The sequence below is a fragment of the Plectrocnemia conspersa genome, unplaced genomic scaffold, assembly GCF_051122295.1.
Source record: "Plectrocnemia conspersa isolate PC_06_02 unplaced genomic scaffold, ASM5112229v1 ptg000006l, whole genome shotgun sequence".
Lineage (NCBI taxonomy): Eukaryota > Metazoa > Arthropoda > Insecta > Trichoptera > Polycentropodidae > Plectrocnemia > Plectrocnemia conspersa.
This window is the reverse complement of record NW_028277170.1, coordinates 12,927,186-13,071,364: the sequence shown is the minus strand read 5'-3', so window position 1 is coordinate 13,071,364 and position 144,179 is coordinate 12,927,186. Positions and strand designations below refer to the sequence as shown.

General features: G+C 31.6%; 10 protein-coding genes and 1 long non-coding RNA gene across 23 annotated transcripts in view; 5 read left to right on the top strand and 6 right to left on the bottom strand.

The window, feature by feature from the left end:
- The window catches only part of LOC148234271 (uncharacterized), a 4,692-nt gene extending 1,417 nt beyond the window's left edge, over positions 1–3,275 (bottom strand). Inside the window, exons 1-7 of one of the 3 annotated variants that reach the window (XM_088188470.1) lie at positions 3,201–3,270; positions 2,829–2,890; positions 2,680–2,767; positions 1,321–1,464; positions 1,226–1,245; positions 1,099–1,152; positions 895–1,029 (exon numbers count right to left, since the gene is read on the bottom strand). In XM_088188470.1, coding sequence (XP_088044596.1) covers positions 1,114–1,152; positions 1,226–1,245; positions 1,321–1,464; positions 2,680–2,767; positions 2,829–2,890; positions 3,201–3,228 — 381 coding nt within the window. In that variant the 5' untranslated portion in view covers positions 3,229–3,270 and the 3' untranslated portion in view covers positions 895–1,029; positions 1,099–1,113. Of the gene's footprint in view, positions 1,030–1,098; positions 1,246–1,320; positions 1,465–2,679; positions 2,768–2,828; positions 2,891–3,200 lie in introns of those variants that run through there. The other 2 variants (XM_088188468.1, XM_088188469.1) reach the window with 2 other exon arrangements.
- A 1,126-nt stretch (positions 3,276–4,401) lies between these two features.
- Positions 4,402–17,482, top strand: S1P (membrane-bound transcription factor site-1 protease). The gene is made up of 16 exons (XM_088188465.1): positions 4,402–4,716; positions 8,649–9,020; positions 9,090–9,189; positions 9,371–9,591; positions 9,665–9,805; positions 9,869–10,027; positions 10,092–10,179; positions 10,355–10,536; positions 10,601–10,765; positions 11,186–11,427; positions 11,814–12,019; positions 12,890–13,088; positions 15,011–15,215; positions 15,283–15,628; positions 16,862–17,065; positions 17,131–17,482. The coding sequence occupies exons 1-16, from the start codon at positions 4,510–4,512 to the stop codon at positions 17,376–17,378; spliced, it is 3,285 nt and encodes a 1,094-aa protein (XP_088044591.1). The 5' UTR covers positions 4,402–4,509; the 3' UTR covers positions 17,379–17,482.
- Positions 17,483–17,580: 98 nt separating this feature from the next.
- Positions 17,581–27,935, bottom strand: LOC148234269 (uncharacterized). Of its 2 annotated transcripts, XM_088188467.1 has the most exons (8): positions 27,678–27,935; positions 26,637–27,179; positions 26,121–26,572; positions 25,174–25,512; positions 24,874–25,104; positions 24,604–24,805; positions 23,927–24,056; positions 17,581–17,691 (listed from the first exon to the last, which is right to left on the bottom strand). In XM_088188467.1, the coding sequence occupies exons 1-7, from the start codon at positions 27,858–27,860 to the stop codon at positions 23,976–23,978; spliced, it is 2,031 nt and encodes a 676-aa protein (XP_088044593.1). In that variant the 5' UTR covers positions 27,861–27,935; the 3' UTR covers positions 17,581–17,691; positions 23,927–23,975. The 2 variants fall into 2 exon arrangements, with proteins under 2 accessions (XP_088044593.1, XP_088044592.1); XM_088188466.1 differs by lacking the exon at positions 17,581–17,691 and having other exon boundaries at positions 21,509–24,056.
- Positions 27,936–34,718: 6,783 nt separating this feature from the next.
- LOC148234268 (uncharacterized) lies at positions 34,719–74,109 on the bottom strand. Of its 5 annotated transcripts, none has more exons than XM_088187743.1 (28): positions 73,894–74,109; positions 56,233–56,467; positions 50,486–50,606; positions 50,284–50,414; positions 50,068–50,171; positions 49,895–50,006; positions 49,532–49,834; positions 49,069–49,224; positions 48,829–49,009; positions 48,700–48,759; positions 48,438–48,626; positions 48,180–48,323; positions 48,012–48,098; positions 47,860–47,931; positions 41,079–41,171; positions 40,771–41,007; positions 40,286–40,702; positions 40,122–40,216; positions 39,733–39,808; positions 39,537–39,661; positions 39,365–39,473; positions 39,208–39,294; positions 39,023–39,128; positions 38,670–38,957; positions 38,437–38,607; positions 36,825–36,948; positions 36,651–36,753; positions 34,719–36,593 (listed from the first exon to the last, which is right to left on the bottom strand). In XM_088187743.1, the coding sequence occupies exons 2-28, from the start codon at positions 56,388–56,390 to the stop codon at positions 36,477–36,479; spliced, it is 3,966 nt and encodes a 1,321-aa protein (XP_088043869.1). In that variant the 5' UTR covers positions 56,391–56,467; positions 73,894–74,109; the 3' UTR covers positions 34,719–36,476. The 5 variants fall into 5 exon arrangements, with proteins under 5 accessions (XP_088043869.1, XP_088043870.1, XP_088043871.1 ...); XM_088187744.1 differs by lacking the exon at positions 73,894–74,109 and adding an exon at positions 57,450–57,571; XM_088187745.1 differs by lacking the exon at positions 41,079–41,171.
- Positions 74,110–81,360: 7,251 nt separating this feature from the next.
- On the bottom strand, positions 81,361–91,491 carry LOC148234267 (transmembrane protein 198). Of its 5 annotated transcripts, none has more exons than XM_088187811.1 (10): positions 91,399–91,485; positions 87,248–87,358; positions 85,815–86,156; positions 85,251–85,361; positions 84,626–84,783; positions 84,476–84,548; positions 83,225–83,316; positions 83,014–83,158; positions 82,804–82,943; positions 81,361–82,719 (listed from the first exon to the last, which is right to left on the bottom strand). In XM_088187811.1, exons 3-10 carry the CDS (start codon positions 86,011–86,013, stop codon positions 82,522–82,524), a joined length of 1,116 nt encoding a protein of 371 aa, XP_088043937.1. In that variant the 5' UTR covers positions 86,014–86,156; positions 87,248–87,358; positions 91,399–91,485; the 3' UTR covers positions 81,361–82,521. The 5 variants fall into 5 exon arrangements, with proteins under 5 accessions (XP_088043937.1, XP_088043939.1, XP_088043943.1 ...); XM_088187813.1 differs by having other exon boundaries at positions 84,632–84,783; XM_088187817.1 differs by having other exon boundaries at positions 84,632–84,783; positions 87,248–87,353; positions 91,399–91,454.
- A 2,923-nt stretch (positions 91,492–94,414) lies between these two features.
- LOC148234266 (uncharacterized) lies at positions 94,415–101,895 on the top strand. 2 transcript variants are annotated; one of them, XR_015810134.1, is made up of 3 exons: positions 94,415–94,498; positions 96,497–96,763; positions 101,602–101,895. It is a non-coding gene; the product is annotated as an uncharacterized LOC148234266 (long non-coding RNA). The 2 variants fall into 2 exon arrangements; XR_015810133.1 differs by having other exon boundaries at positions 94,421–94,577.
- Positions 101,896–110,273: 8,378 nt separating this feature from the next.
- LOC148234265 (uncharacterized) lies at positions 110,274–110,877 on the bottom strand. The gene is made up of 2 exons (XM_088188439.1): positions 110,511–110,877; positions 110,274–110,428 (listed from the first exon to the last, which is right to left on the bottom strand). Exons 1-2 carry the CDS (start codon positions 110,869–110,871, stop codon positions 110,376–110,378), a joined length of 414 nt encoding a protein of 137 aa, XP_088044565.1. The 5' UTR covers positions 110,872–110,877; the 3' UTR covers positions 110,274–110,375.
- A 5,119-nt stretch (positions 110,878–115,996) lies between these two features.
- Positions 115,997–116,809, top strand: LOC148234264 (uncharacterized). The gene is made up of 3 exons (XM_088188300.1): positions 115,997–116,071; positions 116,234–116,576; positions 116,650–116,809. Exons 2-3 carry the CDS (start codon positions 116,249–116,251, stop codon positions 116,676–116,678), a joined length of 357 nt encoding a protein of 118 aa, XP_088044426.1. The 5' UTR covers positions 115,997–116,071; positions 116,234–116,248; the 3' UTR covers positions 116,679–116,809.
- Positions 116,810–117,633: 824 nt separating this feature from the next.
- LOC148234263 (serine/threonine-protein phosphatase 2A regulatory subunit pptr-1-like) lies at positions 117,634–118,638 on the bottom strand. The gene has a single exon (XM_088188390.1). It carries the CDS (start codon positions 118,636–118,638, stop codon positions 117,634–117,636), a length of 1,005 nt encoding a protein of 334 aa, XP_088044516.1.
- Positions 118,639–130,096: 11,458 nt separating this feature from the next.
- LOC148234262 (serine/threonine-protein phosphatase 2A 56 kDa regulatory subunit epsilon isoform-like) lies at positions 130,097–130,990 on the top strand. Its single transcript, XM_088188388.1, has one exon. The coding sequence runs from the start codon at positions 130,097–130,099 to the stop codon at positions 130,988–130,990; it is 894 nt and encodes a 297-aa protein (XP_088044514.1).
- Positions 130,991–138,298: 7,308 nt separating this feature from the next.
- On the top strand, positions 138,299–140,833 carry LOC148234261 (serine/threonine-protein phosphatase 2A 56 kDa regulatory subunit alpha isoform-like). The gene is made up of 2 exons (XM_088188387.1): positions 138,299–138,892; positions 140,819–140,833. Exons 1-2 carry the CDS (start codon positions 138,299–138,301, stop codon positions 140,831–140,833), a joined length of 609 nt encoding a protein of 202 aa, XP_088044513.1.
- Positions 140,834–144,179: the final 3,346 nt, after the last annotated feature.

Genomic DNA, 144,179 nt, shown 5'->3' with positions numbered 1-144,179 from the left:
AATTAAAATCAAAATTATCACTATGTTTATACATATGTCGTGTAAGATTAGATCTATTATTGAACATTTTTCCACATTTGCTACATTCAAAATCACAAATTTCACTATGAATTTTTAAATGACGTGTAAGGTCGCCTTGGGTCTTAAATGCTTTTCCACAATTGCTACAGTCCAAACCATTATTTTTATTATGACTCTGCATATGGCATGAAAGTGCACTTTTCGACTTGAATGATTTTTCACATATAGTACAATTAAAATCATAATTATCTCTATGAACAAACATATGCTGTGTCAAAATAGACTTATATTTAAACAATTTTCCACATTTGCTGCATTTAAAATCATAAATATTATTATGACTTGGCATATGCAATCTAAGGTAATCCTTAACTTTGAATATTTTACCACAATAGTCGCATTCAAAGTTATAAGAATCATCATGAATTTTCAAATGTCTTGAAAGAAAATATTTAGTCTTGAATGTTTTTTTACATTGAACGCATTCAAAATCAAAATGATCACTATGTATATACATATGTCGTGTAAGATTAGACTTGGTTTTAAATTTTTTTTCACACTTGTTACATTTAAATTCACATATATCACTATGAATTTTCATATGTCGTGCTAGGTCACTTTTGTTTTTAAATGCTTTTCCACAAATGTTACATTTTAAATCATAAATATCACTATGAATTTTCATATGGCGCAAAAGAGTGTCTTTAGTCTTCAATGATTTTCCGCATTCAACACATTCAAAATCAGAATTATCACTATGTACATACATATGCCGTTTAAGATCGGAATTATTTTTTAATAGTTTTCCACAAATGCTGCAACCAAAATCTTTGGTCTTGAGAACTTGATTGTTAGTGAATTCCAAATTATTACAATCATTATCTACACATTCTTCAGCGCTATCTTGTTTTTTTGTATTATGTTCTTCTACATGATTGGAATGCTGGTAAAATGAAATATCCGTGTTAATATTGTTTTTAATAAGTATGTCTTTAACGTCATGCGTTTCTGTAATAATATATTAAATGTTAATCCAAATATAACATAGTATATTACTAAAAATATATGATATATAACCTGCTTCAAACATGTCTACTTCTTTATTATATTCATCAACGTGGTTTTGTCCTCCTGTATTATGATTTCCAATATCATTAGAACGCCCATGCGAAAAGTCCATGTTGTGCTTACTTTTAATAAGTACCTGTTTAACATCATGAGTTTCTAAAAAAATATATTAAATGATAATTTGCACATAATTTAATGTAATACTACTAAACATATAATATAATATCTAACCTGCTTCAAACATGTCTTCTTCTATATTATGTTCTTCACTGCTAGCTTGTTCTTTTGAACAAAGTTCTTTAACATCATTAGAATGCCGGTATAATAAATCCATATTAGTATTATAACTAATTAGATTTTTAACATCGTGTTTTCCTGAAATAACACATATATCAAATAACTTCTCGTTTATAACACATGATCTAGAAATGATTCCTTCTATTAAAGATTATTTTATTAGATTCCTTCTATTAGAGAGGGCGGAAACTGATTATTAACAATAAGTTCCATGTTACGTCCAATGCTGTTAGAGGCACAGTACAATGTAAGTCTCATAATACAATTCTCTTGGAGATTCATGCGAAATTGAATGTGTATTTAGCAAGGCGAAAAAAGAAAACACGATCGAGTGGAACACAGTAGAAGCAGCGTTAAGGATTTTGGGCTGCAACTAGATGAGGCCACGGACAGCAACAATGGTGCACATCTAATCTGTTGTGTGTTTTTTCTGGATGGTGTCTTCTGTTCTGTGAAAGCATCACTGGAAGCGCAAAGACTTGTTTGAGATTCTTGACATGTTTGTAACGGAAAATGATTTGGATTGGACAAAGTGCAACAGTGTGTGCACTGATGGAGCTCAGTGCACACACTGATGCACTTTGTTTAGAAAAGAATTTAGAAAAGACACAATACCATTGTTCAGAATGTATGGTTGCATTATGTCAAAAATCACCATACTCTATTATAAGGTATATATTTTTATTTGACAAAAAACATTTTGTATACTTTCATACAAATACATTTTTTTTTTTAATAATACAGGCAACTTTTAATAATATTTTTTATTTTAAATTATAATAATAAAAATAATTATGAATTTTTTTTTCTAAGAATTTTTATCATTCTTATACAACACACAATAAATCGCAATAAATTTATTTTTAAATAATTCCTAGGATAAAGTGGTTATTCCGGGATTCGAGAAAATATGTGGTGAAAAGCAGGCTCATTCATCACACTTCGTCAATTTATATTTACATGTTTTTCTGACAATTAAAATGTATGTGTGCATTTTAAATACACATATTCATTTAGATACCATATTAAAATCATCATACAAATAATTTATACTACGACTAAGATCTCTAGGAGCGCCGCAAATTTTAAAAATTTGGAAACCACTGGACTAAGCTATTCTAATCTTGAAATTTAAATGCTACCTTTAAAACAAATTACAGATCAAATAATGGAAGACAAAATATAATTTATAAATAAATTATTGAAAATCCGATATTCAACTTTTTTTATTGAACATTTTATTGATATCCAACTCTATAAAATGTAGTAGTATTAATCATATATTAACCCAACCTTCTTCAAACACGTCGTCTACTTTTATACTACGTTCTTCACTATCTTGTTCTTTATTATTATGTTCACCAACGCTATCAGTTTCATACTAAAAAATAAAACAATGGTTTAAATATTTGCTATTTAAAATATGTTGTTATATTGTTTACCTTCGTTATATTAAATTTGTTTTCAGAATGCACTGTCTCAATTTCGTTTTCAACACCTGGTTCTATAATGAAAAAGCATACCAATTATGATAGATATAATTAGCACCATAACTGCCATGGTGTTCGCTGGTACTGGACACACAAGTATGGCATTGAACTACAGTATGCACCAGAAATGTTTTAAAAAATCTGTATGCGCAATCGGTCACTTTCATGGTGGGATTTAACACCAAAGGTGCCCGACATGGCGTCTTCCAGTCGAATCTTTACCATAACAACCAATTTTATAGGCCGAATAGTTTTAGTTTTATAGGTCAAATAGCTATGCCGATCATTAATTGAAAATAATAGAAGTAATTATTGAAATGTTACCAATCTTAATATAATGCGGAAAAGACATCGTGTAGCCAAGTTCAACTGTCAAAATGTCTAGTTTAACCAACTTTTTGGTCTAAGCATAATATGTTGTGACCGTAATCAAATATGTAAACATAAAATATACAACATTCACATTTAATATAATGTCGTATGTATACCTGTTAATAAAAAAATGTTGTGAATTTGCAATAAAAAACATATTATCACCTTAAAAAAATTATTATGCTAATTATTTAGAAGATCGTCCATATATGCAGTCGCTACCTAATGGAGAGAGGGTCTGATATAATGTAATATTTAGCGACGATATTAATGTATATTATAAACAGTAATGGTCCTAATTTGAACTGTTAGGATCACCCGTCAAGCTGTATTAATTCATTATTAGAGAAGTTTCAATACCAGATAAGTACGACCTAGCTCGATTTTAATTAATCACCACGATATTCATCAGTGAGATTGGGAAAATTAGGTAAACTTAATCTGTGATAATCGATCAGAATTATATTTGTATAATAATTACTAATTCTGATCTCCCAGACATGATAGAAATTTAAAAACATTAAGGTTTGTATGGGATTCGAACCCAGGTCTCTTAGTTCAATAGTCTGAGACTTAAGCCACTCGTCTATCCTTGTTCCTTGAAATTTGAAAAGCAATATCACATTATTTAACGGCATGCAATTTGAGTATATGTATCAATTTAAACAGCTGAGTCAATATTTACTACCCACACAAAGTAGTTTAAACTCGTAATTCAAGAAAAATAACTCAAATCTCAATTTAAACATGCACTATGTAATGAATAATATGCAAGGCCGGTTTTTTTTGCTATACAAACAATACTTCAACGTTTTCTTTCTATTCTCAAAATCAAATTAATATGTTAATGTCATATTTTTATTATTCTAAATTAAATCATCGTTTACATAAAAGCATTGTTTATTTATATAAATGTTTTTGAAAGGAGTTTTGACTGTCTATACAAAAAATATTTTTTATTCAAACCAAAGTATTTGTTTAGATACATGGTGTGTTTGACGGTTATGATGTTTGAAAAAAATCAGTTAGCAAATATATTTACTTATTTAGAATTTTTAAGCATTTCAATGTGAAGGTATGTGTAGTTAAAAATCGTTGTTCGGCTTTATCTTGCTTGCTTCTTGACGGCGAGCAGACGTGCACTCGTTTGCCATTTTAAAAAGTACATGCCGCGCCGGTGACATTTCGCTTTGTTTATTTCACGATTTGGGACCGTAATGGCGAGAGAGCGTATTCTCCGCCGGCGCTTGCCGCAGTCGTGATGCTGATCACGTGGCTGCTGGTCATACAGGCGCTCGCATTGTCGCTGGCATCCAACGCGACATGCGGCGCGAGCGACGACGCCTCTCACCTAGAGTTCCACTTCGATACGAACATCGTTAAGAACGAGTACATCGTCACCTTCAAGGGTTACTACTCAGCTAAAGCCAGAAACAAGTTCATAAGCGCGGCCCTCGCCGTTTCAGGGGTAAGTCAGTAAAACTAGCTGTCAATTAAGGTGTAACACAAACGTCGCTACATAAATAAATCCGTTTTGTAATCGATTTCTGAAATAACTATGATCATGTAGTTATAATAAAATAAGTGCACTTGTAACATCTTTCCGCTATTTCGTTTATGATTTTTCACATTAACTGTACAATAGAGAATTGTAAACAGGTTCTATTATATATATTTTTATAAACATAAAATCACTTTTTACTCAAATATACTAAATAAACCCCATAGACAGATTTGAATGTTTTTCATCTTAACACATTGCAAGAGATCTTAATACATTGTCGCATGATCGACCAAGACCAAAAAATATTACAAGACCGACATTATCGATAGATTCTAATTTTGAACACCACAATACAAAAATAATTATAATTTCACTTTAAAATATTAAATTATTTTATAGGCTTAGAGTACGCTCGGGATATGGATTCCGGTTTGTAGATGTATGCGTGTACATTGTGGCCCAAAACAATTACGCTCAGAATATTATTTATTTTTTTATTTAAAAAAAATACATGTTTATTTAACGTAGAATTATGATATTACAAAGAGTCCTTTATAAATTGGTAGACATTATACTTTATTTCCTTGGATTGCGCGAAAAGTGGTTTTCTTTTTCCGAGTTTAGACATTATTCTAAAAATATTAAAAGAACCATAATTAAATAACCTAATCGAAACACAATAATACAATAAATTTAATTTTCATAATAATTGTTATCTTTCTTTTTAAAATAAATCCTAGAAAATATAATCAAGAACGTTCCGTGTCACACTGCACTTCAAAAATAAATAACAGCGATGACGAATCAACGAATGTCCTTGAAAAAGAAAGCGAGACAACGAAGATTCTAAGTCAATAGGCATACGCGTCTGTATCTTTTCTCCCTCTCATATACCTGTATGTAATACATTCGCAAAACGGAATCCTTATCCTGAGCGTACTCTAGATATAAATGATAAAAATACCAACAATATTAAAACACTGAAGAGCATAGGTCCTAGGTATTTACTTCGATAGATCTTTGGTTGTCGATGTGTAGTCGAGTTGAGTATGTATAGTCTGATTTTGTACTTCTTACAGGGCCGGCCCTAGGTTATTTGGCGCCCCAGGCAAAAACTAAATTTGCGCCCCCTCCCCTATTAATACTTTAATAACTCATTACATGAGCGCAAAAATATAATTCAAATTAAACTAATTTAATATTATATTTGATACCATACTCTTTTTTGTGATTGTGGGTATTTAAGAATTTGTAGTTTTATTTTCGTCGTGATTTTTTACGCGTGAAATAATCTAAAGAGTGCACAGTAGTAGATACAAAAAAATAATATCAGATTATATTCTTTAACAATATTGATTGATAATTTAAAGTGAATATTGCGCCTTTATTTGGTATCACGGCGCCCCACAAGATCTAGCGCCCCAGGCGATCGCCTGTACTGCCTGCCCCTCGGGCCGGCCCTGACTTCTTAATATACACAGACGTGTATATTAAGTGTCCGTGTTAGAGGGGATAGTAGGAATACGGCGTTTGACATGCCGTATTCCTACTATCATATAAAAAATAATTCACTTACATAAAAACACACATAGATTTTATTTTAGGATGAATAGATAAAAATTACGGGAGACGAAAAGATAGAGGGTGACAAATTTTAAACACATGTTTCCCTGAGAGAAGAAAAATATATCTAATTCTTAATCTAACATTAATATATGTAGTATTAATCCAGCTCAAGAGATGTCAGTAATACAATATTTATTTTCGAACATGACCTTTATCGTACCCCGCAGTCTATGTGCAGACTACATAAACACGTGAATTCTTTTGAGCCGCTTCCTACACCTAGGTACCTAAACCAGAGGATTCTCGTAGGCCGCTTGCAATGTGTTAATAAAAATGTAATTTTGATCATTTCAATCAATACTTGTATTTTGTCATCCGAAATTACTTATTTATCCATACGTCATAAGTATTTGAACCACAAGTTCTAATAAACTTTTGCCCTTTCACTATGAATTTCTTTTTGATAACTATTTATACCTTAATGCTTCTGTTCTGTTTCTTCTATTAGAGTGTTTCACTGAATGTTACTCCACAAATTACAAATTATTGAAACAATAAAACACACTACCTTGTGGATTTATATTGTACTGCATAATAATATTTTCTTCTGAATTCTCTATACTTTTGTTAACCATTTTTAACTCTTTTGCATATTTTTTTACCCATCAAACTCTACAGTAATCTCGCACGTTCCACTGTTACTAACCCTGTCTTTCACCAAAACGGTGACAAATCTCTCGATGCAGGAATTTAAGTAGACGTTATATATACAGATTTCGAGAAGGCCTCTCCATAGCGACCGGCCATTGAACGAGCCCCATCAGTGCACACGCCGATGCACTTTGTCCACTCCAAATTATTTTTCGTTACAAACGTGTCATGGGTCTCAAACAAGTCTTGAGTTTTTACGCTACCAGTGATGCTTTTATAGAACAGAAGGTCTTCAACGATAACATTACCATCCAGAAAACGTACATAGCAGATTAGATGTGCACCCTTGTTGCCATCCGTGGCCTCATCTAGTTGCAGCCCAAAATCCTTTCCTTTCATTTTGTCCATTAATTGATGATTGAGATTCTGCTGAATTCTTTGCTAATAGTGTTTTTGGACTAAGGTACCTTAGAAAGGAGATACCATAGATTTTTTTTGAAAAATTGTTGACTCGCAGCATTTGTGTGCTGGTCGACTTTGACCGTTAAATCTGGGAACAATTTGATTGGTTCAACGCTATGCCGGCGCAGACCACGCGACAGTATACAGTTGTATGTACTGGCTGGTTGTACGGCTGCATACCAGATGACTTGCCCAATACCAATACATACTGTACACGATAATACGATATTTAAGCGCCTACAAATGCTACTATATGCAAATATATCGCTTCGTGCCCTAGATGATTTTGCAGGTGTGCGACGCACACCTAGCACACATTGAGAATACGCCCCTAATATATATAAATATATGGATACTTATACCCCAGCACCTTTCTTTTAGGAGTGTTGGGATAAGATTCGCTGTGTTCTCACAAAAAGTTGTATGTCATTAAGCATTTCTTCTACTACTGACGGCTGCTGTCGACAATCAAACTATTCTTGAGCTATTCCAGTTTTGATCTAGGGCTAGGAAGTCCGCACTGGCCGACTCACCTATGGCTGTTGCCATCTGGCTCCCTAATATGCTGGCATTGCACATTGATCTGTTTAATGTCAGCTACGAGGAGTTGGTCTGGTTCGTATCATTTGATTTTAATGTTTTAGGATTTTTTTATTTTTCCTTTCTGGGTATTATTTTAATTATAGATTTTATTTTGTGTATTGAAATATTACATGTATTGTTTTCGAATATTGTGACGCATTGGGGTAACTTATTAGATTTCAGTGATCTTAATTTAATATAAATATGCCACATTGAACGAAGCAAGCAATGCATTGCTCAGTACAGATGTTTAGTGAACACACTTTTTTGTTGTTGTATATCTTTCAATTTTATATTAAAAATTCACGAGATTTATCGACCGCGTTAAGATAATTGATCTCAAGATGTCGCTTTAGCTTACTTGGGAGCATACTCTTGGGTGCTTAGCATACTTTTCGATCTCGCATCGTTGTTTACTTTTATCGAAGTAAAGCCAATACTAGTAAATTGTTTTAAAGTTTCTTTCCATGTATTATTTTAATTATATTTTTTGTGTATTGAAATAATACTATGTATTGTTTTCGACCATTGTAGCGCATTGGGTTAACTTATTAGATCACGATGGTCCTAATTTAATTCAAATAAATAAATAATGTTCCATTTTAATATTAATGCAAATTCATGTACTTTTACAGACTAAAAATTGGAAGATTTTAAATCGTCTGAATCCCGCTCAGAATTTTCCCAGTGACTTTGACATTATATCATTTGATGACAATGCTGATTCACGTTCGAGCATATCAGCACTCGAAGAACATCCATCGATCAAGCGTGTGACTTTCCAAAGAATGGTTCAACGAAGCATCAAATACATTCCTGTCGAAGAAGACGCTGATAATTACACCATAGATATAAACTCGGATGACTTGTTTAATGCTTCCTATGAAAATTACTTCATGAATGAAGATGATGATAATGATTGCGAGTCTTCCAGTTGTGAGTTTCACGGATGGCGGACATCTTATCATGGCCGGTCTATCAGATCGCACGGCGGTTTGTCTAGTCAGGTATAATTTCCGTACATCATATTTTATTATGTACTCCATATTTACTATTATGTAATGATGCACTTTTAGCCGAATTCAAACTTAAACGGAAGAAAACTGCTTAGAGTAGTGCCGCAGCAGATCACATCAGTTTTGCAAGCAAACGTTCTTTGGAGTCTTGGAATCACAGGTATGCTACATTTATTTATTGTTTATTAAAGAAAGACAGTTGCATTCTTTGGCTATCAAAATGAGATAAATTAAATGGACAATGCTTCGAGATATATTACTTCATTAGAATAGTGCAGAATAAATCCAAGAATCTAGATTTCAAATGAAAGCTTACTTTTATTTTAAAAAATTAAATTTAGGTGAAGGTGTGAAAGTGGCCGTGTTTGATACCGGTCTTGCGAAAAGTCATCCTCACTTTAAGAAAATCAAAGAAAGGACCAATTGGACCAACGAGAAGACCTTAGATGATGGCCTTGGACACGGAACGTTTGTCGCAGGTGTCATAGCTTCAAGTGGAGAATGTTTAGGATTCGCTCCAGACGCAGACTTGCATATATTTAGAGTTTTTACAAATAATCAAGTAAACACAATTCACCAATTTTTCATTTCTCGAAAATAATCCGATAATCTAATCTAAAAATTATTTTGTTTAGGTTTCCTACACTTCTTGGTTTTTAGACGCTTTCAACTATGCTATAATGAAAAAGATCAACGTTCTAAATTTGAGTATAGGAGGTCCCGATTTTATGGATCAACCCTTTGTGGATAAAGTTTGGGAATTAACAGCCAACAAGGTATTATATTACTCGAAGGAACTAATTTATTATTTACATAATAATATACGTCTGTTTTGTAAGGTGATAATGGTATCAGCTATCGGAAACGACGGTCCACTATACGGAACCCTGAATAACCCAGCTGATCAAATGGACGTGATTGGAGTAGGCGGAATTAACTTTGACAATCAGATTGCAAAATTCTCATCGCGCGGCATGACCACATGGGAACTACCTCAAGTGAGGTTGACGTTAAATAATAAACATATTGACGTTACTTATTGACAATGTTTCATTATCACAGGGTTACGGAAGAGTAAAACCAGATATTGTAACATATGGTAGCAGCGTCCGGGGATCGAGCATGAAAGGAGGATGTCGATCTTTGTCAGGTAACCGCTACGAATACACTTCTACTACTTATATCCCCTTTATTGATGGTAATAAAAGGGATTTAAATATAATATTTCCCTATTGGTGGTCCTAAGAATAAGCTAAACCTAACTAATCTATATAAATTTGTTAACTTCTGAAATGGATAGCTGTATAGATTTTTTTATTCTGTAGGAACTAGCGTAGCGTCTCCTGTAGTAGCTGGAGCTGTCACTCTGCTAGCCAGTGGCGTTTTGCACAAAAGCCTCACACCAGCCTCGATGAAGCAGGCACTCATGGCATCAGCGAGAAGATTGCCCGGAGTCAACATGTTCGAACAGGGACACGGAAAATTGGACTTATTGAAAGCATATCAAGTAAATCCTTATTTATCACACAATAATTATTTCGATACAATAATGTAATTTATGAATATTGCAGATTTTGAAGGGATATCAACCACAAGCTAGTCTGAGTCCCTCATACATAGATCTCACAGAATGCCAATATATGTGGCCGTATTGCACTCAACCTATATACTCCACTGGCATGCCAACCATTGTAAATGTTACGATTTTAAATGGATTAGGAGTATCCGGACAAGTGGTAAGCAAAAATATAACTTGTGTTTTCTATTTGCCAACGTTAGTCCTTCACCTTTTACTCACACCGAATGAGCCAGTTGCAGACTTGTTTGGGTCACTCAGTCTAATTAGAGTTCTTCCTCTGCATTCCTCAAAGTTTCAAATCATAACTGATCACCCCAAGTTGTTATGAGCATTCTTCTCAACATCCCAACTCGAAAACTTTCTCTTTATTTTTGATGGTTCAAGTTTCTATTGAGAAATATGAAGAAAATCAAATCATGATCCCTTCATATTATCGACTACTTTGCTACCGTTTTTTTAACACTGAACCGACGATTTTCACACGCGCCAGGCGAGAAATGGCAAGCAATTATACCCGCAAACAATGTGTTAAAGATGTTTTTATTACTTTAAATGATTTAATTTAAATGTTTTGTAGATGGATGTCCAGTGGTATCCGTACAGTGGCCAAAACGGACTAATACTCGAAGTTAGCGTATCGCATAGTGATATAATATGGCCATGGTCCGGCTGGGTCGCGGTTAGTCTCACCGTCAGGAGTGACGCAGGCCAGTTTGATGGAATAGCACAAGGACATCTCAATATAACGATCGAGAGTGAGCATTCGCCCTTAGAAAATGGATGCACCTCTACAAACACCACTTTGATGTTGCCCATCAGGTTTGGTTTAATATTTCCAATCAGGTGAATTTTTATGACTTCACTTAAAATACCTATAATGAATTTGATAGAAATTAAAGTGATGGTTTCAAACATAAAATAAAATATAATTTTGTCAGATGAAGTAGATTAGAATCACAGTCACAAATTTCAGTTCAGCATGTTCCACACTACGAACTTTAGTTTATTTGTAATCTTCGCTTTATTTTTACATGTAACTTGTTTTAACTGTTTAAGATTATACAGGTTAAAACAGAGAAATCAGAATAAATATTATATAAATTTGAATCCACAAACTTGCTTACCCTATCTTGAAAATAAGTACATTCCAAAATGGTCGTTTCAACAGTCAAACTAAAAATCTAATATAAGTTTATGTGTTCCAGAGCTAAAATTATTCCAACGCCTCCAAGCCATCGACGGATTGTCTGGGACCAATTCCATAGTTTGCGCTACCCTCCGGGATACTTTCCAAGGGACAACTTGAAGATTAAAAGCGATCCACTGGACTGGAACGCTGACCACATACACACAAACTTTAAGGATTTGTATCAAAATTTACGAAATTTAGGGTATTATATAGAAGTGTTGGGTTAGTATTGATTTTTTTTCTTTTATCCTAGTGTTTCTGATTCTCAAGAAAATAAATTTGACACCATTTCTCGAAATAAAATATGCAAATATATGCAAAAACCTACACATAACACACCCAACCTTGAGTTAGCCTTTGATTTGTTTTGTAAAAATCATTAGCAACTTATAAATGTTGTTTAGTTGTAGGCAATGCATCCATTTTTGTTCTTTTGCCAGTTATTTCGACTACAGTAATCCCTCATTATACTCGATGATTAATTTCCACCAATATGCCGCTGATAAAATTATAAAAATAGTGTGTTCCAAAGAACTGATTCCATACTTTCTGATTTATTTTGACTGCTTCTAAAGACTTTGCTCAACATATTTTGTAACCCAGGTTTTGACGAAATTTAAAAAGTGTTATAAAAGAATTATTTCTACTGTTGTTTATTTCATTTTCACTTTAAATTATAAGCACCAAACCGATTAAACTATTTAACTTTTTTTATATTTTAGTGCTTTTTCCGCAGTTACCAGTGTCAAATCTTCTCTGCTCAACTATTCATTATTTTAACAGGTTTTAATGTCACCAATAATAATTTGACGAATTCCACATTTTATACATGTATATTCTAACCAATCAATCTTTTTTTATAAAAACTATTATTTTACTGTCTCGTTGATCGAAATTCAGCGATTACTCATCTTCTTGTATATATTTTTGTAACATTAATTTTCGAGAAATAAGATATCAAAATTTTTACTTTCTCTTGAGATGAAACATTGTTCATTACGTTGCTTAGCGCATTTGTTAAAAACTTGTATTGCGCGTTTATCTTCATTATTTATGCTTTATTCATTCATAAATTATGTTATACACTTTCAGGCAGTCCATTGACATGTTTGGAATCAACGCAGTACGGAACGTTGCTGATGGTGGATCCTGAAGAAGAGTATTTTCCAGAAGAGATAGCGAAACTCAAGAAGGATGTAGACAATGGTCTGTCAGTGGTTATATTCGCTGATTGGTACAATACATCTGTTATGAAAAAAGCTAGATTCTATGATGAAAACACTAGACAATGGTAAAGCCCTTTTTTTTAAAAAAAAAAAACAAGATGTCCCTAAAAAGAAATTCAGTTTTTAATACTGTTATCCAAAAGCAAACATATTGTATATTACACTGCATAAAAAATAATTAAAAAAGTGAATTTCCCCATAGGCCACCTTACATAAAAGCACTAATAGTCAGAAATAAAAATAGTAAAACTCATAATTCTGGTTCGAGTGCATGTTGAGCATCGTTTTCTTTTAGGGGGCGGGGAAAGACTTCTTCTTCCTGGGAAGAAGAACGAAATCTTTTCAGCTTGTTTTGGATGCTGGTTGGCATTCCAATGGTTTTCAAACTTCTTCGGCTCAACTACCCGAATGTACTCTTAGATTATTTAGTCTTGTAGCTATTTTCTATGCAAGTATTTCGAAAATACGTACTTTCAAAAATGTGACGAGTTCGGGTGCAATGAGTTTATCTGAACAAAACTTGAATAACTTTCCATAGTGAACGTCAAGGACAAAATAAATAGGGAGATTACATAGAGCACGTCAACAGAGGCAGTTAGTGGAATAGCGGCAGAGTGAGGTCACAAAATGTCCGCGCTGTGCCTGTCAGATCAATTGCGCCCGACAGAAGGTTAAACGATTAAAGAAATATACATACAAATACACCTGATAGGGGACAATAAAGCAGCACAATTAGCTTTTGTTTTTGCCGGTAAATACTGATGTTTAAAAATCTCCACTATGCCTGTTTCCAATGCAGGTAGGGAACGTCTGTTCTATCATTAAAACAAATTGCTGAATTAAATTCAAAATTATTTTTCTTTGTTAACCACATAACAGTTGGTTTTTGGTAAAAAAGAGTGTTCATAAATTGTCATTTGAAAAAAAAAAAAAAATTTTATAGGGAAAATAATTACCAAGCAATATAAATAATTACCAAGTGATATGTTTCTAAGATCTCAAAAAAAAAATCCAAAAAGTTACAATTTATTCAATATTTTTTTTTTGTATGATAAATTTTAAAACATTCAATACACAACCCTACGTCACAATCCGGGTAATAATATCTACTCTCTTTTTAAATTGATCAATTCTGTAAACACCACCCATGAAATTGTAGTCCCCAACAAATTTCGGAATTCTTTTCGAATCTCCCCTTCTCTCGATCTCTACCATTTTTGGATTGTGTACTGTTGAAAATAATTTTACGTCCTTTTTATCCTTCCACTTCATTATACAAACTTTCCCTCTCTGGTATGCACATATTTTTCCACTCAGGGACATCCCCACCACTAAAACAAGTCAAAACATGATGAGCCCGAACGTCATTCGGGGAAATCACTAACAAGTCAAAACAAGTTTAGCCCGAGCGTCGCTCGGGCTAGTCAATACACGATCAAACTCCGCGCCAGAGTCACGCTCGGGCAAAACTGTCAAGTGGTTAATATACTAAAAATACAGAAGATTTTTCACTGATTACAATGTTATTTATTTATAATATATTATACATACATACCTTGCTCAAATCAAATAATTAGTATTCTTGAAAAATAATTATTCTCACACAACAAAGCGCGTTTTAAACATACTAAACTATATTTGCGTTAACACAGTCAGTTCGAGAGTTATCTGTTTCATTATTATTCATAATTTAAAAAGAGATGCCAAGTTTGCTCCTACTATTAGCTCTAAAGCACACAATACGGATATACGTTTGATATACTTTTCATTACTCCGGTTTATTTTTTGAACACATTTATAGAAATTATTTTTTTTTCTATAAATGTGTTGAAAAAATAAACCAGAATAATGATAAGTATATCGAACATACATCCTTCAGTGTGCGTGCAAATACAGTGTAGTCCCCAGATTATATACATTACACAGTACCCATTGGAATTGATGGTTTGTGAACAGAAATAATATTTTGTTTGTATTAATATTTTAGGTGGATGCCTGAAACTGGAGGTGCAAACGTTCCGGCTTTAAATGATTTGCTTAGCGTATTCCAAATAGCACTTGGGGATCGTGTATTCGAAGGGAATTTCAAACTTGGCGATCATGATATGTACTATGCAAGCGGTACCCACATTCACACATTCCCATTTCAAGGGGTCTTAGTTTCGACGCCTCTTAAGGATCAAGGAAAACAGGTATGTATTTCAATGTCAATATTGCATCTAAATTGTTAAATTTATTATTTATATATTTTTGTTAAAGATTCTAGTCTTGGAAAATATGGATATAAAAAATCAAAATCAAAACGAAGAAATACTACAAGTGCCTATTCTCGGGCTGCTGCAGACCAATCCGTACAACATATACCCAAACGATCAGTTGTCAGATAATATGACGTATGTCAACCAAACCATGGTAAAGCCCTTCAAAAAGAATTCGGGTCGAATAGCAATTTATGGCGACTCAAATTGCTTGGACAGTAGTCATTTAGAAAAGGCTTGCTTTTGGATGCTCGATGCCATTTTAGAATATACGTCCACGGGACATATGTCCAAATTATTTTTGGATAACAACCTACCTCATAGAGAAGTCAACATAATTCCATCAGGTATTTTTCTTGAATAGTTGTAAAGGATGTTTTTTAGAGGTTTGTTTTTCGAATTAGCAACACTTTTTCCAGCAACGGCCAATTTGATAGCTGACAACTGATTTGTGCTATTTGGTTTGTCATTTCACCATGAATAGACTTATGCCAGAACAACACTTGCAAATTGTGCAAATTTATTTCAAAAATCATTGTTCAGTTTGCGAAACTTTGCGCTACGTCCATTTTACAGTCAAGTTAAACGTCCATCCAATCAAGTAATTCGAATAACCATGGGTCGTTTTCGTACCATGCATAATCTAATTGCTAATACGCATCTGCAGAGACACCGTACAGTGCGTACGAGTTGTTTCTGCTGTAGAGCATAGTATTGAGTAGGACACAAATGAGTCAATTCACCAATGTGCATAACAATTGGAATATGTCCATCCATGGAAGATTTTACGGAAAGATCTTGGTTTACGAGCTTACAAGGTCCAGCTAATGCAAGAATTGACACCGCTTAACCATCGTGTGCATCGTACGTTCAGTGAATGGGCTGAAAACGAGATTGTTCTTGATTATCGCAAAATTACCACAATTTTGAGACTCCGTTACATCCATAAAAAATCACTGTTTGGTGTGCTTTATGGGCTGGTAGAATCATTGGTCCATATTTCTTTTAAAATTATGCCGGCCAGAACGTTACAGACAATGGAGAGCGCTATAGATCCATGATTACTGACTTTCGTTCCCCAATTAAATGGCATTAATATGGAAGAGCTTTAGTTTCAACAAGACGGCGTAATATGCCACACAGTACGCACTACAATCAATTTATTGAAGGAAACATTCGATGAGTACATAATTTTGAGTAATGGACCTGTAAATTGGCCTCCAAGATCGTATGATTTAACACCTTTGGATTATTTTCTGTGGGGATATGTGAAGTCGCTAGTATATGCCGATAAACCAGAGGATGGACGATTCGGAAGCCAAAATTCCTCGCATTATTGCCGATATACGGCCCCAGCTGCTTGAAAATGTATCGAAAATTGGACTTCCACATTACGTATTATTAGAGCCAGCCACGGCACCCATATGCCCGAAATCATATTTTAACACCAATGGCATAAAATTATCTCTCCAATAAAGTCAAAACCATGGCCATTACCACGATTTTCTATACCTCTAAAAAAACATCTTTTATATATCGCAAAATTATGAATACTCATTATATGAAACTTTGTGTTTAAGAACTGCCACAACGAATGAAAGATAACGGGCTGCATCACTATTCGAGAGTATTAGAAAACACTCAGGGTGGTGGCACAAGGCCTTTACCGTCTTGCAATTTACAACAAAAATTGATTACGGGTAGTCCACTGAATATTACAGTTTCTCCTTCGTCATCACTCTACAAACCTCATCATTTACTAACAAAGAACGAACCTTTGAAAGGTAATTATCTAGTTTTATATCATTAAATACAGCAATCTGTATTTAACTTATTATTTGTATTTTAGCGATATCAACGTCAGAGAAACACGATAAGTCTGATTCTGAAGGCGAAGCTTTATGGCTGTGGAGAAACAATCAAATAGTTAATCGTCAGCATTTGATAAGTTCATCTGATGGTCCATTCACATGGGCGTCCATTGCTCTAGTCTGTTTAGCAGTTATTGTATTCTGTTTTTACGTAAAGTGGAACTACAGAAGAATCTCCGGCAAGAGGAAACGAACTAGTCGAATCTTGCAAATTATAGGCTTCTAAACAAATCATTCCATTTATTCGTTATCTTTATATAATTTATTACTTGAATGAATTTATGTTAAATACTTTATATACCAATAAATAGATGTTATAGTTTTTGAAAATTATTTTTTATCAATCTGTGCTTTTTATATAGTTTTAACCCACACATAAATTGTTATTAAAGAAACTACATGCATATTTACAAATAAAATAATACAGCTTCATATTTATAAATATATTTTGGTAAAAAATCTTATAAAAATCTTATATTATTAATAATCATTAATTATCCAGTCATAAAGCGCAGATTACAATATATTCTTCATAGTACCTGTTAAATCATAATAAAAACAAATCGTTAATTGAAGTTTGTAAAATTTTAAATAAGCAGCAAAGCAACGTTACTTGATAATCAATAATAATAAATGCACAGCAAAAGTTAATATGCGTTGCTTATTATTTATCGCTGGGAATAATAATTGTATCAACACAGTAACTATTGTATTTAAACAGTTGTCAGTGCTTATAATGTGTATATTATTTTATGAAATAGTATTTCAACTATTGGTACAGTGGAAAAAACAAGGAATAAGTACATAATAAAAAAATTATTAATAATATTCTCAAAATAAAATAAACGTTATGTAAAATGATTTGTAGAACAAATAAAAGCTCATCAGAATATATGAAAGTTTATTAAGTGTTTAAGAAATAATAAAGTTTAAATGTAGTGCAAAAGAATTGTATTAATTTAAGATCAATTAAATACATGTACCTAAAAGGTGAATAATTTTTTTGTTTTTTTTTCTTAAGTTGGAAGCAAGATCTATACAATACAAATTTAATTAACACTTAGCTTAGACAATTTTAGTTTAGAAAATAATCTATAATAATTGTGAGTTGCAAAAGAGATGGCCATTTTAAGCTACTGCTGTGCCTTTATATTCCACATGTTGGCCATTCTTAGAACTAACTATATGGAACACTAGAGCAGTGTGAATTTTTATCGCACTTTTAAAATATTAATTTGACTCGCTTTTGTTCGTTTCAATGCAAATGTGGATTTCATTTAGTGCAATTTCACACTAAAAAAATCTAGTTGAAAACATCAAAAAATATTTAGAAGCAATCCTAGATATCAAATAAAAATGTAAGCATACTATGAGGCGTTGAAAATATTAAAAGCGAATTTAATTGCTTTCATTTGTCCATAGTCATCCAGCATTATTTATTATTTTATAAACCTTTCGAATTATATTCTAAGGTCGAATTTTTATTATATTACTCTTCGAGATTTGAGGAATATTATTATGAAATAAAAAAATTGACAGTTGTTTAGTTCGACCTTAATATTCTCAACGCCTCATGACACAAAAAATAAAACAACATCAGTCTTCGCTGAAGTTTATTTTTCCTCATTTAAAACAGCATCACATAGTAAAAAAATACATATTTTGTTTACAATTAAGACATACAGATTATAAATAATCAATCTTCATAAACAAATTCATACAATGATCATGTGAAGTAACTACATCATAAATTAGTGAGTTTTATAGTGATCGCAGTGCTTAACTTAATGAATTATTTAACAGATGCTTTTGTAGCTATGTGTTCATTATGTACAATGAAAAAATAAAGCTCCCTTTAAAATATGTTTTTGCAGTTTCGAAATAAAAGTATATATTTAACGGGTACGTTGATGGGTTGCTTACCAGTTACATGATATAGCAACGATTAGTTTTGCTATATAATGTTACATACCATCAGTATGATTTGGTTAGTTATTTTTAAATAAATATAAACAAATTGCAATTATATTTATTTTAAAGTGAACAATAAAAAGAGTAAACCACTAATTAAACCTACAAGGGAAAAAAATACATGAAAATTTGAGGTGATAATCTTAATCATTTCTAAAAGACATTAAAAAGTACATTATTCACCAAAACTACAAATATTTTTAAATCATTAATTTAAAAATAAAAAATCTTAATATGAGGTACAAAAAAGACATTAACCTAAAAAAAATCCTATAAAGATATATACATATAGGATGACGAAAATCATTATTTCAATATTGAATGTAAAACAGATCAAATCGTAGCAATTCATCAATAGTATTTAATTCTATTAGTATCAATGTATAAAATATATTTGAAAATATGTTCATTAAAAGTGAATATGTAATGATAAAACCATTTTTTTTTTGATATCATCACATTAACCAATTTATTAAAAGAATCTTTAGAATAGTACAATAAAATGTTATTAGAAATTCTTCAAATGCGTACGTGCATGAAATCAAAATAACATTGTTTTAATATAGGAAATAAAAAACACATTAAACCATTTAAAAATTAAAGATTTTTTTATAGGAAAGTATGTAAAAAATAAGAAGTTTGACAACAAATCATATATATATATAATTCTAAAATAATTGTTATAAAGCTACAAAAACAATTAAACAAAAAAGTACTCTTTAATAAGATTTTTTTCATATGTTATCATAAAGGCATTGTTTTGATATTGGATGTAAAATAATCCATTAAGCAAATAAAGCAATTTTTAATAGTATTTTAATTTAAATATTTGATTGAGGTATAAAAAATTTTATAATTTCCTAAGACTATGAATACTGTCTGAATTCTAAAAAAATCAGGTGATAAATCAAATAAAGGATAGCTTTAAGGTTGAAATATAAATATAAAAAAGATAAAACAAATCTAATAAAAATTACATATCGCTGGCAGAATTTTGGATTGTTTAGTTTTATTATAATTTTGCATTATAAATATACATACATCAGGCACTAAAAAGAACAATAAACTCGAAATAAATCATATTTGCTTCACAAAAATCCAAATATTTGTGTATACTATGAATATCCCAACATTTGTAGTAGGTATCCACAAATCACTCTAGAAATATGAATAAATACTAAAATGTCACTCTTTAAAAACCGCAAGCAAACAAACTGATTTTATCAAGTGATATAGTGTATCACAATTTTGATGAAGCTTGGCCATAGCCCATGCTGTTAAGGTGTATTACCGACTTGATTTTATACTTTATGGTAAGTGTCTTAAACAAAAATAGAAATTATATGAAAGGAATTTGAAAATGTAGTTTCCATAACCAACAAAAAATCTCCCAACAATGGCCACACAGAATCAGAATCAGATATTTTTTTTTATAAAGTTTTATCTCTAAAATTAACGGATTTATGAGTTTTTGAATAGCTGACATTTTTTCAATTTTTCAGAAGTTTCAAGAAAATCTGATTTTAACAAAAGCAGTTATCGTGTCATAAACTGTTATATTATATAAACATTTCTAGGGTAGTTTTATAATAGTCAAAGAAAGTTGACATGAGACCTTCTGCCATAGGTAATAATAAAAATCTATAAAATTGATTCTCTGCATTCTGATAATTATATTTGTTTGATTATTCATATTTGTTTAAGCTTACCATTTCTAAACAGGATTCAAATTAACCCTGAAAAATTTATTTTCACAATCATTAGTGCCACGTAAAGCTGGTATTTCTTGTAGTCCTTAAAAATATTTTATTATTAAAAAGAAATAAATCCATAAATGAGATATTAATTTTTCTTCCATACAATAAGCTTTTTGTCTACACACAACTGATCAACAAGATATGTATAAAATTAAACGTTGATCGCGTTCAGGGTGAACTGAATACTGTAGTATGTATTTGCTATTGACCTCTATTGTATAATCTGCTTCATCATAGTGATTTTACTAAAAATGAAAAAATATCATTTGCGTAAGACACGGAATGAAGCAATCTACATGTGAAAATAGTCTGATCTGAATGCATATTTTCAATTTCTCGATTTTCGTATTTTTTCTTTCGTTCTAATTATCAGTTTAATAATTTTAATTCATTTTTTTAAATTTACATAGATTGAATCTTCTTCAATGTTTTATTTTATATTATATAATTATAATTTTATTGTACTTTAACATATTTTTTTTAACTTAATTTTAACAGTGATCAGTTAAGTATTATTTTTATAAAATATTCAGAATAGGGTGCTAGTATTATTGTATATTGTAACACACTTAAACTTGCCCGTTATTTTTTCTTGTAATATAGATAAAAAATATAAATAAAAAAAGTATTTTATTTTAGTAGCAAAAATAAATGCTAAAATAGACATTCATGTTACTTTTTCTTTATTTACTTAAAAACATTAAGTTTACAAACGAGAATAATAAAATTAAAATAAAAAATATACAAAACCAATGTTTCTAATACTGTTAGTATTAGAAAAATACTTTTACAATTATTTGGTGTATATTTATTACAAAAATAAATTTAAAAAATAAAAAAAGTTCTTGCTTTGCTCATATCAAAACTACAATAAAATGTAACTTGTCAAAAATGAAGACGAATATTTATTTTATAAAATTATAAACATGACTAAGAACAATATTCAGACTAAGTATCAAAGTCTCCGTTTCGTATCGATTGAGTAACGATAATGATCGATAATTTTCGATAATGACAACGATAATTTTTCATTATCGATTATCGTTCAATATCGATAATGAACAATAATGAATTTTTCGATCGATCGATAATGAACGATATTACCATTTGTTTATGCGATATTTGGCGGGACAGTACAAAATAAAACAATGTTAACCAATGACGCGCGAAATTATGCGCCCTTACAATCCCCAACGTAGAAGACTTCACGTTTATGGCCGAACTAGTCCTGGTACTAGAAAAAGTTAAAGATGTGGGTGAGGGACTTTCTGATGATGATTCACTGACCGCGCAAAAAATATTCACATTTCTCTTATCTTGGAAAAGTGCTCTCTGCTGATCTAACACAACTCACGAAAGAATTCATCACTGAATTTCAGAGACAAATGGAACGAGTTTTGTCGAATCCTAGCCTTGAAGAGCACCATGTATGTATGTCTAATCTACTTTACCCGTATTAAAAGAGACCTCTTACTTAGTTCAATAAGGAAGAGTCCACTCTAAGAAGATTTATTGACTCACATTCATCGTCTCAAGAGGTCGAACAGGAAACTGGCATCAACACCTGCCCTCGACGACATGGATTTCGTGGATTAGTTGGTGGCTGAAAAAGCTCAGCATGAGACTCTGAATCGGACAAAATCAGAGGTGGAAAAGTAGTGGGACTCCTTCAAGATTTATCCCGGACCTTCATCTTATAAAATTGATGTATTGACCTGGTGGAAAGGCTACAACGGGATCTTCCCGTTGTTGGCGGCTGAAGCCAAAAAATGGCTTGCTGTCCTGGCAACTTCGGCTCTAAGTGAACGGGTTTTTTCTGCTAGAGGAAACCTCGTAACATCTCAGAAGATAAGGTTTGACCCGTCAAATGTTGAGAAGATCCTCTGCATACAACTGAATCACAGTAGAGCCCGTATCACTAAATACAACATTGGGATTCCTATTGTTGAAGAATTACATGTCGGTGAGAGGGATGATGAGAGTGTACCATCATTTTTAACCCTATGAAGTCGTGCTGGTTCTGCATCCAGTGCAGCAAGTAAGGACTCCAGCAACACTATGAACATGACTCCAAGAAAAACTCAAAGACAGTTACCGAAAACTTAAAAAAAAAGGTCCAAAGAATTGTGTATGATCCAGATTCAGACTCAGGTGATGTTGTCAGCATTGGTCCTTCAGACTATCAGTGCAAGTTACACAGAATCAGAGGCAGTTACAGAAACTGATTGAAGACTTATCGTGCTGTAAACGCATCAATGCATCTTAAAAAGTGATTAAAATAAGGTGAATTTTTTGAAATTATAATATTTGTGATTTTTTGGCTTTAAAGATTAAAGTAATATTTTTATTATTTAATGTTCTGGTCATTTTAATTTATAACTGGTAATTTCAGATAATTTTGTAATAATAATAATGTATTAAAAATTTTTGAGGTTGTACAAAATTAAACAATATTTCTATTAATATAAAATGATAATATTTATATTAAACGATATTAATCGATAACAAACGTTGTTATCGATTAATATCGTTCATTATCGATTACACAAACGGTAATATCGATCAAACGATAAATTTCATTTATAGTTATCGACCATTATCTATCCAATCGATAATATATTTTTTTATCGTTTCGTTAATTATCGATTCGAACATTTCGCTTCTTAATTCAGACTAATATATTTCGTTATCATGAAGATCTGAATGGGATTTTTTAATACCCAATTTTGTGGTTATGTACTTCAAAGGACAATTATAGTTATATGGTATCAATATAAATGGCAAACAAGGAAGAGATACGGGAGACGAATAGAAAGTTTCAGAACTCACTATGCTTCTTCCTAAATATGGATCGCACAACAGACAGTGCAATTGCGTTCAAAAACACATTTTATAAAAAATAATACGATATTTTTTATAAAAAATCTTTTATAAACATACATAATGTAGCAGCAATTTTTTGCAAATTGATAACTTGTACAAAACGCTATTTGCAAAATCACTTAACATTAAAAGTGCGCAAATTAAAATTAAAATTACAGTATACCTTAAGGAAATAGCAATTAATAATCGTTTTAATGATAACTATTCAACTCTCAATGACTGGACTCGCTTTTCGGTGTCAGTAAATTGGCTGATGAATGACTATCATCCATTACTAACAGTTGAGTTACGATCTGAAATTAAAAAAAAATAAACAAATTAATTAATTTCACAATGATTCTATAGATTATCAAATTGTCGATTGTAAAGACTTTTAAAATGTAAAGTGAAAGTATAAATTAGAGCATGCATTTTCCTAACTGTATCTAAATACATGTATTACTAATTTAAAGTATTAAATGTAGGTATTTATATTTCTACATACTTTACCGGCAAAAGGGTTTTTAAGCCCAAAATACAATGTATTGAACAGCATTGAGATTATAAGTCTTATGAAAATTATCTTATATATCCCTACAAAATTTTAAATATTTTTCTGTGCATCTTTACATTAATACATATACGTGGTTGGTTTATATTCTCAAATATAAGCAATTCTTAAATAGAAAAATTAAAAAATTTTTCACTGTATGGCCCAATATATAATATTATAATTTAACATACAAAGAAATTTTGTTGTTTTTGAACACAATCAAATTAGGTTTTGAAAATTTTTTATTCTAAAATATGGATTGCAAAATTTTGAGAATAAATTAAAATTTTAATGTAACAAGTACTGACTTGAATAGGTTCAGACTTCTTTTCAAGTTTCATCTGGTCCTCCGGTATGCTGCTGTGAATTTTGAAATGAGTTTTCAATGCAGAACTCTGTCTGAAAGCATGTCCGCACATAGTACACACGTAAGGTCTTTCACCAGTGTGCGTTCGAGTATGTGACACCAGATCATTTTTTTGCGCAAACGCTTTCTCACAGTAAACACATCTAAAAATGAAAATAAAATTTAAATCACTTTACCGAGTACACTTTATACTTCTACACTGATAACACACTTGTACGGTTTTTCTCCAGTGTGTCTTCTACGATGGTTTTTGAGTGTTCCGAGAGCAGTGAACCGCATAGGACAATAGTCACACTGGTAGGGTCTCTCTCCGGTATGAATTCGCTTGTGCTTCACCAACGAGCTTGAGGTGGTGAAACCACCGCCGCAAATATCACACACGAAAGGATGAGCACCACTATGCTTGCGAGTGTGAGCGTCTAACTCGCCTTTGGAAACAAACCTAAGAAAAAGAATACTTTTAAAACGTCGGAGCTGTTAAATTATCATGAGAATCGGAAAATAGACATACTTCTGATCGCAGCAAGCACATTTAAACGGCTTAAATCCTTGATGACGCCGTAGATGCTCTTTTAAGTTTGTACTCTGACTGAAACCTCTGCCGCACATTGAACAAAGAAACGGCTTTTCTCCTGTATGAGTCCTGATGTGATCCTTGAGCGTAGACAAAACATTGAATCCTTTTTCACAAAAGTTACACTGATGTTTTTTCACGCCTTTGTGATTCGATATGTGCAAATTCAAACTGTCTTGTCTGGCGAAAGATTTTGGACAAATATTGCATGCAAATCCTTTATCAGTGGAGTGTGTTAGAATATGATTGTCCAAGTGACCTTTACGTTGAAACTCCCTGTAATTAATCATATAATTTGAATTTAATAATTATACACACAATCATTACTTAAAAATTATATATAAAAAGGAGAGGGTTAAAATTGATAGCTGGCTCAATTCTATGCTCCCCCCCCCCCCCCCATTCCATTTCATACACAGAAAATCATATATTTCTTGGGATACTAACTTTTTCGTTAGCGAGAATTCACAGACCGGGTTGATTATTCTTTTACTTATTCAAAAACTATTAAAGTTAATTGTGCTGCTAATTATAAATATTTAAATTAAATGAAAAAGATATTGCGAAAGACGTTATTTTTCCCCCAGAACAAAAACTTGAATGGTTTTTTGTATCCAGATTATAAAATTTCATCGTAATTATTTTTGTGACAAACCTATAAATTTAATTTTCCCACATTAACTGTTCTAACTAGGACTGAAGTTTAAAATGCTATTAAATTTCTTTATAAAAGTAAAACAAATTTCAGATGTAAATAAATTATGTTTCAATTTAGATTGTTAATAATTTTAACAAATGTACCAATACAAAATATGAATCCTCTCCCAAGTAGATATACCCTTGATGGAAATTGAAGCGTCACTCCTAAATAAATACGCACATACCTTTTACACTGGTCGCATTGATAAACTCTGGAAGATTGTTCTTCATGCTTTTTCAAATGGACGTTCAAAGACTCTAGTTTTCTGAACTTCCTCTCGCATTTGGTGCATGAATATGGTAAAGGATATGAAAGGTTGTCTCTTATTTCAGCTCCGTTATTAACAAGCTCTTCGTTTGCTTTACTGCTGTGTCTCTTTTTACGCTTTTCCTTTTTGCCAATTCCATTAGATTTTTTGCGCTTCTTCGACTTGCGACTATTGTCGCCGTCCAATGAAAATTGTTCGACGGTTAACGTATCCACTGAGTTAGCATTTTCACCGTTGTCGATTATACTTCCTTCCGGTTCAGACTTAATATCCTTTGGCTTCAGAAAGTCTATTTCATTATCAGTCTCTGATTCCTCTTGTTTGTAGTCGTTATCCAAACAGTCGTCTACACTATTATTAGAGCTAACCTGAAACAAACACAACAACAATTACAATTAACATTCAATTTAACTTATTAATCGACATATTTACATTTTCATTTAGATCGTTAGCAAGGAGCTGTTTGTTAGCATTTCTGACTTGGCATCTTTCAATATGAGACAGCAGTTTTCTTTTTTCGGTAAAATTCTTATTACACATTTCGCATGTGAATTTTTCAGCAGGAAAGGTTTCTTCGCCATTGGACGCTGCCACGTATTCCGGATGATAGTTTCTGACGTGTTCCTCCAACTGATTGCCAAACGGAAATCTTTCAGTACAAATACCACATTGATATGGACCATATATGTTAGAGTTTTCATTTTGTTCTACATCTATGTACAGCGTTTTGCCTTTTCTGAAAATGTCCTGAGACTCATGTTCGACTTTAACATTATTTTGGAATAGATAAGCAACGTCCACACAATGTTCTAATTCTCTCTTAATCGGAATAGATGGCTTTTCTTGATAGCAATTTAGTCTAGATTTAAACAAAGATTCACTTCGTTGGCATTGTTCTTTGAAGACTAAAGCTGATTTTGCTAGACTGATACAAGTTTCGCAGACATAATGTGGAAGTCCATCGCTCTCATCGACCTGATATGAAAAAAATTCTATTACAAAATGTTTTAAAAAGAATACAAAAACAAAAAAACAGGCTATTGGTAAACTTGGTTATGTTCCTGAAAACAGGCGATCACTTTGAGCTCTGTAAAAGCATTAGCAGTAGTAATATAGAAAATAATAAATTTTAATTGGGAAAATAAACACAGCTCAGAGACAAAGTGCACCAGCAAAATCATAACTTTGTAATAAGACTATAGTTTTTAATGAGTACACTCTACAATTCAGTTAATTGATCATTTTTATAAATAAATAAGCCAGCAGCAGATTCTATAAGTTTTTAGGACCTAAATGACAAAAACACGTATAATTTAAATTTATGGAAATTTCTATTGTATACTGTTGATACACGCGTTTACTATGTGAAGAAGAAGACAAAACGAATGGGAGATTGATGGTCGTTATATTTAATCGTTTTTTTTATTTTTAAAGAAATAAAGAGGTAGTTGCCATGGTTTAAAATAATAGTACTTTGATCTGAGCGACGTATTCGATGAGCTCAGGTAGCGTCTTTTCCATGATTTGGTAAGTGCCGAAGAATATGTACTGGAGGTCGCTCGACTCGGCCATGCATGTACGGCACATGCCCACTGATGTCATAACGGGCGCCCCCATGGGGCTGACGCCCGGAGTCACGACAATGTCGCACGCCATGGGCCCCCTTAGAGCGTTTGCCCGGTTCGGTAGGCCACCGCACCCTTAGCTTCGCCTTTCGGAGTTGCCATATGTAACGAAGGAACGCGATGGTGAAAAATAGTGTTGCCAGCAACGTACAAATAAAAGAAACTTATTACGATGCGAAATTTCGGAAGATACTCATAAAAATATATTATTAGAAAACAGAACAGTACTAATATACAAACATAACAACATTATTTATTTTCCATAAGGCCGCTATCTCACCGCGACGCCACGGCGACGTAGCCAGTAGCGTCTCTAGACGCAATGTATATAATTGTTTAGTGTATCTGACCTGGCTACGGCTTGGCGACGTTGCCCATTCGGAAGCATCACTAGCTCAAACGCTCCTCTATGCCACGCTTGATGACTGCGCTACGCTGGCGACGCTTCTAAGAAAATACATACGTTATGATATTGTTTTATAATTTTGAAAAATATATTTACTTTATCAAAGCTTACAATAATAAAGTGTTTTTAGACGACGATACAGTATTAACATGCTATATTTTCATAATCTTAAACAAGCTTTATAATATGACGATTAATAATATTATGCGAATAAGCCTAATAATTATCAAAGTTATATTCGTAATTATAAGTTTATTATTAGTTTTAGATATTCTGGAGTCAATAAAAAATCTCAATATATAGAATCTAGAGCTGATGTACAACGTTTTATTTGAAATTTTACTTCTTTTTAATTTTCTTCAAAACAAACATATACGTGTTGTACAAACTAACAAATTAATTCGTCAGACGATTCGATTTGTAGAAGCGACGAAAGAACGTAAATAAAAAATATGTTAGACACAGAGATTACGATTAAGGTGATGCAATTAAAAAATGTGAAATTAATAGACAACAGACCAATTTCACTAATTATTTCAGGTAAATTTTTAGGCAGCATTGTGAAAAATATGAAAGAACGACTAATAACAAAAAATATCATATGGGGGCCGATTTACATTTAGATTTGTTATGGCCAAAACTTGCCGGCACTTGAGTAGCACTGGGGTGGCGGTTATTCTCTACATTAGCAATCTTCCGGGCATTCGGACGCGTCGTATCGCGTCCGCTTTTTGTAAGCCATATAAACTTCATAAATCTTCAATAAAATACTACTGCAGCGGCTCAATCTGTGTTTATTTGTCACCCGTTACCATCACGTCGCCAAAATATCATCGAACAAATCTACTTTACAAAGAGATGTATGTTTAAATGTTGTGTCCGAATTAAATGTACTAGATATCGATGACTGGCCAGCAGCTATAAAGCCAGGATTCAGTGAAAATTTGAGTATTTGGAGAGTCTTTTTACAAACTTTAGGGACGGTTATGCTGACGAGTGGCAATTAGACACAGATTGAGCCGCTGCAGTAGAGTTTTATTGAATTAAAGTTGTTGCTTACATGGTTAAGAGAGGATGCGAGACGATGCGTCCGAACGCTCTGAAGATTGCCAGTGTAGAGAATGATTGTCACGCCAGTGCTACTACAGTCTATTTTTTTAAAAGAATCAATCGACAATAACAAATGCACGCGGGGTTCACGTGATCGCTGAGTACAGGGCTAAATCAGAAAAAATAAACGACTTTTTTTAAATAAATAAAACACTTCATTAATTTTAAAAACATTTACAATTAGAAAACACGTAAAAACTAATACTAAGGGCAAGGATTATAAATAAATCATATTTTAAATACTAAATATAAAACAACTTAATGGAATAAAGCAAATAAAATCGATTTGAGGAATCAATTCTAGTTTACATTAATAAAAATGACTGAATATTTAAATTTATCACATTATCTAATTCCCACATATAAATTTCAACCATATCCTTAACATGCTCAACACATTTTTTTCCTTATTTCTGGCGTTATTGCCAAAAGCCCCATAAAATAATTTATACATTTCTGCATATTTAAAATTATTATGTTTATATACTTGAATAATTCAATAAATTGATTTTTTATACACTCCTGCCTTTGTTGATACTTTGTCAATAATTTGGTTGGGATTTTCCAAAATTTCCCTTTAATATATATTTAAAATAGTGTTTTTTTTTAATATTTATGTGATTTCTTTTAGTCCGTTTTTTTTGGAGGACTACAGGGGTTAATTTTAGTAATGGTGTCCGTAAAAGACATTTTTACACTTAAAAAATTCGGCAACCGTATGCACACGCAAATAAAATCTCGCGAACAGCAAACCAATAGTACCCTGTTGAAATAGTATTTGGGGGTGGATCCGTTCAAATGAACAACTAAATTGAAGCTTTCTGTGAAGAACACTTTTTGTGAAAAGAAGAAGTTTTGGCCATAACAAATCTAAATCGGCCCCCATAAAACTATTTGCATCATTGTATGAAAAAACTTCATACGTATTTAATAAATTTATCTAAGCTAATTTTATATATTTGTTAATTAAAATTTCTATCACATAACTTGCCTTGCTATATAACATATTAAATATAAAATCATTTTTTGAACATAAGATTTTTTCAGATCAAGTATTCATTATAATGATATACTTTGAATTTTGCATTTTATTAAATATGTAATGCATTTAAACCTACCTTTTTAAATATAGATATAATTTAAAATGAAAACTGCTTCTTTGTATAGCAAACATTAAGTTTGCTTTTAAGCTTTAATAAAAACTAATCAAATCAGGTTTCTTTTCATGAAAAACTAGTTTTTTTCGTTTTATTTTAAGTTGATTCAAAGACCATGACAAAACAGAATACTTTTAAATCATTTTAAAAATATATTTTTATTTTATTTTAACAAAAATAATAGGTGGATTGCATAATTAGATTTTGTGGAGTTTATATGATTTGAAATATTGCAAACGTATAATGATGGTCAACAAAAACGCGGTTATAGCCAAAGAGCAATAAAAACAAAAACATGTGCGACTATCTTCACCGCATTGCTAAACGTCAATATGGACGAAAACGATAAAAAGTTCTGCGACCTTAAATTGTAGCGGGTTCCTCATAGAGTAAAGAAACACTAAAATAATAAAAAATGAATTATAATATTAAATTCTGTTTATGTTGACGTGTTTAGTGTATAAACAATTAGCTATATTAGCTAAATAAATGAATAAAATCAATGTTATCTTTTAATTTCTGGAATATAACCTCACAAGTTTTCATTATTATCATTTCCAAGGTATGAGGAGCAACAGCACACATAAATTTTAAGTTTTGCAAATTCATACCAATTACTAAGTATCTTATTGTTATAAAGAACCTTTGACTAGCAAGATGATTTGGTCCATTCGAAGATTTTTTTTATAATCATTGGGCTCAGTTTCTTGTACAGTTCTTTGTAAATGCTCATGAATAAAGCGGTATCTCAATTTGTACCACTACTTCAACCAACGTCTCATTCTATGTAAGTTTTTTCTGAGTTACCACAAAAAACGTTGTTTTCGAAATCATTTTGACATATCAGTAGGTAATAAAAGTAGGATTGGCAACGGGTAAGTAGTATTTATAACGGTTATTATCGGGAAACTGCAGCGTATCGGCAGAGGTCGATAATAATGTTACAAGTATTATATATTATTAAAAAAATATAATTCAAAAATTAATAAAATATTTTTTTATATAGTGATACAAATTATATACATATACATAATAAATGTAAATTTACTTACATAGAAAATATATTTACAGAAAATTTACATAAAAAATATAAATTTAAAATATAAAAATTCAAAATAAAATCACGATTAAGTTGGAAGTAAAAATACTAAATTTTTAAAGCAATATATTTATAAAAATATTAAACAAACAAGCAACTTCTTCTTGTACAGAATCAATCAATATCCTCTTCACACGTCAGATATATTATTTTTATTAATTAATAACTAGTTTGTCAATCCTAGGCAAAAGTTGTAGATTATGCAATTTAAAAAGGTGTCTTTAATTAAATGCGATTTTTATTTTTGGTTTTTATTGACCCATTTTTGAGAATGTTTGTTTACAAATACATTTATTTGGAATGGCAGCAATCTTTAAATAGCTCTTTCACTCAATTCCATATATTTCTCATTATCACCCATTTTGATCCAAAAAACGACTGCCGTCAAATCGGAGACATTCCTGAACGCTGTAAAACGGTGTTCCTGAACGTCCCACAATCTCAATAAAGCTTTTACACAAGCACACGTGTTTTTTTGCGTATCTCTACACGCAACATATTGGTCCTTCCGGAAGCGCAACGGGAACCAATTCTTAACCAGTACAGGTTAACGCAGCCAGCAGTTGTCATTCCAACTTTCAATAGCTCCCGGACTAAGAGGGTGACCTTCCGCGACACTTTTTCTCACTTAGTGCACAACAACCCGGAACTAAGTGAAATTCACAAGTTTTGTTACATTAAAAATGCACTTTTAGGTAGCGCAACCAAAGAACTCTTTCAGTTTAGTCCCGAAAACTACAATTCCGCATGGGAAAGACTTCTAGGCCGTTTTGACTTTAGGCAAACTGTTCTTACACATCTGGCTGCTCTTCAGGACCTGAAACCAATTCTGATAGTTTCATCGCAGTCGCTATTTGAATTGGTGGAAACAGTCCTGACGAACTTCGCTGCTCTAAAAAAGTTAGGGCAAGACATAGAGGATACCACGGCGGTGGCTATGGTGGTTTGGCGTCTCGATAATCTGTCCAAACAGGCATGGGGGAGTCAGCAAACAGAGTCTGTTCCTTACTCTACGAGCTCAATCCTTACAATATTGTCCTCCTGCATTGTCGTATACATTTAAGTCGGTACCGGCACCCCACAGGCAGACCGGTACTGTGACAAATCATGTGCAGACAAGGTACAGGGGGACGCAGCTGTACCATCAGATGCAAAATCTAGTGCAAGATTTCTGGACCTGGTGGTCTACCGAGCACCCGTCAGAGCTACAAGGATGGAGAGTACGGCTGCAGTTGTATTCACAAACCCGCTGTAGGCGTCGTCAAGGAAGATGACATGTATCCTTGCTACGAGTGATCAGTCTCGTCGAGATGATTCATCCAAGTTCTAATGAACTAATTCTGGTAGTGACAAAACCAAATAGTGGCACAAGTAAAAGTGTGCAGTGCAAGATATTTTCTATTTTATGTTTCATTCATTTGTAATTTAAATGTGTATCATGTTTTTTGCTTTTATTAAATTTATAATTTAGCCATGTAGCAAATCAAATCACGCTAATTTAGTTGGGTATCAAACCTTTTTTTTTAAACTATTTATGGTATTTTATGTCTAATGTAATTTAATTTATTTTTAATTTACGTTTAAATTATTGTTGTCTAAAAATGAACGAAAGCTTGCAGTTTGTATTGTGTAACAATCTAGTACAAGCAATCCAAATGTATATGGTGTGCAGTAATATATACACAAAATCACTATTGCACGAACCTGTAACCAAGTTTTCTTTACATTTTATATCGTGCTACTAACATTAAATCTTTTACAACTTTTTTATACTGTGCTACTAACATTCATCTTTTTTTCATGTTTATTGTAGTTTAGTGTTAACTACTTATTCTGTTTTTGTTATTATTTTAAACATCGCGTCCTCACAGAGTTTGTAATGTGAGGACAAACACTTGTATGGCTCGCTGATGTGCCCGTAATTATGAAACTAATGTTTCATGGTGGGGGTATGTTGACGCCCGGTGGGGGATATGTCGGCTCCGATCACCACGCCAAGCTCAATAAAGCTTTTACCCAAGTACACGTGTTTTTGGATTCAGACCTAAGAACTAACCAGCACGCGTATCCCTACACGCAAGAAAGGTGACGAGATTTTTGAAATACATTGCCGTTTGTCCGTATTTAATTAATTCCGTAATTCCATACATTCCAATAAATTAATAAAACGGTGACTCGTGAATTGTGTAAATATCTAGGAATATGAGACTTTATTCTGAGCTGGAATTTTTTTGGCCCGGCGTATACACAGAGAGGGTCCCAACGCCAACTCTGATGTTACCGCCAGAGGTCCGAACCCCAACCAGGATAAATCGCTTTGCTGATTCTGATTTGCCTCCCGTACACACAGAAAAAGGTTATTTAGAATTTTTTTCCTGAGAGTACTAAAAAAAAGGTCTTACGGAAAATTTTGATTAAAAACCATCTCCAAAATTTTTTTCGAGAAGTCGAAGAGATATCGATACTGTGTTAAGTAGAATCAAATGGCGCCCTTACTCGGCGTAATTGGCGTCCCCAGACCGCCCGTATAGCCCATCCCTGTTGAACGTACAAAACTTATTGAGACATTTAATGAAAAATATAGGGAAGTGAAAAGCAATAAATGGAATTCTACATTTAGTGTGGTACCAGATCAAATCCCTAATAGCTTCCATCACGATAATCCTTCAGCTGCATAGCGATTATAAACTGAAAGCTAAGTAGAACACTGCTCGAGTTATATAAATGTGAAGAAGCGTGAAGATTCTCCCTGTTGAGACATTCATTGAAATATGTATCTGTGTTCAGAGTAACCTGCTGTTGCAAGCAATTCTTTTCAATACTTACCTTTACTAAAATCCGACTGCGCTCCAGGCTGACCGACGCAATTGTGTGAGTAGCAACATTATCAAAAGCAACATTATCAGCTAACATTAAACCCCTCACCAGAGCAGTACAGCCATCATATTAGTGGTGAGTTAATTAAACGTTTGAACACAAATAGGCTAAATTTTAAGTTCATAATTTCTCACGACCTGTGAATATTATAAATATAAAAATTAGTAAAAAAAGGCTCCTCATCCCCCATATCAAAGTAATAAAAATAGAAACTTAATTCATATAATAAAAAAATAAAAAAATTCTTAATAGTTTATTAAGTAACATAATGCCAAAGCTGCAGTGGCGAATCGACGAGTATTACAACAGGAAAACAGCGAACATATATTATCCTAAAATACAATATTTTAGATGACTATTATATCGTGACAGTTTTGATGCTTATTCAGAAAAAATACTCGTGTAAGATTCAACATAGAGCTAAAAAATTAACAAAAATCACACATTGTAAGGCAAACGAACTAATTGTCTGATTAGCAAAAAAGACAATTTAACAGCAGCTTAACGTTTACATAGCAACCGTTAGTTGGTTGTAAATATACCAGTATAACGTAAGTCTCAAGTTTGGTGCATTTTTAGTAGTATAACACCTACTACATAGTAACAACCTTTTGTAACAACCTCAAACTAATTCACTGGTGGCAAAACTTATAATAAAAAAGGACTAAATTAATATAAGTAAAATAATGTAGACTAGAATATTAAATCTACAAAACAACAAAGTACAAAATAATTTATGTTTAATATAAATTTATATAAAATAATGACTGAGCAAAAATAAAGTATTCCTGATCTTAATAAAAATTAACAGCTTTAAATTAACAAATAGCAAACAATTCTTTCAAAATTTAAATAAAGTTATAAAACTAATGAATAACATTTTTTTTACAGACGTGTCACAGGTCTGCATTAAAAGGTGATTAAATATAAGCTTAAATATAATATTTACATTAACATTATGCTTTTGTATATACATATCATACATTCCAAATTAATTTTTATATTAGGATATTCAAAGAACATTGCCGACGATGTAATATACAATATTCGGACATATAATACACAAACGTGTCATAAGAGCAAAAAAAGTATGTACTTTAAACTTCCAATGGCTAACCGAGAGTTGGTAATATTAAAGCAACAAAAACGAAACATATTACCAATGTTAATTTTGAAATACATTACCAATAAAGAAAACAATAATTAATAAATCTAATCATTTTAAAATCTGTAATTTAAATAAAGCATCGTCATTGAGATTATTATTAATATCTAAAAACACCGATCAAATATATAATTGGGGCTATTATCTAAGAACATCGATTTGAAGTGTATGCAAGGATTTAAATATGGATACATTTATAAATCCTCAAAGGTATTATATCAAGTTGTAAAATAACATTTAATATTGGTAATTGAGGCTATTATCTAGAAACACTGAATTTATTTGCATGCAAAGATTAAATAATTGTTTATAAATTCTCAAAAACATACATCAAACACCTATAACATTTATTAATTTTTGATATTTTGTAGTAAAATTAGAGCTCAATACTCATAAATGATTATACTTCATCTAAAAACACCGAATTTGAATGTCACATTAAAAAAAGTAAAACAAATATACAATAATGGGAACCATCTTTAAAATATATTGACAATATATAAAATCACTCGGGACAAAATCTCAAAAAGTAAAATTAATAATTTGAATATTTGCCATCGATGCATGGTTATTCAAATTAACGTTTGGTATAATAGAAAATATCCTACAAAAGAAATACTCATAATATAATTAATTTATTTGCAACTTTTAATTGAAGTAATCTTATTACTGCAATTGTTAATTAAAAACATTTCCATCGAATTTTATTCTATTTCAAACAAGGATAAAATAATCCTGCATCAGGAACTAAAACTAACATATAGTAATTTAATAGTCTCACAAACAAAAATTAAATGCAAATTAAAACTAATATGCGCTTTAAACGGTACAATTTAAGAAGACGGCTCAATGTTTCCAATGTTGAAGCGATTCTCAGATGCGGTGGCGTTGAACCCCAGAATGCGATTGTCGATCTTTGACATCTTTCCCTTCTTCTTCTTGTTTTTGTTCTAGAAATAATTTAAAGTTAATTATATACTTAATTTTAAGATTTTCTTCGGGCATACCTTGAAGTCGTCTCTTTTATCAACTGATGGATTGTAAGCTGGTGCCGGTGAACACAAATCGTCGCACGGTATGGTCCTTGCTTTGGCATATAACATTTGCGACCTTAGGAGAAAAACATTAAAAATAAAATATTGACATTTGTACATAAAAATTGTAAACGTTTAAATATTCACCTGCGTTGCAAGAAGAGTTTCGAAAAATCATTAGCATACTTCGTATCGCCCAAATAAGCTTTAGTTATATCTTCGACTTCATAAGGAGACTCTACTGTGCTCAAATAGTTGACAAACTCCGTTACTAAAACAAAACAACGAGTTAAAATGCAAATATTGTTGGTGGTATATTATAGCAATAAAAAGAACAAAATATTATTTTTATATATCGCACAATGAGTCAAAGACATTAAGTGGAAAAATGCAAATTTTTGTTTTCGCTGTATAACAACTATAACTGTAATGTACTTGATAATATACAAAAGAAGTAAGTTTGATATTTTTCATCATAAATTCCAAATATTTTGATTTTGCATTTTACATACATTCAAAAAACAACATGATAAAATGAATAGCTTTAATAAGAAACTACGGTTTACTTTTAAAAACCTGATTTTTTGTGTCGAAAATAATTTTAAAATTCATATTTCTAATGTATGCTCTTTGCAATTTTTATGGTGTTACACTCACTGTTCAATATCACATTGAAGTACACTTATCCCTCGATTTACGCTAATTTCCTAGAACGTATTTATCGTTTAAATCGAGGGATGAGTGTATTACAGTCACGCCACATCAATGATAAAATCAGCTACAACAAAATACTGTTGAATTGCTAGCAATAAAATTAATTACATAATTATACTGTACACTGTGACAACCAAAAAATATTCATCATAAAACAATACGAAGCATTTTTTGAAAGTTTCTTACATTATATACCACCAACAATTAAGCACACTTTCCCCAACAAAGATATGATAAGACTTATATTTAATTGGTCAATTTTAAATGGTTTAATGGTCAATATAAATAATGAATAGATATATTTGTGGTCGATACAAATATTGTTTGGTCACTATTTTTTTTTTAATTTTGTCAAAAAAATAATTAATCTAAAGTTAAAAAACTATTATTGAGTTATGTTTGGATTTGAACAGCAAATGGAAGTTTCGCAACTGTCACAGTGAACATCGCTTTTTTACACATATCAACTTTATTTTCCAAAATTTGTAGTCCTTTACTATGGTTTTGACAAAATACTCAATTATGTTTTAATATGTCGACTATAATAGACAATATATAATACATATTGGATTCTATATTACGTTTTTAAGTTAATATTAAAAAGCTACAAAAATGCTTGATATTATTGATGTAATGTTGCGTACTTCTGTTTTAAGTTTTGTTATATTATGTAGTTATTTTTCTAGTTGATTTTATCCTTGTTTATAATTTTGTTATTAAATAAAACAACAACCACAATTTTTTGATATGCTAGAAAAAACAAAAAATGACATATTTAAATCAGCGCATAATTTTACATATAAATCAGATTATTGAATTTCTACGGCAATAAATTGCTATTAAGTGTACTCCCAGCGAAATAATGCATATTTACATCACGCATATTCATAAAAATGAAGAAATCAACCATACATGTTAGCATAAACTATGACAGAATATTATATTTGGAAACAGAATGAGTCGTAAATTAGATTATTGTATCTTTACAGCAGCAAAAACTTGCAACAGTGTTAACATATTGATTTTATTGAGCATTGACGTTTACCATCTATGAGAGTGCTCATATCTGACAGTTCAATTGTAGCCCAATTGAGGAACTTTGCCAACGCTTCAGCATTATAATTCTTATTCAACGGCGTATTGATGTTGCTGTCGTTGAAGACATTGTTGTTTTCGATCTTCGTCTTGTGTACTTTAGGAATTTTCGGTATGGCTCCTGAAAGTATTACATTCATTAATATTAAAATTATTTGTTAATATTACAAAAATTTTAAATACCTTTATCGGCAGTTATCTGAACCGCGACCGGGGCGGGTATCGGCTGAATCAGGGGTAGAATGTTATGAGCCGCCATGGGCATGACCATAGGAGGTGGATAAATAGGCCGGGGAGGCATAACGCTCGTGTTGGTCATAAGACGATTGGGATAAAGACCCGCACTAGACATGGGACGAACGGGCATAATACCCAGACCGACTGGGTTATGAGACATCATAGCATTCGGAATGGGCATGTTGCACTCGTTAGCCTTCTCTCCATTTTTGGATAAGCTGGTATCCCAAAAGCCTGCAAGACAATGATTTAAAATATAAAATTACAAAATATTGTTTAAAGTAAATTAAATCAATCACCTTCTGCGAGCTGCTTAGCTTCCAAGCTGGCGTAGGTATTCCATGTCAATGGATTGTTGTTGATCAAACGGTTATCAACAACGTTTACTTGTTGAGCAATTTTTGCCTGTAAAAATAAATATATATGAAGATATTTCGAAGAAAATATATTGTGAGCTGTTTTTAACATCTGATAAAAATCTAACCCTAGCTTGAGCCAAATGCTCTTCCTGTTGAATTTCAGCGAGAGACATCATTCCAGGAGGACCGTCGATAGGCACTCCCCAAGTGAACTACGATAATAATAATAAAATACAATAATGTATTTTTTTAAGGAAAAAAATATTTGATAATTTAATTTACCTTATCTTTGTTAGGGATATTCTTGAGCGTTGCCTGCACTGGTGGTAGAATATGCTTACCCGCCGATACATTCTGACGATTCATTTGATTTTCAAGTTCTTTATCCACACTTTAAAATTAATCATAAAATTAAAAAATGAAACATAGTATTAACGTTTTTTTATAATTATACCGATGCATCTCTGCAGGGACTTGTCTGAAATTGTCGACAACGTTAGGCACTTCCATCTTAGGCATCTTCCATGGGAAAGGAGCGTTGACAGAGGGGTGCACACCTTTCCTCTGTATCAGTTCGATCTGTTGATTAAATAAAACAATCAAGTCATTAGTGTAAATAAATAGTGAAACACAATAAACAAATCACTCACTGCTTGAGCTAAGTTGCTGACTGAATTGGCAGTGGCCATATCCATGTCAACATTGTTTTGAAATTGTACTTCTTTCCTAAAATAAATATAAAAAATTTTTGAATGTATATAATTTAGTTTATAAAAATACAATGTACAGTAAAACCTCGGTAACCATTTTTTTTATAAATGAATATGTAAATAATAAATATTATTTTTCTGTTTAGGGGCGGGAGGCAGCACGCCAGCAGTGTTAGGCTAAGTATTTTTTAATTTTTAGCATGCCAAGAGCAGAAGGTTTGTCATTACTGACTTAGATGATGAATTAATAGATGATTTTTTTTCAAAATTTTCGTCATATCAGTATTAATTTTAGGAGGTTCTATTGTATACATTGGATGATTACGTACAGGGGTTGTCCCGCTTCCTCCATGATTCTATTGTCAATCACACTTCCGAGCTCTTCGTTTATGCAAACATTTTCTGCCACCGGCGGTTGAATATTCTATCATAATTCATAATTAAAATAAGTTTAAATAATAAATTAAAATATTTGTGTAAACACACGACATACCATTAACGCTTCATTTACTTTTAATAGTATATTATCAGTGTGCATCGAAGGAACAGAATATTGCAAAAGAATCTCGTCGATTTGTTGAGTGCTTTTGTGTTGTTGCAACAAGTGTTGCCTAGTTTGTTGCAGTTGATGGATCTGTATCTGTCGCAATTGGTTCATGTTTTGCATTTGCTGCTGTTGTTGTTGATATTGTTGGAGCTGTTGTTGATGTTGAAGCTGTTGTTGGTGTTGTATTTGCTGCTGCTGCAACTGCTGCATCTGTTGTTGTTGTTGCAACTGTTGCATTTGATGCTGTTGTTGCAGATGATGCTGTTGTTGCATCAACATCAAGCTATGCGGATTTTGAATGTTTTGCAACGGCATAGGCGACCTATAGTCAAAATTATCCACGGCCAAACGTGGACGCAGTTGCTACAATAAATTAAAAAAAAAACACATTAACTTTGGTCAATTAATTCATACAAAATGCTTGAATTTACTTGTTCGTTCCACAGTTGCATCTGTGGATTATTGATGTTGATGGGTCTTATATGTGGTTCGTTGATTATAGATTGCGGTTGTCTGTAGTTATCATTAGAAAACGGCAACATTATATCTTGAGGCATAACCGAAACGTTGCATACACCCGGCGGGAGAGGAATGTACGAGGGGCCCTTGTGGGGCACGTGTGGTTCCAACCAAGACATATCTCCATCCGACAGAGGCCAATTGATGACCTATATAGAATTATAAAAATAAATATGTAAATGTTAAAAATGCTACGACAGACTTCAATAAAAAAACTTACATTGTCTTCGTGTAAGAGTGGTTGTTGTTGCCTAATATGTTCCATATTCATTGGGAAATTGTTGAATGGAATTGGAGAATTCTCAATTCCTTGCTATAATAACATTATTTTTTTTACTGTTGCTGCACAATTTTTCGTAACACCACATTGAATATGCAATGCCTTGCGCCAATTAATTGTCAACCTTGATATTCATAGCTCAAGTGTATGAGAGGCCATGATAAATTTAATTATTTAATATTAATTCATCCTATAATAATACTAATACATACAATGTATTATATTTATTGAAAAATAATTTTTCATATATTTAATTGTGACATCTAGAATCATTAATAAGAATGTCACATTTACTTATTTTTTTAGTAAAAAACATTGTAATTATTGGTCATTATTTTTTTTTATTAATATTGAAATTAATGAATTATAAAATGATTATTGCAATTTCCCTTTTATTGTTTAACCTTTCTTGTGCCGCAATGTGTATAACAGGTCATAAACGTTCGGAAAGCACGTGTTGACCCACTTCACAACCCTAAAAGGTCTCAATGTCGTAATTTTCTTGATATTGATCTTGATACTTATTTTATATTTTATTTACAAACGACATTTTATGTATGAACGTAGTGACAGCCCTGGCGCCGCTCGAGGAACAAAAAATGTGATTCTAAAACTCGCTATTCAAATTATCATAATGCTTTTTCATAGATGACCCAACAAGGTTTGTAAAAATTTTTCTTAGCAGAAATAATAGTTTCTTGCGAGGGAGAAAAGTCTCGCACGGCACTATCATCGTGACCGCATCGAGCGACAAATGTCTCGCGGAGCATTGAAATGGGTAAGTAATTTCACATTAACTATTTAACAAATTTAAGTTTTGATGCTAGTGTATGTATACGTCTGATAATAAAACTACATATACTGGACTGTCTGAATATGTACAATTGTACAGCCTTGGCCATAATAATGGGGCTCCCCTTAAAATGGTGTGTATGTCAATCTAAGAAGTCAACGCTCATCATCGTTGTGTTGGAAATAAGGGTGTGTGTACCTATGCATGCAAACATATACGGTTTTCCGCGAATTTGTTTACACCGATATGAGAACGTTATCGATACTAAATCAGCGCTAGCTTGAGAGTAGGGTGACCATACGTTGGAAATTGAATTCAGATTATAATGTTTCGGACTCAAACACGTTCGCGATTTTATTTTATTTTGTTTAAATATAACTTAAGCCAGTATTAAATATTCACATCATGTCACGTACAACCCATAAATTATGTTTTAGATATCGCTGCACTTATATTTATTATTTAAACATATCTCAAAATTCCCGGTAGGTATTATGACCATATCCTGTCCCTGCATTATTTGTTCGTGTATTTTAAATTAGGTCAAACTGGTAAATCAAGTTTGGTAATATTTGGGGTATAACTGGAATACTCGGGGTTGCACAAATTTGTGTTTCATTTAAACTTTACATAACACGTTAAACTGCATATTTACAGTAAAATATTTATTTAGCGCTTTAGCCATAGATGTAACTAATAATATATTAACTAAAAAAGTTTAAAATATCGATATTTATGTATGAACATAGTGACTTCAGACAGCCCTGGCGACGCTCAAGAAAAAAAATGTTTTCGTTATTCAAATTATCATAATTTTTATATCTTAAATTCCAGTGGCTCAAAACTCGGTAAAATAAAATTTCGTTTCAAAGCAGTGTTTACATATACAAACAGATTTTTTTTATAAATATATCTCACATATTATATATTCGTTAAACTGAAATTAGTTATTATCAAACTGTGAATGGCAGATATATAATTGTTTAGGTCACAAAGTTTGACATTTGTCGTTTTTATAATAAACAAGTATTTTAGCCTAATTTTATCATAATATGTATCGTTTTGATTTCAAAATATGTATATTTCAGTGGCGTGACGTCCATATATGCGGTCGATTCAAAACACCACCAGCATACACGGTTGACCGACTATAAACACGAGCGAATATAAACACGATCACATGATCGGCTGAGTCGCTCGCCATCAACCGTTCATGCTGGTGGCATTTTAAATCTACCTCATCTACGGACGGCACACCACTGGTATATTTGATGATTTTGAACACAAATTTATTTATTTTATTGGTATGATCCACAGTTTGACACTTACTGATTATACTGTGGGGGGTCTTCATACACTCGCGCAGTTAATGTCAAGGTTAACAGAACGATAATTACAAGAATATAACCTGATAATTGGGTAATTTAAATAAAGGGTAACCCGCAAGAAAGATAACGACAAGTAACAATACTGACATTGAACAGACCACCACGGTAAACCCTCATGATGTCCAGAGGAAAAAACAATGCTTTTGGACATAAAGGCATGTATAAACAATGTGTCGAAGCGTGTTATTATTACCCTCGTAAAAACAGAGGATTCATACCCATGTGTGCATTATGGTTTGCGCAAACAATACGTGCGATCGGGCGACAGAAAAAGTACCATTGATATTCAACCCTTGCATTATTTGACCTTCAAAATGCATTTATATAGTAAATTTCTCTTTCAAAGCGTGGACATATTTCATTGGTCGAATATGACTGATCTCTGCATTGCTGTATTTCGCCGGATGTCTCCAATCGATGGTACAAAAGGTCTGAATCCAGGAGAGACAGACGATGACCAAACTCAGGGAGACTATGCTCCAGAGACAATCCCGCGACTAGACAGCCCTGCAAGTCGAGATGAGCAACAAGAGACCTAGAGGACCATCCTGAGGACATCATTCCTCTGCTAGCTTCTCTACCAGCGCTCGAAGAAAAGCATATACAACTCTACAGTAGTCCGCTTCATTATATGTATTAATTTAATATTGAATAAATTGTTACCAGCTTTACGAGGTCTGTTTCTGGCTGCATAGTTACACCCTTGGGCCGCAAAACCCGAAAATACCGATGTGAATATAAAAAACAATTATTAACGAAACAGTATTCAAATTTAATGATAAAACGTCTACTAAGCAAAAAGTTATGATTTTAAAAAAAAATAAGTTTCAGTTCTAATTTTCACAAATAAGCCTCCGCACGGCTGCATTTTTAGGAATCAAGCCCGGTATTCAATGTTGTAAAGGTTGAAATTTTGTAGTTCTTTCGGGTAACCTAGTTGACAATCAGTGACAACTCACTAATAAATTTGGGTGACCACTTATTTTAAAATATTTAAAACCTACGACTTGAAGTGAGAAAAAAAAAATGAGGTGCAGATCTGCGTGACGATTATATACCTGCACTGTAACTTTTGAGACGATAGCTTAAAATAGATACATATTAACCTTCTGACCACAGTTGACATCTATAGATGCCATCAATGAAATCGCTAGTATGCATCGGACACCTAAAAGTGCCGTGAACCTTTGAGCCTTGTAATATGGTTATTTTATATAATTCAAGAATGAAAATCACTTTAATTTATTGAACTATAATATTTAAAGAATTTATAGCATAAATAGGGGTCCATATGGGAAAAATTAAGAGTAAGATTCTAGAACGAATTATGCTTGTTAAGCGAGGTTTCACTGTATTTAAAAACCTCATATTTGTTTGAGGTATCTATTTGTTTCATAAATAATTTTGTTATTTAAGCTATTAGTGTAAAATATTTATAAATAATCTAATGGTGCTGTACAGTTTGTGGGAACTATACAGCACCATCAGAGCAGAACATTTATCACCTGAAGAATATTGGTGGTTCTAAGGTCACAAACACTACATTTACCAGTTATAATTTTCCAATTTACTGAAGTGTTTCCACTTGTTGGAGACATTATTTTCTCAAAACTAATATTGAAATCTTCTTTTCGTTTTCGATTTAAACCAGTGCTGTGGAGTCGGAGTCGTAAAAAATCGACAAACTCCAACTCCTTTATAACGCTTTCCACCCGGACCAATAATTTTTTAATTGCTCATCGTGCGCTATTCGTTTTAGTTGGTAATATGAAGTAAACAAAAGTGTTAGAAGCAATTCTTTGTTTAAGATCTAATTCAGTTTCAATCACAGATTTTCAAATATATTATTGATTGAATTGAGCATGTAAGTGGTCTTATATTTACATAAGAAAAATCCTTATAATTATTTTTCGTCCTTTCTTCTTTGTTATTTACATGAAAATAAATAAAAATAAATTTAATATTTTAGGATTATCTTATCGGGAAAATTTCCCAAAGTTTCCGCAGCCCTGATTTAAGCCAACAGGTCTAATTTCAACATTACATTCCCCACCATCATCACTAGAATATTTATTTATTTTATTTTATTAATTTATTTAGCTTAATAGCTAATTTTTACATCAAACAAATTTAAACTAAACATACATATAATATATAACATAAACAGAAAATAATAATAACAGAATAAGCATAATAAAACACAATACCCTCCCCATTACTATCAACACAAAATATATTATCATCAAAATTATTATATTAAGCCACGGTGTTTTTTCTTTATCAGGCGAAAATATTCAGTAATTTATTTTTATTTATTTAAATTAAATATTTCAGAATATAAGGAAAAATGTGGAAATAAATCCTTGGACTAGCCCTGAAATAATTCTTAATTAAATCGATAGAATTAATTAAAAATTATTTCATTCGATTTCACAGCTTGCAGAATTGATTAACCTACGGGACATATTATTACGTCCCATAAAAAACAGTCATAACAGGCAAGACGTAATAATTGTTTCTAGAGATGTTTTTGATATGCCTTTTTGGACAAGATAATTTATTTTGTCACAGCGTGTTCCACTGATGGCAGTGCGTTTCGTTAATGAACCAGAGCAGATGCAAATGTGATAGTTCATCATGTGCGTTTTTCATATGTATTTTCTTAAAAACTAATTTTTTACGAAATATAACTATCAAAATGCACCAACTAATCTAGTTGGTTGCATTTTGTCTAGTTACTAAACTAAAGTGATAGTGACGACGAAATAATAAGTCCAACAAACAAAGAACGAAAACGTGTTATAACTTCATCAGTCAGAATCAGATAGTGATTATGAATATGCTACCGATGTAAGTGAAACTGAAGATGACGAAAAAAAACCAATACTGGTAATATTTTGGATTAACGGTTTTCTGAAAATTCACCGAGATCACTGTTTCCTTTCACTACCCAAACTGGAAAAACTCGACTCTTGAAAAAAAAAAAAAAAACGCTCCCGTAGAAACGCCCGGTAAATATTGTGGGAGGTTGTCCCGGTCCAAATGTGCAGACAAATGCCTAATGACACTTGCGAATGTAAAAAAAGGATGAAATATAAGTTGAAAATTTGCGCAATTCATACAAAGGGTTAATCGAAAGAAAATAATGACATATTAACACAATGAACTTAAACTGAACAGACTACCGAGATTAAACCCTTGTAATATCTAGAGAAAAGCAATTCTTTTGGACACAAATGGAATGTATACACAATGTGTCAAAGCACGGTCATTTATCATAAGCTATACCTATTGTGCATTATGGATTGCAAATAATATGATGCCAACAGGCGACAGAAAAAACGCCATAGATATTACCCCTTTGCATTATTCGACCTTCGGAATGTGTTAATCTAGCAAATTTCACTCTTTCAAGGCGTTGACATATTTCGTTGGTCGAATATATAAGCGCAATAATTGGTTGACTGATCTCTGCATTATTGTGATTCGCCAGATGTCCCGAATCAACGGTACAAAAGGTCTGACTCCAGGAGAGACAGCCCGGACAGCAAAGAGATGGCGATGAGACGAATCAGGAAGACGAAGCTCCTACGAAGAGAGGCTTCAGAGACAGTACTGTGAATTGAGACGAGTAACGAGAGACCTCAGAAGAAGATATCATTGCTCCGCCAGCTTCTCCACCACCACTCGGAACAAAGAATATACAACTCTCCAATATTTCGCTTTGGTATATGTATTATGACTGAATAAATTGTAACTACTTCTCCGGCTTCTATTTCTGGCTGCAAAGTCACACCCCTTCGGCCTCAATAACTGAAAGTGGTGACCTCTACATGAGATTACACCATGACGAATTAGACCACAAACTCATTGCATCGTTGATTAATTCCATTATTTTTTATTTATTTTCTATGTCGAGTTAAAAATATATATTTATAAAAAATGTAAAATATCTTTAATCATATACGAAATATGATGATTTCAAAGGTGATGCATGTTCTTGCACCATTGTACATATGTAGTGAAGAAATTATCAAAAAAATAATATTGATTCTACAAATTTAAAACAAATCTTCCTCAGAACTGATTGCAGACCTTCGGCAATCAATCTGGACTCTGTTTAAAATATTGTAATAAGCAAAAGGTAAAACATGCAAAATAACTATAGAGCAGTGGGAGATTTTGTGGACACATCCAAATATGGATTATTTGGCAACAAACATAGGCAATTTGTTCAAAGGCGCCCACATGAAAAAAGTATTTTATTAACCGGAATTGATTCTGCACATATTTTTGTGTAAACAGACCGTGCCTGAAACCAGACCATTTTGTTTATGTGAGATAGAAGAAAGACTCTGAGTTTAAATATAAGAAACCACTCATTTGATTCAGCATTTGAGGATGTTTGCAACATCACGAATAAAAACTCGTGCAAGAAAAAAAAAGTAATAACCGCAGAAAAATGTATTAAAACTTTTAATAAATATATCTGCGAGATGAAAAAATAAATAATTATTACTATATGTATAATATAAATTACCATTGGTTGTTGAAAAGCATTCATGTTTCCTTCCATATTCCTTTGCATGTCCTTTTGTTGCATGTCATTCAACTTAAATTGACGATATTTGAATAAATACAATGTTATTTACTAAGCTAATTTTTAATTACACAACAATACGAAAAACCTACCAACTCAATAAGACTTGGGTTCGGTGCTTCCATTATTGGAACATTGACCGGTTCCAAATTTACATTTTGTTGAATACCCACCAAGTCCTATAAAAATTAGAGCAAATTAAATATACATATATTGATATATTTGTATACTGTATTTTTTCTTTATAGCATTATACTAACGAGCGGAGAGTTTATTTTTTTTTTCTCGTGTTTCAATTTCTTCTCGTCCTCCCTAAGATGAGGCTCTAGACCAAGTTCATAAGGTGAAAGTATTTCTTCAAGTGCGTTGATAACACCAAAAGGACGTTTAAAAACATTTGGACTCTGAAGAATTTCAACTCCATGAAATATATTTTTTTAATTTGAAATATTTTTTTAGCATAGTTAAATCTTATTATATACTAAATCTGTATGAAAATACCTGTGTAAGCCACTTACTGAAAAAATGCTTGTTGAGACATATTCAGGCAATAGAAATGGAACCAAACCACCGCACAGCTTGTACATCTTTCCAATGCTAACATAGTTTGGAATTTTTCCTTTGCGAACCAATAAATAGCTATCCAAATAACCTTCTCTAAACATTGTTATCATGTCCATGCTTGAAAATGGACCCCTTATCTTATTCTACATAAAGTTCATATTTTTTTATATTTTTTTACACAAATAAATATTTTATTGAAATAAATTTAATAATTACATCCATCCTATCGTGATAATACCAGCCGTCTTTCTCCAAGTCTACTGGAACATTTCTTTCCTGTACATTTTATAAGAGTAAAAATACATCTTTCGGTAATAAAATAAAATGCATAACTTGGCTATTTACCCTGGCTAGTCTGTCATAATCCAACGTTTCCAAGCTCTCCCTTATTTTCATATCGACTTCCGAATCCGTTACAAACTTTTGACCCATCAACGGCTTATCTTCGTGATTCTCAATTTCGTCTTCTCTCATGAGTTTTTCTAAATATTCTTCCACCAATGAATAATTAGGATGTCTGTCTCCACTTAAAAATTAAAGTACACGTTTATACATTGTAAAATAATTTAAAAAATAATGACATACATTTTTACATCACGGATTTTATCTGAAATCCGTTCTAATGCTTCTTTATGTTTTTCCATAGTGTTTTTTTTTACTTCAGAGGGAGGTTCTGTAATAGGCGGTGGTGGCTTGGTAAATAACATTGGCAAAGCAATAGATTCAATATTTGTAGGTGACCTGAAATCATTAAAACATATTACAGCAAATGAATTTAAACAAAACGAATTAAAGTTTTAAATGTAACACATTGGACAGCAGTACTGTCTTTACTTAGTACAAAATATACATCTGCAGTTACTTTTAAACCATAATTGTTTAGTAATTTATTAAAAGTAGTTATGATATATTATTATATAAAATTATTTTTCAATGCAAGTATGATAGAAACAGTTTTAATTAATAAACTAAAAAAAAAATTATTTATATTATGCACTTATTTTAACTTTTTTACAATACGTAAAATAATACATCGACTATTACTCACTTTGCATACAGCGGGGCGATGTTCTTAGTTGCCTCAGCTGGTACTTCTCTGACCCCCAATGGTGGGGGTGGCTCCTTGACGATGTCTTCGATCGGTTTATCAAAAAATGGTTCATAAGGCAATTTCTCAAACTGCGTGACAAAAGGGAACGGTGGTTTCTCGTACATTTTATCAAATGGTATTTGAATAGGTTTTTTAAATGGGTTTTCAATGCCAGCAGCTTCATCCAGCTGTGCTATTGGCATAAAAGCACCCGTAGCATCGAAAGTTCCAGTTTCATCCGCCGGATACTCAGTATTAGCCCTGAAAGTAAATAAATAATATATATTTTTTTTATGAATTACATCATTGATACTAACTTACCATTCTGGCAAATCATCAGGACTGTTTCTATCTTCGTTAAATGAGCGTTCATATGATGAAGGACCAGGCCTATCTCTAAAGTCCCTCGAATCTCTATCCCTCTCATTCCATCCTGATGAAAAAAAAAATGGTGTACCAACTACATAAAACGCTCATCATAAAATTTAAATTACTTCGATTATAATAATCCCCTCTTGGTGTACGCCAATCCTCAGTTCTATATTTATCTGGGTTTCTATTTGGTTGCGCTTCTCTCCAGGAGCCTTCATTGCACCATCTAAAATTCACAGCAATGGAAATGTAGTTATACATATTTAAATTTAATGTTTCCAGATTATTATATTATCGTAAATTTTTCAGATAACCTTATACCGTAACTTAGTACTTACTTTGGTTGAAAATTATTTACAGGTCTAACTAAATCTCGAGAAGAGGTTATGTTTTTAGGAGGTGGTCGACCGTCCATGGCTGGGCTCAAATCTCCTTTTGCCTTGTGAGTTCTGGACTTCCAGCGTCGACGCTGCAATAACCATAAATAAAAACGTGTATTTTAAAATGTAACCTATGTTTTAAAATATAATCCATACTTACAAAGAATTGAAGAGCTAACGGCAACTTTTGTTTTTTCACATACAACAACTTATTTTGCTTCAATTCTTTAGGTGGGCTTAATTTTGGATCATATATAGCAATCAACTCATCTCGCTTGTACCTGGAAAAGAAGATCTTAAAACTGCCCAAAAAATTTTCTTTAAACTGCCCAGAAAAAGATTTCAAGTAATAAAAGCCGCGCCCAAAAAAACAAAACAGAACAAGAAAACAAAACTGAATCAAGCAGTAAAAAAATAAAAAAGTGTATTATTTGTATGTAGAAATGTATTTTTTTATAATTTTAACAAAATGTAAAATTTAAAAATAAAATTTTAGGTTTACTGGAAAGGTTATAGAAAAAGTTTGCACTAATTTTATTTCATTAATCATGTCTTTGGTGGCTACAGATTAAATTATGAATCTGTATAGCACACATTCATTTCCACACACGAAAAATGTTTCTTGTCGGTTGTAATGATTGAAATCTGAGCTGGACATATCTATCACACAAAAACATATGCCAGGTTATATCCACCACTCCTGTCAACAAAAATTTTCAGTATTAACTTGTTTGAATGTAAATGTTTGAAATTCATTATCCAGAAGAAGTGAAAATGAGGGGTTTTGTTGCTTCAGGTAGGTTTTTCGTAGTTTTCTGAATCCTATTGTAGAATGAATTCCGAAAGGATTAAATCAAACAGTACAGAAAATTAATTATTTTATTAAAAAGAATTTGAAATAAAGTACATAGCTACTATGTTGCATTTCGTTTCATAGACAAACAAAATCCTGTTTATGTTTTTGAACTAACAATACTAAAACATTCAGAAACCAAAGATTTGTTTATATAAACTGCAAATTATATTGAGTTAATTGATAAATATATATCAATTGAATTAAAATGCAGGAATAAAATAACCAATTGGAGTAAACACTACATAAGTCATATCCAATTTTTAGTTAAATACCCTAACCGTTCAAATAATAAAACTTTCCAGTATACCCAATACATTTCAGATAATTTTAGTGAATTAAAAAGTGAGTGAATTAATTTTTAAAGCTCAATGTAATACAATGCAAAAGCAGTGTCAATCTGCTGAAAACCAGCTATAGACTCTCAATCTTAGCAGTTATAAGCTAAAATTAAAAAAATAGTATGAGAGTAAAAAGATTATAAATTAGAAATGAACAGTGCAATAACCAAATTTTATTTGAGTCACCAAAACCAATAGTGTTTCATGTCACAAAATGGATTTTACGTATCATTTACCTTCTGTAAACTATTGATTCTGTATAATTTATTCTTGAATAATTTTTTTGAATAAATTTATCATTTGTCAACAAATTAAATTGCAATAATAAACCTTTAATCATATCGAGTTAAATTGATTAAATATAAATAAACTAGACTATGAAGTGAAATTTTGATATTATAAGGCTTGATTTATATGCACGTGTGAGCGAGCGAACATGTCTGAACAGATGCTCGTTTGTTCGAGAAATAATTATTTGTTATTTTCGTTGAGCTTCTCTTAATCTGTATGCAAAGGTGTCCGAACGAAGATGTTCGCACGAGTGCTCAGTTTTCACTTTCCGAAGTAACGAACATCCGCACCAACAGTATAAATCTGGCCAAATAATACATAACGAGTATGTGTTTTTATTATTATTATAAGACTATAAACTATTTTATTTTTTATATGTTAAGCTGGATACTCACTCATAATTACTCAAAAACAAGAAATAATCAAATTAGTATGACATACACTCCATACATAAAAACGTATAGGGCGCATACTTTTATGCCACTTAGCTTAATTTTTTAAATCGATTAATTATTCAAGTAAGAATGCACCTGGGTATCCACTTTCATATAAATATATTTCACATGCTATATCACAAGTACGCCTAATATATACCTTGCCCTCCTCGTAAAGATACTACAAAACCACACAGTCACAGTCTCTGAAAGTGGTTTACGCTTTTGTCGTTAAAACATGACTCATCCATAGTTTAAGCTCAGTCTCGTTTGATATTTCCAAGTACAAATTAAGGATATGTAGAAATAAAATGACCTATATTTAACAGCTGATTGAAAACACTTGGAGCAATTTATAAATGTAATCTAAACCTGGACAAGATGGCAATTGCAGGCCACCATCAGTGAACTTTAAAGTCCAACTTTAAAAGAGTCAGACCCGTCGGAAAACACTAAATTTTATGTTAGAGCGGATAGATTATGGTAAAAATTATTGGAATATGTCAAGAACTAACTTAGGTTGCAGAGCAACATATGTAATATAGACATACATATAGTTGCACACTGAAATTTAAAATATTTTTTAACTAAAAACACCATAGAACATTTGACCACGCAGCAAGAAATTACCCAAAAAACTTTCTATTTTTCCATTACTACGATGAGCTGCACATATATTTTTGTTCTCACAGGTTAATTTTACCTTATTGAAAATATAAAGAATGGTATGATTATCCATAAAAAACTGAGCCAGAACTATAGATTTGTATATTAAGTGAGGGACCATATGGGTCTAACATATTCTTAGTTTTAACGATATTAGAAATTAAGCTTTTTGAATGAACTGTAATTTTAAAAATATATTTACGAGAAAAAACTGTTTATTTTTATAACAAACTAAGAACTTTTTACTATTATAAATCGCAACTAATTATTTTTATAACTAAAATTTTGAAAACTTATTTTATTGATAACTAAGATTTGCGATGAAAAAAGATAAATGTGTAAGCTTTGCACCTGTTAATAAATATTCAACTTATTATAAACAAATTATACATGCTGCTAATTTTAATTAAATTTAATTAGCTGATTTTGAATCTAGGTTTATTTCAATTATATTGTTTCTTGTCACAAAAATAATGTTTTGATTTACATGTAAAATTAAACACCGATTTCAAACGTATCATTAGTTTTTTAGATTATAACTTTTTCTTTAATAAAATACTAAAAAAAATTTAAATTAAATTTATATGTTTAAAATGTACATGTTATGAATACATTTAATCAATTCAAAACTTTATTTTTGACTTATAATTATGGATTTTTAAAGAAGAAAATGTAAAACTTTCAGCAAAAAAATCAATACAAAAAGTGCCATTTTTAGATATTATGAATATATATTTAATATTGTACATAGAATTTATTGTTATAATATTAATAAATATTTAAGCTTTTTAGTTGCTCTCGTTTTGTAAAAAACTAATTGAAATCAGCTTGAATTTATAATAGAATATATGAATTGAGTGATTTTATATTTGTGGCGAAAACCTTGTTTTAGTGTTATCATACATTTTGTCTCATATGTAATGTTCCTAATAATTTCGAATGCATGTAGAAAATGTGATCCTAAAAGAAAGTCTATTATTAATTGGTTTGGTAACAAAATTGGAAGACAATATCTCAGAATGATTTTTCTGTCGTATCTTTTGTTCAAAGAAGATGGTTTGTTGATTCTATCTCGACCTCATCCTGTTTAGTCCAAACAAAAGGATTTTTTATCTTGGCCAAATTCCTGATGGAAGAGAAGTTAATTATATGGTCTTCATTATAGTCATGTTCGGCCAGTGCCGAATTAGAATAGCATATTTTAACAGCGTTTATTAGTTCAGAAGCTCTTTGTGTAATTTTTCTGTTTGTTTGGCCTATGTAGGATTTATTGCAATCTGCATAAAATATTTGTTATATGCCTTGGCAGTCGTTTGGAATCGAGTCTTTGCCACTAGGCAAGAAAGGACCAATTTGAACGGAAAATGGTTCTGACTTTTAATTCTGAGCAAGGTGAAACCGGTAAGCAAAAATCATAGATAAACACTATTACCAACATTTTAATCCATAATGCTACTGATAAAAATAAAAATAGCAGTAATACTAAAAAAGTGGCAGCACCGGTGAACTCCCATATGACAAGGTCAAGGACAAAGAGTAACAGACTCCTCGAAACATCAGACGCTAAATAAAAAGTTAGATCGCAATGGAATCCGTGAGCAATATATATATATTATATATATATATATATATATATATATATATATATATATATATATATATATATATATATATATATATATATATATATATATATATATTGTGTATATAATAAGGTCTTTGTAACTGATAAAACGATTTCTCTGCAGCCATTATTTTTTTTAGCACTAACGCTTTCAATCGCGATGTGGCGATCATTTTCAGGTGCTGAATCGAATGGAATTTTTCTTCTTTTCGTCGTAGCAATCCTAATCCTTGCAAAAATCGATTGGCCCACGATGTTGTAGACACGTTGTTCTTGCAAAGATTTGAGTATTGAATCGCGGTTATTGAAACAAGTGTTTAAAGTTGCAGTCTCTCAGCGCATCCATTCTCGTGTACCAACCCTCGCCTATTGTTTAGAGTGCTGGACACTCATTACAGTTAACCACTTCAACGTTATGCTTCACTGTTGAAAGTGTGATCCGCAGTGACACGAACTTTTTGCCGCTAGCGGATATATACACACCAAAAAATTATTTTTTGGTGTGATATATTTTAAGACATGAAGCTCTGCTGCAGTCTTCACACCAGTATTTAGATTATTAGACATATCTGTCGTTTCCATTGAGTTTTGCTAAAATTTTTAAAATGCGGATATATCCGTCATATCCACTTTGCAAGTACTTTTGTCATGACGGATATATACCATATATCCACTTAAGGGGTTAATGAGAGATATCTTAATTTTTCGAGTAGAAGGTCTTGTAAAGACAGGTGCAGGAGAACAGACATAGTATGTGCAGGAGAATGGCTCATTAAACTATATTATTTTAATAAGATAAACCCATCGCCTAATTTATGAAAATTAGAAGACTTAGATGTGCAAATTATATTACAAAACTTCAGAGAGCAATAAGTCTGTGGGTCGGCCAAAATAGCTGGATGGTATAATAAAATATAGGGCAGCCAGGCTATTCCTTTGAAGGAGGATGAAATTATTTGAAAGGGCTAAGACTCGATCTAGGTTGACAATTCAATCCATTTTGTTGTAGTGGGTAAAGTAAATTTGAATTAAATTGAAATGATAGAGGCCTAGATTGGTACACAAATGAAATAATCGTCGAAGGGCTTATTATTAGACAGATTTGCTATTTTTAAATACATTCTTTTTTACAACCTATTATTTTAATCACATTCACATTATTTTTATTGAACGATTTATCAAATGTTTTTAATGACATCTGAAAGAAGTCGAGCGCTATTTATTCTACAGTAATGACAAATATGGTCATCTGCATCACCAAATGGAAATCCATATAATTTATGAATTATCAGGCATGAATGTGTTTGAAAATTCCTTAAATACAACCAGAAACATTTCATTTGAGACTTCCTGTATGTGGAATCAAGTTTACTTTAGTTTGTATAATGAACTATCGATGGAATGATTTGAAACTGTCGCAACAAGACAATAAATAACCTATAGGTTCACAAAAACACGACACCATGCCTTAGTATTAAACAAGCAGGATAGTCAATCGGAATTTATGATTTAAAATTAGCAATTAATTTATGACAAAATTCAATACACCAGTAGTGGAATAAAACCACAACGTAAGATTAACTAGTACCGATATTCCAAAGTGCATGTTATAAACAATTTTTTAAAGCTAATTGCAAAGTTTAGCGAAAATATGGTGTTGTTCTTTTCGCCATTTTCAATTTTGCTTTTGTCACTGACCTGAATTTAGCAATGTTCGCCTTGTATTTTGGCGCAGTTCGTGTAAGACTCGAAGGGTTGACACCGTATGTAGATAAAGTACTTTCCTTCGAGGAAAGATTATTCCTTAGCCATTCTGGCCCAAAATTCATCAACTTTTCACCATTATTTTCGCACATTTTACACGATAACGCATATAATATCAAATATCAGGTGAACGAATAAACCCACACACGAAAGAAATCCCAACTAACACCTGAAACGAAAAGACAATACTTCTGTCATTCTATAGCCAATTGGTACTTAAATTTTACAGCAAGCTGGAATAAACATCATGTATTTATTGTATAATTAAAAGCAAACACGTCAAAACAACATTATTAAGAAAGATTAGCACTATTGCGAGCTGCACAAATATACTACTAACATAAACTAATCAACCATTTAATATTAGATCGCAAGTGCTATTTGCATTGTTTCATACAATTTTTAATTATGATAGTTTAAATGTTTTTTAGTGATATCATTACATTTATCAAAATGATTAGGAGTAATTCGTGTAAATCTAAAATTAATTATTGTTAAAGTGGGATCAATAAGAGCAATTATATTTTAGGAATGAAAAATCGATATGTGATAAATACATTTCGTATACGTAAGTTGTGCATATCGATAAGAGAGAAAATAATAAAATTAATTGTAAATATTATTAATAAAATTTCGCTATATTATCAGTAAATGGAAGTACAGTTTTTGAGATTATATATATATATTATTGTTTTCGACCATCGTGACGCATTGGGGTAATCTCTTAGGTTACGATCGTCTTACTTTAATTTAAATGAATAAATAAAAATAATAAATAAATAAATAAATATACAAATAATTAATCAGTGGCGTGCCGTCCATAGATGCGGTAGATTCAAAACACCACCAGTATCAACGGTTGATGGCGAGCGACTCAGTCGACCACGTGATCGTGTTTATATTCGCTCGTGTTTATAGTCGATCAACCATGCATGCTGGTGGCGTTTTGAATCGAACGCATACATGCGTGCGGTCCATACATGCGGTAGACGCAGCGCATGCCTTAGGATTAGTGTTACCAGACGTCCGGATAAAGCAGGACATAGTTAGGCTTTTTAATTGCGTGTCCGGGCAAAATAAACAGTGTCCGGCTTTGAGATTTATGGTAATAATCAAAAAAGCTTGATTTTACATACATTTTTTTGTCGTACCTAATAATACTGAGAAACAAAATCCTCAATAATGTAGGGTGTCCGGCTTTTTTACCCAAACGTCCGGCCAAACTGGCTGGTCTGTTCGGCTATTAGGTTTGGCGACCTGGCAACCCTACTTGGGATTATAATACGATTCTAAAAATGAAATATTTTTATCATTTTATATTTTTTTAATTTACGTAATTATGAAACGCAAACGCTCAGAAAATCGGCCACACGACCTCTTCGACAGAACGACATATGCCGACTGAAGAGCGCGCGGGTGTAGTCGATAAGCGTGCGCCATGCTCGTCGCAAGTGGATTTTGTCGCGCATGCGCACTAGCCTATACACGTGATTGTATTTACAATCGCTCGCCGTCAACTGTTGATGCGGTTAACATTTTGAATCTTTCTTCTTCGGCAATTTTTTTAATCTATTATTATTTTTTATTAGTGTACCCCCCCCCCTAACCGCATGCCCTGTTACAAAGCCACCGCACGCCACTGATATTATATATATATATATATATATATATATATATATATATATATATATATATATATATATATGTGTGTGTGTGTGTGTGTGTGTGTGTGTGTGGTGCGGGCGGTGAGATACTTTTCCTCTCAATCGCGGGCTAAGTGACGAGAGTGAGTGAGAGATAAGGACATGCAGACCGCGGACATGTGGTATCTCACCGCCCGCGCCTGATATAAATATATATATATACATATATATAAATATATATATATATATATATATATATATATATATATACATATATACATATATACATATATATATATATATATATATATATATATATATATATATATATATATATATATATATATATATATATATATACATATATATATATATATATATATATATATATATACATATATATACGATTCGTTTTTAATTGCTCACTTTAAAAATACGTTTTAAAAATAAATTGACAGTCTAATTGTTCAGTCTCGTTTAAGTGACGGTTATGTTTAGTTGCGTGATTTCGGTCTTTATTTGTCGTTTTACTTTTTTTATTTAAATGCAATATGTGAACTTTATTACATTCACATATTGCTTATTATTAACTGAATATGTTGGAAATTAGTAAACACATTAATTGTTCACGATACGCTGTTCAAAATGCTTTTAAACAGTACAACAAATGTGGTTCTTACAAATCAAATCCAAAAACTGGAAAAAACAACAGACAACTGGACAGAAAAATCGAATCTTGGTTCGTGAGTCCTTTAAAAATCGTCGAAAAACGTTTTCAAAGTTGGTTGCTGAAGTGTCTGCAAGCGGATAGCCATCTATTTATTCGCGGACGGTAAGGAGGCTCAACTATTTAGGACTTAGAGGTTGTAAAGCCCGACATAATTTCGGAAATAAATAAAATTCGAAGGTTAGATTGGGCCCGAAAACACTGAGATTGGATATCTGAAGATTGGGCTAAAATCATTTGATCCGATAAATCCAACTTTGAGGTAATTTTAAACTAATATTGGTTAATAAAAAATATTAAAAACCTAATTTATTTTAAAATTTTTTTTAAATAATCATACTTTATTCAATATTTTTTGGGTTTTTAACCCCTGGTGTAGTATAGTGCGTCGAAGAGTCGGAGAAGAATATCTAGCTGATTGCGTAGTACCCAAAGTCTAATTTGTGGCGGAAGCACTATGGTCTGGAGTTGCAAGACAGCAGCAGGGGTAAGAAACCTATACGTAATATAAACCTATATGTAGTGTGAATAGTGACATTTATATTTTAATTTTGGAATCCACTTCAATGGATTCCTACAGGAAAATATTTCTAACCGCAGACCACGCTACTACCCGATTCCAGCAAGAGAACGCTCCGTTCCATACTTCGCGAAAAATCAGGGGTTAGTTTGCGACAAAGAGTATGACGCTTCTAGAATGGCTTGCATAGTCACCAGACCTAAATCCTATAGAGCAGTGATGGCGAACCTATGACCCGCGGGTCAGACACTGACCCACGCGTGGATTATTATAAACTTATTTTTTTATTATAAAAGGGAGAATACACAATCAAAAATATTTAAAAAAAAATAAGTATATATAACGAAAGTCGAATTTATAAAAAAATATTTCCAAGTGGACATTTGGTAGCTGATTTTCTATCGTATCACTGCACCCGTGTATGACATACGTAGTAAAAAGTAGTTTTTAAGCATTCTCCCCTCCCCCTTTCCAAGTGACGTCACTGACTTAGTGACAAACGAGCTAGTACTAAAAAAAATGAACAAAATTTGACCCACTTCACAAAAAGGTTCGCCATCACTGCTATAGAGCATTTATGGGCAAAATTAAAAGGAAAGATTGCCCAACAAAAATACAAATCCAAAATTGAGCTGCAAGAAAAATTCCAGTTGGAATGGAGAAAATTGTTTCTGTCCACCAGTCATTAGTGGTATCTCAAAAAGGTTGCAGTTGTAATTAAAGCCAAGGGCAAGACTACTAAATATTAAAAAAAAAACTTAAAATAAACACTTTAAGCAACCTCAATCGGTTTTTTATTTATATTTTCACGATTTTTAAGATATAACACATTTATTGGGGTGTCCCATAATTATGGCCAAGCCTCAGCTATCGCCACGAAAAACTACGCACTCGCATAATACTACTAAAACCAACATTATATTGCATTTTTCACATTTTTTCCACAAATTTTTGCTATAAATATGTTCATAGAAGAGTTGGCTTTCACTTAACCCTTTGAGTAGCGAGTTATTTTATAAACATTTGATAATTTGTTAGTATACACCTGGGAGTGAGTTCATTTTACATTAATTATTTTTGTTGTTATTTATAGTAAATTAGAGAAAACATCAGTGATTTTCAGTGTTTTATTGCTTTGGTTTATTTTACTACATTTTTGTATTAGTATGTTTTAATAATTTATTTTTCCACTTTTCTAGTATAATTTTCGGTAATTTATTTTAAATATTTATTGTATATTATTCGGCTATTGTGATTTTTTTATATTATTAGACTTTCAAAAAAAATTATAAAATATTTTTTGTTGAGTTAATTCATTTCGTATTTTTTAATTTATTGGTATTATTTTCTATAGAAAAATTTAATCAAAATAAAAAATAATATAATTTTAATGTTTTGTTTTTTTAGTGACTAATATTTAATTTCCCAGTTTGTTGACATAAAGCCATTTACCTGGTTATCGATATTTTATATATGTAAATATATAACTATCTGGGGTACCTCAAAAAAGTGAAAGATCGACCTTCGTACATGTAAGACGATAAAATATACATTTCGTATGAAGGACAGAAATTAATTTTTAGCCATCTATTGTCTATTTGTCCTGTCACAGTTGTCAACAATTGGTAATTTACGGTATAGGGTATCTCATGCGAGACCTTAGAGATCTTTATTTAGGTTCTTAGGATTTGGGTTAACTATTATGCCATAAATAATATTAAAAAAACACACGTGTTGAAAATAATAAACATTTAATATCGTGTTTTCTTCGAATAACGGACAAAATTCTAAGGATAGAAAAATTTAGCATGTTATAAACGAAAATCATTTTATGGGTGCGAAATATGTTCCAAAAATAGTGGAACAGTAATATGAAAAAAAATTTCTGTAAAAAGTGTCCAGGAGGCTACAGGAACAAGGGTGTAACTCAAGAAGTGCTCGGCGGGTTATTTAGCGCCCCAGACAAAAACAAAATTTGCCCCCCCCCCCTCCCTATTAATACTTTAATAACTCATTACATGAGCTCAAAATATAATTCAAATTAAAGTAATCTAATATGATATTTGACACGATTAGGGATTCCAATCCCGGGCCAAAATTTTGATCCCGGGATTTCGGTATTGCAATTAGTCGATCCCGGGATCCCGGGACCAGTCCCGGGATAATTTTCATGTTATTTTATCGATAAAAATAATTTAAAATGAATAATACAATATATTTTTACATGTTTTTTATAACGTACAATGTATAAAGTACGTATAATTTTAGTCTTGGGCTTAAAATAGAAAATAGTATCAAAAAAATAAAAAAGGGAAGGTCTTATATATTTATTTGAGAAGATAAAAATGAACTTTTGACAATGTATGTACATATGTACATTCATAGACACAATTAATTGAAAACATTATTTTTAATAAAACTCACGAAGTAACATCAAAGCATCAAGTGTTTTATCATTTAGCCTTGATCTGATTTTGGTTCCTAAGCAGCCTGCTGCTGAAAAAGCACGTTCAGACTCACAGCCTCAAAGATGTACAGATGACACGTGCTACTCGCGCAAGTTTGTACACGAAATATAACGATGTTGTCAATAATAATTCGATTGTGCTTGATAAATTAATCAATCCGAAAAATTCGGGATTATGTTTTATAATCCCGGGACTCATCGGGTATTGAAAATCGTTCGGGATCCCGGGATTGGAATCCCTAGACACGATACTCTTTCTTGCGATTGTGAGTATTTAAGAATTTGTAGTTTTATTTTCGGCGCGATTTTTTAAGCGGGAAATAATCTGAAGAGTACATAATAGGGTGTACCATAAAAACTAATCTCCTTGGTGAAACTCGCAATGAGAAATGACAAATGCCAAGTGAGAGTACAAAATGATTTAGCAAAACCTTTGCGAACAGTGTTCGCAAAGGTTTTGCAGCCTACGACAGGGCGATGCTCTAGCGTGCAATCTGTTCAACATTGCCGTAGAAAAAGGTTACCCGAGATGCCTAGCTTGATATAACCGGCAGTGTGTATAATAAATCGTTACAAATCTTCGCCTGCGCTAATGACATATATATAGTGGCGAGATCAAAACAGGCCCTAATAGAAACCTTTAACGCCATTGAATCATCAGCTAGGAAAATGGGGTTGAAGATCAATGAAACAAAAAACAAAATACACGTCGGTTATGCCTAGTTTGATGAGCCAGTATCCTGAAAATCTCGAAATGAACGAGTACACTTTTGAGTGTGTCAGTGACTGTTAACAGCTACAGGCGATAACCGGACACGGCTGCTTCGGTCATTACACAAAAATAGTCGGCAAGACAGCGAGCGCAGAGTTTCACCATTGCGACACCTCTGAAGACGACGACGCGGAACATAATGTTTTAAAGTGTACAGCTTGGACGACAGAAAGAACAGCGTTGGAAAGAGGGAGAGGAAGGCTTGCATCATCGGACTATAAAGCTCAATCAATGCTGGAAAGCCGAAGAAATTGGGGAACATGGACAGATTATGCGTCCGAAGTGCTTAGATGTAAAGAAAACGCTGAGAGACAGCGCAATATGCTGCCCTAACGGGACAGTCTCTAAACCGGACAAGTCGAAGTGCAAAATCTGAAAGATAGTACCGGCCGTTCAGGAGAGGGCTGGGGAGAGGTTTTGGCCGGTAGGTCGCTCCGAATCCGGCACTATCACCAGCAAACTGGAGGCTGGTGATGTCTTTCGAAGATTCCCTCTCCTCACAAAAAAACAGCTACAAATGATATTAGCAAGGAGATCAAGAGACGAGTAGTGTCAGCGAGAAAGTGACGAGATCTCTCACTCACTCTCGTCACTTAACACGCGAGAGAGCGAAAGGGTATGTATCTCACCGTACGCGCCTGATATACAGTAGTGGGCAAAAGTTTAAGGCCACCTGATTCGATATGCTTTTATAATTTATGACTGTAAGCCATCCGCCTAATATATTTTAAATGGGCCACTGAACAATCAAAGCATCTGTTTAAAACAAAAGAGCATTTTCCTTTTGTTTTTTTTTAATTATATACCTTTTTGAAATTGGGTGATAAAAATGCATTTTACGACGTACAAATCTCCAACTTTTAATTGCTGTAAATAACAAAATAAACATTATTTCGACAATATTTTCATGTGTTCGTGTCCTAATTGGTTTAACCTAGCCCGGACCAAGCGGGGGACTCGAAGTCCCCTAAGTCGCTATTTTTCGTTGTAACTTTTTAATTACTAATGTTAATAAGTTCATATTATACGTAATCCTGTATTAAATCATTACACATATGTTCTGATAATTTTTAGTAGATTTCATACATAAATAAGGATTAAAAACAAACATTTGTGATGAAATACATTGTTTTGATATTTTTGCGTGCATTCGTAACATAACAAGAAGAGCAGTTGGGATAAAATATTTTGTTTCCCTCACACTTACGGTTATAAATGCATAAAATGTGTATTTCATCCATTAGGTGCGAGCGAGATATACATATATCGCTCTGGAATGCGCACGATTTCCGGTGTCGCACGAAGAAACGGATGACGAAACTGCGCTTCTCAATTCGCGTGGTATTTAGTTGACGGCAAATTTACTTTTTTCATCGTGTTTTTGTGATTTCATCGTTTTATATATTAGTGTTATAATTATTAATGAAATTTACATAATTACATAATATTTAGGTATGTAAGAAGTTTTATTGTCATCATTATTTTTATTACATAGTGTTTTTTTAGTGTAACATGTAAAAACAATAATAAAAATAATGAATCAAAGGCAATATAAAAATTTAAATTAAACATTTCCGATTAAATCTATTGTTTTGGTCTTTTTGCGTGCATTCATAACATAACAGAAAAAGCAGTTGGGATAAAATATTTTTGTTTCGCCCACACTTTCGCTTATAAATGCATAAAATGTGTATTTCATCTATTGGATGCGAACGAAATATACATATTGCTCTGGAATGTTTATGATTTCCGGTGTCGCCAAGGACCTAACGGATCTCTTGCAATTTTTGAGACAGTGTTTATTCAATACGCGCGGTGTTTATGTTATATACTCTGATTTTGAATCTATGAATTCCTATAATTATATAATTCAATAAGATTGCGACACAATTTCAACGATGCAACGTAATTAGTTCATCGACCTAAAATCGTGATATACGAACGTTTGTTTATGTTAAAGCAATTAGAGCAAACAAGGGGTCTATTCGGTATCATTCGTTTGAACGAAACCATAAATCGATGGGACACTTGAAACTGGAAACAGTACTAGACTTGTTCTCTTTGTCACAAAGAGATGATGCGTCACATGTAGTCACAGGGTCGATCGAAGGGACAAATCGATGGTGTACATGTTACCTTATGGAATGTGTCATAAGGAAATGCGTCACGTGTGCAATGTATATAAATATGGGAATCAAATAAAGAGAAGACACTTGATATTGATCTCGGAGAGAGAGAATATTGATGATAATATGTAAAGCCCTGCACATAAATTTATAAATGAAAAAATAAATATGTAGTAAGTAAATATATTATTTTTAATACAATAGTTTGAGAAACAGTAGCACTTGTCGCAACATCGGGTAGTAGTGGGGATAGCGGACACTGTTCTGCTCGCCCACAGTGATGAAAATGACATGCTTCGATGATGACGCTTCTTAGTGTAATTTTATTTTACGTAAAAAAACGATAAAATGTTATAAAATATAATAATTCCATGATATTAATATATGTAATGATTGTTCAAATGCATATACTTGATTTTATGCTATTATTTCTTGTCGAAAAGGTCTAAAAATTAGTATGAAGATCGGGGGTATTTCCGTACCCACGTTGGGAGCGTACGTTTTTTTCGTACACTCGGTCCGGTAAAGGTTAACAACGTGTAGAAAGAAAATATATTTCATTTGTGACTGGAAGTACATAAAAAATAATAAGGAAATCAGGCAAAAAAAAGTTTTAATTTTTTTCTTTATTATTATTTTTATATATTTTTTTTATAAAAACTGAAAAGAATTTCAGCACTTACAATATGTTAAATAGTTACGATTCGTAAGAAAATCTAAAGTCAACGACAAATTGCGAAAAATGTTAAAATTTCCAGATATAAGGTGCAAAATATTATCAAAAAATTCCAAATAAGTAATTCTGTTGAAGACAAGAAAATAAGTGGGAGGCCGAAAAAGATAGATTACAATACGGACAAGTATTTAAGAGTACAAAGTTTAAGGAACCGGAAGAGATCCTTATTTGAATAGCTAGTGATATTCACTGTATACAATCGATTTCGGCTGATCTTTTAACTGTTCGAAGGCGCCTATATAAAATTAAAGGGGTGCGTGGCGACTAAAAACCATTTCCTAATAAAAATAACATACTAAATGAATTATAAGTAGTTTTTTAGTCACCACGCACCCATTTAACCCCATTATATATAGGTTCTGGGCGCCAATCCACCACAAGTTGGTGGCAACCATCGATAGAATAGGAGCGTAGCTACTCTTCTAGGGTTAAATCCGAAACCCCTGAGGGGAAGGGACCTCTCATGCCTGAACTACACTCTCTGGAAGTTGGCCAAGGTTGGCCAAGGACGGATAATGTAGTGGGTTACTTCGGTCGATTTCGATTCTACCTGCTCTAAAATCTCTCGGAAATTGTCCGAGGTTTACCAAGAACGGGGCGTGAAGTGGAGGTAATTCAGTCGACTTGGCCAGCTTCGAGCGCTTCCGAACTGTGTCGGCATTTGTTCCGAGTTAAATGGACCGAAGTCGAGGCTACTCTTTCAAGCACAAGCGGTGAGAAACTTTCCCTTTCGCTCTCTCGCGTGTTAAGTGACGAGAGTGACTGAGAGATAATGAAATGGTGGTTCGCATCATGAAATAGAACGAGTAGCTCGGTTCAATTTCAGTATGCGCGTAGGCGTCCTATGGTTTGCACGCATGACGAGCGCTGCAACGTGGTCACGTGGTCAAGTTATAATACCACATGCTTATTGGGGACTTGATCCTACAGCGGGACGCATGTTAATATGCTTTTATGAAACTCGATCTTTAACAGACTCTTACTGACATCTTTGAATATTTTAGGGCACCAAAAGGGATTAATTATATTTAGATAGTATATTCTTCGAACAGATAGTTATTATATTTTTTTCAAATAAAATTAAATAATTCAAAAAGAATTAGTGGTACTTGATTTTGTTAAAAAATCTTTTCGAATATCCTTATGTATTTTCCTAGATCGGTTTATATAAGTGTCACACCATAACGAATTCTTGATTAGAATCGATGGCAACAAATTCTAGGATAGTCACACATGTGTTTGTATTCTGAAGTAACATTTTTATGCCTTATGGCATTTTGCAAAAGCCGTCAAAGATTTTACGTAAATTATATGTTATGTTTTCATTGATATTGTATTGGTGAGTGCCCACACAAATCATTATAATTATCAGTAGCGTAATTTTAATAATATGACAATTTAAAAATTGCGATTATTTGGCACTTTTTTCGATCGCGCGCAAATATGCCGGCAAAAGTGCAGTGACAGCCGCCGCCCGGACGTCATCCACGCCTCGAAGCGCGCGCGCATATGAAATCCCCGAAGTCGCCGATCTCGGCCGACTTTAGTTGTAGCTGCGGTTCGGACAATTTCCAGAGAGTGTGGCGGAGGCATCAGGCTAGCGGTGTGAGGTAGGGCGCGAGGCACTACCTAGGAAGAAAATTGTTCAACGACAGTAAAATGGCCCTTTGGAAATATATTAGGCGGATGGCTCGGTGTCATATATCATATAAGCGTATCAAATCAGACGGTCTCAAACTTTTGCCCATTACTGTATATACCAGGGCTGTGGAGTCGTTAAAAAAACACGACTCCGACTCCGATTCCGATATTTACCAACAACACGGCTCCAATCCGACTCCGACTCAAAAAAGTGTAATTTTATCAGGTCTTTTTGGTGTTTTTCTACACGTTTAATATTCATACGCTATACACATTCAGTATTACGCAATTAAAAATTCATAAATTTCATAATTTAAAAAAATGGTCGGAGTCGCTCATTTTTCACGACTCCGACTCCGACTCCAACTCCGGCCAAAACACCACGACTCCACGAATCCAACTCCGACTCCGACTTAGATTCCACAGCCCTGGTATATACAAATAAAGGGTGTTTTTTAGAGGTTTATTTTTCGAATTGCCAACAGTTTTTTCAGCGACAGCCAATTTGACAACTGACAGCTGATTTGTGCTCAGTTTGGTACGCCAAAACAACACTTGCAAATGGTCCTGTACCTGTGAATTCGTCTGAAAAATCGTGTGATTTAACACCTTTGGATTGTTTTCTGTGGGGATATGTGAAGTCGTTAATTTACCCGAAAAGACGATGGACGACTTGGAAGCTAACATTAGCTGCTTGAAAAAGTGGTCGAAAATAGGATTTCCTGATTGCTTTTTATACTAGCCAGCCGCGACTCCATATTCCCGAAATCTTATTTGAACACTTATGGCATAAAATTATCTTTCCAAGAAAGCCATTACCACAATTTTTATGTTTTGTTTCATTTTAAAGTTCTATACCTCTAAAAAAAATATATATACATATCAGACGCGGACGGTGAGATACTTTACATTTCGCTCGCTCACGTGTTAAGTGGCGAGAGTGAGTGAGAGATAAAGGCATGCTCTAACTCACTCTCGTCGCTTAACACGCGAGCGAGCGAGGGAAAGTATCTCACCGCCCGCGCCTGGTACATATATGTAATTGTTTAAATTTGTAAGATTTATTCAACACGTTACTTAGCTTTTTGAGATTTGAGGGCTTGTGTATCGCGCCTTTTCTTACTCGCTTCTCGTTTGCCGACGTTTCGACCACCAATGTTGGGGTCATTATCTATGTCATAATCTTTACCTTATCTCAGAAAACTAGCTTTAAATAAAAGAGATGAAACGAATGCAATATCAGATACCTAGTTACCGGTTTTAAACTAAGGTAAATTCAATTTTAACAATATTCATACAAATATAAATTCATTTAAACAAACCGATTCGAATATGAATGCATTTATTGCTCTCTTAGCAATAAACAAACGAAAAAATATTAAAACACAATACGGGATCAGAGAAGACGCAGCTGAAGCCTGCGACAGCTGAGATAATGTCAAAATTTCGCCCTAGACGATGACCCCAACATCAGTGGTCGAAACGTCGGAAAACGATATATATATATATATATATATATATATATATATATATATATATATATATATATATATATATATATATATATATATATATATATATATATATATATATATATATATATATCTATATATATAAATAATTTTTGAAAACTATTTTCAGTATTTTAAGTGTGTATGGTTGATTATGTTACTAATTTACTACAACATATTTGATATTTGTATGTAGCAAATTACGATTTTTTTGAGTCTAAAATATAGAGTGCACAATACATCTAGTACAAGTAATAAAATAAGTTTTATACTGTGTATTAATATTTAATGCCTTTAAGTGGTTTCTTTAAACTACAAATGTTAGTTTCAGTCTGACTGTATTTGATATCTCAATTAAAATTGAGCATTTGAAAATAACACTAATAAATTTTCACGATTTCAGAAAATTCATTTTATGGAAAATTATATATTTGAGTTATGTCGTCGTAGCAAATGTATGATATGACAAGTATGTACAGTACAGAAAACCCTTAAAAAAATGTAATATAAATAATAAAAGTAGTTTCGGCATTACTCGCCAAAAAATAATCGCAAGCTAAACAGAGAAATAATATTATAGAAAACCTAAACATAATAAAATTAGGTTAATTTTCGGATATTACTATTTATCTTCTTTAAGCATTATCGGTTAAATTAAAAAACTGTTAATTGTCTAAATCAGTGGTCGACAATTTTTTTGACCTTGGGTCAATGATATTTTTATGAAAATGAGTTTTGAGAAATTTGTGATATGTCAGATGTTTTGAAATTATGGGTAATATGTTGTCGACCACTGGTCTAGTACATTTACATATTTATAAAACTATTAAAATCGTAATTTAATAGTATGAGTTTGCATTTATTCATCAAAGTGTCCATATCATAAGTATAACAGAAGTTGGATTATTTTCAAGTAAAAGCGTATGAATTGGATAGCAGTGCAGTATTGATTAGCACATTTGCGAGCATGTGCAGTGCGCATTCGTACAGGTTGCACGTTTATTGAATTATTGTATATAAAAGACGGCATATTTTACGCGTGATTTTCAAATTTTTAATATAAAACGATTTTATAGCGTCCATGGTATACCAAAATTTACAATCGCCCCGATATGGATCAATACACTAAAAAATGTAACCAGACACTGTTAAATTCAAATTAAATACAAAAAGCAAATGGAATTAATTTTTAGATGCATTGGATAGCTAACCACAGATTGCCCGTTTGGGTTTAAATTTAGTGAATTGATTTACTTCAAAAGTATGAATGAGGGTTTAATTTATATTCTTGAAAATAACTGGTTAATGATAGCTTAACTATTGGACAACTTTTGCAAACTTTCATTTCATCCCCCAAATCCAACACTAGGGAAATATAAAAATACTTGTTAATGGTTTCTTCCACTGATAAAAATCAACGGAACAATTAACTATATATATATGTGTGTATAATATATATATATATATATAATTTAGATTTGCACTCACACAATAAAATATTAATGATGTGTGTGAACTTTTAATCATTATAAATACAATTTTGGCATTAGTTAATAATAATCTAGTGCATATGATTAAGCATTATAATATAAATAAACCTTTAAAATTTCATTTAAACCCAAGTAGTGATTTTCAAACTTTTATATTACTTAAATTTACTCATTGACAAACTAGCGTTGTTCTTTAATTTTGTAGGATGAATACTTGGTGAAGAGAAGATTAGTCCCGAATGAGAGAGAATTCCAAGCAGTGATGATGAAACTGGCGTTTCTCAAACTGTTCACTTTATTATTAAATCGGACATGCGTATATTATTTACAGTCAATATCTTTAGCATATGACTATCATCAGACGATTTGTAAATCTAGTGTAAAATTAGTTGAAATCCAACATGTACACTTCAACAATACGACTGATTCACTAATCTATAAGTATCAAAGACTGAGATAAAAATAACATCAAATTTAAATATATAAGCACAAAATGCCAAAGAACACATTTCAATGGTTCCAGATCTTAAGTTAAATGAATTTAAATTAGTACTTAATCATCCGTTTCTTCTTTTTAATATTAAAATTATAAAAGATTTTTAGTTTTTCCTTTAAAATATAACCACTAACGTTTTATTTTTTATTATATTGTACTATAATTGCACAATTGTAAATATGAAAATAGCTGGAAACCAGTAACATGTATTCTATCTAAAAGTATGATTTTAAATTTAATTATCATATTATGTTTATGAAAAAATTACCACACATCCAATAAAAACTGTATACAAAACGTATTGAGATCAGAATAAATCTACATACACATCGCACTTTGACTTAAATAAAATCACAACGCAAAAATAGTGGTTTTAGGTAAATGTCCGTTTATCTGTTTGAATATATAACCATATTAATAAACACACTGCCAGATAACAGAAGTGGCCTTATCACACTTAAGCAGTATTGAACCAAATCAATTATTAAAAAGCATTATCTAGACCATGGTTTCCCAAACTATGTTCCGCGGAACACTGGTGTTCCGCGGATCCAAAATAGGTGTTCCGCGGAGCCTAAATAAATATTTCACAAAAATTTGGAGTAAATTAAAAAAATTGTTAGTCTTGCTAATACATTAAAATTGTTCATAAATCTGATAAAAAAGCTTGAAAATATGTGTTAAATATTCAACATTGATGTGTATAAATTCTGGTGGGAAAAGTTTCATACATCAACCCAAAATCATCAGAGTCATTAGGAGTTTTATTTATTTGAATTTTTATGTTTATTAATTTATATTTATTTAATAACATTTTTTTATTTTTATTTATACTATTATGAATTACCTAACCTAAAAAATAAGGTAAGTGTTCCGCCAACATTTTCGGATTTGCCAAGTGTTCCGTCGCTGAAAAAGTTTGGGAAACCCTGATCTAGACAAAAAAGCAAAATAATAAATGTATTTACAATATAATCAATTATCTGAAAAATCTTAAATAAACACGTAGGATATTAAACTGGGGCTCTGAAATGGCAGATTTACTATTAACATTCAATTTAGCTGAATAATTTAATTAGCTGATTAGCAAAACCCAATTTAATCAATACAATTAAAATTGAAATATTCATGGATGGACCTGAATTATCTAAGTTAAAACCTTATATGATCAAAAAAATGACATATTTAATGTTAACGCTAAGAGTAAAAATATAAAAAACAACTACCATTATCAATGCAAGTTAAATCTTCCTAATTCTTTGAACCTTATACTAAAATACATATAAAATAATTTGAATATTATTAAAATCAGTCTAATTTAAAACTCAGATAACTTTTATGGTTTCTATTCCAAAATATATGTCTGCAATGCCCTATTGGATTCTCAAATCCCCCCTCCCCTCACTACAATCTAAAAACACTACACTAATTTTTACAGATTGTACATTGAAAATTTTAACATTAACCCACTGGAAATAGTTTCCCTTGGTTCCCAACTTCTGTAATGAAATGATTTTCAAAATGAAGACTTTTCTTTGAAAGTCATTTGGATATTCTTTATTTTGAAATACATCACGTGCTTTATTATTTGAGCGAAAATCAAAAAAATTGTTTGTTTTTATTATTTGCTTATTTGTTTGAAAAATACATGTATATAAATTGAGTAATTAACCTTAGTTAGGAAATAGGAAATTTTTGTGCAATTTTTTAAGCCTGCATTTTTGCAGAACTTTTTATTTTTTACCCATTTGGAATAATTGGAATAATCCCGACTTTTATCTAATATATATATATATAGTGGTGAAATTATGTTCAACATGTACAATTTTTGATGTCAGAACAATTTGGATATGCTTTGTTTTGAAATACAATTGGAATGAATATCAAAAAGTCATACTAATTATTTAAGCTTTCGAGTCTTATTAGTTCAAAAAATATATAATTTTAGTAATTAACCTTAGCTATGAAATAGTAAATTTTTGTGCAATTTTTTGAGACTTTATTATCCTAGAAATTAAATTTTTTAACCCTTTTAAAATAATTTTATTTTGTTTCCGACATCTGCCTGCTCCAATGTTTTGAGAAATAATGTTTACAATTTAGACATTTTTGTGTCAAACCAATTAGGAGATGCTTTGTTTTGAAATACAATGCGTGCTTTATTATTGTCGCGAAAATTATAAAAGTTCAAGCTTTAGAGTAGGATGGTATTTAACAGGGAATTATTTTGAGATATATGTATTAAAATAAATATTGTTCCATAAAACGTATTGTTTGCATTGAAAGGTAAATTTTCGGATTTTTTTTCGAAAAAGGATTCGTTGCAGAGTTATTTATAAGGTGATCTGACCAATGCTGGCTCATTTAAATTATCCTCTTTAAATAATTATTCCTTTGATAATTAATTATGAAATAGTAAATTTTTCTGAGCTTTTATTTACACAAATTAAAATTTTAAATCCATTGGGAATACTTTTTTCATTTCTCACTTGTCTTTGCTGCATATTTGGGAGAAATGATGTTAAAAATTTAGACTTTTTGTTGTCAAGAGCAATTTGGATATGCTTTATTCTGATAAACGCGTGCTTTATTATTGGAGGACAAAAAGCTCAAAAAGTTTAAAAAGCGCTTCTATTAATCCTTCAAGCTCTTTCAACTATTATTTGCTTCAAAAATATAACTTTAGTTATCAAATAGTAATTTTTTGAGTAATTGTTTTGTTAACTTTTACTGCTCCTGAGATCTTCCATTTTACTCTAAAGGGACAATTTCTCTGTTTCCTTACTCTTTTCCATTCAGTTTTTGGAGAAATGATATGTTACTTTCTACAATTTTAAAATTAAGAGCTTTTAGTGTCAAAGCAACTTTGGGATTCAATCTTTTACTGTGATTCATGCAAGTGGGAAGTCCATGTTTGCAAAGCTAAAAATAGGTTTCTGTTTTACATATTTATTTTATTTTAAGATTCGTGGTTATAGAGGGAAATGATCAACGTTATCGTCGAGTAAGTGCGATATGTCAGATTTATTTATTTCCGCATATGGTAACCTAAACCCAAACGAGCGGTGGTTAATTAGGTGACTGAAATGAAACATCTGTTCGGCAGAAGTATTTGATGTTCTGGATTATAAGCGATAATGAGTATTAAAATGTTAAATGTTATGAAAATCGGGGCGATAGGCATGGCCGCCATGTTTTTTTCTACTTGTATGTACCCCTTTGAAAGTTCAATAACGGTGCACTTTCCGATTCGGCGCACAGGTTGCACTATTATCGGCGATCGATGCACGTATGACGGATCCGGATGTGCAAAGCGCATGTCTGTCAATTTTTTTCCATACGGCGTGTTCTAGAACGTCGCTGGTCGAGGGTTAATGCTCAAAAATCCGCGACATCTTCGAGACGACGAACTCCTCGCACGCGAAACGGGCCACGCCGGCGTATGATAAAAATTGGTGGAACTCACGAACGCCCGAAGGGCCAGGGGGTGACGACGACGAGACAGCTGCTGCCGCGGATCCGAAGACCGACTCGAACCGAAACTGAATCACTTTAAAAATTGCGCTACGCGCGACTGCAGGCTGCGAGGCGACGGAAAGCTTACGAAGGCAACCAGCCGAACTGCGGCGCGCTGACGGAAAGAATTAATGTTGCCAGTGCGTATAATACCAATTAGGTCATCGATCAGATTTGCCAACTTTGCAAATATTAAAATTATGCACACGATACAATTTTATAGCATTATTCACATACTCGTTCATTCGTAGTTTGACGTTTAACCCATTTCGTCTCAATTAAAAGTGAATTTTATTTTTAAGAGTGATTTACGAGAGCGAACACAAACAATATCAGAAATATTTATTTATATATAATTATGCCGAAAAATAAGACGATTTAAAATTTAAATAAATACAACATCCATTATTAGTTTAATTTTTAAGGAGTTAATTATTTTCGTCAGCGTATTTCTTGAACTTTATCAATTATTTAAGTGCATGTACTATGTACAGTTTTTCTAAGGGGCTTTTTTTTGTTGTCTTTATTTTATTTTCTAAAACCATTTGATTACAGGACGACTTTCACGGTGTGGAGCTCGGCATTAATATGTTCTTGGTCGGCCAAAACTCTAGCTCTATTGAATAGAGAGCTTACCACTGATTTAATCCGTGCAGGGTGGTGGTGGGAATTCGCGGGTATCGGGTACCGTATGGGAAGACGAGAGAGGCGGTCCGCCCCGGGCGGCACTTGCTCGGGGGCAGCATATTTTATAAATTGTATATTCATTTTTTTGTAAAATTAATTAATTGTGACTTATTTAAATTTAATATTTGACATATCATGGTAGAAATACATCGTTATTATTATTAAAAAAAATATACACATGTATTTGTAATTTTTAGTTTTGTTTTTTATAGTATAAATTACAATTTTTTTAGTATATTTTTATTATAATACATAATTTGTTAGCTAATTCTATAATTAATAAACTTTTTTGTTTTTTACTCTGTAATGATATGTTAATTCTGTCATGTTTTATACTATTTGATATATTGTATTTATTTTATTGTATTATTTAAAATTAATTATAATGATAATTTGCCAATTCGTTATTTTATTACATTTTTTATTGTATTGCTGGATGTTGCGTATATAGGATCCCAACAACCATACAAGAGCACCAAACCCTTTGAATTATTTTTATACTTTTATAAAATAGATTTTATTTGGCTTTTATCAGCAAAAAATCTTGTAAATCGAAAAAAATATCAGTTTGGTTTCGGTTTTCGTTCCGGTTCCGGTTTTCGCATAGAGTATTGAGAGTTACTCTATAGGTTTTCAGTTCGGGTCCCTGCAATATACTGATAAAAATATCCACGAGCAGCTTCGATATAAAATACTGAAAATTTTAGCATTAAGTCACTCAGTCTTCAGAAAATAGAGAGTATATTGGGCCTTGACTTTGGACTGCAATGGTAAAACGATTTTAGACATAAGCCTTTGGAATTGAAGCATGAAGTTTTAACGTTATCCCAGCACCTTTGCTTGGTATGACATATTGAAACGTATAAATTTAATTTGTATATCAATGCAATCTAAAAGTACCGACTAAAGGATGATATACACCAGAGGTCCCTAAACTTTTTTGTCTCGTAGACCACTTGCCATGTTTTTCGGTTTTGGGTAGACCCCCTGCTTGCTTGATATTGATTTTTTGCAAATTCATCAATTTCAAATGTTTTTTTGACAGCTGGTATCGTGCTACTCACTTTGAAAGATTTTTACTATCTGTGTATGTGGATTATTCCATTCATTGAAAGCCAAAAATAAAGTCACCCACATTTACATCTCATGGATCCCCAATTTTATTTTTCACTGACATGGACCCCTTGCAGATCGTCGTCGACCCCTAGGGTTCGATATAGACCACTTTGAGAATTACGGTGGTATATCATTATGTGCAGGTTTTTACAAGTTCAAAATGTATTGCGACCACAAAGCGAATGCCTATATCCCACAACTTACACACTTTTATAAACATATATTATACATTTTTTACTTCATAGGTACTTTTATAAATAATGTATATGTCTTTATTTTATAAGATTATAATGTAAGTAGATAGGTACTATCAGTGGTTGTTGAGATCCACTTCAGTGGACCCCCATTTTTATTTCATGGACTCCCAAATTTTTTTTCGCTGACGTAGACCCCTTGCAGGTTATCATAGACCCCTGGGGGTCGATATAGACCACTTTGGGAATCACTGATTTACTTTATAGTTGCTTAACCTTTTTACATCCACGGACCACCAAAAAAATCAAAAAATGTTTTGCGGACCATCAACATTGGAATAAAATAATAAATATTTATATAATTGATTTTTTATTCAAAACAATTAATTTTCCAACACATTATGCTGATATAACCATATTTAAGTATATTAAAACAGTCAGTAACAAGAAATATAATTTAAAAATCCATAAAATACAGCATAAAATTCGATTGTTAATCGAATTAATAAAAATAGGACTACCTGCGATAAGGCGATTTCTAAATAGCCCTATGCAAATACAAGCGAATACAAAACAGATGTGAAATTCATTTTATTACAAAATCAATTGTAAAATCAGTGAAATTAAATTTATTCAAAAAGTCTTTGCGGACCACCGGTTAAGAAACTATGATTTACACGATGCCAGTCACTGGATGCCAGCGACTAGCACCGCGTAAACGCTTAACGCCAGTCACTGGAGAAGCCATTGCGCACTGGCATGACAGCAGCTGGCAGCGCCAGCTCCCCCTTCCACCACACTACCGTACTGGCGCAAAATGAGTAGCGCTTTTTCGCAACAATAATTTTTTCACTTACTGGCACTGTGTAAACGGTAAGGCGCCAGTGGACTGGAATTCCAGTCGTCACACGCCAGTCAATTTCCAGCTGGCATGTCAGCAACTGGCAGCGTGTAAATCAGCTCTTAGTAAGCTACGAAATGTTTTACCAAATTTAAAGATTGTTTTAGGAACACAATGTTTTTTTTGGAATATACGTATATTTGCGAGAAACTAATTCACTATAATAAGCATATAAAAATTAAAATCGAAACGGAATTTTTAGACGAGCATCTTGAAAACACTCACTTGCATTGCTTCTAGTTTCTATCTCGACTCATCCCCGCAAATGAGTCACGTGTTTTCCCGATATTTTTACTGCTTTGATACCCAGGAATTACCGTTCCACAATCATCTATGTCCGGAATTTTTGGGTCCGCAGTTTGTCATGTTCGCAATAATCCGATCACAGCTTTTACTAGTCAAAGAACACCCGATACGCACCTGGTCCCTTACAAGGTTACGGATTATCGGTTCTCTATAAATAAGCGACGTTTTCGAAAAATCTTCCAAGATCCTCGGCTTTATTATGAGGAATGCGTATCACTTTAATTTAATTACAAGATTGAATCATGAACAATGCAGCTGAAAAGTCCAGATTACGCTCAAGATGATGACTACAACATCGGCAATAAATATGCGAGTAAGAAAAGGCGTGAAACACAAGCCCTCATATCTCAAAAATTGAATTCCGGTGATTTGTGTCTCGGGTATTCAGAAACTAATCGCTACTACCCATATTAAGCCAAACATGGATTTACTGGTACCGAAAAAATAAGCCCAGTGTCAACTCCAATTTTTCATGGTAATATTTTATACGTAAAACATAGTTTTGTAGTCATAAATAAATATTAAATTATAAATACATACATACTATGTATGCAACCCATGACAATTTTTTGTTAGATCAAAAAACCCAATCTTATTTTTTGTTAGAAGATCTAATAAACCTCAAAGTTTTCAACTTATAAAATAAAAACAATGAAAATATAATTTCATAAAGAAAAACATTCTGAGAAATAATTTAAAACATTTATTTTCATTTAATACAAGCAGATACCATATATGAATTATTGTGTCTTTGAAGTTATGGCTAGATAAAAAGCTAAAACGAAATAAAGATTTGTTACTAATAAATTCACATAAAAATAAACAACATATAAAAAATAATTAGACACAGCGTATTTGCAAACTATACGAATTATAATTTAAAAAAGCTATTAAAAATGATTTGACTAGCATGAAGTTGCAGTCTAATTTTTAAATAAGTTTAAAACTTTTTAATATTCAACAAAGATATAATGAAAAATAAACAACAACTATGCAACAAAATAATAATAAATTAGACATAGCTTAAAATTACACATTTACGAATTTATTAAATAGCTATTTAAACATATATGAAAAACGTGCATATATTTTTAAATAGCTAATTTTTCCAATTAAAAATTTAAAATTGAGCTGAAACTATCACAAATATTTACTTTAAAAAAAGTTTTTTCGCAGTACGGATGAGCAATGGTTTACGATTAAATTGTAATGGCAGTGTTATTATTTAGTACATTTCGTTCTTCTAGCTTTCTAGCTAAAATATATATATATATATATAAATAAATAAATAAATAAATAAATATGTCCGTCTGCTCGCTAAGAAAAAATTTAAATGATTGATCATTCAAGATTATAATTTTTGTAAGATATATCTATAAATCTACACCAGCAAAAAATAAAATTATTATAATAAATATGAGTATTAAAAATAAAGTTTGGCGTATTATAGTTGCATACATGAACACGTACATATATAAACATAAGTATTTTTTCTTTAAAATAATGAAATTCTATAAAAGCTTATAACGCAACAAAATCTATAATTTGTACATAACATCAAAATTCACATCGCAAAAGCTTGTAAGTGTTGCCTCGATTTTAAACCGTCGATCGATCAAGTTGATTTCCAACATTTTGCTATTTTTTTACGTGCACAGCATCTTTGGTCCCAAACCTGGTGAAAATCCGAGGCACCGCCATACAAATTTTTACGTGTATGCAGAAGGGCGCAAGCACAGATACCTGTAAGAAGTTTATACCATCTAAAATAATAACGGAACTGTGAAAACCTACAACTTTTTTCATAGTGTTAAAAAATCATGCTACAATAGTAACCAAACATTTCAAGTAACTGTTGTGAAATTAGTTCAAAAGATACTTTTTGATTAACTGAACAGATATCTGCTCTCACAACTCTCAATTATCCACAAATTAATTTCCATTTTTTTAAATTACAATTTTTTATCACAAATATTTTAACATGCTAGCACATTTTAAGAAAATTGAGAGTCCCCCTGTGTTTAAAATTAAAGATATACTGTATATAATTATAAAAAGTGTTTCTCCCATAAATAACTATAATATAATCACATACATCTATAGTTATTAAATTTACATTTATACCAAAATACAATTTAATAATTTGTTTTTAAAATATAATTTTCACTACATACACAATATTTATATTATATATTTATAAGAATAAATAAATTACAAATAAATAAACGTCGGAACTCTAATTTTTATATTTTATCGCATTTTTGTATATATATATATATATATATATTTATAGCATTATTTTTTATTACTTATATTTAACATCGGTCATTTAAATAAACTCTCATTTATGTTATTTATATGAGAAATCACAGATAATATTTCTTTTATATAAAAATTCAATAAGATTTGCAAAGCAAGCTCACAATAAAAACAAGAGTTCCTTTTACTTTTTACCTAAATAATATATTTGAACCTAATTATTTATGCATATTTGGATTTTAATATATACAATACGTAGATTGCATTAAAATATCAAATAAATAAATCAATACATTTTAATGAAAAATCAACTAAAATATAATTCAGATTGAAAAAAATATGTACATACATATAAATATTGAAATCAACGAAAAAGTTATTTCATAATAAATATAATTTATTTTTTTCAATATCTTTCATATATATTTTCTTACATGTATATAATTTAATTATTAAAAAACTATTTTTGTGACGCTTTTTAAAAAAACTATTTGATAGTATGATTATGTTAACATTTTTGTTTTGCTTAATATACAAAATCACAATAATATACCATAATGCTGAGATTAATACTACTTTAACTCTAATTATGTTTTGGTTTATCGTTTATTTAATATATAAAAGAAAATCTTATTGTTATATATAAATAAAATAACGATTCTGAGCTAATAATAAAATAAAAACACAAAAATAGTCAAGACTAAAACAAGAATTGAAATTTAGCAACATAATAAAACAATTCATTTTAGCAACATTTGTGCGACTAGTTTTAAGCTTTTTTGTGAATGTATTTGGTATTTTCGTATCAAAATCACAATAAATCATTTATACTTATGTTAATCTGGAATGTCCAAAGCTAAATAAAATTTAATAAAAAGCAAATATGTATATATTAAAATGTAGATATTATTTTTAGTAATTTATTAGTTTTCTTATGCATTTATCGTTTTTACTTAAGCCACCACGTGGTCACCTAAAGGTAATTTGAATTATTGTTATTGAAAAATACATATTTTTCTTATAAGAAAGAATACCCAAATAACACGCATGAAATTATAAATATGAAAGTACAATATAATCATTAACAATTTCTTAGATGCCTAGTATCTCTGAGACGGATTTCAACTTACAAACATTAAGAGACGTGCGTGTTATATTTAGCTTCAATAGAATGCCATCACTTTTCTTTAACCCTAAATGTGGCGTTAACAATCAGTGAAAATAATCTATCATGTGAAATAGATAACCAACAGCTTGTTTTAAAAACAAAATTTATATATCACAATAAAATAAACTAGCTGTTGAAAAATACTTTGTAAAAAGTTTTAATTATAAAAAAATAATAGTAATTATTTATGTATAGATTCATATTAGATCAAAGTAACACTTTCTTGAGCTAGTGTTTGTATACACAAGGATTTGCTGATTTTTAATCATAATTATGTTTTTATAACTATTTTTATAAATAGGAGCAATATTTCCATTTTTTAAAAAATAATTTTATGATATTTTTGTACAAGGAACCAAAAAAAATAATGAAAATTTATTAAATCAAAATATAAATAGTTAACAAAACTTCAACAAAATGTTAGTGTAATATAGATAATATAAATGTCAGTGTAATATAGAAATGTGAATATCTGTTTTTTTTTTCACAATTATTCGCGATTAATAATTGTTATTTATATTTAATAGGTTTAATTGAAAATATTTAATAAAAGTAGTTCAATTGTATCACAAGTTGAAGTCATCATTTAAGTTCCGTGAGCAGTTACTATAAAAACAAATCTAGCTAGTGGAATATGCACAAATTGTGGAAGCCTATATTAATTTAGTCTGATTTAATAGTAAGAAAACCAAACATCATTGTTGTAACAATTGATAACAATTCACACACGGTAAAATTGGCATGAATACAAGTGTCAAAGGAGAACTATGTATATTTTTGTGAAGATTTATTTTTCTTTTATTGTGAAATTTAATTTGCAAGTCACCTACATCCAGACCTATAAATTCAATCTGAGTTATAATAAAAAAATGATGAAATATCATTTTACAGGAAACATGGATATTTAAAAAAGTGTCGATGAGCAAAAGATAAATACATTACATATGCAAGAGGTAAAAACACAATGAAAATATTCACATTTCTTTTTAATATTTGAGATCAATTTTATATCTCATTGTATACATACATAAACCAAAATTAAGCGTCGTTTTCCAAACAATTAAATATAATCGAAAATTAGAAGTGTCAAAAAAAAGTTTAAATGACAATTGGGTGAATTTTTTTTTAATAATAATATATTCAATAATTCAACATGTTACTTAGCTTTTTATGATGTGACATACTAAAAATATGTCTGAAAGTTCTTTAGTATCATTGTAGCAAAAATGGGAAAGATTTGTTATGTTCGATATTTTCTAAAGCTAAGTACCGTGATGAATTCTGAAAATAGCACATTCAATAACACATCTCACGGTTAACTAAAGAACTATATATACACATATTTATTAAAAGTTTTGATACGTTTTCATCTAATTAATTATTTTTATGCACAAGCTTTCGTTCGCAATGTGGCGAACATCTTCATGTGCTTAATTAAATGTGTGTATTTTTTATTACATTACAGCGTGCTTCTTCTATCTTGCAAAAAAGGAATAGCCTGATATATTTCAGGCATGGCACTAATGCAAATATAGGTCCAGAGTGATTTGTGGTTATTGAAACACTATCATTATTAAAATCTTTAAATAGCATATGCCTGCGAGATAAAAAAAATATTTGAAATAATACACAATAGTAATAATTTAAAATATAAAAATGAGTGTTTTAATAAGCGCAAATTATTCTGAAAATATATTAGCATTAACAAAATGTATCGAGCCATTCTGTTTATGCAAGATAGAAGTAGGATTCTGCAACAGAAATAATAAATCAATAATTTGATTCAGCACTTGAGGGTGTTCGCCATATTGTTAACGAAAGCTTGTATAAAAAAAAACGTATAAAAACTTTTAATAAGTATATACATTTTCATTTGCCACATGATTTTTGCGTTTAATATTAGTTTATGGTTTTAATCTTAAAATATTTAATTCACTAGGTGAGCTCTTAACACATGTGTCTGTTGTTCAAAGTGACCTCGTCTTCAGAATCAGTGAGCAAGTCCAGTGGCGGATTTTCGTTACCTTGCAAAATCGTTAAATGAGTCGCGTCACTTTGCAACGTCGAACATTCAGCTCCCGCGGCTGGGTTTCCACAGGCTGATCTTCCACACTGTGCTTTCTTCTGCAATGCTTGCACATAACTCTGTAAGATTCAAGCATAAATATTTTTTATGTATATTAACAGTTTAATGTGTTTTAAGATATTTAAGGCAGGATAATTATATACTTGTGAAATAACATCTCCATGTGCTGTCCTCACTTGATACAAATATCTATACTTCCTCTGCCTCATCTCAGCACATTGTTCACTCGTCCTCGGTCTCTGCGAGTGTCCTTTCTTTAATCTTTTTTTCCGTGCACTTATACCTAAGCTCACAACCCGATTAATTAAAAAATCAATAATTAAATATTTGATGTCTCTTATATTAATTCTCACTCTCTTCATGATAGATGTCAGTTCCGGTTACACAACTTTGAATAATCAATCCCATGAATGTCATAGTTGGCCATATGCTTAATATTATACCAGAGAACCAACAAGGGACAGGCTCGACTGGTTTCAATATCACACGTTCCCAAATCTATATCAGAGGCAATATATTATTAAAAACATTAATATAACTCAAACATAAATTTATAAATCATACCCAATGTATAAGTGCAAATTTTTCGATGAAGTAGTCTATCGCAATTGTCAATACGATGCCACCATAGACGGAAGTTCCAAAGATAGTTAAACCTTTTAATGGAAATATTGCATTGTATCAATTTCCGCTCATATAAATTGGTGGAATAGTGCATTGCTTGAAATACACACAATACTGTGCGAAAATGGGACCGAGAAACAGTATGGTGTGCAAAGTAACTCCAAATTAAAATTGAGTATTATGAACTAAAAGTTAATATAATAGTTAAATTAATTTGGATTTTCATTTTGAGCATGCTTTCCCTGACCAAACTCTCAGAGAAAGCAGCAGTAGCAAACTGGCGCAGTCTTGTGCATCGCCTGGCACGTGCCGATTAGTCAGCGAATGTTCGATAAGTTACCATACAAAATAATATAATTTTTTTGTAATATTTTGTATTTGAATCAAGTTAAAAATTGGTAACATAAAAAAAATAGACGCGAACATGTATTTGGCCATAAAATCTTAAGGCTGATTTACACAATGCCAATCAAGGTTGCCAGTCACTGGATGCCAGCGACTAGCACCGTGTAAATGCTTAACACCAGTCACTGGAGAAGCCACTGGCACGCCAGCAGCTTACAGCGCCAGCAGAACAAATATTTTTCTTTTGCTGGCACACTACCGTGCTGGCGCAAGCTGAGTAGCGCTTTTCGCAACAATAATTCTATCACTTGCTGGAACTGTGTAAACAGTAAGGCGCCAGTGGACTGGAATACCAGTCGTCGCGTGCCAGTGACCCGCCAGGCAATTTCCAGCTGGCATGCCAGCAACTGGCAGTGTGTAAATCAGCCCTTACTTATAATCTCAAAACTTCGATGTAACTATTATTTCTTAACATATTTTAATTTTTTTCCTTACATTTTTAGCAGTTTTTTTTATAAATTGAAAATTATCATTATTTTTATTGCTATCAATTTTATACATTGGCAAAAAGGCTCTTATTAAAATTGTTCAAGTCAGAGTGGAAGCATAAGGTAAAGTCGGAGTCGAAGTATATGTAGTCAGAGTCAGAGTTGGTACATTTTGAAATAACTTCACTCGATAAGTTAAACCCACAAATTACGAATGAATGCAGACAGACAAGTAGAGATGGTTAATACTTTTGCACAGTACTAAATACTTAAAAAAACAGTAAACCTATTTAGTTTTTTAATAAAAGTCATAAGCTAGAGCATCAACTAAAAAATAAATGATAAATCATAAAGTTACCTTTCTTCCTGCACAAATTTAGAATTGCGAAAAATATAGCGGAACCGAGTAAAACAGCTATGCATAGCCACATCTGAAAATATCACGAATTATTCAACACTATCCGTCATTTATGTATAGAAATCGGAATAAATTAAATTAATAAACAACAGGCACCGTGTGTGGAACATTTCCCATGACGTGGTCATATCCCGCTAAGCTGGCAATGGCGACAAAGAGACCTGTGTGAAGACCGGTCATGAACAATCCAACATATTGTATGAGCATTGTAATCAAACCGAAAAGAAAACCAGCCGTCAGAGCAACCACTGAAAGAATTACGTTTATTAAAAACACAAAACGAAACTGAAACAGTTTAGTACTGTTATTTATGATAGAGCAATAATTTTAATTTGTTTTAAAGAGATTAAAATGGATAGTTCTTCAGTGACCACCAAAATGTGTCAGTTCTGTGCCATCTAGATCGAATGTATACATGGTAGAAATAAATGTCATTAAAATTCATCCTACATTTAATATTATTAATTTAAGAAACACACAAAATCTATGATTGGCTCATAAAATAGTTACTATTTTAAATAATTTTGTCAATCGTTTGGGCGTATTTTAGTATGTTTTTATAAAACAAGATACAAGCAATTCATAAATATTTAGTATTAAGTTAAACTTTTTTGTTGGAAAAAAATATAGAAAGATCCTCAAATTTTTTTATTGCTTTTACGCATTTTCTGTTGATTTTTCAAAGGGTACGTCATGTGTTTAAAATAATACTTACAAACATTTCCATAAGGAGGCATTAAGTGTTCCTGCAGACAAATTAGATAAACAATAACAGTGCCAAATGTGAAACCAGTCAAAAACATTACAGCTTTAAAACACCGATAACCTGAAAAAAAAATATTTATTACTAATCATAATACTGATAAGCTGCTACAGTTGTATGTATGTAAATAAATTTTTGATATGGCCCATTTATTTACTTTTGAGTAAAATGCATAAAAATATTGGTTATAAAATATTATTATTCTTTTGGTAAATCATATATATATATTAGTTAAATAAAAAGTCATTATATACAAGTTCTATAACTTTCTCTATTCCAATATTAGTTTTGGACATGTCTTAGTTTCATGTTACCTTTTGGTCTGAGAATGAAAATAATTTGATTTATCTTTACTTATTTTGATAAGATCAGGATAGAATACAACCAGATGAAACTATTTAGAAGTTAATTTTTAAATATGTATGATACCATAATAGTTATGTAAAAAATACGGTTTATCACAATATAATATACAGGTCGCTTCATAGTAAATCTCAGATACATCATAATTCTTACCAAATAATGAATAAACGACACCGAAAATGATGTACATGCAGCACAAGAGTATTGATACAAGGTCGTAATTATGATCGATGTAGTGGCAGTGTGGCGTGTCGATCTTAGGCCCACCGCCAGGGAATCCTGAGTGATTGTTAGGTCCCAAGGACGGCCTACCGGTGACCGGTGGCACTAGTTGTCCAGCTGATAGTGACATTTTGCTTCGCGCTTATTGCATCTCTTCTACAGTTTCAAAGTGGCCGCCGCAAAGTACGCATGTTGCAATGTTCATAGCGTACAAGTCAGTCAAATCACAACTTAAAAATATATATTGCACTTTTACAACTTCACGGTGCACATCTGAAAAGATAAAAAAAAATATAATTGTTTCATTCTCATTGGAACTAATGTGTACATGTTAATGGCGCTAAACCCATAATGATTCCATGAAAATATAGAAATACTTCCATTAAAGAATACTTGATACAATGTTCTTCCAAAATTAGAGGTCAGAGATTAATTCAAACAATAAAAGTTTTTCTTTGAAGAGCTGGAAATAACCAGGCACGTACTGTGAGATACTTTCCCTTTCGCTCGCTTGGGTGTTAAGTGACAAGAGTGAGTGAGTAAGAGATAAAGGCGTGCGGCAGCACGCCCTTTTCTCTCACTCACTCTCGTCACTTAACATGCGGGTGAGCAAAAAGGAAAATATTTCAACGCACGCGCCTGGTAATGACAAGCAGGGTGGCACAAGAAGGCTCCACTATCGGCTATTATTAGTATAATTTACTATGATCCTGATAGAAATGCACTACAAAAGAGCAAGTTAGAACATATGACATTTATAGATGTACATCTTTGAAGATCTAGTTTTAAGCGCGTTAGAGCGTTCGATATGCTAAAAAATAACTAAAAAAATATTTATTTATACACCAGTCCTTACAATATACTGTGATATCTTTCATTGAAAGATCTTACTTAGCTTATACACACTAAAAATGAAAAAGTAGATTATAGCTTGGCATATTTGACATCTCTTTCAAGAGAAACCATTCGCGACTTTAATTACAATTGGAACATACAATGGACAGGTCATGTAGAAATGTAAAATCAAACATAATTTTAAGTGACATCAGGTCAAGTTTTTAGCCACAAAGAGACGATAGCACAATTTACATGTAAAATTGCATGTTGATTTTAAATGTCATTACTATTTTGAAATTTTAGTAAAATTAAGATGATATTTGAAATCAGTATGTAATTTTACATATACGTTAGATATGTACTTTTACAGTAAAACAATCAAATTTGTCAGTGTTGTAATTATGAGGAGGCTTAAAACAATTATATATAAGATGTTATCATATAAAAATACATACAAACCTAATATAACGCTTTGCAATAAACAACGCAGGCAATCGTTTCAAGAGATGTAACAAAGTGACACTCACCTAAACAAAATGATATCACATGATGTTCGTTGGTGCTTCATTTTAATCTCTGTTAACTACTGCTAATTTTCATTGTGTGCAATAACTTACAATAAGTTATCATAGTCTATACTGAAAAGAATTTGCAACATAGAGTTTGACGATTAGATGTATTGGAAATTGCACTTTTATATATCTAAATAAGTGCTAGGTACGACTTCTATAATAGTTAGATACTGATTAGCAAATAATTAACTGAATTTATTTTAATTAGGAAAATTATGTGTATGATATTATGATACAATTTCTTTATAATAATTGGTTTATTTTTTATTAGACTACATGTATTGAGCTGTTAGGTTATGGATAATAAATTATAAATGATCAATAAAGAAATTCGATAATTAAAAGTGGAAATGAGTTTTTATAAAACAATAAATATATTTAGCAATATGAAATTTTTAGAGCATTTTTAGACAATTTCTAGGTCTATGCAATTTTAAAAAATAATATTATTCAGGTAGGGCTTTCTAAGCACACTATTTTAATTACTTTGTCATTGATAAAATAAATATTTTGAAATGTAATTCAGGTAAATAATCATCTATTCTCGATTTAATATCAGTAAATATTGTTTAACTAGAAAATATTTTGTTTTATACATGTAAATCACTCATAAGGCATTATAGGATATATATATATATACAATAAAAAGAAATGACCTGAAAAACTAGAAATCTTGTGTCAATCGGTGTATAATTTGAGATGATGTCAGTTTTAACATTTTTAAAGTTTAACACGGTTATAAATTTCCTAAAAAAAAAACTCAGTTGATAGTCCTAAATGCTACTGAAGAATTTGTGTTCATCATAACTGTGTCATAACAGTCGTTAAGAAATATGATATATCAGTCAAACGCATCTTTAATCACCGAAAATAAATAAAGTAATATTGGAAACAATTTCCAGAGATTCATACTAATTGCCTTAAAAACTATTTGTTCCTGCCTGTCTGAAATAAATTCATGGATGATTGGCTCCAATGATGTTACTGCAAGACGGAAAGGCGTTTTTATTTCAAACATAGACCGGTAACAAGTTTTAATTATTGTGACGGATAAAAAGTTTTTTCACACATATATGTGGTCGAAAATTTGATCAAAATTTTTGGTACTTTCCTGTTATCCGGAGTCAGTGTTTACTGTTCTGACCAACACGCTCACACGCTGCTGCTCACACCTGCTGCACATTTTACTTGTTAAAAACGTGCGGTAGCGAGTGAGCATTAGTCAGAACATAAATGATTCCAGATAACAGGAAAGTACCAAATTTTCATTGTTTTTCACTCAGTTAAGTAGTAATGCTACAATAACAAGTCGTCATATTATTCTTCTTTTAATAAAATTTTCTGAATTATATTATTTATGATTCAAGAAAAACACTATCGCCGATTAACAATGCTGCGATGTAACTGTTGCTGCCGCGGAGATCAGAAGCAATCACGACTGCATTTGACGCCTGGCAGCAACTGCTGCTACCGCGCGTCACATACTGCGCAGCACATGCCGCAAAGATCGGAATCGTACCTTAAAGATGCTCATCCAAAAATTGTGTGCTAATGCTCGCTATAGTACATTCTATCTAAAATAAACTTCATGAACAAGAGCATGTTTGTTGAATGCAGGATAATTTTCTTTATACAAATACAACTTATGAAAGTACAATAAAAACCTAGTACACCCATACCTCACTATACGGCCGTTCTTTATATGGCATTTCGCTATAATGGCTCTCTTCAATTAAAACACGTTTTCGATTTACGGCCTAAAATGTTTCGCTATAACAGCAAAAAAAACTTTTTTTTGATGTCGATATATCTACATGTTGCCAATCTTACGCAAGCAAAAACTATAACATCAAGGATGCTGTTGACAGCATCAGTGAATCATGGAAGGAATTAAAATTAACAACATTAACCATGTTTGGAAAAAAATATAGCCAGAATGTGTAAAAAGTACTGATGCAGAAGTTAATTGCCTTCCTGAAATTAGGCAAAACATTTTGGATCTAGCACATGATCTCGGCTTTGAAGGTTTGAACGAACGTGATGTGCTTGATCTACTTGAAGCTGATAGGGAACCCCTTTCATATGAGGAACTCATTCAGTTGCAAGCAGAACCGGCGTTTGATGAAGAGACAGAGCCTGTTGTATCCAAACAGCTAACATCAAAAAATTTGTCGAAACCTTTTTCCTATTTCGAATAAGGAATAAACATCCTCATTGAAAACGATCCTGACGTCAAACGTAGCGCTAAAGTTTCTCGAGGAATTAACTCAGCCATTAGCTGTTATAAATCACTGAAAAACGAAATAGACAAGAAGGCAAGACAAACAACGCTGGACAACTTTTTTAAGCCAGGCCCATCCTTACCAGCGAATAATGATGACGACAATGATCTGCAGGTTACCATTTCTTCATCGTCTTCAGATTAAAGCCATTTTAAAAAAAATTATGCATGTATAACAAATATTTTATGTAACATGAAGTTGTTTTATTTTTGTTTATGGATTATTGTTGGTTTTTGGAGTCTGCTATTATTTTATGTACAAATGTATGTACTTGTTATGTATGTATTTTTGATTTAAATGAAATAAAAAGATAAAATGCATTTTAAATGATAAACCATGTTACATATTTAACAAATTTGGAGCCGATCCCATTGAATTTGTATTAAAATAATTGATTCCTTATACGGCTTTTCGCTTTGCGGCCAAGTTTTGTGGAACGTATCTAGGCCGTAAAGCGAGGTATGGGTGTAATTAGCTAAATAAATTATTAAAAACAACGTTCTTTCTTAATTTTTAGAATATAGCCTCACACGTTTCCATTATTATCATTTCCAAGGTACGAGGAGCAAATTCATACCAATTACTAAGTTATTATTTATTTATTATTGTGCAACAATAGTATTTTTATAATCATCGGGCTCAATTTGTACCAACAAATTCTTTTAAATTTTTTTTTTGAGTAGAAACCGCAAGAGTAATTGCGAGAAATGCCATATCTGCGTCTGAAATCATCTTGACAGATCGGCAGGTACTAGAATCAGGGTTATTAATCGTCCCGGATATCCCGGGATTGTATCAGAAAAATTTGAGATTTGATACGACTTCCTTCGACAGCGCAACAAACCGAATGAGTCATAGCGATTGACGCAGCATCAATCGCTCAACATTCGAAACCGTCAATCACGTAACGAATGATCAATCGCGATTGATCGTCTCCGGGACCCTTAACAACCAAACATCACCCAAAATTAATTGAAGTAATAAATATGAATGGATATTTTAAAACTAAGGCAATCGAAATTGCAGAATATACAAAATATATGTCCGATGTTGACAGAGCAGATCAACTGATATCGTATTATTCTTCTCCTCGTAAGACTTAGATGGTACAAAAAAATAATATTCCATTTATTTAACATGTCTGTATTAAATTCTTGGATATTATTTCCCATAAAATCATAAAATACAATTTTTTTACAATTAAAAATGTTATTTTTTGCAATTTTTAGTGTCCCAGGGTATTCCACATACATTTTCAAGGGTTCGCGAAAGTATTAAGACATTCACTCAATAAATTGATGTGATTTAGCACATGATGTGACTAATGAATAATTTTAAAATGTAATTTTTTATATAGTCGTCACCAGGCCATAACATTTTTTTTATATTTATTTTTTTGTTTACGCTACATCTTTTGCGATTCTGAACGCATTTTTAACTAGTTTTTGAAAATGAATAGTACTTTTTGTATAGAAAATAAAGCGCTTTATTAAAAAAATAAATATAAATGGAAATATTGAATTTTGTATATTGAACTTTTTATTAAATATATTTAACTAGATTCATAGTCATTGTGATATTTTGTCTATTCGATCGCAGCGCATGGATGGGTGACGAAAGCGATTTGGATAGGCAGACGTTCACAGAGCAAACCTCATCATCACAAAAGCCAATAACGCGTGCACACACATATATATATGTATATATATACATACATGTATGTGCAAAGGAACGTGTTTTCTTTTCATAATAGAATAGCGGAACACCCGAAACCATCGTTATCCGGAGCGTCCGCTTAACAACGACAATGATTTGCAATTTTACCACTGGGTCCCCATCTCCAGGCAGCGAGCGTTGACAGCGCGATCCCCCACCAGAGCGCAGGAGCTGCGCATTGGAGTGTTGCCAGAGAAAATTATCCAGGACTTACAATATTCTACTATTTTAATCGTACCCTTACCATTTCCAAGTGCTAGATTTGTATTGTTTTATTTCTAAAAATAGTTTTGATGGATAATTATAAGATAAATGATGCGAAACCTAAACTCTGAGCTTTGCTAATTTTATATATAGTAAATCTTATTAAATTTTATGCACAACATCTGAGTGTATACTCTCCCTGATTTAAACGCCGCCAGTTGCTGGCATGCCAGCTGGAAGTTGACTGGAGGGTCACTGGCACGCGACGACTGGCATTCCAGTCCACTGGCACCTTACCGTTTATACAGTGCCAGCAACTGAAATAATTATTGTTGCGAAAAAGCGCTACTCACCTTGCGCCAGTACGGTAGTGTGGTGGAAGGGGGAGCTGGCGTGCTAGTAAAACAAAAACATTTGTTCTGCTGGCGTGCCAGTGGCGCACTGGCTTCTCAAATGACTGGCGTTAAGCGTTTACACGGTGCTACAGCACGGTCGCTGGCATCCAATGACTGGCAACCTCGACTGGCGCGCTGACTGGCATCGTATAAATCAGTCTTATTACATATCAATGTGTTTCTTTCGATGTATCAGATAAGCGATCTATACTCCTGACTTCGTATTCATTTTCGCATTCACGTTGGTTTTCTGATATTTTCCTCAACGCAGAGGAATGCAATTCGCAATTTCACAAATATTAATATTATTGAAATATCAGGATTCATTGCGATTAAAAAAAATTAAAAATAAACTACAAAACCATATTATAAACCTCTACGGAGAGGAGTTTTACAAAAACATTCAAAATATCAAAAATTGCTTGCAAAGCTGACCAAAAGCAAATATGATCTAGTGTTTTTGAAAAAGCTTCGTGACAAAAGACTTATTCCGAAATTTTTACAACTGAAAACTACGGTTAAATGACGGCAAAGTGACATAGCGATATACAAAGCCGGTCAAACTCTACTAAGAATAGAGATCCGAAACAAGTGTAATCTACTACATTGGAATGAAACAAAGACAGCAAAATTTAAAATCAGACTAGAAACAAAGATAATATCGAAATTATGGTAACTTATTAATTTATCAACAGGTCGCCATATAAACAAATTAGAAACATTAACGAACGAACGTCATGAATAAAATATTATTCATCTCGTTGAACAATTTAAAATTTTTAAGCGATTCACAAACAGAGCCGGCCCTAGGTTATTTGGCGCCCCAGACAAACACTAAATTTGTGTTCCCCCACTATTAATACCTTAATAACTCATTACATGAGCTCAAAAATATAATTCAAACTAAAGTAATCTAATAGTATTGTAGCGCATGTAGTTTTTGAAGGCTATTTAATTAAACAACCTTTTTGAAGAGCTGGCGGGGACGCCGCGTGCTAGACCTTGGTCATGGCGAGAGAGAGAAAAAATATGTGTATTGCCAGTTGTTAAAAACCACCCGCTTCACAAGTTGAGCGGTGGTGTGGTAGCACTGGGAACTGTCAGAACGCAGCCACAGTATATTTAACACGATCCTCTATTTTGCGACTGTGGGTATTTAAGAATTTGTAGTTTTTTTTTTCGTCGCGATTTTTTACTCGTGAAATAAGCTAAACAGTACACAGTAGAGTGAACCAAAAAACTAATCTCCATGGTAAAAGTTACCATGAGAAATATCAAATGCCAAGTGAGAGTACAAAATGATATATTAAAACCTTTGCGGACACTCAACAGCCTACGACAGGGCGATGCTTTAGCGTGCAATTTGTTCAACATTGCCCTAGAAAAACTAGTCCGAGATGACAAACTGAATATAACCGGCAGTGTGTATAATAAATCGATAAAATCTTCGCTTGCGCTGATGACATAGATATAGTGGCGAGATCAAAACAGACAATAATAGCGGCCTTTAACACAATTAAATCATAAGCCAAGAAAATGGGGTTGATGATCAATGAAACAAAAACAAAATACATGTCGGTTATGCCTAGTTTGAGGAGTTAGTATCCTGAAAATCTCGAAATGAAAGAGAACATCTTGAGTTTGTCAATGGTTTCATATACCTCGGACCCCTGTTAACAGCTACATACGATGTCAGCAATGAGATCAAGAGACGAGTAGTGTCAGCAAATAAATACCTTTTCAGCCTAATAAAACTAATCAAATCGCGAACACTATCTCATCGCTCTCGTATATAGCGCCATATATTCTGCATAGCACTTTCTTTTCCAATATGTCAAGCAGCTTTTCATCAGACCTAGTCCAGCTGGTGTCCAGCTTTCTGAACCGTATGTCAGAACAGGGCTGATCAGCGTTTTGTCGGGTAATATTTTTGTACGACGAGATATATATGAAGTTTAGTCGTTTAATAGCAAACTTATTCTGTGTAGAATCGCCGTCGGTGTCTCCTCTCCATACTGTTATTCTTTCAATACCCCGACTTCACGGATTCCACCTTCTAGAATTCTCATCAAATATAAATAATATATACGTTTTTATTGTTTTACAGTGAATCGCTTAGGTCAGCGCATTAGCGTGGCAAATAATATCAAATTATATTCTTTAACAATATTGTTTGATAATTTAAAGTGAATATTGCGCCTTTATTTGGTTTTACGGCGCTCCACAAGATCTAGCACCCCAGGCGATCGTCTGTACTGCCTTTAAAATTACGGGTAAAACTTCGGTCAGACTATGCAATTGAAAAGCGTAACACACCATTTTAAGGGGTGCCTCATTATTATAGCTAAGGCTGTATTTAAACTATATATATATATATATAAAATATATAAATTGCTGATAAACGTTAAACTATTTTAGATTTTAATACTTAATAATTACATTGTTTTGTTATTTTAGGAATTTGGTTAACATGTTATAAAACATTAATATTTACATAATACTCGAATTAAATGTTGTTTAGGCCAAAAAAAACAAACCAAATTTCGTAATGGTCGTGTCAGATAAACGTCTAAACATTACTATGTCACTTTCACATGACATTGAAAATGGTAACTTTTCAACGATCAATGTTATCATTTACATGCGTTGAACAGCCTTGTTGATGGCGTTTTTCATGTATCAATAATCGTGTGTATTCGTCATTATATTTAATCGCCATTGTTTATTTCGAATATAGACATATTATTACGGTGATCAGACGTCCTCCTTTCAGAAAGATTGCCCATCTCAAAAATGTTGCCTTCCTTTGTCCTCGAACAAAAATTTCCTAAATGGCCTTTTTATTTTTAGTGTCCACCTTTGATATTTTCGAGATCTGGTCACCGTAATATTATTCAACTTGGTTATCACAATAAGTAACCATCGTAATGTTGCATGGGAGAAATCATTTGGCTGAGGTTTCAATATCCATTTCTATTTCTTTGGTCGTATAGCTCATGTTCTGACATCTTTATAATGTCTGTAATGAGCAAGTCTGAAAAGTTAATGTTTGCTACAATTATCAATGTTTCCAATCAAAGTTAGCTTTATCTTTGGATCTAGCACTTTTTTTTATTCATTAACAGCTTGAGAATCCTTTATTTAAGCTGTTAGAATACATGGGATGTAAAGTTTTTAAAATTTCTGCCTAAATATTATAGAAAATTATTAAACTTGTTGCAGGATCATTTGAAAAATTAATAATTTTGATATGCTCAATATTTATACACATACAGAATATAGTATCAAAGAAATTAAATATTACAAGTTTGCTAACCAATATAAGTAATATACTTCTGATTTATAATATATTTACAATTTATTTATTATATATTTAATATTTGTTTATTATATATACTGCCAGTTATATCTAATTAGGAATCTCTGATGACTTTTTCCAGGGCAATATTAAATAGAAAACATTCTAGAGCAGTGTTTCCCAACCTTCTTTCTGCCATGCCCCGCCGTAGTCTTTTCAAAAGTCATATGCCCCACTGGCTTCTTTTTGAATTAAACTAAATTGCCGATGTGTCCCATCTCTGAAGCGTGGTGCCCCACCTCTGAGGCGTGATGCCCCACCGGTGGGGTGTACGCCCCACTGTTCTAGAGTGTCACTCTGATAGAGACCATTGTCAAATATTGTAAAATATTATCTTTTTAAATTAAGGCTTAGAAATTTCCAAAAACCACTAGTGGAGCTAAGCGAAGCTATTTTTTGCATTCATACCAAAATCACTGCCTGCACCGGCACAAGCATTGAAACAAGTTCCAACATAAGCACCTAGGAGAGTACAGGTTATACCAATACAAACCCAAGCGCGATACGAGTGCTGGCCTAGGCACAAGCACTTCCACCAGTACATTAGTGTTAGCTCCCTATGAGTCTAACTTCATCGGGTGGGCTGCTGGATTTTTACATCCAGAGAGCCTTCCCCCCCCTGTAGTACTATTTATTTTTAAGAGTTTTCTCAGTATATTCTCTGAGTATTAGTGAGCGGACCTTCGTTAACAGCCGATGTTGTCATCGTTATAGCTCTGTATCTCAAGAATTGCCCTTACGCCTAAAAAGGACTCAAGCATCATCTCTCTCCCACACTAGAATGACGAGCCTTTAGTGTGTGGTGGACTGGCACTTCAAGCAAGTGGAATCAGACGATAAAAAAATAATTTAGTGGACTAGAACCAGTAAATAAAGATGAAGGCGCATCAGATGTCATGTTAAATTCACGTATTTCCCTCATAATACTCCTTTAGACTCGATATGGTAACGTGTCTATGCAGACGCGCAGTGTGACGAATTATGCAAAAAATACAAATAGACCATTTTACACATTCACACTTTGTGAGGTAAAAAAGGAAGGCTGTAATAAGAAGCCTACATCTCGTCGATTTGTAGGAGATAAACGATGACCTGGTAGGCCAAGGTTTCGAATTTACGTCGGTGGTTGCTTTAATATCAGCGAAGAGTTGCTTAGGAAATTACTCACGCTATTTCATGTCTATGTTTGCCATATTAAGATTCATATTGAAAAATATAATAATTAAAATAATGGCATTTAATTTTTCAGATATCAAAACTTTGGCCAAAAATATGAGGAGTGTCAGCTGTATGAAAGAGAAAAAAAGACAGGTCTTTTGGAGAAAATCACCCATGTTCCTCTCTGGGGCCATTAAAAAAAGAGGCATATTAGATTCCAGCACCAGCTGGAGCAAAGATCCTAGCTAGAGTTGGGCGTTAATATTGTTGCTAGAGCAAGAACCAAAAGAAGCCAAGCGAATGTCATCCCCTAGCGGACAAGCCAGAAGCTACCCTTGGACTCAACAAGATTGCAGAGGTAAAAGAGTTGAGTACACTTATTGGACTCAAAAAGCGGTCACTTAAATGTAATTCACAATTTGAAAAGATGAAAATCTTGTTAGATTTCTTAGAAAAATTAAATTAATTACTAATGTGTTGGGCCCTTTACGTGCAGAATTAAATTTCATATAGAGTCAGGAAATGTGTCAAGTATCAACTAAAAAAATTAAGAAAATAATGCAACAATTTTCCTGGTTTTATCTGGAAAAATATAAATAAAAAAAATAAAAATATAATATTAGAAATATTTTTTTTATGTACATACATGTATAATGATTTTTATAGAGTGTGGGATAAATCCGCATCTCACACTTGAGAGCCCTGCACAGTGATTCGGATTTATCCGCATCTAAGGGGTTGAGACTGGTCTTCTGGAATTTGTATTTTTTTCTGTTGAGGTATATTCTCCGTGTAATGAAATTCAGTTTGTTTTGATTCTTAATAGCTTTTTGGCATTTCATTTCCAATTATATGTGTGATAAATAATTCTTTAAATTAAGATCTAATGTTACTTTCTCTGGCTTTACGAAAAAGTAAATGTGCGTTGTGTATGTATATTTCAATAATATCTAAAGCTACTTTTTTTGGACACCTAATTGTTCTTCTCAAAGCGTCGTAGTAGCTTAGTGTACCTGATATTCCAGCATTGTAATCATTAATTATATTTGCTTTTTAGGTAACTTTTCTGTTTTTGTTTCTAACTTTGAGCATGATATTGTAAGGACATCGCGCTTATCTTTCCACTTACACACAACCATAGATTTATTTCTTTGCCTGATGTACTGTCCTTTTTTAAGTTTTTTGCCATTTATTATGGATTTCTTTTGCGGATATTGCGCAGTGCCACAAATATAGTTTTTTCTAGATGTCATATTCTTTGTAAGTGCAAGTGAATTGTAAAAATTGTCTTTGTATGACACATACCTCCTATCTAAAAAATCATTCATCAACTGCAGGACTATTTGGGAAGTTTGTCCATATTTATGAACAACAGTTTCTGATTTGATACAATAAATTTAAATTTTCAAAACCATTCCATTGGATTCGCGTAACTCATACAGTTTTACTCCATATATATGTATTTTGGCAACGTCAGAAATGAGCGCGGACAAATGAGCGTGTGCCAAAAGAGCGCTGCATTATAAGTGCTGCGTCATAAGAGCGCTTACCAAAGTAGTGCTGTAACAAAATAGCATGCGTCAAATACGTAGACAGTCATATGAGCGTTTGACAAAAGAAAGCACGTCATAAGAGCGCAAAAATACTCGGAGAAAATTAAATAATAAATATTTTAGGAATTAGGTATATAAAATATAAGTAAATTGTGAGAAATTTACAAAGAATAAATATTCACCAAAACTAGGCGGTAAAATTAATATTTTATGTGCCAGAGCGTATTGACGATTAAAATGATTTGTCAATGAAAACATTATTATTTATTAATTATTACGTACATACGAAAGTATGGCTCCCCATTCCCATACGTTCGATATACTTATATATTTTGTACTAAAATGAAACGCTGATTTTGAATTTATCATTATATTTGTTCTGTAATGTTTCATTAAATTGACAAATAATTATCGACTCGACTTGCAATGAATGTGTACAGTTATAGGGCAGGTATACCTTTAGGTATTGAAAAACTGCTATCTGTCAGCTGCACCACTTATCGATAAATGTTTATAAATTAATCTTGTCTAACGTTAAGAAGATTAATTCTTATAAATAGTTGTAAGTCATTTGTTGAATTTTATAAAAACAATGCAAGGGTTACAAATGGGTAGATTTAATAATCAAATAAACGTGTTAATAAATTAAGTATATAAAAAAGTGTTTTTATCATAAGCACCTTGTAAATGTAAAAGCATGTATTCTCACGTGTGCCCGCTACTGAGATGATCAGACTTTAGATTTCGTGGCATCTTCGTGTAAGTAACAAATAGAAAAAATATCAATTAAAAGTTTCATAAATTTATTGAACCAATGAAACCCATAAACCAACCGCGGTGCTGTGAAAATTGATTATTATATTTTATTTATCGCATATAATTAAAAAAATATGGTTTCGAAATAAGTTTCACGATATTTTTATTTTCTATTTGCTTATCGGCAAATATGCAAATTTTACCGAAGTTGTAAAATTCAAATAAAAAAGCTCGATCATCTGCTGGAGAAAATCCATTACGACTAATAAGTACATATTGTATGTATGTATACTAAACACAATAATTCATTAAAATACTAAATTAACCTAACGTCGTGGCACATTTCTGACCATAGATATGAAAATTTTCGATATACAAACATATATTATATGTGTATGATTAATAATAGATGATTTTTTTTCAGTTTAATATATAAAACATTAATCGATTAATTAACTGAAATATATTATATAATATTCGTACTCAGTCGTTATTCGAGATAGAGTGTAGTCTTCTAAAATAGATACCGAAAAACCAACCGCGATGCTGTGAAAATTGATTATTATATTTTATTTATCGCATATAATTAAAAAATAAGTTATCGAAAAAAGTTTCACAATATTTTTATTTGTATTTGTTTATCGTCAAATAGCAAAAAAAGGTCTATACATGCCCTATAACTGTACGTATTCATTGCAAGTCGAGTCAATATATATTTGTCAATTTAATTAAACATTACAGAACAAATCTAATGATAAATTTAAAATCAGCGTTTCATTTTAGGACAAAATATATGTATATCGTACGTATGGGGATGGGGAGCCATACTTTCGTATGTAAGTAATAATTAATAAGTAATAATGTTTTCATTGACTTATCATTTTAATCGTCATTACGCTCTGGCACATAAAATACTAATTTTAACGCCTATATCTCGTGAATTTTAATTCTTTGTAAATTTCTCACAATTTACTTATATTTTATATACCTAATTCCTAAAATATTCATTACTTGATATTCTCCAAGTAATTTTGCGCTCTTATAACATGCTCTTTTTTTTTAAGCGTTCATATGACTCTGCGCATTTGACGCACGCTATTTTGTTACAGCGCTACTTTGGTAAGCGCTCTTATGATGCAGCGCTTATAATGCAGCGCTTATATGACGGCGCTCATTTGACGCACGCTCTTTTGACCAGCTGCCATGTATTTTGTATTGCCTGAAGAATAGCCTTCCACAATTCATAGGTTTTTACCGGGTACATAGTTGTAACGCATAATGTTGTTCAAGTAATGAAGAATTGGTCTGATTTTATATAACTGATCTTATGTTGCTATAGTATTATCGGCAAAATGCAAATGTTCGTGGTGGGACGTTATAAGTTAAATTCTGATTTGAATGCGCCCGTCCACAAGATTATTCAAAAATAGTTTTTTGCAAAAAAACAATTAAAATTAAAGTCATAATATAAAAATTAATATGTGTTTGTTTAATTCCAAATTAAAAAAAAAATGTTGGCGTCTATAACAGATTTCTTAAAAATAGGCTTGGCAGTCAACATGTTAATAACAGCTAACTATCCAAAACAAGGCGGATCCTTCCGAAGTGACATTTGTACAATTATTGCTATCACGTATTTGAAAAGAATCCTATTAAGGGTATAAACAGCTCATAGGTGTAACGTTAGGAAGACCCCTGGAGCAGATAGAATAGAAAATATTTTATTACGATATTTGCCTCAAAAAGTGCAGATATTTATAACTCAGCACTCAAAAAAAAATATTTAGTTCTTAACATAAATTTAGTTTTCTGTATTTAAGTCAAATGTTCATAGTAAATTCAAAGTTTTGTCTAATTCTCGTCTGACAAAACTTCTCAACTCCTTTCCTTGCTAACCACAGAACGATATACTTTGAAGGTTCGTAAAGTCTCAAAGGTTCTGACAAGTTTGATGAACAAAAGTGTTGAATTTGTATTAATCCTCAACAAAGTTCTTGTTGGTTTGGCAATTAGATTCATTTGCAAAAACCCACATACACATTCAATGGAATGGTATTCAGAGTTCGTAACAAATGCAACAGTTTTACTTGATGTCTTTTTGAGAATGTATTCACTAAATCCATATTTCATTTAGTTAGAGTTTGATTGACAAGTTAGAATTTCCACTTCTCCAAACGTCGGATGGGTATTAACATCTTCGGGCCAACGTTTTTGATCGAGTACGCGAAACCAACTCATCGTATTTGCTATCAAGAAGTCTTTTTTCGAACGACTTTCAATTTTGTATAAAATGTATTTAGCTCAACGGGAGGGTCCTTTCTTGAGTCTTTCTCGTGAAATAAAACTCAACGAAAACGAAAATTACATACAGCAACAGCCAATTTATAATAGGGCTCAAAGTTTTGTCATCTTTTTTCAAAAACTTGTATCAGTGGTTTTTATTTTCTTTTTCACTCTCTTAAGAATTACATCAATCGTAGGCCCAATAAAAATTCTGTAAATGTTATTTTTCTCTTCAAGCCATCATAAGTGCATTTATCATTTTTTCTCTTGAAGGATCATACATTGGTTCTTCAAAATAATATACAGTAGCATGCAAAAAAAACAAACGAATCACCTCCAAAATCATCATATTTTATATGAAACTAAAAACGTATTATGGTTTAAATAAATTTATAATTTTTTTCTAACTAAAGGTTTTTTGAAGTATTACACATAAAAATATAAATTTATAAAAATTAAAAATTAAATTTTGTTGCACCCTCTTTAACTTTCAACTCTGCTAAAACATGCGACGGCATAGAATTAATCAAGGATTCAATAAATTTATTGTCAATTTCTTCATTACACACGTTTTCGATCATTTATTTTATTTTTTATACACTAGATCAGTGAACGCCATGGATTCCAATTTTTACACACATACATTCGCACGTGCTAGAGCCGAGTCACAAGAATAAAAGTCATATACATCGCACGAAAATACGATTGTGTGTTGTTTTTTAAGTAATATATCGTTTTGCAAGTAATGTTTAATGATTATATATTGAGTTGTTTATGTCCTTTAAGTGTAATCTATTTGTTGTATTTTATTTTTAACTTTTGAAATAATAAGTAAAATAATCAATAAGTTATATTTTAATCATTGAAAAATAAAATATTTATTTTGTTAAGAGCGCTTTGTTTTTCTTTCATTCTATCCTTTCTAAATAACTATCTGTATACTTAAAACGTATAAAACCTTTCCACCATTGCCACATTTGAAGTATTTTATGTTTATTTAATATTTGAAATATCCACTAAATTGGCACTATCATTTAAATCAACTACCCGTCAAACAAATCTGAGCAGTATGAGAGAGCTGCTTTTTCCTCGATGTAAGCTAAATGAAAGGTAACGATGTACATATGTATGAGATATGGTGTCTTTCTCAGTCCTATAATGCAACTGAGCAAAATTAAATAGATGTTTATTGCGCCCCCAATGGAAATAACGCTATTGCATTTACGACGTTCGGCAAGAACTTTTTATGTTCGCGTGTTTGCGTCACCAAAACAATAAGTTAACAATAGTACCCATTGTTAACTTTTTTAACTATCTTCAATATTAAGTCAGGAATGAAGTACGGTCTTATGGAACTATGCGATTTGAGCTTCTCAAAACTGTACTTCATGTCGAAAATGTCTACTATGTTAATGGCTGGAACGGACGACTAGCTAGATCGTGATTGTCTCCATTGCAATTGAAGCTGCATATGATTCATAGTACACGAAATAAAAATACTCCGTGGAAGTATCAGTAATGTCTTAAAGTCATCGAAATTTTTTACATTGCGATGCATCACTGTCGGTGCAGATTGTGCCGCTTAGAGCCGACAAATCTCCAAAACCTTTTGGTATCACTGATAAGAGAATTTTAACATTCTCTAAACCTAACATAGGAGGCATGCAGTCAGTGGCGTAGCTATGGCGGGGGGGGGGGGCAGGCTGCCTCATATTAGTACTAATTATGTTACTGGAGATATATTAGTTTTTTTCCCGAGCGCTCAATAAGACGGTCTCTCGTTGGCTAGCCGGCATTGCATGCATTGCGTACCATCCTAGTAATAGCACCACCTCCCAGGTCTACGGGGGGTGTGTTTATGCTACCTCAGCCGCAGCCTTTAGCTCCCGGAACCCCCGTAGGGGTCGACTCCTTTGGCTTGCTTGCGTTACTTTGCTATGCTTTGTTCGTCCTAGGTAGTGCCTCGTGCTCTACCTCAGACGCCAGCCCAAGAGGTCTCTTCCCCTCAAGGGCTTGTGATTTAACACTTGCTCTCCCACACTGATAAATGGCAGGAGTCCAGCGTGTAGTGGACTGGCGCCCAAAAGTGAACAGCTGTATAATGGAAATCTAGCTTTAAATACTTGGATTCGAGGCTTAAATTTAATAACACATTTTGAAATAGCTCTAAGGGCTTGCAGTCATTGCAGCTCTTATACCTATATTTAATAGAAAAAGCGCGCTTACCACAAAAAATATAATCTTAATATACAAGCAATTAATGAAACAATCTTAACATATGTCTGTCTAGTGTGAAGTAACACCAGTAATAGTAATTCTTAAAGAAAGTCATCCTAAATAAAGCTATAAAAACAATACTGTAAATAATACACATTTTTATATTAAACAAAGTTTATAATAACCTTCAAATACCAACAATCTAAGAACATTGTCATTTTCATACATATATTATATTTCGTGTAATCACTCTAACCTACTATTATCATCTATCGGAGACTACGATAAAAGCAAACTTAAATTTAAATATAAGCACAAATTCCAAAACACATATCGAACAACCTGTAATATTAATGAAAAAAAATAGCATAAAAACGTAGGTTACGCAAAAAATGGCAACAATTAAGATTACCAAGCGGCAAAACAAAATTTAATAAAGTCGTTAAAGAACCAAAGGCTCTATTAGACAACTTAAAAAATGATTCCATGTAAAATTAATCGAAAAACTTGTTGGCCTCAAAAAGCAACGATTATAGACGCTGTAGACGCGTGTAATCAAAGCTAAGGCAACCCATTAAACACTCGCTGCAATGCCTGTGCGCTAGAAGTGATAAGGAAAAGGCCGATACTTTTGCAGCTCACTTGAAAGAGATATTCATACCGTACGATCTTGCGACAGAAATTACATTAGATGCAAAGAAATACGCAGATTATCTGAAAACACTCCTTCAAGCGAGTCCGAAAATTAAGAGATTTAAAGTAAAATAAATAATATTAACAGATACAAGTCCAAAAAAGCGTCGGGATTTGACTTATTATCAGGAAAATTATAAAATAATTATCAGTAAAAGGAATGAAAATTATCAAAATAATACTTTGGCTGGAATACTTTTCCTCGTCCTGGAAAGTAGCAGATGTAATAATGATATCAAAACCAGGAAAACGACTTGATGAAGAACGTCGTATAGACCTATAAGCCTGTTATCTGTGCTGGTAAAAACATTCGAAAAACTGTTAATTAAACGAATAAATAAATAATGTAATGTAATAAATAAATGTGGTATTTGCACGATCTGGACGGCCAAAATTATTTCTCCACTTTAGTTCATTCCATAAGTGCTCTTAGTCAAATATATGATTTTATAAGTGTTAAAAAATACATTATAGAAAAAAAACTAAAAAAATGAACTTGAAAAAAATTAACTTTTTTTTTATTTTTCATGAAATAATTCATTCAATTTTATTTTAAAATTATTTAAAGTATTTCTTAAATTGTAGGCCCGAGGAAGAGGAATTCCGTGTTGAACGGTCGTGCGAATTTCGCCGCGTAGCGTAAAAAAAAATTGTATATGTCACAAATTTGCTGTTTTTTATTAAGAAAAAGTATTGGACTAGCATTTTATCATACTCGGTATCGTTTTTTTTAAATATGTGTATATTTGGTGATTCTAAACAAATTTTTATTTTATTTTATTAGTACGCGATCCACAATTTGACGTTTACTGATTTTACCACGGTAACCATATTATTAAAAAATTAGAATCATTACAAAACTGTATTTTAAATTTGACGTTAACACGTTACCTATTTAAAAAGTTATAATGGTTTAAAAGGTTTAGGTACTAACTTTCGCGACTAAGCCCCGTCCCATTTTTAAGAATAATGCATTTTTAAGGTATGCAATGTGTTAATAACCGCAAAAATCCGCAGTCAATTTTACATGTATCATAAAGAGAAAGACCTAAGCTAAATATTGTTTATAAAATCTAGATTAAAAAGTGGTGGGAAATATAACTTATGAACTCAAAATTAAAAAAAAATATAGGAAAAAGTACTAAAAAATGGTACTTATTCAAAATAATATTGTGTGTTTAATATGACAGCTATTGCAAGAAACGTAGAAACACTTACCTGCTTTATCACAATCAATGGCTTGAATTTTTCACTGTACTCAAATAAAATAATAATAATTGCCCAAAGTACGAGTTGCGAAAAATTTTCAGCTTTACAGAGCAACTTTTTTTTTATCTGCGCTTAAATTTTCATCATCGATTTTAATCGAAATACCACACCGTGCGCAATTTATACATTTTGGGGGCAGTGTGGACGCTACTCGGAAGTCGGCGACCTTGACCATATTCGGTAGACCTTTGGGTTCGGTAACTTCCAGAGAGTGAAGTGCAGGCATAATTAGCGTGTACAGTCAGGAGCGAGCTGTACAGGCGGTCGTCCTTTTTTTAGCTCCTGCTGCAATTTATTCTTCTCAAAAACAAAACCCCCGAGATGGTTTTTAAGCAAAATTCTCCGCGATTTCTTTTCAGCTTTCTCAAAAAAAAATTTTCCAAATGACATTTAGTTTTTAGAGTTTATATTTATTCTTGGGTCAGTTCTAGATACAGCTGTGATCGCTTATCATAGGATCCATTGAAAGCGTCAGTAAAACCTTAACGGAATTTAACGATGGATGAAAAATCGGAGAATGGAAATAAATACGACAAAATAGACACATGTAACATTCACATTTAATAAAAATACCTGTCCAAATGTGTCGCTAAAAGAATAAATGTTACAATACACGCAAGTCCCGTTGGTCAGCCTAATTGGTATCTTCAAAATAGTCAATTCTATACGAGGTATTGCCTATTCAGTTACGCCTATTCAGATTAAAAAAGGATGATATGGAAATTTTGTTGCACACAAACGTTCGTTGGCTTAGCAGAAGTGAGCTTTTAGAGTTATTAGAAGACATACAAAGTTTTCTCTCTGATAGAGGTGATAGTTACATACAATCAACAAATAAAGAGTGGTTATAAAATTTATTATTCTTAGCAGACTTAAGCTTTAAACTCGTGATTTGAATGTTGAACTACAAGGCAAGATTTTTTTGTTAGATATGATAAGCTCAATAAAAACTTTTCTATAGCTTGTAATACTTTTTACAGCAAATTTTTAATACAAAAACATGAAGTAGTTAAGCTTTTTCGTGCATTGAAAAATATTTGTATATACAGGCTTAGCCGTAATTATGGGACACCCCAATAAATGTGTTATATCTTAAAAAAACGTTAAAATATAAAGAAAATACCGATCGAGGTTGTTTAAAGTATTTATTTAAGGCTTATTTTTAATATTTTGTAGGCCCACCCTTAGCTTTAATTACAGCTGCAGCCCTTTTTGGCATACTATCAACTAATGACTTGCAGGTGGACAATTTACTCCATTGCATCTGCAATTTCGGATTTAAAATTGTCTTGGCCAACCTTTCCTTTTAATTTTGTCCGTAAATACTTATAGGATTTAGATCTGGTGACTGTGCAGGCCATTCTAAAAGGGTCATACTCTTTGTCACAAACTAACGCTTTTTCGCGAAGTATGGCACGGAGCGTTGTCTTGCTGGAATCGGATGGTAGCGTGTTTCGTGTTTGGAAATATTTTCCTGTATGAATCCATTAAAGTGGACTCCAACATTGAAATATAAATGTCACTATTCACCCTCGCAAGTGTACAGGTTTCGTACCCCTGCTGTAAAAAAATATTGCTTTAGAATTTTTTAAATAAACTACTAAGTTTTATTATTTTTTTATATTAACCAATATTAGTTTAAAATTACAAATTAGTTGGATTCATCGGACCAAATGACTTTCGCCCAATCTTTAGATGTCCAATCTTGGTGTTTTCAGACCAACTCTAACCTTCGAGTTTTATTTATTTCTGAAAGCCATTAGTTATGTCAGGCTTTAAATCCTCCGAGTCCCACATAGAGCATTATTCTCACCGTCCGCGAAAAAATGGATGGCCTTTCGCTTGTAGAGACTTCAACAGCCAGCTTTGAATACGTTTTTCGACGATTTTTAAGGGACTCGTGAATCAACAGTCGATCTTTCTGGGCAGTTGTCTTTCATTGTCTCTCAGTTATTGCCTTTAATTTGTAAGAACCACATTCATTGAACCGTTTCAAAGCATTTTTGACAACGTGTCGTGAACAATTAATGTGTTTATTAATTTTAGGTATATTCAGTCAATAATATTCAATATGCGAATGCTGTAAAATTATATTTGCTCTTTTAGTTTCACTTAATTCGCATTTAAATGTTTATGTAATATTCAAAATAAATTATTAAATAAAAAAATTGTAACAACAAATAAAGGCTGAAATCCCGCAATTGAACACAACGATCACTTAAGCGAAACTGAACAATTAGACCTGCAATCCTTTTTTTAAACTCAAGTGAGCAATTCAAAATGACAAATTCCTCTGTATAGTTTTCAAAATTACGGTTAAAACTACCCACTATAATATTTCGTTCAGACTATGCAGGGCCGGCCCAAGGGGCAGGCAGTACAGGCGATCGCCTGGGGCGCTAGATCTTGTGGGGCGCCGTGATACCAAATAAAGGCGCAATATTCACTTAAAATTATCAAACAATATTGTTAAAGAATATAATCTGATATTTTTTTGTAAACACTACTGTGTACTCTTTAGTTTATTGCACGCGTAAAAAATCGCGACAAAAATAAAACTACAAATTCTTAAATACTCACAATCGCAAAGAAGAGTATGGTGTAAAATATATGTAATATTAAATTACTTTAATTTGAATTATATTTTTGCGCTCATGTAATGAGTTATTAAAGTATTATTAGGGGGGGGGGGGGCGCAAATTTAGTTTTTGCCTGAGGCGCTAAATAATCTAGGGCCGGCCCTGGGACTATGCACTTGTAAAGAGTCGCCATTTTAAGGGGTGTTACTCTTCACATATCTTTCATCGTATAATTTCGACTTTAAAAATATTTTCAAATCGATCTCATTAATAATATTTTATTTAATATAGTATTTACTATGCTCCTATTTTTGGTTTTCTTTATTAGTTTTTAATATTAATAAATTATAAATTGTAATTTTTTCTAATTAAATGTTTAATATAAATATAATATTTGTAAACGATGTATAATAGATTATTATTTCTTCCTTGTTAGATCGCGATGTTTTTTAATAAAGAAAAGTAGATCGCAACTACAAAAAGGTTTACAATCTATGTAAAGACCACAATCAATGGTTTCAGATCTTCAGCTGAATGTACTTAAATTAGCACTCAATCCATTATTATTTTTCCATTTTTTCACCCTTAAATTGTAAAAGTTTTTTTACCGTAAACCACCAACATTTTATGTTATATTATTATTCTCTATTATATAAAAGCTAATAACAAAATTATGAGCAAAAAAATAATGAGCACAAAAATGAAAAGAAAATGATTGACAATTAGCGTGTATATAATGGTATGTTTGTTAATAAATATATTATTAAAATAAACGTTTGCTAACAAAAGGCGTCTGAGCAGTGCGCGTGTTATAACGTTACATATGATGTACATACCCTCTGCCGCTATTCAGTGCTCGCCGGGACGTCAAAGCGCTCGCGCATATTTTCGAATATCGTCTGCAGTAAAAAGTGACGATTGCAAAATGTGGGCCTTCTTTCAAAGAAAACACCCATCGGTACCGAGCAAATCTGAAAATAGGTTCCTGAAACGGATCACCCAAGTGGACCTCAGCAATGACGAAGCATACAAGATCATAAAGTTGCGCAAGGCCACCAGGACGATGGGAAATCGCACTAAGCCTTTCCACCCCACAATCTACCCTCGAATATGCGAGATGTTGGATCATAACCTCTTCCTGCATTACAATCGTCCCGATGAATACTGCCGAAATTGGGTTTCGCGTGATGACGCATTCTTGTTTCTGCACGCCCTCCTTAAATTCATCAAGGTGGACGCGATCAGCATGAGCGCCTACTTCGCTAACGAATTCATTGTCAAAATCATCAACATGTTCTACTTCGAAGACAGGGACCTGCGTGAGCTTGTGAGTACGGCCGTCGTCTTGCTCACCCGAGCGTATCCTGAGCGTATTCCCGTCGTTGAAAATTTATTCGGTGATATGCTGCTGGAGAACAATCACGAACTGGACGTTTGGAACGGAATTCCATACATTCTGAAGGTGCTAACAGAGATCATCGAAGTCGTCCCCAAACTGGAGTTCAGAGAGCAAGTTTATTTCAGAGAAGTCATCATACCATTATATACCTCAGATAATTTGGCTTTCTACACCGAACCGCTCAACAAATTGGTTGCTGCGTACTTAAAAGTGGACAAAGGATTGTCCAACATCGTGGTCAGTTTGCTCGCCAAGAACAAGTTCAAGAAATTCTCGTCGCAGCTCTCCTACTTGGAAGCTCTCGAAGGACTAATACCTCATCTAACACTGACATTTTTTTCACACAAGTTTTTACTGCAAGCTTGTTTATTGAAGTTCACCAAGAGCCAAAATTTGGCCGTTATAAACAAAGCCAATGCTATACTTGTAAGCGAGGCGTTTAATTATTTGATGTATAATCAGAAAAGTGCAATGGACAATTTGTTACTCGATTCTAATACCGACAGCTCATCTTCCTGCAGTATTGTTGTGTACTAATTACGTTTGATATATGAGCAAACGTGCCATTTGATGACCAATTTTTTATAATACATTTATGTATATTTGTATACATAGGTAGTACACGATTTAGCACGTTCTTTGTTTGTTAAATTTAAATATAGTTTGTAATGCGTCAAAACATATTTTATTTTAATCGATAAATAAACATAGAAATTATTATACCTAATGTTTTTTATTTAACGAATCCTTTGTAACATAAAAGACCGAAAACCGAAGGCAATTGAAGATTCCATAAGCATAATATGAGTGTGGATATATAATAACTAAAACTATAGAATAATTAACAATTATAAGATATTATATGAAGCTACTACGCATCGATTTTAACAAAAAAGTTTTACTTAGCTTAAACTGAATATTTAACTATTTTTCATAAATAGTAATCGCAGTCAGATACTCAAAACGATAAGAAGCTTAAGAAAATTAAGATGTAAAAAATAACCATTTTGTTCAATGTACAATTTAAATAAAAAACTAAGCATATATTATTAAGTTATATATTACCTCTTTTGTAAAATTAATAGTATATATGGGATAAAATTTAAAATAATAACTAAATTGATTTTAGATATCTTTTATTTAAACATAATATTGAAACATGATTTGAAAGTCTTAAGTTATGTCAATAATGTATTTAATCTGTGCCGCCTTGTATTTGCTTTAATCTGGACCATTCGCCTCTGCGCTGTCGTCTTCGTTGATTTTATCAGCATCTTAAGAACACAGAAAGCATTTTAACAATTATTTACATAGCGTAATTCGAAAAACTTCTTTATTAAAAAAAATGCAACTCACTCAATCGGGCCCAGTATTCAGCCAACATTTCTTCATTGAGCAAAGGAGGATTTTCGCAATCTATATATTTATCTTCAATTTCGTCAAAGATCTCTGCAAACAAGCCGAATTGTCCGACGCTATGCTCTACGGCTTTATCGCTATTTTTCTCCGTCTCTTTATCGCCTGGGACAGTATTCGCCAAATATTCGACCACTTCCTCTTCGTTGATCAAAGGAGGATCCTCGCAATCGAGATTATTATCTTCAGCTTCGACATTGCCTTTATGAATTGCTTCCCCTTCTTCGACTTCTTCTACCTTTTCAACTGGATCCGGCAATGCGAACCATTTTAAAAAATCGTTTAAAGCCTTGTAGCTCATATTTACTGCGGTCTGCTGAAATTAAAAATAGCAATTATAATATATTAATAGAAATAGGCTGTATAACGTAAAAGTTTGTTAAGCGTTAAGCGACAGGACGATGCACCTTGGTCGGCGTCGCGACGGCGTGTAACCGGTTGTATGCTGAACGGCGAGTGTATAAAAAAGTACATCCATACATGTATTTATGTGTGTTAGGATGTAAGGCCATTACTAAAAATTGCAGCTTAAATTTTATTATTTTTGAAAATGCGTATTTAACAATAAAGTATTTTATTTACAATATATATATATAAAATTGTAGCAAAATTTAGAGTCCAAATAAATGTTTCAATTGCTTGATGTCATAAAAATGTTTTTTTCAGAGAATTTTACATATAAATTGGCATTTACAAAAAATGCAAAGATAATTTTAAACTTTTATTCTTATTATCTAGTATATTTTAAATTTAATGAATTTATAGAACGATGAACAATAAAAAGCAAAATCCGGTTAATATCAGGGAATTGATTAAATAAAAAACCAAGCTATACCAAAATGGCAACAAATAAAAAATATAACTGATTTTTGTGTATTTTTTATTGTGTATTTTGTGTTCAGTTAGGGTATCTATATTTTTAAGTCATCATGGAATATTTGATGCAATTCTTAACGAAATATTTTGTTGTGACTGATGTTTTATTGGGTATTTACGAGTATTGTATCTCTAAACCGAGGAAGCTACGAAATTGCAGGTGTTATTATAGATATAAAGATAAGTAATTTGTTTTTGATATTTAATTTACATTTGCGGCAAAGAAGGGGGTAGAGTTTTGTTCTGGTTGTTTTAGTATTTAGAATTAGTTATTCTATATGAGATTTCTACGAAAGCTTAGAATCTAAGGTGAGACTTAAATACTTGACTGTATTTTTTCAGTCTAAAAAATTGTTATACATTTTGATTTTTACTAATTTATCGTCAGCGAAAGCTTTTTTCCTTCTTCGAGTAAACATTACTGCGACGCTTTTAGTGGAATTTGCTGTTACTTCTAGCAGATCATTCTTCAATATTTTTTATTCTGCTTTGAAGTATATCTACTGCTCGATTGTGATTTTTATAAGCACATAAAGTAGCGGTGTCGTAAACGAATAAAGCGGTGATTTAATTTTTGGTAGGCTTATTTGGGAAATGACTTGTAAATAGCAAGGGTCCTAAAAATGAACGTTGGGGGACTTCAGCAGACAAGAGTTTGAATATTGGCAAAAAATTAAAAAAAAAATTTAATTCAAAAGATTCTACCGTTTAAAAGCGGATTTTTTAATTTAATAAGAGCTACTAAAAAATAGTTTTGTTAGTTTAAATATAATGCCTGAGCAAACGCGATCGAAAGCTTTAGCAATATTCAAAAATACTATTTCTGTAGTAATTTTTCTGTCGAAGCCCTTTTGGATATATCTCACAACACAAATGCAAATTGTTCATCGGGTAAGATAATAGTATCATTAACATGCTCTAAAATTAAATTTAAAATTATCTTTTCGTTAATTTTATTTTCGTGACGAGCGTCGGTCGTAGGTAGGTCGAAGTGTAGGGTCCGTATCCGGTTTTCGATGAACTATTACGTCAGCTCGAAGAAAAATATAGATAATCAAGTGACGTATTTATAATATTTATAAATTAATCTATAGCAATCAGTGCAAACTTTTTTAAGGCTCTGTTTGAAATATATTCATTCCGGGGATTTATAATTAGGAAATTGTTGAATCGTTTTAGGTAAATTTTTTGTGTCCTCCCTTGATATTTTCAAAATCTGGTCACTTTATTTAAAAAGAATGAGAATATAACTGAGTTGTGTTCAGACAAATATAATTTAAGCTTATTAAATTTCTACCGGAACTAGTCAAAATAATATATTCGTTTCTCGAAAATAAATCATTCGATCATGTATTTACTATTTTTTTAAAGTGACTTTTCTGGAAAATAAAACAAAAAATCATTACTGCCTTATTCGCGGAATATACAGCCATGCTATACCTCTACAAAAATTGTAATCAAACAGTTTCCCACTAACAAAAATCAACACATTTCATTCATCATATACATTTTGATACAACCAAAATATTAGGCAAAATTGAAAGCCTAATTGTAAGAAGTTATGGAGAAGCAATAAATATTAAAGTTAGCAAAAGATAAAAAGACAACGCGTAAGCTGTTTCAAATACTTGGTTATAAACCAAGCTAAATTATATAAGGCCAAGAAAATGACGTCAACCGCATGAACTGGTGATGACGGGCGACTGTAAACATAAGCACGAGTAACGGCTGAAGTTTTAGTGCGCATGCGCAAGTAATTCAGTTCTCGATTAAAATTCATAGCGCACGTGTATCGACTGCGCAAGACAGCTGGCCAGCCAGCCCACCCGCGATGCAGTCGGCTTTAGCCGCTCCCTCGGTAAGATTATCTATAACCAATTTTCTGAGCCAGCGAGAATACAAGCTTGGCCATATTAATAGGGCGCCCCAATTAATGTGTTATATCTTGAAAAAATAGGTAAAAAACCGATCGAGGTTGCTTAAAGTATTTATTTTAAGTTTAATTTTTTATTTAGTAGGCTCACCTTTAGCATTAATTACAGCTACAACCATTTTTGGCATACTGTCAACTAATGACTTTCAGGATTTTCCTGTTGGATTCCAACATTGAAATATAAATATCACTATTCATACTACCCTTACAAATGTACAGGTTTCCTACCCATGCTGCTGCCATGGAACCACAGACTATAACGCTTCCGCCACTATATTTAACTTTGGTTATTACCCAATCAGATAGATATTCATCTCCGACTGCTCAGTAAATATGTATTACATAAAGGGTCCCAAAAAATTAAAAAAATGTTTTAAAAGTTGTGATTATTTAAAAAAATATTACTTTAGAAGAATAAAAAAAAAGTAACATATTATTAATATTTTTTTAAGATTACCCCAAAGTTAGATTTTTCAGACAAAATGACTTTCGCCCAATCAGATATCCAATCTCAGTGTTTATGGGCCCACTCTAAGTTTTATTTATTTTTGAAACGCATTGCACTGCATGCAATGCGTTTCATCCTTGTAACAGCACCACCCCCCAGGTTTACGGAGGGTGTTTATGATGCTTCAGTCGTAGCCTTGGCCCTCAGACCCCAAGAGGGACCGAGCCCTATGGCTCTACTTGCGTTACTACACAACTGAATAGAGAGAGTTACTACATTTACCCATGTGCGTCAACCACTGCCGCCACTAGTACTTGCTCAACGAGCTCAACCCAATGGGCGGCATATAGCTTTTGAGGGCTGGATGAGCGGGATCCACCCCCCGTAGTACTATTTTTATCGAACGCGTTAAGAAACGTTCTCTAGACCATAGTTTCTTAACCTTTTTACATCCACGGACCAGCAAAAAAATCAAAAAATGTTTTGCGGACCATCAACATTAAAATAAAATAATAAATATTTATATAATTGATTTTTTTATTCAAAACAATTAATTTTGCAACACAATATGCTGATATAACCATATTTAAGTATGTTTAGCTAGTCAGTAACAAAAAATATAATTTAAAAATGCATAAAATACAGCATAAAATTCGATCATAAAAATCTTCGCGGACCACCGGTTAAGGAACTATGCTCTAGACTAACTGCATAGCATTTGCATTGCCTTTGCAGTGCATTTGCTTTGCTTGCATCTGCATTTCGTGTCGTTTCTTCAATGTTCGACTCAGTCCTCCTGAAATCAGAGAGACGTTTGTACTCGGTTTCAGCTTTAGCCCTCGGTTCCCTAAGGAACCAAGCCCTTTGGCCAGCTTGCGTAGATATGCTATGCTTTACTCGTCATTGGTAGTCCAAAGGAAAGTTTACTTCCATGACTCCTCTAGAGTTGAGGATTCAAACTCAAGAGGAGTTTTGCCCTCTCGCACACTGTTTACGGCAAACTCCAGCGTGTGGTCAACTGACGCCGACGCAACTGAACATAACGATGGTCTTATTGTATTTATTGTTCAGTTTCGTTTAGGCGAGACCGAACAATAAGACCTGCAATCCCATTTTAACCATTTGAGGAGCATCGCCGTACATGTACGGCGGTCGATATTTCACTGTTTTTAGGTACTCCCGATAGTTGTATATTTGCATAAAATATAATTGTTATATATTTACATATATAACTGAAGAAATAAAAAAAAACATTAAAATTATATAATATTTTTCTTAAATTTAAATTTTTGTTAATGATTTCTATACCAAATAATATCATTAATTAATAAACATCACAGAAAATATTTAATGTTAATTTTATAAAAAACATTAAAAACCTCTGTAATAATATCAAAAAAACCACAAAAACGATATAATATATAATAAATATTGAAAATGAAATAACAAAATTTAATAATAAAAAAATGTTAGAATATATTAATAAAACATACTAATAAAAAAAGTACTAAAATAAATCAAAGCAACAAAACTAATAGAATCAATAATTTGTTTTATTCTTATTAACTATAAATGCAATATTAAATAATAAGAAATAATAATTGAAACATACGTAAAATTAACTCATTCTCAGGAAATAAAATTAACTCATTCTCAGGTAATAAAAAAAAGCAATAAAAAATGACAAATTCTAATAAAATATTTCAGTCAGACTATGGACTTGTAAGGAGTTACACAACATTTTAAGGGGTGCCCCATTATTTTTGCGAAAACTGTATTTGTATATACATAAATATAGTATATATTTTAATTATATTTAAACGCTAATTCCATCATCCTTTACAACTAAGCTCTACAGCAGCCTTCTTATAAAGAGCAGATAAACTCTCGGACAGTGAACATTAAGTTAAGAAATTCAAAAACCCAATTGTAAAAAAATATAGAAAAGCAATCGACAATAAAAGAAAAATAACCCTACGTAAAAGAGAAATATATATATATATATATATATATATATATATATATATATATATATATATATATATATATATATATATATATATATATATATATATATATATATATATATATATAAAGCACGCAAATATATCATATTGTTTTTTAATATTGGCAACACAGAATTACACGTACGTATATGTATATGTATATGTATGTATATACGCTTCCAATCGGTTATACGTCGCCGCGAAGCCGGTGGAGGTGCATTGTGCTGTTCGCTACTTCGTAAGTCTAACAAATTTTTATATCATACAGCGTATGGTTTATATATATATATATATATATATATATATATATATATATATATATATATATATATATATATATATATATATATATATATATATATATATATATATTTATTATAATAATGTTTTATAATTTTAGCCATCCGCAGCAAAGATGGACGAATTCACTGAAGAAGAAATTGTTAATTGGCTGGAATTAACGGATCCAGATAGAATAGTATATGTAACCCAAGAAGGAAATGCCGAAATGGAAACAAGTAGTGGTGGAACCAAAGAAGATGAAAAGGACGAGGGTGTTGTTTTAAATGCGGAAGACGAAAAGGAAGAGCATGCCGTCGATAAGGAAGAGCATGCCGTCGATAAGGAGATGTCTGAGGAGACTTGCGTCGAGCAAGTTTGCAGAGCTGCGGCAGTTAATGACGAAGCTGAAAAATGCGAAAATCCTCCTTTGATCAAAAAGGAAATTTTGGCTGAATACTTATGTAAGTTGTAAACTTTGATATAAAGCTAAATTATGTTAATAGAATTAATTGACAAAATGTTATTTGTGTTTAGCTGATGATAAAATCAACGAAGTCGATTAAATACAGCGCGGCGGCGGGTGGTCCACATTAAAGAATTTACAAGGCGGCCACATTAAATACATTACTAATATTACCTACTACTTTCAAAGCATGTAAGAATATTATGTTTAAATAAAAAAATCTTTAGTAAAGTTAGTGCTTTTAGTTTTTATCCCACACGCACACTTTTTTGCTAATTTATTATTACTTCTCTAAATGGGCTAATTGATACACAACTTAATTATACAATTGTATTTTAATTAATTCATTAGGTATATGTACAATATATTAACACTGACTGCAATTTTTTATAATAGTATATCGCTGATCGAATGATTATAAATTTAAATATTTTTTCATCATACACTTGTTTTAGCTATGTGTTTAAACTTAATATTGTTTTGAATATCTGACGGCGATTATATTTAACATACATATATATATATATATATATATAAATAATTGACCAGTTAATTAAAGTTTAAGTAGTATAGTAGTAGTTAATAATAAAATCTTCTGCGAGTTTGTTTGTATGGTCATATGGATATTTTACTTTTTTATTACTATTTATTTAACCGCACTCACCTATTGTGCTTATAGAATCTTTAGTGGACTTCAGTTTTCGGTCTTTTACATTATAAAGGATTCGTCAAATAAAAAAATGTGTAAAAATTAATGTTTGTTTATTTAGATATCAATACAATGTTATTTGATTAATTACAAACTATATTTTTTTTAACGTGCTAAAGCGGGTATAATGTATACAAAAATATTTTTTAATACATATAAAACAGAGCTATATAAGCTAATTATTAAAGATTTTTAATGCCACATTTATACGGCCTAGCTCGATCACCATATTTATCCGTGAGATTAAGAAAATCTCGCGGATGAATATCTACATAAATTTAATCTGTGATGATCGATGAAAAAAAGAAGTGAATAAATGTTATGTTATATGTTCTAGCATTTATGCTTATATATTACTGGAGCTAGGAGAGCTATCGCTGTTAGAATAGGATAGCAAATTTTCCATTGAATGGCTTACACTATTTAGCAAGCGATTCAACGCCTCGCTTCCCAGAATTGCGTAGGCTTTATTTTTGACATGTAAGTTTCGGCTCTTTGTAGACTTGAAAATTCGCGATTGCAGCAAAAACTTGTGTGCAAAAATTGTTAGTGTCAGATGAGGTATCAATCCTTCGAGAGCTTCTAAGTAGGAGAGTTCCACCGAGGACCACTTGAACTTGTACTTGACGATCAGACTGACCACGATGCTGGACAGCCCTTCGTCCAGTTTTAGGTAAGTAATGATTAATTCATTGAGCGGCTTAATGTAGAAGGTCAAATTATCTGATTGATACAAGGGTAGGATAATATCCCTCAAGTAAATTTGATCTCTGAATTCCAGCATGGGTGTAAAGTCCATAATATCCGTCAGCACCTTCAGAATGTAGGGAATTCCGTTCCAAACGTCCAGTTCGTGAGCTGTCTCCAACAGCATATTACCGAAATATTTTTGCACTGTAGCAATTTGTGCAGGATAAGCACGGGCGATTAAGACGACGGTCATGCTTAATAGCTCACGTAGTTTCTTTTCGTCGCAGTAGAACATGTTGACGATTTTGCCGATGAAAGTTTCCTCGAAATAGGAGTGCATGCTGATCTCGTCTACTTTGATGAATTTTAGGAGAGCGTGTAGAAATAAATGCACATCATCACGCGAAGCCCAATTTCTTGCGTATTCATCGGGCCGATTGTAGTACAGGAACAGGTTATGGTTTAACATCTCACATATCCGGGGGTAGATTGTGGGGTGGAAAGGCTTGGTGCGCTTTTCCATCGTCCTGGTGGCCTTGCGCAACTTTATAATCTTGTACTCTTCGTTGTTGCTGAGGTCCACTTGAGTGATCCGTTTCAGGAACCGAGTTTCAGATCTGCTCGGTTCCGATGGATCTCTTCTTTTAAAAAAGGCCCACATTTCGCACTCGTCACTTTTTACGGCAGACGATATTTGAGAATATGCGCGATCGCCTTGACGGTCGAACGTGCACTAAATTCTGACATTCGATATACGGCGCATGTCAGGGCTATGCAAAATTATAAATTGTGTTACGAAGTTATTCGTATTTTTTGCGAATTGTATTAGGATTATGATTAGATAATTTATAATTTTATGAATTATTATTTAATATCAGGGGTGTCTATGAAGAGTCGGATTAAAAAAAAAACATTTTATCGGTATCCAGTTTGAATACCTTACAGTACAAATGACTTTAACCGTTCAAACCAGTTTGACTCTACCATGATGAATATAAAAAAGTGTATTCTAGAATCTCACTATCACTGAAATAATCGATTTTTCGAATCCTTTCATTATTTTATTAACAGAAAATAAAGTGTACGCGAATGGAAGATAATCTTATCTTTAAAAATAATAGGATAAAAAAATGTTAAGGTATATATAAAAGTAATCAGTCGGTTCTTTCTCTTTTATAAAGACAATTATAAAGTAAATAGTCGTTGTTAAACTTTATTATAAGAACTTTCTTTTATAAGATTTAATATAAAGCTACTGATTTTCTGGATAAAATATTTTAAATGATTACCCGCAGCGCTAAAATTCTTATTAATAAGCATATAATAACTCTAAAATATAAATAGCGGGCCGGATGATTTTATTCAAAGAGCTTTTAAACTTAAATAGGAAATTGCGCTTATCGTTCCCAAATAAATTTATCCCTTCCTTGATGAAAATCATAAGAAAGAGATAAATTTATTTGGGCTTACCTATTTAATTTAAGTATTTTTTAAATTGAGCAATTGTAATGTATCAAAGCAAAGACCACAATTACATTCACTGATTTAATAAAAAAAAGTACGAGAAAACAAATCATAATAATATTAAAGCTATGAAAATTTTAAATTAAAAAAAAATCTCTGTTCATATTTTGCACATTACGAAAATGTACAACTGATATTATTACCATGCGATACTTAATTAAAACAAAAAATTGAGATCAAAAATCTAGTTCAATTGTGTTTGAATTAAAGTAAATAGTTTTTGGGAGACTTTGTCAAGCTAAGCTATACAAGTAGTATTTTCATTTGTAACATTATATTATTGCGAAAAGGGATTTTATACATAAGCTGCAATTAAATCAAAATTTCAACCCCGATGTGAAATGCAATAATAACTTTTAGTACTTTTTTCATCGATAACATGATAAATTGATAAACTCTATGCTGACAGTTCATCCATCGCATTAAAAACATACATTAATATAAATAAACATTATTGTTATTATTTAAGTATTTCTTTACATTTTTTTAAGAAAAACATATTTTTACTATTTAAAAATGTTCTTGAATTATTTGATGAAATCAAGATTTTTTTAATATTGCGAGTAATTATTTAATACGCGTAGTAAAGTTTGGTATCTATTACATTCAGTGGTGATGCTAGAGTGTGTGCTGCCAGGGGCGATCCTTTAAATTGCCCACACCCCCAAACATTTTTTAAAAGAAAATCCTAAAAAATCCTAAAAATCTGTAATCTTTAAAATCCGGAATAGACTGTTCTTTTTTGCCTCACTTCCCAATTAAGCTACATACCCTTCACATATACTTAATAATTTGTAATCTATACTTAAATAAATGAAACTAGAAATTACAAATACATGTGTATATTTTTTATAATAATAATAATGATGGATTTGTACCTTGATCTGTCAAATAATAATCTAAAATAATTCACAATTAATTAATTGAATGTACAATTTATAAAATATGCCGCCCCCAAGCAAGTGCCTGTCAAGTAATGATTTTTTACATACACGGCACTTGCTTGGGGGCGGCATATTCGCGATGGAATCGTCTAGTGTGGTTCTTAACCCTGAATAAACTGAAATTTATGTAAATCTACGAATACCAAGAGCTTAACAATAATCAATTTATTATTTTTAAAAATGGTGATTTTATGACCCTGCAAAAAATGTATGAGGGGGGGGCGGCAATTTTAAGGATTGCCCCGGATAGCTTATGCCCGGGAATACAGAGGAACAATTTTCGTGGCCTCCTGACTTATCTTATCAATAGTACAAAATAATAAGAAATAGCAAAAAAAGTCTCAAATGAAGCTGCTGTGAAAGAATTGAATAGTATATAAGTATTTATTTGAAAACTTGGAAGAATTGAAAAAAATAGATAAGCAATAAACTGTCTATTTCAGTTAAGAAACGTATGAATGAACGCAGAAATGAAACATTAATAACATTAATAATAAAACGTTTTAATTTTAAATGACAGCTTCAAATATTTAACCAAGAACGCTGCAATTCTTTTGGTGCAATAAATAATTGAAAAGATACACCTGAATATATCTTTGGAGGGTCTTGATTTGAATTCTTCATATATGTCGATAAATGTGTAGGACTGCATATTAATTGTGTCTGATTCAATACAACAAGAGTTGCAAAATTCCATTTCTTCAATAGTACAAAAACCAATGGGTAAATGCCGTAAAAAAGGTAATTTGAAGGAGGATTTCAAGAAATTGGATTCGTTTAAGAAGCGGATGAAAAAGTAAGATTTGTTATTTAACTCACTGTTAACAATAAGACCGACGTCAACAGCAACCAAGAGAGTTTTCTTAACAACGGGAATTAAACAAAGGAAATATAAAAAATGAGACATTTAATTCTTTATTAATTTTAAGATATCTGTTTTTAAAATTAAAATAAATGTGTAAATTGAGTTTACATTTTTATTTATTTTATATTTATTTATTATATGTGCATGATTTCAAATTATTGATAGCTATTTTGGAACATTGGAAACTACTCGAGTATTTTAAGGTTTTACTACTCAATACTCGAGTAGTAGTAGTAGTCAATCTCTAGTATCAAGCAATGAAAACTATATTAAAAAATATAGATTTAGCTCCATCCTTAATTTACAACGCATGGTTTGGTGTAAAGCGCAAGAAGTTACACGGATTTAAGATGACCGTAACATGATAATAAATGCTGTTTGGCCCATAATGGAGTAATCATCGCATCTAAAAAAACTTTTTATTTTATTATTTTAGTGACACTGATCGCGCATTGAAAATCGCTGTTGGCATTCAAATTAAAATAGATAACATTGCGATTCATTTGGACATATATAACAAGTTCTTTGTATTTAGTAATTTGCCATTCTTTTCATAAAGTTATAACCGTTGTATGTTATGTATTCATTATGAATCATGCTATCAGCTTTAAAGTGATTCACAAACTTATCAGTGCTCCTTATTAGGAATGAATAGATTGATAATTAAATACTTTTCTGTTGACACGAACAACCATTTATGTTTTTCAATCTCGGATGACAAATTATATTGAGATATCTCTTCCCAGATAAGATAATATATGTATTTATTCAATAAGCACGACACATACTTAATATGATAATGATAAAAAAATTAGCATACACACGATTCGGATATTTACACTGCATCATAATTTTATGTTACATACATGTATTAACTATTTCAATGAGATGATAGTTATAATAAAAAAATCTTATTTTATTTCAACAAAATAAACTAAAATCAAGACTCATATTCCACACAGTACTTACTCGCTTTTAAATACTTAATATCATATAAAATGAAAAAGAAAATATTTTTTAGTTAAACACATAATAATGTGATAACTGAGTTATATCTCGCATGATAGATTTTTCATATGATAATATCTTGTGCTAAATAAATTAATTTTATACAAAATATTACTGAGTGCGCGCCCTAGCGAGTATTTGGTTTGTATGTAATGAATAAGCGTTGTTTATATAATAGATAGTTTATGTTACATGATGAGGTGTGTCTCCTTGATGTCATAGCGATCGACACTCTATTTCGAGCACGTCTTTATACATACATATGCATACATATTAGATTATTAACTTCATCAAATTACTTATGGGTTTTAAAAAAAGTTTATAACGTTCTGCGACAAATGTAAATCACTAACACGTCCTCAGATAAAAATATGATTGTTATCACCCGTTTTGAAAGTTTGGGCATATGTTCATGTTTTGATTTCAGCTTTGCGTATTTCAATTAGTATTGAATATAGAATGGAAATGGAAAGCGTCACATTTTGCAAGTGACAAAATAACAACAATAACATAAAATATAAAAAAATAGAACAAACTTGTATCTAGTGGAGGCATTCAAAAATGTGCAACATCAGATGATTCCATAAAAACTTGATAAATCACATATAAACGCAAAGCTTGATATGTCACGATTCACATACAAAGTTGATAAATCACGAACACAATAAAATAATACATCTAGCTTGAGACATGATTTTTAATTGAAGACCATTTATCTGGTATATAAACTGGTACCGCACCCGAGAGATAGTGAACTTTACATATTTTTCCTGCCGCTACTATCGCACTTGTCCCTTGATAGGAGTTGTATAGCTCGAATAGCAACACATGCAAAAATCTTGCTATATAACTGATAACGTTTGGCATACATACGCATTATCAATGCGCATGCACAATAGATGCACGAACGCGATGCTAATCTTGTTATCACCAGAACATGGGAAAAGGCGCATAATTATTTATTATCAGTTGGTCAAAAAGTAAATTAACATTTTCACGCGATAGTGACAAAAAATAAGAGACAATATTATAAATCAGACTATAGGAAATGATTTTAGTAGCTTGACAAGTATGCAATTTAAATCTTAAGCGTAGTTTATATAACGTGGCAAGCGCATTTTGTATACGTAAAACTGAAAGCTATAACTTACTATAGATATGTATGTAAGTGTGTGTTGAATATTTTGGTCTCGATGCAGCGACTTTAGCGGTTTATGGAGGGGAGGATCCATAGCCATGATAACAACTTGGGTGGTGCCGTGCTCCACCAATAACGGCCGTTTTCATCGTTCATTTTAGAAAGTTACCAATTTAGTATTTAAAAAAGTATTTTCTCAAACATGTGTATGTAGCTGCGTTTAAAGATATGATATGTATGCATAATGAATACGCTCACTTATCACATTTTGCGAAATGAATTCAAAACCTAAAACAAAACACCATTATAAATTTGCGGAAAAGTAAACAACAGATAATTCATACGAAATAAGCATCGGCGTCATTAATATATCACATTTCTGCAACGAAGCGTGATATTTTCTATATGAAACCTGCAGTATAACTATTTTGTGACGCTTATTGATTATCTTAAAATTAAACATATTTAATTAATTGCTTTTTTATATTCATTTCTTCGATAAAATGTTTCTACAAACATATATGTGCTATCAAATACATTTAATATAAATATATACAAAAACAACTTTTACGATAGTAAAAAAGTGTAATTGAAAAGCTGGAGAGTTATTGAGAAAAATATATTGCAATGCTTAATACATCTTACGTCTGTTGAAATGAGGGTAAATTATTATATATTAAAATATTTAGCAATTATTTATTTATTTATTAATTTAAAAACATTTGCAGGAAACAAAAGCTTTACGCTAATCCACCATGCGCAAAGAAAAAAAACAATACATAATAATAAAATACATTAAAATTATAAATATATATTTACAGAACTAAATAAGAAAGACGTGTTAATTAAAAAGTACGCTAAGGCAGACACTGGTATGAATTCAATACAATGGTTTATGTCAGGACCAGAATTAAAAAAAACGGTTTTAAAATTTCAGATTTACAAAAAAATAACAGTTATAAAAGAAAAAAAAACATTAATAATAATTATGTTTTTTTATTTGATTTATTATAATATTTTTCTTTAGAAAACATAAAATTACCCGAAGTATAAAATAAGTTTTCAATCTGAAAATTTACCGCTTTATGGATATCAAATATTATTTTTCTTTTGAAGCTTTTTTCTGATATTTACATTATCAGAACATGTTTCTATATTATAATTTGTATACATTCTGAAACAATATTTTTCGCGTTTTGATTTTAAAAATATTGCAAAAAAGTTAACGCACTTGTTTTAAAACTGCAAATTGATTCATACACTTAGTATATTGAGTTACAAACTTATCAGCTATTACCCAATAGATAAGCCTCTCTTTGGCCTCCGACTAAGATATACGCTCTTATCAGTCGCAGCGAAATGACCACTTGCATTATCTGTACGACTACAATAAACAATGGACTTTTTTATGCCAGACTGTAAACATATTTTCATCACCGGTAGAATATTACCAAAAAATCCTAACCTCTGAAAAATAAGTTTTTTTTTATTTCTTTACACCCCGAAAACAAATTATATATTTATAACTACTCGCTTAATTTCCAAATAATACTAATATAAATTCTCAACGTAACATTTTTGACTTATAATGCAAGCGGTCTGCGAGAGAATAGAAACATATTAGTATATCTTTAATTTCTGAAAATATTTAAAAGCATTAATAAAATTCAATATTCCTGATTGTGAAGTATAATAAAACAATCGTCTTATTGGAGCTGGAGGCGAAACTGCGATAATCGTAAAATCAAACATAATTCACAACAAAATCATTCAAAATAATTATGCTAATGAATGCTAAATACTTATTTATATAATAGTTCATTTGATGCATACTTTTCCTTACGTATACGGCAGATGACTTGAATCCAAAACACCGCGTTTTTGATTGACGAGCAATTATAAACAGATTCTCTAATTACGATTTATTCTACTACAGTTGAAGCAATAAAATATTTATCATCGGCGAAATTGCGCAATCAAAAATTAAAAATGATATAGGTAACACTACCGAGAGCAGAGCATATATGTTGTGTATGATATTGAAATATAAATAACAACGAATAAAGAACTTGATTCACACAATGTTTAAATTCACTATCTTAGTTTGGGTATTTAAGTTAAACAATCTACATAAATATCTTGAATGGATTTGTTATATTTATTTTAATTAAAAATTTGTTTGTTGATAGATCTAATAAAATATTGAATTGTGCAGATTTTTTTAATGTTACAGATTGTTTTATTTTTGATATGACCAAATTATGTATTGCGCACAGAATAAGCGTTTCTGTATTTAATTTTTCTTTTTTTATAAATCTTTGTTTCGGAATGTGGCGTGTAGTACGGACAAAAATAGCTTTTAAGCGTTTCCTGGAAAGTGCATTGCAGTGCGAAAAATTACATACCGAAACAGGTTTTGCTTGCCGTCTTGTCGTGATTTTGGGTTGGTGCAAATTATCGTTGTAAAATGTATTATTTTTTTGTACTTATCGCAATAAGTATTATAGAAATTATAACCCCAGTAAATTTTTTAGTTTAACCACTAAGTAGCAGAAATGCTACAGGCTGTTATATGAATTTTAATGATAAAATGAAAATATAAAAATATTTGGACCTTTAAGACTTTTTAAACTGTTATTAGTTTTTGAAGACGGTAATTCATTAAGTAGTAATTACAATCTTAACGAAGAAAATATAGCAATTATAAAGAAGTTTATTAATGCCATTAATAAGGAGATAATAAGACAATTAATATGAAACATAAAGGGAAAATAAAATAATCCATTTTGCAGTCAAACAATTAAAATTATCTATAAATTTAAAATGTATATTCTTAAATCCCTAATGGCCATGTAATGTAATTTTATTTTAATTACATTTATATTTATAAAATGTGTATACAATTAGCTTTGGCATTTTTTAAATTATTAGGAATAAATTTGTATAAATTTCCTAAAATATATCCCCAAGTGAGCATCACGTACCGGGTTGGTGTAATAATAATAATATCGGGCGGTAACAATGAGACAGTTGTAACGCCCCATGAATACATATGTATTGTAAGTACATACCGGTTTATCTTCAACTTGCTACATCCGCGCATGAGTACAACGAGAAGCTAAAACAGACGTTGATATTTAGAAATGTATTTATTATAGTACGCTCGGGATAAGAATTAGAATCTTCGTTGTCTCGCTACTTTTCCTTTCCAGGACATTCGTTAATTCGTCATCGCTGTTATTTATTTTTGATGTGCAGTGTGACACAGAACGTTCTTGATTATATTTTCTAGTGTTTATTTTAACAAGAAAGATAGCAATTATGAAAATAAAAAAAACACTGAAAAATCACTCTCACGCCAACCCATCGAATCCGGACTCTGGTGGAATCACACCAAGTTCAGAGATAAGACAACTTTCTGCAAAGGAAAACTAAATGGGTGTACGTCATTGGCAGATGACACCAGTCACCTTTTCGATACTGATAAGATAATGAAAACACAATTCTTGATAGATTGATCTCTGCGTATTCCCAAAAAGCAAATTATGGATAAAAACAGCCGCACTATACACGATTCGTACGATATTTGTAAATATACGATATACCCATCGCTTCTGAAAACCAGCACGAAGAGAACATGAAACAACTCTTCATCCGACTACAGGAATATTGAGTGCAGAGTGAATACTACGGCATCCATTGCGTTCACCACAAGTCCAACCCTTGCGGATGGGCACCCAGCTTTTGACGGCCGGATGAGCGGGACCCACCCCCAGTAGTGTTAAATATTTATTAATGGAGTTTCAGTAGCATTTCTCAAGTGCTTTCGTTGGTGACCTGCATTGCTTTGCAATTCACGGATCATCCCAGTAAGAGCACCACCCCCTTCATTGGAAGGGTGTATATGCTCACCCCTAAGGGGCCGAGCCCTTTGGCCCTGCTTGTGTTACTCCGCTATGCTTTGTTTGTCATTGGTCGACTTTTTGGGATACCGCGTGTCACAGGCAAGTACCATGCCGCTTCTTAAATGGTTTCAGCCATCTCCGATTATTCTCGCCCCAACAAAATGAACAAGCTACCACGATTCTTGGGCATGATAAACTTTTATAGAAGGTTTATCGTCTGCGCCTCAACATGTCAACAGCTTCTCATCAATCAACTAAGAAGCACGAAAAGCATATACAAACTCAATAATGTTGTATAAAATTAATTATTCGACAAGACGTTAGCGAAATTATTAGAACTGCAGAACCTTCTATCCGGTTCTAACGGTTCCCAACCTGTGGTACGCGTACCACTGGTGGTACGCGAGTGGATAGTTGGTGATACGCGAAAATTAATGAGTAATGGCGGACATAAAAAGAAAAAAAAATCAGTTTTCAGAAAAGCTCAATGACGATCTTTAATGTTAATGATAAAATTGAAAGTATGATTAAGAAATTAGATTTTTGGAAACAATGTATCGAAAACAATTAACTGGAAGTATTCAAAGCTCTACATACTTTTTTGGTTTAAAATAAGGTTAGCTTGTCTCAAGATTTACGAAAACATATAATAGTTCATTTAACAGGATTAAAATTGTCTTTCATGGAGTATTTTACAAAACCCGAAAACAAAATAATAATTGGATTTCAAACCCCTTCTATGCAGAAAATTTAGAAAAAGCTTCATCGTTATCAATAAAAGATAAAGAAAATTTAATAGACTTATCAAGTGACAAAACTATACAAGTACAATTCGAACGAAACAATCTAATTAATTTTTGGTTATACATGGATAAAGAATATCAAGAACTTTCTGAAAAAGCTCTCAAATTCTTATTACCGTTCACTAGTACGGAATTAGTAGAAAGAGCTTTTTCTTCATGTTTTTTTTAAAAAATAAGTATTGAAACAAATTGGACGCAGGTGTAGATTTAAGGGTATATCTCACATCTATTGAACCAAATTTTAAAAAATTATGTTCTTCGAAACAAGCACAAGGATCTCATTAAATTTATTTTGCTTATATTATTGTGCTTATATTTTCGTAAAATTTGTTTAAAAATTAAACTTTTAACCTGATAACAATGTATTATAATCTTTAGCAACACTTTCATAACTATTATTTTCGATAATAAATAGAAAATTTCGGTAGTAAAAATATTTTTAAATACAATTTCATTAATATTATTATATTTAAAACAAAAATTTCGCCTGCGGCGCTACTGTAAGTTTGTAAAAATGAAAGTGTAAATTGTCTCTTTTTCATCAGAAGAATTTTTACATTTACCGTGTTTAATTAATTTTAAATACATATATTTTCTATAAATATCGGTAATTTTCGGGAAAAAATGCCTGCGGCGCATTTGATTTTTTTTATACAAATAATTTTATATAATTTTTTTTTAATAAAAAATAGTTGTTAAAAAAAATACTTCTTTAAATGTCTAGGTTTTGAATTTCGACAAGAAATAAGCTTCGGCACCTTTTATTTAAAAAAAAACATTGTGATATGTAAAGTTCAAATGTCTCATTGCTATCAGAAAAAATAAAACCTTTTTGTATTTATTTTAAACTTAAATAAATTGAGTTATGGGAAATATAGTCACCCTATAAAATTTATAATGCAAATAGAATGACAAATTTCTCGAAATACAATCGTTTTTACGAAGTGGTACAATTAAGCGTGATGTACTACCAAGTGGTATGCGAGCCAAAAAAGGTTGGGAAACGCTGATCTAAATTACTAGAAATAAAAAAAATTGAAGGTATTATAATTTTATCAGCTGATAAAGAAAATACATCAGTTATTTTAATCAAAAATTATTATGAAAATAAAATATCAGAGATTCTAAAAAAAATAGGTAACGGCCCCATTTAATATCTAGAAAGTAAAATTTAAACTTATTTACAAAACATCTTTTCTAAATGAAACCATACACGAAAAAAATCCACGTTGAAAATTTTCCAGAATCCCTAGATTTGATCAAAAACGGAAAATTTATAAAAACTATACCTTTAAAACATATTGTTAAAAAAATTGAATTTAAACAATAAGGTTGATTGCGATATGTAGATGACATATTTGTAATATGTTCGATGAATTGCAGAAAAGATAATAATAATTGGTCAAAAAACCGTAAGATTTCACAAAGAAAAATAAAACATAGAAACGCGATAAAATGTTTTCATGAAAAATTAACTTTAGCAAACCATACTTTTGATAAAAATCCCCATATACACTTGGATACAATAAAAATTTTAGGCAAAATTAAAAATCCATTTTTTAAAAATTATAGAAAAGCAATTGAAATCGAAATTGTAAAAAAAATAGCACTAAATAAAAGAGACGAGCCGAAAACACTTTTAAATACACGATTACCGGTTTTATATTTTTAAAAAGCTAAATTAGATTTTAATAAAATTTACACGAATATAAATACATTTAAACATACCAATTTGAAAATGAATGCACTATATTTTTAAAGTCTTAATTGTTTCGTGTATGTGTACGTTGAGCAGGATTTTTTTTTTATGTGGCAATGTCGCAAAGCAACTATAAAATCGCGACATTGTTTTCTAGTGCGTCTGAGCTGTCGCCGTGGCCGGACGTCTGCGTTGCGCATTGGCATAAATAAAAGCGCCTCCGACACGAAAAAATGGAAGACGCTCGCCTTTTACATTATATAAATAAGTCTTGGACTTGCTCGATTATCGGAGAAAAGGAGGACTATATAATGGCTGCCGCTAATCTAATCGAGATACGTAAAAGGCCGTTCGATCCACAAATTTATTCCGAAATTGGCACTATGCTCACCTTCAACATCCTCGAGAAGCATCAACAATACTCGGAAACCTTCAGATGGAAGTGCCGTGACGAGCTTCTGGATCTGTTCGTAACATTTCTTGCGAGCGAGCATTTCAACGCGTCTCTATGGACGAACTTCATCAACAAGGATTTACTGATAAGATTATCGCAATTGTATTACTGCTACGACGACGATGTGATTGATCAAACAAGCAACGTGTTTTACAACATCTACAAACTGTATCCTGCACTCAGAGATGACATCATGGAGGAGTCAGGCAACTTGATCCTGACGGCATTATACGACACCAAAAACTTCAACTATATTTCGGAGCTTCTTGAAAATATCATATTGTTGGTGAACCACTTCAAACTGGACCTCGGCGGAAAGGAAACACGGTACTATAACAAAATTATACTTCCTCTTTTTTATACCAAACATTTACCTGACTACGCTGAAAACCTCGTCGAACTTGTCGATGTGTACACGACGGCGCATCCGACGTTGGTGTCCGACACCATCAAGAGTATCGTCAGACGTTGGCCAACTATGGATGAAGATCAACACTTTTCATTTTTGGAAGCCATTCACGAGCTATTGAAAAAAATAAACCTTTCTCTGTGTGCTGCTCCGCCAATGACGGCATTATATACACGTTTGGGTATCGCCACTCGAATCGGAAATAACAAGATCAAGACTAAAGCTGAGGAAATAATCGGATATCTTGAAAATCAATATTCTTAAACGAAATCATCTGCAACATATTATACACGTTTATTATGTTTTACTTTTTCTATGTATAATATTATATAATTATTAATGTTGATGATAATAAATAATGAAGATTTAATTTGATTCAATGAATTTTATTTATAAACGGCATATTAAACCCTAACATATTTAAAAAAATAATGATATGTAGCTTCTTTGCAAAATAATGGTTAATATAGATAAACAAATCTGAAAATAATTTTATAGTTATAGATTAACATATTTAATAATATAAAACACGTTTTTTTTATATAAATATAAACCTACGAAGTCTACAAAAATAAAAGTTGCATATAATTAATTTATAATATTTTAGCTTTCATACTTGGCTTCATCGATCGTTTTATTTTTATATAGTACATGTTTTGTTTCTTCTAAAATAGATTCCAGTATAATTGTTGATATAAAAATAACATTCAAAGTAAAAATTCGCAATACAAAATTAATTACTTTTTTAAAAAGTTATTTAAAAATTTACACGAGTACCTACTCACAAAAGAAACGATGACGTATACATTTGCAGAAGAACGTGATATATAAAATAAAATGAACACCAACGCATATCTGATTTTGATGACATATACCATAAAGCAGAAATTCCCAACCCTATGCTCGCGAAGTCATTTGCATATGCTCCGAGAATGTTATAATATTATAATTAATTTATTAGTTTTTTGTCATTTTCATTTTACAATATGAAACTTTTAAGTAATTATTTTTTGAACAATTATGATGACAATTTTTGCAACATTTCATCAACGTCGTTGTGCGTTGTCACTTATTGATCGTATTGAATTTTATGTACTTCAAATACATTACATAATAATGTTTGTTTTTCAACTGTTATACATACACCAAACTGAATCCAAATAAAAAATAACGAATTATGAAATTCATCGTAGATTGAAAAGAAACGTAACTTTATTAAAAATCAAGATAATAAATTCGCTCGTTACAATGCATTGTTATAAATAACATAACATCGAACATCATTTCTAAACTAAATATAATTTAATAAAAGTCATCCTATTAAAAGTGATTTAAGAAAAATCAATCATTTGAAGACAAGTTTACATACTCAGCGATCGATTTTTACCAGACAATTATACTAATATTTCCTTCAAAATAACCTATTTACGGACGGCGAAATAATTAAAGCTTTTTGCCTGTTGCGGATTCGTCGCTTAAAAGATTTTGGCAATACAAGTTTTACGATTAACAAATAACACGGCTAAAAAAGTATTAGAAATTACATAGATTTTAAAACTTCCGAGTGGTTCTCAATATATAATAAATCAGATACCGTCATAGTGACCTAGTATATAAAACCTTTGCCAATGAAAGAGAAAACAATGGGTAAAGTTATTAATAATATTTTTAAAACATAGACAACTAAAATCATTGCGTCTCTACACGTTGTCTGCGATTATAGCGCTGTATGCTAAAAACCCCTCCTTTAATCATATCATTGATGTGGTTATTAAAATAATTAATAGTATTCGAGCAAATACTTTTGCACATCAGATGTTTATACCCTGCTCGACATTGAAAGATGCGTGAATGACATTATCTTACACACCGGAATAAGTTGGGTACGTAAAGGAAAATTTATAAAAGATTTATTTTATATATTTTACTTTTAATAATGCATTGGTCAATGGACCTTTTTGAAACAAACGTCACTAAAAAGCTAAATAATTTGCATCTTGAATTTAAGTAAAGGGAAGGAAAGTTCAAATGATAAGCTCCATAAAATCATTAAAAGTAAAATTAGTGTTATGAATGTATATTATTTTAAGAATATCTATTTCGAACATTTCATTTATTATCTATAAAATTGTTGGTACAATTTGAATTTTGTCGAATCCACCAATTGATTTTCTCTTTTAGAAATCATTTTCCGATACATATGAAAATTACCGAAATGGATGACTCGAATGAAAAAAGATTAAGAAAATTAAGCAAGATACCAAGATGTTGAATTGGAAATATTCTCTGTCATAAAAATATCGATTTCTACACGTAAATCAAAAAACTTTTTAGGTCTGCATCTGTACTTAACCAGCTAGCAAATGAGGAGTAAATAACATCCTTAAACTCGATTTGTTTCAAAGTTGAGCAATGTGTTTTGAAAGAAATTTGGATGTGATTTAAAAAAATGCATTTTATATTTTTATTTGTATAAAATTTATTATTTTTTTTGCAACTGGACTGCATATCAGCAAGTATGGCCGCAGAAACAAGGCAAAATAGGCCGTTTACGGCCCGCGGGCCGCAGGTTGTCGTAATGAAGATACTGATGCTGATATAAATGAGTGGAAATTGATTGAAAAATAGGAACAATAGAGAATTAAGATATGATGTATGAAAATACGATTAGAATGCAGCCTAAAATATTTTATGTGAAATAAAGGGGGGGGGGGCTAAGATTTTTCTTAACATCGGATATATGTATATTGTATGTATAAATAAATCTAAATTTTAATAATAAAGGGTGTTTAAAAAATAACGCAAGATTTGAATTTGCGAAGTAAATATTGGCAACCATGAAAAAAAAGTGACAGCTGAGAGCTTAGTGTTAGTAAAAATGGAGCATTACACGATACAACAACGTGTTTTCATTATTGAACAATATCTCAAAAATAATGAAAGTTTAGCGGACGCAATTCGAAAATTTAATACAAAATATTTTAAGTTATTCAACTGCGAAGAGATTAATTGAAAAATTCAGAGAGACTGGATCAGTTGGAGACGCTAAACACACTAGTCGTACAAAAATAAGTCGTTTAAATGTCAATATCGAAGCAGTGCGTGAGAGTGTTGGTGAAAATCCGGAACATCAATTCGGCGTCGTGGACAAGAATTGCAAATTTCAAGAAGCTCTTTACAACGTATACTCACAAAAGATCTGTGTCTCCATTAAATTAACACAACATCTGAAACCTAATGACCATGCACAGCGAAGAGAGTTCGTTGAATTTAATTTTGTTCGCTAATTTTGGGACACCCTATATTAATAATTATCAGATTAAGAATATATTGATATTATTAATATCTTGCTAAGCAAAAATTAGCCAGAAAACTGAAAAAAATATTATATTATGAAAGTAAGAGTACAAAAATATTCTATAATTAATAAAAATCAGTTATATTATTTTCCTTGACATTTGAAATAAATTTACCTGATCCTTGCAGTAAGCGTTGAATGGTTTTTTGTTAATGTTTAATCGAACTTTGACATACATTGTATAGGACAACTTCAGTAATGTGCATTAAGAACAAATTAATATAATGCGATTTATCGAAAGTATAATAATATTGTGTAATTTTGGATGGATTTCCATAAAGATAAAAACTCTACTAAAATGTAAAATTACACGTTTATTTTATCTGTAGTTTCTTCATATAAGTACCGTTCATATAGCAAAAATAGCAAATCCAATAAAATTATAAATAATAGCAAATCCAAATTTTAGCGGCTCTCTTTGGCACCATCAAGAATGCGTATATAGACACACGTATTCACTATAAACATAAGGTTTGTTTACTTTAAATATCCTTGACTCGATCTTTCCAATTGAAATTTGCTCTTGTGTTAGTTTTTAATCAGCATGATATTCTGATAATCTTTGTTTATTTAAAGTCTGTGTGTAGTTCTTAGTTCAAGTAAATGAAATACGTTGTTTTCAATCGTCTATCGTATGTAGGATAACCCCATTATTTATTTATAACTACTATTCAAATTTTAATTTTACCGATTGCTTTGAATTACGGCAATGTTGCAATACAAATTTTATTTGTTAAATATAATATTGTAAAAATTGCAAGGCAAAACGTTATTCATTCCTCCGGTTTAATTTTAGAGGTTTTTCAATGAAAGCTGAATTAGCAACTTTTCGAGGCAGCACGTGAACATAATTCGAGAAACAATGAACAATCATTTAACATAACGGCAATTTTAATTATGAAACTATTTAGTTGTAAATGCTAGAAAATGAGCTTCTGGCGATATACACATTTCAATTGTATTGCATACGTTGACATTTTCAGGCGGCGCAGTCATCGAAAAAAACCCCTTTGTTTGATTAGATACTGGCTATGATTGTTTCACGAAATAAAGTACAGTTGACTGGTAATTTCGTTATTCGATTTTAAGGTATTCATTTTTTTTCATAAGACCAGCATTAAAAATAACTTGTGATACTTGATAACGTACAAAGTATGTTATCTGGCAAGTTTCAAATTACGATTGCGCGAGGTAGTGTTATTTTACAAAGCAAAGTGTAAAATGACGCTACTACTATCGAGTTTGTTAAACGAAATGTAAAATGACGCTACTACATTGTTCAAAAATATTTTTATATTATAATTAAGCTTACAACAAAATAATAGTGTACATAAAGATAAATTTACATGAAAGACAGATAAATATGTGAAAAAAGTTTTTTTACTCGAATATCGAATATATATAAAGGAACTCTATTGCATAATGTTACATATGCTTAGACGTTGTGTTTTCATAATATTCCGATAGATGCGTCTGTATGCGTGATAATGCCATTAAAAAAAATCATTAGGCGAAAATGTGTCACATTTTTGAGAATTTCAACATTTGTTTTCATTGGTGCTAGTGGATATAAAACGAAATAAAATTAATTTATATACTCCAAAAAGGTTAGTCTACCATTGTTTATTTATTTTTGACTTCTATTTTTTCATATTTAAAATCTATAGTAAATTATGAATAAATATTTAAAATCCATAGTAATATAAAAAATATTTTTAAGGTTGAAAAAAATATTTAGAATAAATTTTGAAATTTTATTCTGAAACTTTATAATTTAAAAAATATATAAATTAGTGTTATACAATTTTGTGTAGTTTCCTTTCAAAGGCGTCAGTAAGAGGGATTTTTGCAACACTATGTGTTTAGTAGTTGGTTGGTAATGAATAGTACTTATTTTGAAACTTTGCACCTTTTTGTTGAAAATGTTTAAATTGCCAACATTCGTTATTTAAAATTTAAGTACATATTTTTTTGTATAGAGAAGCTAATACAAATCCACATTATTTATATTATATTTTAAATCCCGTATAAACTAAACATATTTAAAAAAAGATTTTTTTTAGAATTTTAAGATTTTTATACATATTTTGATAAGTGTTTTACAATTTAAAACGTTAAAATCAATTTCGAAGTTCTTTCTAAAGTGCGCCCAAAACTGGGATTTCCCTTTTAAATTTGCGTACATGTGACAGTTCTTCTGTCACCTGGCAAGCGCTCGCTGCGCCCATTTCTGTGCAAGTAAATAAACAGTGAAATATGTTATAATCGCGGCGTTTTTCTTACAAAGTGGCAAATGAAGATGATTCAATGAGATGTAGCTTTTAGAATTATAGACAATATAATTAATACTATAAATTATGAGCGTGCCAGTAAGTCTTTGGTTATATGAATAATATATCACGGCTATTCTAACAAAATTACTATTGATTTTCTAGGATCAAATATTAGGGATTTGGAAATTAAAGGTATACATACCAAAGTTAATTAAACATATTACAATGCTAGTAATAATAAAAAATCTCGTATTAGTGTATACAAAAAGTTACATTTTATCCACTATATAGTATCGTTTATAGTTAATTTTCAGAAGCAATGATAGATCTGATAACGTTTACGTATATCAAACAATTAATATATGACATATTGCGACAATTTTAAAGAATATGAAGAGATACCAATCTACATGTTTAATTCTCTACACTCTACAGTAATTTCCGTCAATTTTGTTCTTTATATTAGTAGTAATAATGTGTTCAGTGCTTAACTTTTGATAACAGTCTTATTGTTTTTAATTATTTTTCAGAAGCAATGATGAAACAATTGATGACAATCTACAACGTAGAATTGTTATATATAAACAAAGAGAGAATCGTTTTATGTTGAAGTCACTGTCAGCAAGTATTATTTTTTTATAAAGAACATAATACATAAGTTTTATGTAACTGAATATCTTGAATTTGGATATTCCTAAAGAGGAATGATGGCACAGAACAAAAATTGAATAAAAACCATTACGTATACATACATATTTTGCCACATAGGAATTAAAACTAAGCCACTCTTAGATATTTTGGCTATCGATTATTCCAGGCATGCAATCACATCCAATATCCAAGAAACTACACATATGTACATATATTGCGAGTCATCACTCGGAACGGAACGATCTAGGTGAAATTTTTTGCCACAATAATGGTTTTAATTTATTTTGCTGTAACCAAGCTTCTTCAGCAAAATAACCGACTGCATCACAATCATTGTCACGCGATCGTCTTAAAAAATAGTATCCCCAAATAGCAATATACAAAAAAATACGTTTTATTAGCATTTATACGGTTCGATCGACATTAACCTCAAACTTCATACGTACTAAGTATATACTATTACATGTTCACGTTTAATTCGAGTTATTATATTCAGTCAAATCTAATGAATATATACATTGAATTGGAAGCAATGATAATGTTTATGTATTATAAAAGAAAAAACTCACTTTTCGGCCTCGGATCCCGTCGCCAGGAATTCAAAATTTGAAGATTTAATTTCGATTGTTTTATAATTGTTTATTTAGTTTAATCAATGTATTCTTCTAGTCCTCAACACAATATGTATATATTTCATTTTCATAGTTATAAAACACCTACTTAATTTGCAATCCAATTATTTATATTCAGTCAAATGACGAATTAGTGAAAATTATTGTCGTGTAGCAAAATTTTGTTAATAAATAATAACTATTTAAAACTGTTGTCATGGTACTGTCAGCCATCTTGTTTTATATTTGAATGCTTATTTTTCATTGGTCGAAACAACAGAACGCATTACCGGCGGCTCGAAATTTAATCGGAGCATATGTGTATATGTTGTATATATATATATGTGTGTGTATGTAAATGTATGTTAAAAATACTAGAACAAGTAAAAGAAGATTCCATATCGTTTTCTTTCGTCTCTTTTTAGTGATACCTTTTTAGGTAAGCAAAAGTATAAAAAGGTATGCAATGACGAATATATTATTTATTTAAATCAATTATTCATTTATGTAAAAATTATTTTAATAAAATTAACTTTAAGATTTGTTAAAATTATCGGGCGTTGAGAGTCGCGGGTTTGGTACCACTGGTCAGTAAAACCCAGTGTATTAGGTAATGCAAATTTGCGATTAGTAATGTTCGTACCGCTATCAGAGGAAGTCGCGGGGTCATCGCTGCACCATGGAGAACGACATTGCTCTGTATTCATTCAACTTGCCAATACTCCGCCTTGTGATTTTGCTTAGACTATTCACAAGTCTAAGTCACGTCGAAAAAAAGAAGATGACCATGAGAAGAGCGGTTGATATTATTTTGAGATATGACGAACCGTTCGAAAGTGACATATACGACAAACTCAAGACTTTTTTCACTACCAACATCCTCGATAAGTGTCAGCAGTTCTCAAACCCCAGCAAGTGGGAGGCTCGCGAGGTTATTTTGAAGCTATTGGTGGCGTTTCTCAAGAACCAATATTTTGACCCGTCTTTATGGTCGAGATTTATCAACAGAAGTTTTGTGACCAAGTTCTCGCAACTGTATTATTGCTACAATATAAAAGTGCATGAAGAAATAGGCGAAGTGCTCTACTATGTATATAAGAAGTGTCCGGATGTCAGAGAAGAAGTCATGAAGCAATTGGGACACTTGCTCCTGACGGCATTACACAATACCAACGAATTCCCTTACATTCGAGATGTTCTCGAGCTGATCGAAGCGCTGGTGGACAGTTTCAAACCGCCTTTAGGTTATAAGGAACAGGATCTTTATTGCAAAGTTATAATGCCGCTTTTTCATACTAAATATTTAAAAACATATGTAAGCGTACTCGACAAATTAGTTATTACGTATACGACCGCGTATCCTGGGTTAGTGAACCACACCGTCATAGGTATCACAAAGCGGTGGCTAACGTATGATTCAGTTCAACATTTTGTGTTTCTAGAGGCGGTTGAGAAATTGGTGTTTGGGTTGGATTTTTCCACGTGCTTTCTTTGGGTGAAAAATATTTTGAAGCTTCGTTTGTCTATCGATTACAATATTGGAAATATCGAAGTAAAGAATAAGGTTCTCGAAATAATGCCTTTAATAGAAAATCATAACAATTAAGTGACGAATTTCATGTATCAAATTTGTAGATGTAGCAATATTATTTTAAATAAATAAGTTTCTGTTCTTATACTGTGTTTATACTTATAACTGCTCTTATAAAAGGCCGACATAACTCTAATATTTTTTTTTATGCTAACAGAATAATAATAATATATTTATTTAAAATAGGATTTAGCGGCGAGAAATATTTGTTCGAATACTATCTGCATACCGAGTTATATAAACATAATTACAGATTCTATTTAAAGAAGTCAACTAAAACCGTCAAATTGAAAAAGATAAATATATCTGTTACGATTACACAATGTAAAATTAGTCTGCCTGTTATATTATTATTAATTATATTATACATAGTGCTTATATAATAAATAATTTCATATTATTAAAAAAAGTATCTTAAGGGTGTATTTAAAATTCTCTATAATCAATGTGTTTAACCCTTTATACGCGGTAATCGAAAATAAATATTGAATTGTTTTTAAAAATTCAATCCTTACCTTGTTACTGAAGTTAAATGTTCTGATTTTTTAAATTTTTATTTATTTGAAATTATATTTTATGTTTATTCACTAAAAAAGCTTCAAATTTTCTTAATTGCTTAAGTAAAGTTAAGGACAACGCAGTGATTTGTTTAATTTTAATTGTTGGAAGAAATAAGATCGAGATAATGATTCAAAAACCGGAGATCCAAACGTGGTTAGAAAGGTTGAGAGAAAGATAAGGCGCGATACGTAAGCTCTTCCATCTCCGTTAAAAACATCTCAAACGTTAACTTACAAATACTAGATCAGATACTTTGTTTTTGCAAACATTCATATATGTAGAATAAAACACTGTCATTGCCTGCCACATATTTTTTTTATAAAAATATATCATTAAATTTTAGTGCTAAAATAATATATAACGGGGATATGTAATAAAACGCTAGTGTTTATAATTTAAGGAAAAAATTAAAAACCTTTTACAATTTAAGTGAAAAAAGAAAAAAAAACAATAGATTAAGTGCTAATTTGGGTTCATTTAGTTTTTAATATGTGCTTTGAGATTTTGTGCATATATTTCAATTTAAGGTTGTTTTTATTGTAGTCTCCAATTCATGAGATTAATAGGTTCGATTGATCACGCGAAATATTTTTGTAATATTTTTTGGTATAAAAATGACAATGTTATTCGATTATTGATATTAAAAAGCTATTATGAAGTTTTTTAAGAGAAGTCCAATAAGGTGTATTATATATTATTTTTATGGTTATATTTTGGATAATTTGTAATTTATAAAAAAAATAGTATTACTGGGGTTCCACACTGGGATGGTATATAGTAGGATGTCTGATTAATTCTTTATATATATTTTTTGTAAGCGCGTTCTTTTGATTGAATGTTGGTTTGAGGATCGCAATGGCAGCAAGTCTATTAGAGCGAAGGTTCAAAATATGTTTATTACATTTTAGCTTGAAATCCAGTTGTAAGCTCAGACACGTATACATCGTTTTCTATTCTACGTTTCTGCCCTGTTCATTTTGAAAAGGCGGCAGCAAAGTTTGTCTACTTTTCGTGAATATCAATTAATAATATGGTTGATGAATTTAGGCGCTCATTCAATAAAGTTGTAATCCACAAATTTAGCACAAAAATTTGTAGCTTTTTAATTTTTATACTGTTTAGGATTTCTATTTTTACCATCGGGTTTAAAAGTTGCAAATATTTTGAATTTTTTATAAATATTATTACAATTTATATTGAAATATTTTCGTACTTGAGAATTAATTAGTTTTGGGTTATTTATTTCAATTTTATTTTTAAAATTTTCTGATAATTGTATGACTGCCCAAAATGTTCTTTGAGCTTATATTGCTTTAAAGTAGGTACATTAAATGTGTTGTTTCTTAAGTTTAAGTTAGACTTTCTTCGATACATTCATAATAAAAAGTTGTTTTCCGTATTTATGTTTACTATAAATACGAATTAATTAATTAATTAAAAATAAGAGTGTCATGAACTTGCCGCCATTGCGCTCCTTAGACCGATAGACCAAAAGAACTCGCTTACCTCTAAAAATAAAATATTGAAATATAAACAATTAATAAGACGCATCTTATCATATGCCTGACCGGTATGGAGTAACACCATTAATACTATTTAAAAAAAATTCAAGTCATCCAAAATAAAGCTATAAGAATAATGTGTTTTTTTTTTAATTATGAATACTATTTTTATACATAGTAACTGTTATGTATATACATAGCATTTGTTATTATATAATTAGCACGGTATAAATAGCAAAAAAAATCTTGATATTAGTTAAAAATATTGGTGAAAATCTTGTGCATTTTTTTGTTTTATTTTTTTAAATAATTATATCATTTTATTTATTAGTTGTGTTAATTTTATTACTCGTTATTTAATATTCTAAAATTCCACAAATTACAAAAATATTTTAGTAATATTATAAAAAATATACGGGAATTGTTACGTTTACAATTTATTTTTAAATGAGAAAAAAATAGGAATTTCAAAATATGAAGAAAAAAAATTTTGTCGACAAAAGGGTTAAAAAGTGTGCGATGAGTCAATTAAGTTTGAGAATCTCTGTTTTTAGGGGCTAAAGACTAGATACTAATGGTTCCAGATCTTTGGACAAATGTTTTTAAATTAGCACCTAGTCTATTGTTTTTATTACTTCTCTTATTTTTCCTTTAAATTATAACCACTACCGTTTTATTGTATATACTTAATTTTTAATTATATTGTAGAATAATTTAAAAATAAATATTTAATACCTAAATAATTAAAAATTATTATGGTTTAAGATATGCAATAGGTATAGTATTGATTGGTTCTCATCATGGTAGAATATACTCAACATCGATGTTATTATGGTAATTATTTTTAGTTGTACTATTTTTATCCCGTGTATTGACGCATATTCCTGCATATGTACATTTGTAAATAAATGTACAATAAAGGCGCTTATTGCGTGGCATTTGAACGGCAAATGTGACGTATAACATCTGTCGACGATTAGCTATGAGTAAAACCAGTTTTTCTACCTGGCTAAAAATACACCTGTACAGTTATAGGCGTTAACTAACCTCACCAGTCTGTTTGGTGGGGGTACGATATCCAATCGGTGAACTGTTATCATTGCATACAATACAGAGTAATAATAATAATATTTAAAATCTTATAATATGAAGAATCTAACACTGTTTATTAGGGTGTCGGAATCTGAGATGATAAGAATTTCGGGTAAGAAGAATCGAAGTCGGAAACGGTAGAAGAGTATACCGACGCTGACTTTAGGCAAAATCAATGTTGCTTAACCGTTTCTGTAATGAACCAGTGGCGGTTCGTCCATATGGCTGACGGGCTGCAGCCCTCCTGGTATAAAATAAATGTTTCTGTTATAAACATTTGTATGTATACACATATGTAACATAGTCACCCTTACATTGAAAATTATTTTTGTAAAATATTATATAGTACCTGTTTTAGTTTTGATAGGGATATTTTGTTTAATGTTTTATTGCTGCAGCATCTTTACTACAAATTATTACGGGTCGCCACTGCCCTTTACTCATTTATTTTCTCGGGGAAGAATTGAATCTATTTTTAAATAAAAAAATATACAATTTTTTTTATATATTATACGTGAGAAAACTTTTTCACAGCTTAATCAGCAAATTGAAGTATGATATGATAAGTCGCTAGTCGCGTGGTAAACACATAACAAAAACTATATAGTGAAATATATGGTTATCAAAGATAATTTATGCTTATTGTGCGACCATTATCGATTTTTTTTAACTGTTTGCCATTCTAGCAATAAACATATACCATTAATTTTCAGTGCAATTATTGTTTAATAAATGTAAAATTATTATCTTTGTATATTTAAAAAGCTGTTATAATATATTTTAGCTATAAACATAAATATAAATGGTGTTATTAGGACCCCATTGCAATTGACATTTTGTCGAAAATAATTTATATATAATTTACAAGCTCAATAGAAAAACAGTATGTTTCTTAAAAAATGGTTAATTTAAAATATCACCCGTTATTTCTATGGAATAATTTTGAGTGATCTCTGATTATGTGCACATGGTTGCATGTTCGCTCTCTCACCAATTTCAATTTTTAGCAATATTATTTGAAAATTTTTGATGAAATATTTCGCTTTTACTTTACTACACATCGAAATTACTTTGAAACCAATCGCTATGTGGAATGTGCGGTGTTTCATTGTGTTCATTGTTTTTCAGTGGAACAAGTTTCTGAACGCATTACATTTTTTTACCTTTCGCACGTGTAACAGAGCGTTCCACTAATACGGCGAAGGTACGATTTTATTGTTTTTGTCGTAAGTTTTTGCGTTCTTAGACGTGTTTGTACACTCTCCCATTGGAGAAACGTGCCTTTGTCGACACCGCAGGTACGCTCGGTTGGCATTCGCTTTGCACATGCAGAACGCCATAACTCAACCGTTAATGTTTGAATAAGAAAATGTTAAAAATAAATGTATTATGTACATTCGCATCAGACTAAAAATATGAATAGTATATACAATATAACACTACGAGTTCTAATATCAATTATGGCAATACATTGAAAGTGAATGACGAATTCCATGACGTGATTCAGCGTCTAGCTCAGTGGTAGCCAACTGAATTCACTTGGTGGGCCAAATAAAATAATGCATGTCTTTGAAGGGCCATACATAAATATTTTACAACTTAATAATAATGTGAGTTTTTATATTTAAAATAAATAAACAGCTTACAATTAAGATATAATATTTTATTATTTTTTTAAAATCGTTTCAACATTTATTTTTTATTACATGATAATTTTTTGGTGTAGATCGGTATGAATATGTTAAACATACAGAAATTTCAAAACTTCAAAAGGGCCTTGATCTAGCCGAACAAGTTCATTTTTAAAAAATATG

Bases quoted from the DNA above. Each gene is read 5' to 3' on its own strand.
- S1P (XM_088188465.1), top strand. From the start codon at position 4,510: ATGCTGATCACGTGGCTGCTGGTCATACAGGCGCTCGCATTGTCGCTG. The intron at 15,216-15,282 runs GTATGTATTTCA...TTTTTGTTAAAG, and splicing joins TTAAGGATCAAGGAAAACAG to ATTCTAGTCTTGGAAAATAT. The intron at 15,629-16,861 runs GTATTTTTCTTG...TTTGTGTTTAAG, and splicing joins AGTCAACATAATTCCATCAG to AACTGCCACAACGAATGAAA.
- LOC148234267 (XM_088187812.1), bottom strand. From the start codon at position 86,013: ATGTCACTATCAGCTGGACAACTAGTGCCACCGGTCACCGGTAGGCCG. The intron at 85,362-85,814 runs GTAAGAATTATG...TTTTTTTTTCAG, and splicing joins TGTCGTTTATTCATTATTTG to GTTATCGGTGTTTTAAAGCT. The intron at 84,784-85,250 runs GTAAGTATTATT...TAATTCTTTCAG, and splicing joins GCCTCCTTATGGAAATGTTT to TGGTTGCTCTGACGGCTGGT.
- LOC148234263 (XM_088188390.1), bottom strand. From the start codon at position 118,638: ATGTGGGCCTTTTTTAAAAGAAGAGATCCATCGGAACCGAGCAGATCT.
- LOC148234268 (XM_088187743.1), bottom strand. From the start codon at position 56,390: ATGTGCGAAAATAATGGTGAAAAGTTGATGAATTTTGGGCCAGAATGG. The intron at 39,295-39,364 runs GTAAATTAAATT...TTATTATCGTAG, and splicing joins ATATCCCTAACAAAGATAAG to TTCACTTGGGGAGTGCCTAT. The intron at 39,129-39,207 runs GTTAGATTTTTA...TTATTTTTACAG, and splicing joins AGCATTTGGCTCAAGCTAGG to GCAAAAATTGCTCAACAAGT.
- LOC148234262 (XM_088188388.1), top strand. From the start codon at position 130,097: ATGGAAGACGCTCGCCTTTTACATTATATAAATAAGTCTTGGACTTGC.
- LOC148234261 (XM_088188387.1), top strand. From the start codon at position 138,299: ATGGAGAACGACATTGCTCTGTATTCATTCAACTTGCCAATACTCCGC.
- LOC148234269 (XM_088188467.1), bottom strand. From the start codon at position 27,860: ATGGCGTGCGACATTGTCGTGACTCCGGGCGTCAGCCCCATGGGGGCG. The intron at 25,105-25,173 runs GTATGTCTATTT...TCTTTTTCTTAG, and splicing joins TGTGCTTGCTGCGATCAGAA to GTTTGTTTCCAAAGGCGAGT. The intron at 24,806-24,873 runs GTGTGTTATCAG...TTTCATTTTTAG, and splicing joins ACTGGAGAAAAACCGTACAA to ATGTGTTTACTGTGAGAAAG.
- LOC148234265 (XM_088188439.1), bottom strand. From the start codon at position 110,871: ATGAGCTACAAGGCTTTAAACGATTTTTTAAAATGGTTCGCATTGCCG. The intron at 110,429-110,510 runs GTGAGTTGCATT...TGTGTTCTTAAG, and splicing joins TGAATACTGGGCCCGATTGA to ATGCTGATAAAATCAACGAA.
- LOC148234264 (XM_088188300.1), top strand. From the start codon at position 116,249: ATGGACGAATTCACTGAAGAAGAAATTGTTAATTGGCTGGAATTAACG. The intron at 116,577-116,649 runs GTAAGTTGTAAA...ATTTGTGTTTAG, and splicing joins AATTTTGGCTGAATACTTAT to CTGATGATAAAATCAACGAA.